Genomic DNA, 142,374 nt, shown 5'->3' with positions numbered 1-142,374 from the left:
ATTTTGGAATTTAAAAGGTTTTCTTGTATGTCTGAGTTTTTGGGGTTACCATTGTGCTGAAGAGTAGAGCCTGTGATTCGGTTGCAATTGGCCAATTGTATTAAGACTACATTTACTATATTTTAAAAGTGATGACTGTGCACTCCTCAGCACAGTGATAGTCTCTTGGCTAAATACTTGAGTACATGCAGGTGTGCTTTTGTTAACTAGCTTGAAAATATGAAACATATATATTGTAAATTATTAAAAAATATAAGAAATATATCAAATAAAGGCCTACTGTTAATCCATTTAATATATTGATCATTCATATATATATATATAGGGAAATATATTTTCTTTTCATAAGGGTTGTAAAGAAATCAGGGACATTGAGGTGCATCTGTTTTATGAAAGTCATAATGAGTGTGCACAAAATGATCTGAAAACTCAAGAATGACTCAACATATTTCAGGCTGAAAAGCCTCAGAGGCTTTACACTGGTGATATTTTTCAAAAGACTGGATCTAAATCTCACCTTACATCTTGCTCTTACATAAGGTTCATTGATAAAATCTTCTGTTTCAGAGGCTACATGGTTACAGTGATCTGATAGGCTTGTTTTTATGTAAAAATAGAGAAGTAGCAAATAATCAGATCAGTAGATGATCAGTAGTGAGGGTTTTTTAATGACCATTTTTTTGGTTCTCACAAATCTCAATATTTAGTTACAGCTTTCTGTCTATGTACAATAACAAACTAGTGCAAAAATTAATCTATATAGGATTAAGTCTCTTGAATGTAACATTGGCGAGACTATATATATGATTTTGGGTAGCCTACATCATCAATATCATCATTTAATGGTAATCAATAAATATTTGAAAGAAGCACACAAGAAATAAATGCAAGGAACACCTAGTTTTTTGTTTAATATTTACTCAAAATTAACATAAAAATGTTTATTTAATCAGTTGACAAGAGCATTGTTGACAGATGTTGGAAATGACATTTCTGTTAATCAATGAATAACCCAGCAGACACAGAATCTTGGGGAGGGGGGGACCAGACAATAACTTTCTATATGTTTTCTGTAGGCTCTTTTTGGTAACCAAAAATAAGCCTTTCATTAAAGTTGCACCTGAAAAAAACACACAGAACATTATCTAATGGTTATATTTAGGTTTTATTTTTGCAACCATAAATCTACCTAGAATTTTCTGTGAGCCAAAAACTGTAAGCCGGTTATCGTCCAATATTCTCAAAACAGCTAAATATTGTACGATTAATATATTATTCTAATATCAGTCTATTAATAATAAAAAATAATAAGAAAAGATATTAATACTGACATGAACTTTCTTGATCAGGATTATTTGACACTAATCAGATTATTAAATGCATACAAATGAAACACAAAATGAAATATTTACCTATATGAGCTTCCAGATGTGACTTCCTGCTTGATCTGCCTGTTGAGAGCATCTGCAGCTGACCTCCTCTTCCCCTCCACTGGAACATTTTGATCCAATTTGTTCCCCTCGTGCTCTTTTTTCTCTAACTTCTTTCTACTTTCTTTACTCTCTTTTTCATGCTGCTTTTCCTCAATCTCACATTTTTCCACACCGGTTTCAACCTCAGAAGTGGCCTGCTCCTTTTTGGAGACCTTGCCCTCCTCGGCCTTACAGGGCGCAGCAGAAGTGGTTTTGGGAATCCATGGATGATCCCCTTTTTTCGGAATGGGCCACGCTTTATAATCTTTCTGGTACTGAGTGACGTTGTTGAAAGGGGTCTTTGATGGCTGATAGTCGTTTCTGGGTTTGCAGCTTCGTTCCGGACGCACACTCCAGGCTCTGAAATCCTCGCGCATCACAGAAGCGCCTGACCCATCGTGAGATGATGATGCTGCGGCATCAGGAGCGGCGTGAGTCGCTCTGGCCGACGCCTCCTGCTGAGCGCTATGGGCAGGTTGAGCTTCTGTGGTGACCGGCTTCTGTGATATTATTGCTTTGGGTTGAGGGTGCAGATGTTGCACCTCGGCCACGTCTGAATACTTCGTGAAAACCAAAGGCACTGCAATGTCACCTTTGTCCAACTCACTCCAGAAGCGGTTGATGCAGCAAGCCCTGGTTATACAGGGCCATGCCATGATCGATAACGACGAGGCGAAGGCTTAAATCTGAAGAGAAAAAAACTCAGAAATGAGGAATACAACGCACACAATCAAATTGTATCAGGAGAGCGATGCTTCTTCCTAATAATGCTCCTTGTGATGCGAGAAATCCTTCCAGACTCTTGAAATCCTCAGTATCGTAGCGCACGCGCTTGCGCACTTGCGGCTAAGTAATTTCGACGCGATTGTTTTCTTTCAGTTACAAATGAAATGTTTCTTTAGAGCGAAGCGAAGACACCGTCCAGGCGACTTCATTGACAGCTGTAAGACAAAGACACCGCCCCGGTCGTGATGTGCGGAGTGAACTATCACCTGCAGCCATCAGCGTCTGGACAGCATCGGGTGGAGACGCCGCTCGTTTAACCATTTCAAGACTGACACACATCGCGCATCCTCCACCCACTGCAAAGGCTACATGATTCTTGAACTTGTTGATCTGAAGACCCGTATGTATATATTGCATTGGTTACTAGGGGTCTAAAAAGAGTTGGTGGTGTATTATTTTTTTTTAACACCTTAAAACAGATTTGATTCATGCAATATTAAAATAGTCTATTATTGATGCAATTGATTGATGACAATTATTGATTGTCTTATGAGCACAGTTGGCTACACTTAAACATGTGGGACATTCTAAGTTATTGTAATCGAATGATTATGATTAATTAATGATTATATAAATATAAAATTGCTGTTGTATTGTTTGCAGCTTTCTATTGGGTGCAATTGATCAATTAAACAAATGGTGACTCTTAGTTTACAGTTACAATTATGACTATGAATAAAACATGCTTTCTCTATAACTTTTTAAAAGCTCCAGTTTTATTGGTCAATCCAAATACGATATGCTCTCTTAGCTTAGGGAAATTTAGAAGTCAATGGTGGTTTGGTATCCGTTTTCCAATTTGATTTAAATGCAATTTAGAAGATACTCTGTGAAAATTCCAGCACTTACAACTGAGTGCATGTGTTTTTGTAATTTGGGGTTAATATTGGACCCACCCAGCATTAATGAAGCTACATCCAGTTTCCTTTGTTTCATTCGTGCATGTGTATAACATACCATCTAGTGGTACATGCAATGATAGCAGTATGTGTTGTGTTGTGCATGTGTGTATTGTAGCCCATGGGGTGGGGCACTCTCGCATGGTGAGCTCAATGCAGCTTTGCATCCAGCTAAACATTGATTGAATGGCCAAATTGTAAAGTATAACACCTTACCTCAATTACAATATTATATCAGATATTCCAGAAGTAGACTTAAAGTGACAAGTGAGGAAAAACCTGATATCAGAAACCTCAATTCAAGCCTTTCAAAGTGATATAGCAGTGATATATACGGCAGCAGCTTCTTTTTTTTGCAAGCCCTCATGCGCAAGTCTTTTTTATTCTAATTGTATCACCTATCTACAGACACCCAAGTAGTTCCAACTGGCATTATTTTATACAAATGCAGCTCTCTTGAGGACCAAAGTTGAATCAACTATAAATACAAAGAGCAACAGATGTTATTCATGCAATATTATGCTTAAACATTACTTTACAATTTATGTTATGCATTTAGAATTTGCATTGCAGATAGGTTTTATAAGGTTTACTTAATATTTACTAAATATTATGAAAGATGATTTAATTAGGAATAATGTCAACAGGCTATGCTGATGTATTTTCACAAAATGCTATTAATGACAGATGGCAGAAATGTAGTCACATATTTTCTTGTAAGTGATTAACGGCATTAGTTAACATGAACTAACAATGAAAAACACTTCTAATGCATTTATTCATCTTAGTTCATTTTAATTTCAAAATGTACTTTTTCCATTATTAAAATTGTTATGTTATTATTTGCTACTATTTACGTTATTAAAATCATTTTATTTAATGGACTTGATCTAACACAAACTAACAATAAACAAATGTTTATTAAGTAACGCTCACAAAGATTAACAAAAACTGTAACAAATGTTTTGCTAACATTAACTAATGGGATCTTACTGTAAAGTGTTGCCAAGTAAATATATACAGTAACTGGAATAATGTATGACTGTGGCAGTACAAAGAATTTACATCATTGTAGAAGACAGCATCGAAAGTGTTTTTATTTAATTTACCCTTTGGACCAGTTTATACAAACACAAACTTGATTTTCAATGTATGTCAGTTTTGTCTTTTACCAGTCCAGCTTCACACTAGTCAGTCAAGCAAACAAAACAAAGCAAGACCACATCTTGATGTAGATACTCACATGGTGAATCTTTTTGACGGTCCTCACAAATGTAAAAATAGCTCTATATTTCTCCAGGGGGGGAAAGAAATGAAAATAAACAATTGGCATCATGACGAAAAGCAAAGGGAACCTGCAAAACAACATCACATTTCCAGCTAAAATATTTTTGCAGCTGATACTTGGGAGAGTCTATTATGTTTTACCGGTTAATCACTCTCACTTTCTTCTGGGTAACTTTTTATATAACACTGAACCATTTCTTCCAGGTCTGTCTTTATATGATAATTGATGTTTAGCCCAGCCAGATTCTTACACCTTTGGTTTACCGCAGTGTCAGTGAGGTAAGCCTGTAAGCGTCTTTGGGCAGTTTCACCGTGACTCCCATCAAGCTTCAGCACCGGTAACGTGGCTAATATTTTCAAAAACGCATTAACATTTGGGAAGAACTTCACATCGGAGTGCTGAAGGGTTTCGTGAATGGTGCATGGCAAGCTTACTTCCTTGCCTCTGTGTTTCCATTTTATCCTCCAACAATGGAGTTCAGCCGGCAGTGTGTCTGGATGGGGCAGATCGCCCCTGTACATGTCCGCATGGGTCTCCTCGGAAGTATTGAACCTCATTTGGCCCATGACCGCGGGGACAAGAGACAAGCACTTGAGCGCCTTGAGATGATTCTCAGAGAAGATGTCCTTGACCTCCTGCGTGATGTACTCCATAACGGGCAGCGTAAGATACTCTTTAAAGAACGACTCCGCCTGGATTTCCATGGTCTTTACCGCCTGTTGCTTCCGAAGAAACAACCTCGGGACTTTGACAGGGATCTCCATTGCAGTCGCCAAACTGACAGCCTCTTCAAACCAGAATTCGTGGTACACTTCCAGATTGTCCGATACCTCGTGCAACGAATGCAGTACTGCTGTTAGGCTGTTGGCAGCGAAAAACACATCAATGGTCTCTCCTTGTAAGTTCTTACCAAAAGCCCTCGTGAAAGACAGGGCGTTCTTCAAAATAACCAAAGTCACGATGAACTCAAAGTCCGCCAAGGCCTCTGAAATAGCGTAAGCATCATTGGTGATTTGGTCGTTCCACTTCAGATCCTCATTGTCATGTATGCTGTCCATGCACAGCAGAAGCGGCTCCATCAAATCGACGGCCATCTCGAACACGTTATGAAGATCGGTCCAGGTTGAACGCGAGCCCTCTTTGAGAAGGTTTTCTTTTTCCGTGTCTCCCTGACACAGGATGGATAGAGCGTTATCGAGTTCGGTCTGCAGCAACGGAGATGTTTTAAAAAACGCATTCGTCTTTTTCAGAACTGACATCACGACTTGCACTCCGGTCATCGGCATGCCGTTAGCAAGATGAACATTAAGTGCACAGGTGGAAGTGGGCGTGATCACCGCCATGGGATATTTCTCCTTGAGCTGGGCAGCGATGACCTTCATCTTGGTCCCAAGTATACCAGATCCCGCATGCGCTTGTCCTCTGCAGTGTTCCATACTCAGGCCCCATCCCTTCGTCAACTGAGTCTCCAATCTCTCAGCGACAGCAACCTCCTCTCCTTCAAATGAGAGGAACTCTATGAATTCTTCTCGAAGAGTGTTGGCTTGGTCTACAAAGCGCAGGAATACAGGCAGGTGTTCTCCCTCTGGGAAGTCCACTAACTCCCCTGTGACGATCGAAAAGAAGCGACATTCTCGGACTTGTTGAAGGATCTCTTCACGGACGCATCTCTCGCAGACCTCCAGCAGCTGCTTCTGCTGAACAGCCGGACAATAGTCCTCATTAACAGCCGCCGCCTCCAACCTCCTTCCAAGAAACTCATCGCCCGCATTGATCCGGTTCTCAATTAGTGCTTGAAAGGTACCTCTCGTGAAGAGCCGTTCCTCCTCCTTAGAGCTAATCTCATCTTCTCCTGCACTGCAACTGAATGGAAAGTTTTGCCTTCCTATCAAAACCATGACTTCAAACGAAGATCTTAGGAACTCTCTCAGGTCTTTCTGTTCGGGCGTCAGTTGAGGGACGTCGTCAGTGGTCTCGCTGTCATCTTGAGCATCACAGTCTTTTTTCGAGAGCAGTTGTTCGATTGAAGACTCCACTAAAGAGATAAAGTCACAAACATTAATCAGTAAAGTAAGGGTTAACGTACAGTCAAACGGTCAATATTACAAAATAAATTGGGTAATCGTCGATCCAAACAAACATATGTAGAAATTTGTCTTGTATATTATCTTACAACCTACAAAGTAATTGGCCTAGCAAGAAGAAAAACACTGTAACAATATTTCACTACACACAAACACTTTCACTTCAACTGAGATCAAGATGGCGGCAGTTGCGTTTACATGAACAAGAGCGAGCGAGTCGGCGGAGTGATGTGAGAGACATGAAAGTAGCGAAGGTTTCAGTAACCCAAATGAGCAGAGAGATATCAGCGTTGCCATTGATGACAGTAAATATTAAAAATATCTGACCGCTGAATGTTGCAATTGACCAATCAGAATCAAATACTCCAGAGAGCCAGGTAATAATCAATCACGTCTTACTTACATCGTCTTTCTTTGATTTTCCGAACCTCTTCATCTGTCTGAGGAAAACAGGAATGAAAAGTTAAATTTTATATTAAATGCAAAACTATTCAATTACTTAAGTACACTTGTATAAGAAACATAGAATAACTATTGAGCTGATTTATAATGATACATTTACTGACTTATTACTAATAATGTGAAATATGATACTTTACTGTGAAAATCTGTTATTATTATGTAGTTTAGATTCAAAAGAAGGAATGAAGAAGATTCAGAAGAATACACAATGGTAGAATATTCATATTTATGAGAACACCTGAAAAAAAAAAAAGTATTCTACCAGAACTTTGATGCGTTTGCGATGTCTGCTGTGAGGATTGCCGAGGTGGCTGGTTAAATCGAAAATCGTGGGAATAGCAGTGTCCCTTAGTACTGTCCTGTAAGGGCTCTGAAAAACACATTCAACAGAGAAAAAGAACATCTTAGAATTTTAACTATTTAGATAATATGATAAAACATTCAGATAACTCATTGCTATTTTGCATTACAGTTTTGCAGATCATGGCCGGTTCAAAGTGCTTTGCACACAGTCGGTAGTGCTTGTTCAGCTGATCCGGCGTTTTCTCCTCCAGATCTGCACGCCGACAGTTCTCCACCCACAACCTACATCTGCGCAAATACACAACGAAGCATGTTCAGATTTATGAAATCAACAATTATTCATTCTTGCAACACATTTTAGTTTGACATTTACACTGACATGTTTTGTTGATGTTGTTGATGAAAACTACGGCATATTTTTTTTGTCCCTCTCCAATTCAAACACTGGATTTTGATTAACAATGTGTTTTTGCATCTGAAATTGTGACAGGTTATGTTTTCTTTAAGTTAGGAGAGGCAAACACCTGCAAAAAAAACCACTACAGTATTACTAATATAATAATACAAAATATTTAATATATTCTTAAGAAAATATTAGTTTTGCTACAAATATATAGTAGGATCTCATCTATCTATATACATGCAATATGAAAAAAGTTTAGCTAAAGAGTAAAGAACAGAAATTCAATTCAGAAGCACATGAACTGTCTTCACTAGGTACTAAACTTCTGTTGACCAGTTATTCACCAAATATTTCAGCAAAGTACATCACATCGACGCAAACACACGTGTAAATAACAGAAGCCTCGTTAGTCGCACTGATAAGTGTCATATTATGCCAACATGCACTAACTGCACTGAGAAAACATCAGTAACTTGCAGGTGCAACTTTGGCTTACTTTTCCTAGGAAGAATTAGTTTCATATAAGTCGTCAGAGTAAATTAACTGCATTTAAACACAACACGGCAGTGATAGTGTTATGAAGCCTTTTTTAAAAAGTCATACCTCTCCGGATCCCTTGGAAACCTAAAGAAAGCTAAATCGGACTGAGTGCTTTTCCTGGTACAGTTGGGAGCGGCACAAAAATTTGGCATTGTGCATTGAATGTCTGACTAATACTTCCTACAGCCTTATAGGCACTATATTAGTTATGCTGTCATTAATAATAATTGCAACATTACAGAAATGAAAAAGGCGCGGAAGTATAGAGCACCAGTATTGTTGGTGTGCCAGCCCACAATGCAATTCGTTACAATCCCACAATGCATCAGCCATACTGAAAGGAACGAATCAATTTTGATTCAGATCGTTTCAATGAATCTTTCGAACCGGTTCACAAAACCGGTCTGGATCGTTCCAAACGATTCTCGAGTAAACGGCTCTTACTCATTATGCGTGCATTTTCATATTTTTAATCCACAATCTATTCCTGCGTATATGCGGTCCGTGACGAGAGTCCGCCGGTATGGAGATTGTGGATTAAATAAACGCGTATTTTTTTTCTTTTCTTTTTACTGTTTACATTTTACCTCAAAATGTTATAAAATACAATAATTAACAACAATAATCATCATCATAATAATAATATAAATACATTTTGTACCCAATTCTGTCGTCACAGACACAACGATAACACAACGATATTTTTATAGATACGAATTCTAAGTTTAATTCTTCTCATTTTAGTCTTTCTAAAATGTTAAGTGTATTAAACAAAAAAAAATTGTTCATCTGTTATTATCTAAGATAATGTGTGTCATTATTTGGGTCAATTTAGTTAATTTGCTTATTATGGTTTCAAGCACAGCTAAATCAGTACACTTTACTGAATAGTCTTCATCATAATGCAGATTTTACGACGCCTCGTATCCAAACAAATAAATACTTGGATTTGAAATAATCGTTTTTCAGTCTCCATAGCTCAATTGTTGAGAGTCTGTAAGCAGTTTTCCCTTTTGAAAATCAGACTTAGTTTCACTGATGTAAATGCACAAAGTCATCAGTGAACGATGTTCAAAAAACCCAACTCGCTTAGTTTTTCCGGAGTTCATCAGAGAGTCGAAATCTTTCAGTTGAATACCACCTGACAGGATCCTCTCCCTTCGCGCTCATTAAAGCCGTGAATCCTGTAGATGGCAGCAAAGACCGGACATTTTTATTCCCAATAAAATTCCCAACGTTGTGGTGTTGCTCACTGCAGAGCCAAATGACGTCCAGCTCCACCTCTGTGGACCTAATGGGTGGATCTTAACCTAATAAGGTTTAGGGATTACCGTAAAGCTCCACCTCTAAAGTCCAGAGAGAGGGAGCTGAACGTCAAGCACCCCCCAACATAAAATATTAGTTACGAATTTGTGACAATCGAGAACAATGTTGATATATAACTACAATGATTACACATTATTTATTATTAATTAATATATTGAATTAGAGGTAGCTACTAAAATAAATCAGTGGTCTCTAAAACTAAGAATATCTCATTTCTGAATACTCCAGTTTTGTTTCAAATGAGCTGTCAAATGGCGTTTTAAATATGGATCATGAGCTTTCGTAACTACGTTATGGCGTAAAGGATCGCTGAATCTGAACCGATTCTTTGAAACGAGTTGTTCAAAAGAATCGATTCCGGATTCTCTTCACTAATATAATCTTAACGCCAAATAGGCTATTCAAACACCTAATATGTCACGCGTAGAGACGCTAAAACATATTATCATAAAATCACAATTTACCGCGTTGTACAGATTACAAAATAGGATCTCTGCAACAGAGTTGAACTACAGAATAGAAACACTGCTCATTGCTTGCATATTAAATATTATTTTTTTCGCAATTAAAACCTGCATACTGTATTCAGAATTCAACACGGCACATTTTTATTGAACGCTGTGACTTCGAAGTAAGTTTATGCTTGATAGAAAATTTTGGGCTCGTCCGGGATTTGAACCCGGGACCTCTCGCACCCGAAGCGAGAATCATACCCCTAGACCAACGAGCCGCGCAGTCAATAGAGAAAATACCGCCCTATAAACAATGGGATATATACCATATTTTAAAGCCGATTCCATCTTGTCTGTTGAACTTGTCGTAAACATTTATATGCACTGTTTATTCATTTGTTATTCGATCATCTACAGCAACTATTTTAACACGCATGTAACTCCTCCTCTATATTAGACGTATGTAGTGTTGAAGCAACAAGCAGGGTGATAAAGAAAAAAGCCAAGAGCGCGTCAATTAAGTTATTTTTTATATATCATACATAAGACTGTTTGAATATAATACAAAGGGCATTTTCATATACACAGCAAAGTCTTGACTAGATCTTACAATCTGTGGACACTTATCCTTTTTCCCCATGCTGTTCAATTATATAGTGCATGTTGCATGAAAAGGGTCAAGAAAATCTGAAAAAAATAAAAAAAAATAAAAAGGCAGAAGAATGTTGAATTAAAATCCATGATCTTGTGAAACAGTGACATTTAATGCATTTAAGAGAAAGGGAAGAAACAGACCTAGCAAAACCATGAGCATTATAAAAGTGTGGACATACATGCGTCATACCCTGTGGAAAGATTCTTTCGGTACAAGTTATAAGCCCTACCTTTAATGTTGTCCTGTCAAATGCCTCTGACTAAAAGCGATTTTGGTCCAATGACCGAGTAAGACAAGAAGGGTTAAAAAAAAAAAAAACTAAATAGGTAAGCAAAAACATGGCAATGTAATTGACATACCAGCAGGAGCAATGTAGTGAGTTCTATACTTCCTTTATTTAAAAAAATATAAATATATACATAAATTCTATTTCAACTATTAAAAAGGGGCTGCATTTCATGAAAACTGCGCTAAATCAGATCTCATTTAGTAACAGCTGAAACAGGTGCACTCTTTAAAAGTTTCTGTAATTTTTTAGATTTTGATTTTTGGAATGTTTTTGTCAACGTCATCAAACTGCATCATTCAAATGTTTTTATATATATAAAAAACACTTTTAAATCCAGCTAACATTCAGGTAAACCTTCTTTCCGAATACCATTAGCCGTTGCGAGATTTGTAAATATACCAAACATGACTCTGGCTGAAAGTGATGTCTTCGCGAAAGGAAAATCTGCACACACTTTCTGGCAGGATATTGTCCAACTGTCTGTAAAGAACTGCAAGATTGAGAGAAGCAAACAAGGTTTCTTTGAAGAAATGAGGGGGGAGGGGGGGCTCACAACCTCTAATATAAGAATCAGAGTGAGCATAGCTATCCTTAACATGACTGAAGTGACTATAAACATTTATCCTCTTCAGAACAACATGCATGTGCCCAGTGTCAGTGTGGCAGCACGTCACCTAGTTTCCCTTTGAATTGTACATCTGAGGCAAGCATCAAACCAATCACTTGATAACAAATTCAACTCAGACTCGGAGGTCACAGTAGCTACAGTAGACTGCCTGAATAAATAAATTTAAGTAGCCACTTAGATTTAAAAAGGTAGAAATTAGCATGTTCATCAAATTAGGTATAAAAGGCAGCATCACTGACTGATAGACCAGGTAAATACAAAACAAAACACTTTTCTCTCCTCAGAATAATTTGTGATCTCTCAGCTACTCTGTAGCCTGCAGAGTAACCGTCAGAGTCCTTTCCCTCCCCTTGACAGGAAAAAAGAATGAAAATCGGGGAGGTTTATCCATATAATTTCAGTATTTTGTTTACATTAAAACAAAGCGGTTCAGCAAAAGTTCCAGTTTGAGAGAGTATACAGACTAAAATGGACGTTGATGAACCTCGGGCTGAAGTGGTGAACTGCTACATTATTTCTTACAGACACCTAGTGCTATAAAAACAACTGCTTTGGTATATCAAAAGAAAGAAAGAAAAAGAAAGAAAGACGACACTAATAAAGAAGAAAAACTAATTTGTGTAAAATTCACAGCATAATTCAAGAGGAGAAAAAAGGCAGTCACATAAATCTCATTACATGTCTTCTGTGTTCAACACAAAGAGGCAAATTTATGCAGATGTTTTTCAATGGGAACCACATGCTTGACGGGAATTAAGAAATGAAAAAGTAATAAAAGACAATTAATGGGAATGAATACCTTCTATGTGAAATCCCACTTCAGCAATTTTAGGAAGTCATGTAAGGGACGTTTGAACAAGACCCTGCAATTTGGAGTCCCTTAAATGAGAAATCTTGGCTAAATAAAGGCCTCTGAATAACCACTCTCGTTCACCTTCCCTAACCAATTAAGGACTCTTTAAATGTTAAAAATAGAGGACAGCCATCATCTCTATTTAATGATAAAGTCCAGCTCCTTTTCAGTCAAGGTCCAAAAGTCATAAGGCCAAAGGGTTCTCAACAGCAGCCCCAGATCCATCTGGATCCGGATCTGTCCCCCCACCCCACCCCCCGTCACTCCTCAGTCGATGTACGTAGTCGAAGCCGCCCGGTCCGGAGGACTCCAGGCCTGAAGAGTACTGCACCTGCCTGTCTCGGGCCCTAACAACAGCTCCTCCCCGCCGCTAGGCCAGCGCTCGCCACCGGAGCTCCGCAGCTTTGTGCCCCCTCTCGAAGAGTTACACGATACCGACAACACGAAATATCACTGCAAGTACTGCTTCCTTGACACGCTACAGGTTTAAACACACAGCTCTTTAGAGAAGTTTCACTTAAAGGGTAAATAAAAGAACGACCAGCCAAATTATAATGTCCAATGTTTCACTTGTTTGAACTAAACAAATGTTTTGCATTGCTTTACATATAAAAAGCTGTACGACAGCTCACAGATCTGAAATGCTCACTGTATTGAACAAATTAAATTAATCTCCTAGTTTCCAATGTAACAGATGGTAAATAAGTACTTTATGCAGGTGAGTGAATCGGCAGATGGATGTCTCAGTTTCACTATGGTTATTTGCAGTATTACTAACTTATCTAGAAATCGACAACGTAAAAGGATGGAAATACATATATACTTTTTTTTAAATACTCTTCAATTTGTAGCGGTTCAGTGATATCTCCCCTCAGAAGTGAGCAGCTTTTATTCTCTATGCACCTTTTGAAAAACAGGAGAAAATGAAAACACCACCATAAAAAAAGGAAGAAAAAAACAACAAAACAAAATAAACAAAATTCACACAGAAAAACAAACCCATTTCAGCTAAAGTCACGAGCTGGCCATCGAGCTCTGCTGAACACAGACTCCAGTCATTGGAGAATCTTCCCTATCAATGCCTTGTCTCATGCCCAGGTGTCCCTCTGCTATAAAGTGACCAGTTCCTGTGTTCGTGGCAACAGGGTACGTGGGATGTCCAGCCATACCAGTCTCTTGGCGAGGATTTGAGAAGGCACCCAAACCCATACTCATACTCAAACTTCCGTTTTGGCTAAAGTCCAGGGTGTTGGCAGGAAGGTGGCGAAGCTGGTAAGCCTGGTTGCCTTGGTTTCCTGTGGAAGAGGAAGATGTGGAGGAAGAGGATGCAGAGGAAGACAGGGATGTCATGGACAGATGACCGTGCACCACCTCCATGGAATCCTGGGTGGAGGCGCTGTTAGTGGGCGAGTTGTAGAGTCGCGGCCGTGGTCGCGTTGCTATGACTTGTCCATGGTGGTGGTGATGATGGTGATGGGGGTGCAATGCCTTGGGATGCTGGGGAGGCACATGAAAAGTGGTTTCCTGGACTGGATGAGTCTCTACAGTGACAGGTTCTGGTCCTACGATTCCAGGCCATACTACTGGTGGATGATAAGGCTGTCTCGCCTGCACAAACAAGGTAAATCAGAAAAAAAATCAATCTTGAAGGCCAAACTTTGAATTCCTTTAACTACTTGACAAGAAAAGCCAAGGGGGCTCACCTGAGGGCAAAGGTTGTCACAGTCTATGGCTGGCATGGCTGTGCCGAAATGCCCGCCGCTGTGCCGATGGTGGTGAGTTGGATCGGATCTTGCTCTGCCACTGGTGCTTGTTCCAGACGATCCTCCTAAGGCAAAGCAAAGGAACTGTGTAAAGCTTTGCCCAGAAACACCACTATCAAATCAGTGACAATAAAGAGTTTAGACAGAATCCAGAACAGATTAAAACGTAGTAGAACCTGAGCTTGAGGATGTACTAGAAGTGGTCCCTGATGACTGCGACTGCTCAAGTGCAGGACTTGTTGACACACTACTGCTTGTATTTGTTCCTTCATCTGTCGTCTTCTTGAAGAAACTGTGCTGGAGGGCATAGTAGGGCTGAATTCGCGTCTTGGGGTCATAGTCTAGCATTCTGAGAATGAGGTCCTTGAACTTCAAGTAGTCAGCTACTGCGTGGCCGGATTCTCCCGCCCGACGACCGCCTGGTCCACCACATTCCACTCCCAAGATGGCATGGAGCTTTCGAGATGCCGGAGGTTTGTACTGCTCACAGAAAAGCAGAGACACATTACATAACTTACAACAATAATAACAAGCATTCACACAAAATCTGCATAAAACTTCACATGATAGTGATTCCACTTCAAAATATCAGTAACACATACCCTTTTTCCATCTTTGGTCTTCTTAATACTCCATGTGCCATCTGACAACTTCTCAAAAAACTTCCTGGCTTTTGGTGCTAGGTCCATAATGTGATTGGGTGGGATCCCAAGTACTTCAACAATTTTGTTCATTTGGTCCACCTATTGGGGTTTCATTTTAAAAATAAGTTTTTGTTACTATAACAGTCAATTTTAATTAGGTAGAATCATTCACAATCAACTATGGCGTGACTCCCGTATTCTGTAACACATTAAACGAAGTAAGTGGATCTCAACTGAGGGGGCCTAAGCAAACCTCTAACGGGGCCTAAAGATAACTTAAAATAATTTCAAATGAAGACAAAACAAGCTTTAAATAAGCCTAAACAACTAAAAAAATAAAGATATTATTCCTATTTTAATTAGCCTCTTTTTTGTCTTTGAACATTTACATTTAATCACTTAGTAGATGCTTTTATCCAAAGCGAATTACAAATTAGCATAATTTCAAGAATTATAAAAGTGTGATTCTGGTAAAGTCATATAAATTAATCAAATCTTATAACTCCTTAGGCATTTTATATATTTTATTAACATACATTTTTCAAGATATGCCAAGCTCTAAAATATTTTATCAGGTAGAAATTGAGTAAAAAATGACTTTTGAGTCTAAAAGATTGAGTATCAATGGAATGTTATGGAAGTACATTAGTAATAAATACAATTTCATATAGCTCCTTACCTCATTTGCTCCACTAAAGAGAGGTTCTCCTGTATGCATTTCCACCAGAATACATCCCAGAGACCACATATCAATGGCCAGGTCATATGGCATTCCTAATAACACTTCAGGGGAGCGGTAGAATCGACTCTGGATGTACTGATATATCTGATGTGGGAGGAGGAATACAAAATTAAATTAAGCATACTGTGACAATCACCACACAGTCATTTTTAACATTCTCCACACAAGCAAGAAACATGGTGGTTCACAATACCCTTTGTCCCAGTTGGCAGGAGCTCCCAAAGTCCACTATTTTGATGGCACTTCTCTTGGGGTTACATAGCAGGATGTTCTCTGGCTTTAGGTCACAGTGGATGATGCTGAGCTCAGGTGTAGCAAGAAACAGAAGTGCTGTACACAATTGCTGGGCAAACTTCCGTGTCAGATTCAAAGAGACACCTCTGAAGTTCGTATTTCGTAACAAGTCGTACAGGTTGTACGACAACATTTCAAATACTAAGCAAAGATGATTCCGGAACATGAAATGCCGTTTCAAGTGTACTGAGAAAAAAAAAAGAAAAAAGATTTTGAATTGAAGTAATGCACCGTGTGTAAAGACTTTGAAAATAAATCAAAGAATTGAACAGTTACAACTTACCTATATAGTATTTCATCTCTGTGTCATGTTTGTTCATTAGCTCGAGAAGCCGAACTTCAATTTGAGCTTGATTCAGAAAGGCCTTCTTGTTCTTGATGATCTTAATTGCTACCCACTCTTGCTCAGCTCGGTCATAAGCCTTTACAACCTAAAATCATGTGTCAATTACTTTCATGAGACAATCATTTTAAGTTTCATTCACTTATAAAATATCTAAACTACTCTGAAAACTTGATTACAAATGGATTTTGCTTTCAAGGTCCAAAACAATCATTTAGCATGTTTCATCATGGCAAAAGTTGATATTTCTTCTTATTATTTTCCTTGACAAAATAAATCTGAAGAGACTCAAAAACATCATACCTGTCCAAATGACCCTTTTCCAATTAAAGAGTCAATTTCATAGCGGTCCATCCATTTTTCCCCATTCTTCACAACGTAGTCGTAGTTCTCATCATCATAGCCATCATTAAAGACTTTTCTTTCTTTCTTGTGGCTGGAGTCCTCACCTTGACCCTGTTGATGCCGTCGTTTCTTTTTTGCATAATACACCTATACAAAGGAGTGAAAGCAAGTTCCACAGCATCAGTCTCAAATATGTAAGCATAGTTTTGCTCATAACTTTATTATTTAGTCTGAGATTATTAGTCTTTGTTTTATTATTTAGAACTTCCTAAAAGACTTTTCATAGATACCTTCACATATAATAGGGCTGCACGATTATGACAAAAAACATAACGGTTGATTATTCCCTTGAAATTGTAATTGCGATTAGACCTATTAATTACGATTATCACAATTTACACTGAATGATGTTTTGAAAAGCTTTATACCAATGTTTGAAGCAACTGCATGCCATAGTTTTATTTAAAAATAAATAAAAACAAGCTCTTCCTGAAAAACTTTTATTGCTTTTCTATAGCATTAAGTCTCAAATGTCAACTATATATTGGTTTGGTTTCTTCTTTAGTTAAATTTTTTTTTAAGTAAAAAATAATATGCATGGTTTAATATGGGCTTTCGCACCAGTGTAGACCTAGAAACGTAGTTATAGGAACTAGCCAGTAGCCACCAGGGTGGTTCGCCGAGAACTAATGTTCCGCTAGGGCCGTTTTCCTGGTTGTATTCGCACTGCCAGTAGCAACTCTGAAGTGATCGCATCTATCACTGTTTTCCATGTTCATAGAGTTAGTTTGTGGAATAAATATTTAGGCTGTGTACACGGCTTTTTAAAAATGGAAGGTGCTGGCATTTCGCATGTCACTGGTAGTACCTATTGTGCTGCTGGGTACTCTTAAGTAGTTGTGATTCGCCTCTCACAAAGTAACATGCTCTAAACACCTCTTAAGCACGCAGAATAATGTAAGCGGACGTTTTTTTTCTGTAATCACGGCTTTGAACGATCATGTAATCGTGGCATCCGTAATCGTAATCGCGATTAGAAATTCAATTAATCATGCAGCCCTAACATATAGTATTCTAATTGTGTTCTTTATTACTACTTTTCATCTTTATTTGGTGCTTAACTACTACAAGGACAGTAATCTGGCAAAACACAGAAATAGGATTAAAATGAAGAAACTTCACCTCATTGATGTGTTTGTAGGTTTTGATCAGGTCTATGGAGAGCTTCCTCAAAGGAGCTAAAGTGGGGTCACGAAAGCACTGGGGCATGTGCCTCTGCAATAACAAAAAAGCGGCAACACAAAGATTTAATAGGTGATATTTATTATTTATCATCAAATCCAACTACTTTTGTCAACAAGGAAAAATAATCCATAAACAAGGTGAAATGTAACAGTAAGAATTAATTTTACAAAGTGCAATAATTGAGCATATTCCATCCGTTTATTCAGATTTGCATGTTTAAGCAAAAAAAAAGAAGAAAAGTAACTGAATAAACAAAAGCGGAGCATTCAGTACCTGGCTGGCAGTGAGTGCTTGTGTCTGATCACTGTATGGCAGTACAGCGACAGACTGGTCTGTACTCTGCTGGTGACAGTCACTGTACTGCTGGTGCGAATGAGGCATGGGAGCAGCCATCTGAAGACCAGCAGCATGGAAAGAAAGAGAGGGTGCAAGCCGGACAGACGAGGGTTTGCATGCTGAGGTCTCTCCCCCTGGAGGAAATTTAAGCTAAATTAGTGTGTGTTAGAACAAAATTCTCCTCTCTCCCTGTGATCCTTTGAATTGCAAACCTCTTTCAGGTTAATAAGAGTATCCTTTTTTCTCTGTTTTAGGAGAGCAAACCCATCCCTGAGATTTTTATGTAACCAAAGTGAAGCACAGGCTTATAGCACTAGAACTAACACAAAACAGGATAGAAAGCAAATATATATACATGTACAAAAATGTGTGTATTTATGTAATGTTATTTATCAGAATATATCCTAAGTGCAAATGCCAGAAAACTTAGGGCACTAGCAATTAAAGAAGAAAAAAAAAGAAAGAGCAAAAATACATAGAATCGATTAATATAGCTGTAAAGAAAAGAAAAATACAACAGTTCTGTTCTCAATTTCTAAATAAAAATAGAAAAGAGTACAGTGCAAATTTCACGTCAAGAGCAAAAAAAATTGGTCAGAAATCAGTCCTCTTTTAGCTGTAAATTGTGATAATTATAAGGAGCTTGCTCATATATCAGCATCTCTTGCCAGGCAACACAATGCACCACAGCCACAGAATCCCACCACTATTCAGAATCCCAGCAACAGCACCTAATTAGCATAGCCTATCACCAAGAAGATACAGTGTGATTTGGCAAGCCCATCAATGTTCAAGCCAATCACAGAAGAGTATGCAAATAGCCTACTTTTGTTGCCAGGGCAGAGCTGCTCCCATTTTCCAATAAGAAAACAAGAAATAAAGAAGAAATAAAATTGAACTTTGGCACACTTAGATGAAGCATCCACCACATTGGAGCCTGACAGCAAAATAGCAGCTCAGACCCCACTCATGGTGTAGGAGCAGAGAATGATTCAGCTGACCTAACTAAGGCAGGGCAAAGAATTCATGTGATCCACAAAATATCAGAGGATGGAAACACTTCTACAGCCTAAAACACAACCATTTCAAAAGATTTTCAAGCCAAAAGCCTATGAAATAATAATACATATTTCACAGCACATTTTACATTTGCTAATATAAATATTTAAAATTGATTCTATAATTAAAAATACAGTAAAATGTAATGCAGATGCTTCTTTTAAATATATATATATATAAAAGAAGCATCTGCATTACATTTTACTGTATTTCAATTATATATAGCTGTTCTGCTATGGCACATTTCTCAATATAGGCTTGATGATTCATGGTATCAAGGACTGCATGCAATTCAACAAGAGAAAACTGATGTATGTCATACAAACAGAAACAACATTGGATTTTGCACTATGTAAGTCCCTCTAAATGTCTATCTAGTGCTGTTTCTGTGTGATTTATAAGCTGCCTTTATAATTCAAAGAATAAATGCAACAATTTTTGTAAGAATGTCTAGGCCTGTATTATAATTGTAAAGTTGGTAGCATACAAAATGTCAACAAGCCTTTGCAAATATAGGCTAAACATTCAACATGACCCTCAGCAGTGCATTTCACTATTCTGCATGTCACTCAACTTTACTGTTTACTGATCTGTGATTATCCTGTTTTAAGGGATGGAATCAAGTAAAACATAAATAAATAGAATTAAGTAGGACTAATTAAGTTTTATTTGCTTTTTAACAACAAACTTGTGATGTGATTTGTAATAAATAAATGAATAATAAAATCATTTGCATGAGCTTTTGACATCTTTTGACATCCAAAACTCATTTAATTCATCGTTTTTAAGTCATTTTATCCTATGACATGCCCGGGTAAACATACAGCAAATGTACAGTGGGGAAATGTGATCACTAAATTACCATCTCTCAACAATGCCAAACTGAATTGAACAAATGCTGAATGCACATGCAAAAAGAACCTAGAACAGTTATGGCTTTAAATAAAACATTTTCCGATCAATAATAAAGCTCTGTATCAACATAACTGGCCCTTACTTAGTTTAATAGCAGGCCAGCTCCCTGTACTTTAATGGCGTTCATGATAGCCACTGACACCTTCCTTCTCAAATTGCAAACATATGTGCTAAATTTTCAAAAACATTATTCCTCTTAATATTTTGCATGGAGCACATGAACAAAAAGAAAAAAGAAAAAAGTGCAGCAAACAAAGACAAACTTTACCCAAGTTATGACTAAGCAACACAGAGAAAAAATAGTTGTTTTTTGCTTACTTACTAGCCTATTTATTCCACTTCAAACTAATAAATGTTAAAGTGACTTAATCTAGCCATGCAATAGTCAACTTTAACCATTAGACATATGAATACTGAAATTTACAAATACCACAGGGATGAATAGAGTAAGAGGTGCATAATTGCACATTAGTTTCTGCTTAAAAAAAAAAAAAAAAAAAAAAAAAAAAAAATCAAACTACTAACCTGAATGCATTATTTATCATTTATTATTTTATTTAATCTTTAATAATTGTAAAACATTTTCTTTCATTGCAATAAGTGTTAACTAACTTATCCAACACATTTAATCGTTTCCTTAAGAGTACTGCATGGATATAAGGGCTGCAAAAAAACTTGGATACAAAAAAAAAACATCGCAATAAAAGGACAAAACATATTAAAGAAAATATTACTCAAATCAATACTGGGCATGTAGTGCGCATGCATGTGTACTTTGTTTTTTAAACTTGGGCAACATTAGATTCCTACTTCTACCAGTAAGCCTAAATTTTCAAAACTTCTAACTAAACTTTGCCTAATTTAACCAAGGATAAAAGATCTCAAATGACAGCAGATTAGCTGGATTTCAGCACCAATACAACTCAAAAACAATTCAAATAAAATGGCGGGGAAAGGGATATGGGAATGTCTATGGAGTATAAGAAGAAAACAAATGAGCGACAGTATGGATCTTGCATATCATATGTAGCAAAATTCACACATAATCTTATAGTGTGATTGAAATAAGCAGAGATGCACCGATTTATCGGCTGCTGATATTTAGCAGCCAATTTCTGATCAATTTAAAACCATTGGCATATCAACTATAGCATGAAAAAAGCTGATATAACAAACCAATTGTTTATTTATTAATTGTGTGAAGGTACTGAGTTGTATCATGTATGTTGCATAATCCAATGTTTTGGATTGGATTGTTTTGGATTATGGGTCAAATAATTAAATAGCCTACTTCCCAAAACAAAATGAAATCTGTACAAAATACAGCAGGGCTTGAAAATAAGGACTGATCGGTGCCAGCGTGAACGGCGCTCGGGACAGTTGACGGAACGGTCACTGTCCTGATCAGTCTAGTGCTGCATCTTCAGTAAAGTTTATCCTTTACACGTTTTAAAGTCTTGCGAATTTAAATAATCAAGTGCAAGAAGAGAAAGAGAATTCAATTCTACTCACTGTGTGAGAAGTTTTATTTTTTAAAAGCCACAAAGTTGCATCTCAGACAGCATGCAAATACTAAATTGAGTTCTCTTTCGCTTTTTCTAATTCACAAAAAAGTGCAAGTCTTGGTGAGTATCCTTGTAAACATAGACGTTAGGTTTAACATGAACATAAACAGTTGAGAAATGATAAGCTTGTGTACCACAGTATATTTTAAATCATACAGTAAAGAATATGCAATGTTATTTTACTTTGATTACTTTATTTCTGTGCCTGAAAACTACCTGAAAAGCACTGTTTATTTCACATGTATCTTTGTTGTGTTGTATTTATGTTGGCCTGTTGAATGTTAAATGGATCCATGTTCAATAGAAATTATTTGATGATGCAGCAATAAAACTATCTCGTATACATTAATGCATACGTTTTTGAACTTTGCTAATTTAATACATGATGAGAACACTAATCTATTTTAATGACAAAAGTTCATATAAGAGAGCAAGTAACAAATATCGGTATTTAAAATCGGCTACTAGCTTGTTAAAATTGGTATTGGCTATAAAAAAATATGTGCATCCCTAAAAATAAGCACAAAAGCCTCTGTTATACTGAGGCCACTGTCAATCACATTTGTGGGAGGAAGTCATGGACAAAAAAGATGGCATCTGACATAGATCTACCTATGAACTTTCAGAATAAAGTTTACCTCAGGGAAACAGACGCAACCACCCATGACCTTATTTAAGGGACATCTCTGTGTGTATATATTACATTCATATCTGAACCAATTGTACTTTTATTAGGGCCACAAGTATAACAGTGCTAAAGCTGAACCTTCAGGTGACAGTGAGGGCAAATCTTACAGCCTGCCTTGTATTTACCTGGTCAGAGATCATTGTTCATCAAGCAAAGGCGAAAGCATCCTTCTGAAAGCTTTAACGTTACCTAGACTGACAAATGCAAATCTGAGTAGCGTGCCATCAATTCCTCCACATTTACCATAATAACTTGATATAAACCCTTGAATACTCAGCTAGCCTAGAAAACTAAGCAGAGTTCAACTGATTGACAGTGACAGGTAAAGCGGACCTTACCTGTCTAGCTGGCTTAGCCATTCATCGGGGTCGATCGGACTCGTTTAACGCCTCCATCGTCACGCAAAAGTCTAAACCCGTACTACATGACTGAGCAATGTTTGCTGGATAACTATGGTTAAGCATCACATCGCAGGCTAATGTCAGCCCCCCTCCCCCGACAGGAAACCAGCCTGATGGCTAACTGACAACACGCTAGTCATGGGGCTTCATCATCATCATCATCATCACCACCAACACAGTTACCAGTCAAACACTCCCATCAGACTGATGTGATGATACACTTTTGCAATGACCAGCTGGCCGACTTTCTGCTGGTATACAAAATCGTCAGGCTGAGCAAACCACATTTGCCCCTGCAGTCTGACCTAGCGGAGCTACACGGGGGTTAACATTAACTTAACGTTACCCGTTAAACGACTAACGTTAGCAGACTTTCCTAAAAACAGTACAAAAGCTCACGCCTGAGGCTTGGGGGGTGTAAAATCAGGCAGAGATGATCGGATAAGCTATTTGGTGTATCAAAAAAGATCGCTAACTAACGTAAGAGACGTTCTTAATCGGCTAGCCATCTAGGCCAAATCAAACTAGCCTGTAGCTTCTAACTTACCAAACAAGCGATTTGTAAACAAACCTACACACCCCCTATGTTTCTATAAGACCTCTACAAATGTCAAAGACTCACCTTTGATGGTGTGATCTTCATTTAAAGTCCCAGATCCAGTAAAGTGAAGCGACTGATCCAGTTTCTCTACGCTGCTTCCGATGAGACACCCCTAATGTAACGTTACTGAGCCAGACGGGGCTAAATGCTTTTTATTTTAATTGGCAGATAAAACAGCGTCTTTCCAGTTCAGTTTTGCCTGTGTCAGTCTTCATGTGTGTATTTATCATGGTTTATAGGTGGTGAAGTGAAGGCTAGCGGCTAGTTAGCGCTCTTTCTCAGTGACTTTAACGAACGCAGCTAACCAGCTAGCGTCGGAAACGCACATTCAAGATTATTCGCTTCTGGAGAGGTGGAGGCGCAAAGTTATTGTTTTCAAAAGCAAACTTAATCACTAAAAACAACGACGTGCAGATATTATAGAAACAGCTGCATAAAAAAGGTGAACAAAAAAAACGTTAAGCTTTTCTGTCAGTTTTCACAAAATGGCGCGCGTTCCAAACCTGCGCAGCGGACCGGCCCGGCGGACCCGAGACACGGACGACTAGCCCACTAAATATATTCCTGACATTCCGATTCTTTGTCCCGGTGTCGTTTTCAGTCCGACGCGGTTGGCGAAGCCTTTCCAAAATCGCCACTGTTACGAGCGCGTGACTGCATTATTCCGGCGGGAAGCGAAAACATTTGAAAGATTAAAAAAGCAACTGACAAAATGGCGACAGCCTGGGATGTTGCTATGGCAACTGTCAATCAAGCAACCCAGTACCCGGATGTTCAAATGACGATTCGTAAGGGGAAGCAGACAGTAAAGGTTGCTGCACGCAGTGTGTCAATCAAGTAAAACTGTCATAAAACCTTTACACAGAAAATCACTTTTCAAAACGCTGAACAATTTTATGCCACATGGGGCTGCTTTTTTATTTTGCGCTTTATAGACAGCTTACACAGAGTTTGTTCAGAATCAACTAGCCTACATTATGCAAAATGTTATGTTTACACAATAATGATGCAGCTTTAAACATCTGTTTATTTTAGTAAAACATACTATATGTAAGTACAAAAATATATATATATATATATATAACAATTGATACAAAGCTTAGGATCAGTAACATTCTAAAACATCAGAGGACATTGCAAGTTTATCCTGATTCTCATTGTGTTTTGTCAAGCTGTATGATGTTGAAAGTTTATTATTTATTAACACTTTATGCACATCTTACTTAGCATTGTCTCTCGGGTCTGTGTGATTCATTTTGTGCTTATCACTTGTCAGACTTGTCATTTTTACAGCCATTTGATTGTCCTGAGGAAAAAAAAAAATGATGCATGTAATGTTAATGGTGAGTTTGTTCTTATCAAACCTGCACATCTGATTGCAGTTGCAATATATCAATATTTTGCCTATTACAGCACCATGGACAGCAACAGCTGCACTGAGAAATAAAAACTGTTGGGGGAGACTTAACAGGTGCTAACCATTTGAATACATTATAGGCTACACCATTCTCCAATTTACCTTACCAGACAAAGACAAAGTCCAAAGTCCATGCAGGGTTGCCCAACAATTACCTCTTCAACCACAAAATAGTTAAACTTTTCTATTTGTTTTTGTAATGTATATTATTGTTTTATTCTAGATTTTCTATTGCCTAATTTTAAAAGTAATCAAATACATCTCCATCAATGATATTGATAAATAATTCAATTAAATAATTGGTCTGTCATTTTACTAAAGAAATATGGAATTTTTTGGACATGGTTTGCAACGTCCATATGATGACCCAGTTACATTAGGTGGTGTTTATGGGAATGTTGTTGTAATGTGCTACAACTGAGCAGTCATCACCTAATGCTACAAATACTGAGATTCTGATATAACTAGTCAAACGTCAAATGTTTCTATTAGAATGGTTTGATCAAGGATGATGTCCTTCTTATCTCCCTGTAGCACTGTCTTAAGTGTTTTACTTTACGGACATTGCAGTTTATTGCTCTGGTCGCATCTGCAGTCTTCATGCCTCCCTGGAGCAGGACTATGGCATGTTCACACAGGTGATCAGGGACCATATCATTCTCCTGGTGTTTTTCAGGATCAGTATAAAGATCTCTTTAGTGTCCTCGAAGTTATAACTGTGAACTTAACTGTCTACATCTGTAATCTGGTAGTGTCTTAAGGACTGTGCTACATGCATGTGCAATAATTGTTTATCGTTCATTGAACAATCATGAAAACATTGTTTGAACACTTTCCAATAAAGATCTATCTGTAAAGCTTATTTGGATTTTACTCAATTATCTTTAAAATACAGTATACAGTACTTTTTTGCAGTTTATATTGAAAGAAAAGTTCATTTAAATTGTAATATTTCACAATATTAGTTTTACTGTATTTTTGATCAAATAAATGGTGACTTTTCAAAAACAAAAAAAGGAGCCCTTTCAGACCCCAAACTTTTGAACAGTGAGCATACATTGTGGAAGGACGGTCAACAAAACAGCAAAGAATAAACTAACACTTTCCTAAAAATGTACACTTTATTTGAACTAGGAGTACAAAACAATGTTCAGTATGTACAATACTTGCATGACCACATTCAGCCTCTTTGGTTTGATGGATTAAATGCACAGAATAAGCACTGAAGTGTGGGAATACAGCAACACCACTATGCAAACTGAAAGATTTTCACAGTTTTAAAGCCTGCAAGTAAATACCATCAATTGTACTGTACCATTCAACAAATTTACTAAAACTAGCTACCGTAAAGTCAAACACTGGCATTTAGCTAAACCTTAACAATATAAATAGAACATAGAAAAAAAAAGTTTACCATATTTACAAGTAATGCTTAAACCAGATCACATACAATTCTGCCACAAAACAATGAAACAAAGAACACACGAAACGGGTGATAATCTGAGAAAAAAGGGAGTGTAAATATACATTGAGATCTGATTAAGATTCTAAATTAACATGGTCTTCAGTTATTGAAAACGGTATGCTAAACAATTTAAGCAAAAGGCATGGTTTTCATTAACAAACAAGCATTGGTCCCTGCATCTGCTTACTTCTGAAATCACAATATGTAATTTGTCCGGTTTAGACATTTTAACTTCAAATTGAAGGTCAGTCTTTATTAAAATGCTTATAAGGTCTAAATATTGGTAAATAATGGTCTTCTAGATGCAAACAAGTATAATATATGGTATATAAATTTTGCTCATTGACTTGTTAAGACCTGAAAACTAGCCAAGTGCTCAGTATAAATCTGAAAATCATGCTTCACATCATGCCACAGATTAGGTACTGTGTAATTCTACAGGAAAAGTCCATTGCAGATACTAAAGGCCACAGTGTTTCTACCATGTGAAATTGCAAATGAAAATTTGCATTAACTAAATACCTGATACACACACACAAAAAAAAAAACAAGAGTTTTTTCTCCAGAGGGGATCAAATATGAAACCCAAAATTATGGATGAACACTTTACAGACACAGGTTTCTGAACAGGTTTGATCTTCACCTCAAAAGATTCACATATTTTACAACACACATTATTAATTAAATCCCCCGGCACAGACACGTTACAGATGATGGTGGAATTGTAACTGACACAGCTACTCGGGACCTTTATTACAGCCTCTGAAATTTTTATTTTTCACAGATTCCACCAGTTTTTCTACTCCTTCTCTCACGGATCTCTCATTAATCCTAAGGAAAGACAAGATACATAATATAGAGGAGATAGGGTTATAAATGCAGCCTTGGTGAGCATAAAAGACTTAAAAATATCTTTCAACAGTTACAAGAATGACCCCAAACTGAACGGTAGTGTATTATTTATATATTTTATATATATATATATATATATATACACATACACATACACACACACACACACACACACACACACCAAAAATAATTAATATTGTTCCCATATATTCAGTTGTTTCAGAAATCTGTTCCCATCTCACCCTGAATGGCTCCTTTGACATTACACATCAGCTTTTTGGCTTTGATTTTCCTCCAGCTTTTTGCTCTCCTCCGCTGATCCATTTTCCTTTTCTCCAGTTTTCCAGGATCCTTGCCTACATTCAGATTAAAAAAAATTACAATCTACCACTTTAAAACACATCTGAATGACATAAGCATAGTGCAAATATATCTTTACTGTTTGAGACATGGATGTTATGCCAGTACCTGTATTTCTTCATATACAGCCAATAGGCTACTCCGATTGCAAGAATGGCCACAATCAGGCCAAAAACAATGCCAACAGCTAGTGCTGGATGGCCCCTGTTGTCATCTTTCTGATCTGCTTAAGAAACAGATAAAACAGTCAGAATAACATATGGACAACAAAGGAGAAGGGGAAGACAGACAACTGGATGAATACTTATATAAACCATTCATTAACTAAACAAAAATAAATAAGACGCTGATTTGTCAGGATGCTGGGCATCTCAGCACCTTTGTTTTAGCTTTCTTAAAAAAAAATAAACATGTATTCTTCTACACTGTACAAACTGAAAGCATTTATGAAATTGAGTACAGGCACTGAGTTTTGGCATTATGCTCTCTTCCTCTGTAGTGTAAAGCCGTACACAGTGCCAGACCTGACTGTAAATAACAGCTCAACATCTTACCTTGTTTTGAAATTGTCAGGTCCTCAGGAACTGTAATCAGATATAAAAATCATTAACTTGCATTCGTATTGAATTCTTATGGAATGAAAAGCCCACAGCATAGAGAACTGAAGAAATTATATACCCAAAAATTATATGGAAATAATCATTATATGCATGTATGCATGTATGATATATATATATATATATATATATATATATATATATATATATATATATATATATATATATATATATATATATATTTATATATATATATATATATATATATATATATATATACACTTTTATATAGGGTTTTGTCTAAACAACCCTAAATGAAACAGCAATGCATGTAAATACAGATATCCAGCTGTGGTTAGTTTTCGAATTAAACACATTTGTCCAAGGTTAACCAAAAGATTTTTCAGTCAAGTGAAAGCATGTGTTAGTCAGAGCACAGACCAGCATCCCGACAAACAGAACAGAAGATGAGCACGAGGAAAAGGGAACTCTAATAAAAGATGCAAGAGTTTTCATGATGTAATGTGGTTATCTAACACTTGGATATTAATGCCAGCCAAACCATTAAGACAAAACTTGAGTTTTGAGTTGAAAAAACTTGGTCAACCAATAAAAGCTACACAAAAATATATTTGCTATTCTATTATATTTATTATGGTAACACTTTACAATATTCCATTTGTTAACATTAACACATCATCACAGCATTTACTCATTTTAATATTAATTTATTAAATCTTAATAACATTATTTAATGGACCTGAGCTGACATGAACTAATCAGTGAACAGTTGTATTTTGATTAACCAGCGTTAAAGGTTATAAATTACTCATTGTTAGCTATTTTTAGTCAGTGCATTAACTAATGGGACCTTATTGTAAAGTGTTACCGTTATTATATTAGATGCAGAATAATGTTTAAAACACTAACTTGATCTTGGTGGGATGTGGCTTGAATTTAATAAATAAGTGTCAATTCAGATGTCAAACACTGCCATTTACAAATATTCTTCTTTTAAAAGTTTTGTCTTAATGATTTTGTTAAAAATGAATTAAACAACTTCAATAAACTATACAGGAAAAATCCTGTGATGCATGATGGTTCGGAAGTCAGATAAGAGTGGAAAGAGGTTACACTTACGTGATGACACATTAATGCTCTTATTTTCAGAGCCCAAGTCATTAGAGACCGTGCAGGTCACACTGAGATTGACCTTTGGAATGATAGTGATGCTGTATGTGATTTTGCCATTCATATAAGTACTCTCACCAACCTGCAAAAACAGCACATAACATCAACATTAAACATTCACAGCTATTATAACTTGACAACGATATGGGAAGTACAAGCTCTTTTGTAAAGGATCACGGTCACCACTAGAGAGCGCTATTGCCCTGTGCACTAACAGTTTCACTTTTAAGGAGGCATGTACTTAGACAAAGAGAAAGCAGAAGGTACACAGTCAATGAGGTAATGCACATCTGATGAGTTGCACTGACAGCTCAATTTGTACCAATACAGAACCACATAATACAGGATGTATTTAAAAGCCTCATCATTTTTAATCGCTTCCTGCACCCACTCAAGCGCACTACTTGTCTGGTGTGTTTGAACAGTGACCTTCTCCTAGTGCATCCTGATATGGGTACTATAACTGCTTTGTTTAACAAAATACATTCTGCCCCATTGTTACTGCTGCCACAGTGAGAACATCTTTATCAGTTCAAAAATGTGCTGCTAGCTTGTTCAAAATAAGAGATGCACAGTTTTACTCTTTTCAGATTCTTTCATTGTTGAAAGCAGCAATAAACCCTGGAAGATGAATTCTAAAAGAGCTCAGATGCTCAGAAATGTCATAACAAAAGCTTTAAGGAAGGCTTAGTTTCAGGTTTTAATAATAATAAAAAAAAGATACTTAAAAAGCCAAAGAAAGTCTTTTAGTTATAGACTGAGACTAAGAAGATGGTTACGCAGTGCATTTGATATATAAAAATATATATACATTTAAAAATATTACAGATGGAAATCATATTAGTTGTCTTCTATCACAGCATCATGATTCACAGTGAACAAATATAATTTCGCTCCTTTCTTTGAAAGAATGATTCCATGTTGCCTTGTCCCCCAGTGATCTGCATTGAAAAACATGAACACCTGGCAAATGGCCTTTTGTTTTTTCATGAATATGAAAACAGCAAATTTATTTAGAAATATTCCAGGTTTTTTTTCTTTCTAAACAAAACATGCTTTCTGGGGAATATTGTTTTTATTGGTGAGAATTACCTAGGTTTTTCCTGTATCCTCAATTGAACTTTTGTTTAATAACACAAGTCAGCTCTCTAATGACATCATCATCATCATCATCCTACTCCAGAAAGTCATTAGGTATTAGCAATGGCAAATATTTGATGAATTCTGTGATGTTTTGTGAGTTGGTTGGAAAAACTAGCTTGACCAGAGCATATTTCTTCATATTACTTCATAACAAGAATGAAGCGTGTCAGATAGTTCAGACTTACATCTGTGCCATTGACACTCCACTGTACTGTGGGTTTTGGAAAGCCTTCAGCCTCACAAGTCAGGACCTTGTTCATGTTTCCAACAGCAAGCTTCTTGTTCAGGTTCTTGATCACTGGAGAACCTGCAAAAACACTTATGTCATCAGCTATCAAAAATGGTCACCCAAAAAAGCATTTCTATGATTTACAATGGTTACAACGCATTTGGAATGTGGTCAACAGCTAAAGCAAATTAATACTTTATTATAATAGAGATGCACCGATTGCAAATTTCTTGTCCGATCCCGATTTTTTTTGTAAGTGTGACCTGCCAATCCCGATTTTCTTTCAAAGAACTATAATTGACAGCATATACAAAAGTCTTTCTTCAGTGAAAACTTTAATTTTCATTAAAAAAAAACAAGTAAAAAGACAGTAATAAAATAAGAACAAATAGATTTCAAACAACAGCACAAATAAATTAAATAGAATAAAGAGAGAAATATGAAATAAATACAGCTTTAGTTTTCCAGCTGGGTATACAGTATATTCAGGTAAGAAATATTAAGAAATTAAAGTAATCCGATGTAAAATAACACTGGAATTGTAAAAATTAAATACAGATTAATGCATACAATTAGTTACACAAGTTATTTTGTTAAGAGCAGAGAGTGATTTTCTTTGTCTTTTGTTCTTTTATTAACATGACAGACAGCAACAGGTTTATTAGACCACTGTCACTTTAAGAGTTTATGGGCTCCAATATACTGGCGTTATCTTTCTCAACTAATTAGGTTCCAAAACTGACTGTTCAATACTTGCCAAGATGGGCATTTTGACATAATTTTGTGTGTATTTGACCGTTTAAGCGCAGTAAGCCACTCATTTTGATACTTGTGACTCACAAGCTGCTTGAGACTGAGAGGAGGCCTGTGCGCTCCACTTATATAGATCAGTGGTACACGCTTTTTGTGTGAGCGCGAAACCTGCGGGAATTAGTAAAATTATGCACAATACAAAATCGTCCGACTCCGGTCCCTGGCCGGTCGATCGGTGCATCTCTACTTTATAAATTAAATATTTATCTTACCTTGAACTATTAATTCAAATGTTCGTGTCTTCTTGAGGCCAGCCATGGAAACAACACACTCATACACACCAGAGTCGGAGTACATCAACTTGTCAAACTTGGGCAGGCTATCCAGCTTGATATTGCCCTAAAAAAAAGTTTCAGCATTTATGAATGACTAGAAATCAACATAAGGTTTAGTTTTTTATAGGGGTGAGTACTCATGCGTGCCCTAGTTTTTAATGACAATATTTTATAAAGAGATATTCACTTTCTACCTTTCTGCAAGATGTTTGATGTGTTCCTGAAGCGTTAACGTCTACGGTCATCTCAAAACGCTCGCCAAGTCCCTTGACAATTTTACTAGCGGTGCTAAAAACCACATCAAGATCTTTTGGAAAAAAAGACAGAGCTAACGGTCACATTTTTGACTTTGAAAAACAATCCAAAATATCTCAATTATTAAAAACGAAAGAATCCTGAAGTATTTCCTTACATTCAACTGTGATGGGTACAGAATCCGCCATATCCTCACTGTCCACCAGAGAACATTTGTAGTCTCCAGTGCTATTTCGGGTGACATTGGTCAAGGTGTATGTGTTGGAGTTCTCCACTGTCTTTTTCTCTCCCTACAGATAAAGAAAGACAGATTTAGCCACAGTTTGAGTCGAAACGCAGCCATCATTTCCTGACTGGTGACTAAGGAACGAACAAAGTGAACACCTTGAGTTAATTGGTTAACCTTGAGCCTTGGTTAAAGCCGCTATATAAATATAAATAAATAAATAAAAATCTGAGAAGATTTACCTTCAGGTAGAAGTTGTAGCTAGAAGGTGGAGGGTTTCCATCTGCAGTGCATTTGAGGGTCACGTTGTCCCCTTCCTTAAAAGGACCCTGGGACACCACTTGAAGACTGACCTTCTCGGTAGGGTCTGTGGAGAGAGGGTTTGTGTAAATCAGGGAGGACAGCACAGCACAGCACGCACAGAAAAGCCCTGCCAGAGCCCATGCAGACAAGGGCACTTCAGAAAAGCTCCTTATGAGCCAGAAGAGCCCCTTCAGCTCAAGAGTTGAGGCTTTGGGAGTGCTCTCATGGTGTGAAATGCATTTGAGAGTTAGCAGTGGACTAGTACCTTCACAATAATAGCCAGAGGCAAGACAAAACCCCATTCAACATCTAAACGGCCTGCTCCTGAAAGGCCAAATTACATATCTTATTGGACGAAATTCAACAAGCCATTTGATTCTGATAAGGCCTCTTTTTCATGGCTACTTCAAATGGAAAGGGTTGTTCTGAATAATTCTGTGAATTATGCTCAACATTAGACAATTAACCACTTCAATTTTGAATACATTTGCTTTCAGTGAGATTGTTTGGAACTGAATTACAGAGGAAAGTTATGATTAAAAACTTGCCAAAAAGGCACAACTAGGAATAATATTATCCAAATACTATAAGAAAGAATAAGAAAGCAGTATAAGAAAGATACTAACAGTTCACAGTGAAGGTAAGAGGGGAGGAATCCATGTTAGCAGACCGGACGTGTTGAATCTGACAGGTGAAACTGGCACCAATGTCTCCCTTCACTGCTGTATACTCAAGGTCAGATTTTGTTGAAGACAGTCCCGTCGCTTTATCAACATCCACAGTTGTACTGATTTTAATGGCTGAAAAATAAGAAAAAAATTAATAAAGGGAAATAAAATGTAAAGAAGTAGCTGTAAAATCTGTAACCATTTACTCTTTAATCATTTGAAACTAACCCTTATGCTTTTACAAACTTTTTGACTTTCACACAAATGGAGAAGCACTTTTATGATCGTTTTATGGTGCTTCTTCCTTTTTTTCAAAGTTGGAAAGCATCATTACCCATTATTGAAACAGCACTGAAACAGTTTTTTATTTATTGAATTTGTGTCACACAGATTTGGAATGAAATGAGGGTGAGTAAATGATGGCAAATATTTGGGTGAACTGCAACTTTCACCATATTTCACTCTACCTGCTCCATCAGACAAAAGTGGAGTTTTGTTCTTGAACCATGTGATGTTGGCAGCTGGATTGGCACTTTCAGTACGACACTGCGCTAACTGATGAGACAAAAATAAACACCCCAAACAATATTAATGCGGATATTAAGAGGACTTATATGTGGATTTATGTGAAACTTCCAGTGCACAGTGCATATAAGAATTTGTCAAGTCTTTAAATCACATTCATGCTGTATTCACTGCAAATAATATTTCATTCAGCGCTCAGTGCTCCCATGTTGTGTCTAATATATACACATACCTTAGTTAGTTTTCCAACTGCCATCGCAGTCGTTTGGTTTGTAATCTGAGGTTGTGATGGAAGCTCTGAAAAGAGAGGAAACTGTTAAGACAGTGTAGTTCATAAATGCATTCAATAATATTAGCACTTAGTTATCAGAACTTCTATCATTATAAATATGAAAATGTTCTATTGTGTACGATTCTTACTGTAAATGACCAGTTGAACAGGGTACTCAAAAATGTCATTTTCCCCCACCACCATGCAGGTGAAGGTTCTCTGATCTGCCATGGTCACTTCTCTGATGATTAGGCCAAAATCCTGTTTGATACCGACTCTGTTCTTGTAGTTTGCATCGTTTGAAATAGAGGCATTCTGACCAACATGTTTCACCAGAATGTTGCCATCGGCGTCCTAGTGCATGTAACATGTTTAACAGAGACAACGACAATTACGCCATTCATACATTGACATTCATGTTCAAGTGTAAACACTGTCTCTGTAGTGCTTTTAAAACAAATTAGCCACTATCATTAGTTTGGGGGTGGGATTTCTTATGATAAGCCATTTTGCTAGGAATTGGAGTAGTTTGTCTTAACAATAATAGAGAGGGAAGTGGCAATAGAAATATTGGGATACCAGTTTGGAAACTTATTTTTTAAGTTTCAGAGAAATTACACACTATAAATTTATGAGAGAAAAATAAATAAGTAAATCTCAAACTTACGTATTTCCATTTAACAAACCCTTCCATGACACGGCCATTGTTGCATGGGATTTCAACAGTGTCTCCATACTTTCCAGCGACAGTTTCCAAGCCACTCACTAAAATGCACAATTAAAAAAAAGTTTGACAGTGAATACAATGCATTGTGAAAACATCCTATGAAGGAACACACAAAGTCTAAAGTAAACCTAATCAAATAGACACATGTACAATGATATTCTCATATTGTTATAGGTTTGTATTTTGCAACTAATATGTTTGATTTTAGGTCAAGAGGGTGTTTGAAACGTGGCTTTTTATTCTGACCATCAATATTTTAATATTATTTAAATATTACAATTTGCCTGGGTGATTTGAATATTCAAAGAGTTTTTGCTGAGAGAACAAGACTTCTCTCTTTCAGCAGTCACTAAATAAAATAACTTAAGTTTTGTTTAAAAATTTAATGACGTAAATATCAGCAGGTAAAAACAAAAAGAAACTTTGTTTCAAACATTTTTATCTCTAGATTTGTAATAGATGTTTTTATGGGAAAAAACACTTTTTGCTAACGTTTCTGTTGGCCATTTCAATCAGACTCTTTGGGTTTTCAGTATACATCAATGTGACATGAGATTCATCTGAAACTAAATATTCAAATTGGAAAAAGGCTTCGAATCAAATTTCTAGACAAACACCAAAGCAAGTAAAACCGGTTTGATGTGTCATAACTGCACTTTGAGAATGGGACCTCAGCAGTTGGGATGGATAACTGTCAACAGAAGGCCTGATAAAAGTATGAGATAAGTTTGAGGCTCAAAACCGCATCCTTCTGACAAAATTCCACTGAAATGCATCATGAAATGTAAAGCTTGACTGAACCTTCCACACAACTCATTTAGGATTTAAAAACAGAAATCTGTGGCTGTTGTGACGTGAACTTATTTTCATATATACTGTAAAAATTAAAAGTTAATTATTCTGTAGCAAGTTTTCTGTATATAAACTTCCGGAAAAACTGGAAAAACAAAAAGCATACAGTGTACAGGTTCATTAAATGTCAGATGAACCCAGTGGGAGAGAAAAGATTGTGCTCAAAGCCCTCACTGCAGCCTGTGGCCACACAGTTATTAGCTTCATTGTTATGCTAAGATACATTTCTGTCTTACTGCTAAGTGGAGTGTGGTCCAGATGTATGGAGATGTAATAAAACTAGATCCAGTTCCTGGCCATGTTTTTTACAAGACCTGCAAGAGCAAGGATGTACATTCTAATCATTTCTAATGCTACTAATCCACTTTGTATTGTATGGGCTGGAAGTTAATATGCATGGTAGGAACATGGATCATTATTATAAGTATTCTTTTTGGAATACTTCATTCTGGTGGTCAATTGTGCCTTTCTGTATTTAAAGTCACAAAGAAACCCAAGTACCAACAGATCACTTCTTCAATATTGTGATAGAAAAAAAAAAAAAAAAAAAAATATAGGACAGGAACTTGGTCCTGGCTGTTGACTGGATTTTGAGAATTGGGCGTTGCACTCAAAAGTGAAGGCGGATCAATGCAATCCAGCAGGGGCGGAGTTTAAGTGGACTAATGATTGGAAAAGTCCTTTGTACATCACTAGAGAGAAGTTCCAGACATTTTTATTAAATGTTACGAGGTCAAAACAGTTTTGAAAATTAGACATGCACTGATGAATTGATCACAATAAGATCAATAAAATGCATTTAGATTTTAAAAGATAGATAGGGTGACTTTCCAGGTCAGCTTTAAATATTTTTTATAATGGCCCCTACAATTTCACCACTGTCCCAGGCAACTCCTGTGTCACTCTGAAGTCTCTTTTCCCCTCACAAAATAAATTACTGTGTACAGTAAAGCTGGTCAGTGCTAAAAATATAAACCCCTTCAGGATCATACAAGACCCTGATGACGAACCTGCCGGGTTTGTTTTTGTGATCAAGACCTTAACTGTAACAATAAATTTGTAAGACCTGGAATGGACAATCTGGATCTACACCATTAGATTTCAATCAAACAGCTGTCTGTTTTTTTAGCATGACATATATGTTGACTTGGGGTGAAACTGGAGCATTAAGTAGAAGCAGCATAAAGCAAATGGATGCTAGCTGACACACTAAAAAAGCAAAGGATTGAGTGTCAAATTGCCCTCAGAGCTACAAAACCATCACCAGGTGAAGTAAACAAATGGCACAGGCCTCCCAACCCCCTCTTCCCTCTGCTCTTTGTTTCATGAACAGGTGCTACAGCAGGAGCTTCTCCATGCACCTGTTGTTAAAACTCTATGTTGCTGAAAATCTCTTGATGGAAAACATCTATTAAAATCAGAAAAATGTCCAAAATAAAAAAATAATTAACAATATAATTTGGGAAAAAATGAATAATTTTGTGGTTTCAGACTTGTGGACCTTATTTAACACATTAAAGAAATTATACTATGTTTATAACTAAAGAAACGTTAAATGTTTAAATGAAAATTGTGGACATATTTCAATAAAATCAACAATTAATTAATTTTAGCAGTCAAATTGAATGCCATAAGGCTCAAAGAAATATAATGGCTCTCACAGGCCAAGAGGATGTTCGTAAACCATTAACCTGAGGATGAGTCAGTTAAGAGATCATGTGTCCATTGTTGCCAAGAACAGCCCCGCCACCATGGTGAATATCCAGGAGACACAGACGACCCGGGAATTGATTTGGAGTCTGTCTTATTACACCAAATGTCCTTCTTTACTCACTCCAACATACAAGAGCCATTAGGCTTCCTTGAAAATGCCATAAATTACGTCTACGACGGGCCTGAAATGGCTCTCAAAACAAAACTCATCAAGCAGGTTGGACTCATAAGTGATAAGTGCACTCAGAAATCACATCCATTAAGTTCTAAATTATGTATTTGATAGCAGGGGCCCCCGGGGAACTTAAAGAATGTCTGCGTCTGACAGTAGATCATGGCAGATTCAATAGTGACCCAGAGGATTCACCGACAGCCCCCCATTCGTGAGCAGCTATTAAACTAAATAGCGAACTATTAACAAAATACAGTCATGCAGCTTCCGTAGAGGTCCATTAACCCCAAAAGCAATTTACTAGTTCAAGGTTATTATTACAGACTGTTCATTCTGCTGCCGCTGCAGAATCTTATCTTATCTTAAATTCAAAGCTCTAAAAAATTGCTGGGTTGTTTCAACCCATGTTTGGGTCAAATATGCACAAACCCAACCATTGGTTTAAATTTTTTAATTACATTTTAAACCCAATGGGTGTTTTTGTCCATATTTGACCCAAACATGGGTTGAAACAGCCCAGCATGTTTTAAAGTGATGATAAAGAAAAGGAAAAATCTTTAAAAATTTTGTTAAAATGTGCAGAGTTATTAAAAACAAAGTATTTGTATTCATGTTGGTTTTAAAAAAAACGTGCACACCATTTTCAAGAAAACTTTCAATTTATTGAAAGTTTTGTTACAAATATCCTAAATTAATAACTGATATTGATAAATATACAAAAATGAAAAGTTCCACCACATGATGATCAGAACTAACTTCGCCTTATCATAAAAAGGTAAAATTAACTAATATTTCAAGAAACTTAGAGACCATGACTCACCGTCATGAGGAAATTAATATTTGAAAATTTGTTTTGTAAAATGAATTTTAAGAAAGAATATCAAATATGATGATAATGTACTTCAGGTTTCCTTTTAAAATAATATTTTTAAAATAATATTTAAAAATATTTTGACTTTACGGGCCTAAAAAAAAATATATCAAAATTTATTTTCATTTAGAAATTAAAAACATTCTTATGACAGAAGATATGTGAATTGCATTTTAATGTATTTTGTAATAAATTATTAGATAACATAAATAAGAGTCTCATGTCATTGACCCGATTATATCAGGTAAGAGTCTCATGTCATTGACCCGATTATATCAGGTAAGAGTCTCATGTCATTGACCCGATTATATCAGGTAGGTTATGAGATGGTAGCATTTGAGGAATTAAGGTCAACACAGCAAGTTTCTAAGATCATCCAGGTTATCAGTTAACCAAGGTATGAACATACTCAGACATGATGGCACGCAGTATAAAATTAACAGACACTTTTAAATGTAAAACTAATGAGCATGTTGAGGCAGTCAGTCTTGACTTCAAATCTTCACAAATTTATGTTCGAGCAATTAGACTCAGAAGTTTTCGTGTGGTCTTTGATTAACAACATTCCCTAACATCAAAGGTGTTCAGTTAAACATATCTCAAAAGCATTTCACAAGACAGCAAGGTTGTCTCGTATTTTTGCATAGACAGAGAGAGCACCTTTATCTCTTCCTAAACCAGTCTCCCTGCTCCCTGATGCCTCGAGGCTACGGGCATTTGCATTCCACAAGATCCTGGAGGGGCCCTTGTGTTCACAACATCAGTATTTGCTTGCAGCCACTGAAATACCAATCAAATTTGGTGCCAAAACACAGAGGTCAGCGAGCTTGCATTGAGAGTTAAATGAGCTCTTTCTCTGGGCTCTAAAAGGGCTGGCTCTCAGGTTGTGAGAGGGCCCACAACAATTCAATCCTATACAGTGCTTGAGATGGGGCGGTACGCAAAACTCCAATATTTTAATCTGTAGTGTACCCTCACTTTATCTTGCTTACCGGCAATACTGTCTGTACTCTGACCGCCCACATCGAAACATAGAACTATTAATTAACCATATACATCGCGCATTCTGAGCTTTTGTAGACTGTACGACCTAAACTGACCAATTATCTGCCCAATATGACTGAAGCCCAATTGTTTAATTTTGCGTGAGTGGCGCGCAAATCACCGTAGGGGCGTTCCAAAAGTGTGATAAGATTCGCTCAAGCTGTTCCTATCGCGATGATGATTCTATTGAGAATTTACCACATTAAAACGTATGGAGAAAGTCAAATGTGATCTTAAACAGCCACATAAACTAAAAAGACTGATGAAAAGAGGAGAAAATATTATCTTGCACCAACAAATTCTAAAGCTTTAACTCCTCATGACCACCCTTACTAGAATTTATCACATTCTGTTGTATTTATTGCGGTAAATTTTGACTAACTTGTAGAATTTATAATAGATAATCTGTTAAAGTCCCCCTGTAGCCAATAATTGTATGCCTTAAAACTCATCTTTGATCATCAAAATGACATTTAAACGTTTATTCCTTGAAAAAAATGTTTATTCGTGCCTTAAAATAGCTTGAATATAACTCTACACCCTTGCCTCATTTAGTATACGTGGTTCTATGAATATGCAAATTGATTCCGCCCCCACTCACTCACACCAGCTCAGAGAGCCACTCGTTGACGTGATTGGTTACAAGGTAGTTTGTGACGTCAGAAACACCAGCGATTTCAAACCATGTTTTTGAGACCGTCTTTGGTTCACCGCAGTTTTAGAGAGAGAAGAGAGAGAAAATACTCAGCAATGGTGTTGACTTATGCATTTGCACATGGTTTGTCTTAGAGCATATTAAAAACACCACATAGCAACATGACATCATGACTTTGCGTAAACATACACGCCACTTTCAAGTCAAGTGGCGTGTTATCTATACGCATTTTGAGCTATCCGCGTGTATGTCCACGCTGAAACGAACCGTCATCTTCCGCGTGTATGTCTACGCCGTTAAATGTCAGAGTGATTCCGCGTGTACGCCGTTAAATGTCCGAGCGAAATGAAGCAAAATGTATATCTACATCTGGGGAGCGATATTTTTTTTCCAAGGATGGTAGGGGAAGACTCATAAATGATATTAACCCCAGTGACGGGTAGGTTTAGGGAAGGGGTTTGGGTAGTAGGTCATATATATTTATATATACAGTAATGTAACGTTAAGTCAACGGCGTTGATAAACACGCTGAAAAGCGATTATGCGTGTTGATAGCACGCCAAAAATGGAAATACGAATTGGTGTGTCATACATACGCCATTTCATGAGATCAGTCTGCACATAGACATAAAACGCATTAAAAGCTTAATTTTCACCACAGGGGGACTTTAAGGGAATAGATTTTTCACTAAATATTTATATTACAACTGTGGCATGTTGTATCTAGTTATTAGTTTCTAAATGGGTTGATATTTTTCATAAATACTACAGATAAAAAAAAAAGAAAGAACAAAGTTAACATTGGCCTAAACATGGGAAGCTTGCTTGATGAGGAGCCATCAATGGCCTTACCTGTAATTACATCATTATTGTAACAAATTCTATAGTTAAACAATTACAAGAACTATGTTACTTTTTTACAAGGCCAAATACAAGTTAGATGAAGTCTGGACCTTCTTGAATTATTGACTAAACAGTTGTGTAAAATGTATTCAGCTAATAATGACAGATATTAGGAAAACCCTGGCTTTCAGATGTTCCAAGAGATGACAGGAAATTAACATTTTTAGTATAACAAAATTTTAAGTAAAGATTGTAAAGATTAAGTAAAAATTTTAAGTAAAAATTGTAAACGAGTGATAGTTAACTAGGTTATTACTTCATTGCAGTTATGTTATCAACCAACTTTGCATGTGTGGATGATACCACAAAAGGCCATTTTGCAAAAATACATAAAACAAATAAATAAACATCACGAGGGAGCATGCCCTGGGACCCCGTTAAACTGTTCACACTTTAACCCCCACAATGTTCAAACCAAAAACTAGGGGAGGGGGGGGGGGGGGGGGGGACTGAGGGGGAACGACCTCACCAACAACCCCCCCCCCCCCCCCCCCTCAGGAGTACCGGCACTTTTGTTCCCCACTTCAAGCACTGGCTCTATATATAGACCCCCTTTATACCCGTTTAAACAAAAGTAGAGCAAATATTGATTTCAGAAAGCATGGCTGGTGGGTGTGTGCTGTGCAACTGTGAACTCCACTCTGCAGGGAGTGAAACAACAAAAAATAGACAACGGAACTTAGGGAGTACTAGCTCAAGGCCTTTTCTGTCTGAGTGATTAACTGTCAGGAATTATGTTAGGTTTAAAAGTTTCTGACGTGATAGTATGTCACTACTAATGAGACTGTTCTTTCTCTTTTTTTCCTCCACTATGATGCTGTGATACAACAAATCAGATCTTTTTCACATTCCTGTGTAGTTCAGGGACTGGCCAGGTTTGTAAAAAAAGGTCACGAAGGTCCTTAACTGTCTCCTCCTTCATTATTCCTGTAGCCTAAGGGTCTACATCTGCAGAAAGCTACCTAGAAAACAGCTTAAATGCAGTATATACACTGCAGACTTTGAAGGAACTTTTTTCTCTCTACATATATTCGAGAAGACATTCAAGACACCTTTTTTAGATGATTTTTAGAATGCAAATCATCATAATCATCATCAATGTAAATGTATAGCTTCAACTGACCCACATATCCAGGAAGTGTAAGCCACAAGCGAAAGTAGATATAACCAACCAACCCCCACACAATTTCCAGTCACAATAAAAATAAATAAATGTAAAAAATCATTAACTCCAGGTAACTTAGTACCCTTAACTGTATAAATCCGAAAAGTCTCACATTGTAAAAGACGTTTCAATCTATTCACACCTCTTTAAGTACATGACATGGATTCAATTCCAATCACTTTAAGGAAGCGGTCACAACCATGACGCACCTCAATATAACGCCTTCCTATTGGATACAACAATTTTTTAGAGCAAATGTATACTCCAATGCTCTTTGATGCCACTAGAATTAGTATATTAAATATAAATTGTGTTTGTTGAGAACACTAGAAATCTGTGCCATTTCGGAAGGCCACTAGGTATAGCTCTCGTATTGACAGAGAGCACAGACATCTGGGACAGGTGCGGCTGTTGTTCACTACCTGTGCAGGCATGCCAGCTCAAAAGCAGACAACATCAAAGTTCCCACTAAAGAAACATTTATTCTTTTCTGAAAAAAAAAAAAAAACTTCAAAGTTATAATGTCAAAAGATTATTGGACAGAGGCCAAAAGTGCTGAAAAAAAGGAAACATTTCCAAAGAAACAATTGAAGCATCTGCCTTTTCACTATCAGTATGCACTAACCCATACCACATTATAGTGGGTCATTAAACGCCGACTTTTGAACTGACAGATGTTTGTTTTTAAATTCAATGTGATTGCTTTTTGCAACCAGCTTTACTTCCGTAATCTGATCGAATGGGTTTAGATCCAGGATTAATCGGCTTCTGCTCAGATTCGGGAATCAGAAAGTGCTGAGATTCAGGAATCAGAATATTATGCATATAATCTGATGAATATTTCCAACAGTCCACAAAATCTGTGACATCAGCAGAAATGTGAAGTCGTTTTAGCGGAAGAGCAAGTTAGCTACATTTTGTTTAAAGATTACAAAGACAAACAGTCTTATTATTTGGAATAGCATGGACCAGTGAATCATTTACTGGAATCATGAATCATTAAAGCAGCTTAGGCGGGAATGTAAAACAATGTTTTAAATATCATCATCATCAAATACTCACTCTCATGTTTATATGTGAAAGCCTAAATTCAATCTGTTCATCATATATAGTGATTGTGTCTCTTCAGAAAATGTAGACTAAACCGCACAATGCATATGGATTCGTTTTATGAATCTTTTGAAGCCACAAAGAGGTAGTTGTGTGGACTATCAATGGAGGGACAGAAAGCTCTCTCTTTATTTGTGTTTTGAAGATGAACAAAGTCTTGTGGGTTTGGAATGACATGAGGGTGAGTAATTGATGACAAGTTTTGCATTTTTGCGTGAACTCACCCTCCCTGTATCAGTATTCAAATATTCAAATTGCCAGCTTGATAAGAAACAGGCCAATCGCACAGATGAGAAGGGCCATAAATGTTAAGGGCAGGCGATCAATGAATTTGGCAAACAGAAACAGAAACTAAGTGCACACAATCTGCACTTATATGCAACAACAAGCTAAATAGAGTTGTACTACTGTGTTTTCTACAAGAACTCAACATCACATTTGTGAATATGAACATAAACTTTGTAAATACTTGACATATGTCAGTTTTTAAACAGGATGTCAAATTCTGGTGTTAGAATATTCATCAGGAGACAGTCATAACCTAAAGTATATAAAAATGCATACCGGTAGTATGTTTGTACGTGAGGTAAATGAGCTGGGGTAATGTTCATTATTGAAGACCAACCATCAAAACATTCAGCTAAGGAAGCTAAAACGAGACCCACACTTTGGCTAACCACTTAAACATATCTATGACACCACTAGGCTAGCCGATCATGGTTTAATAAGGCCTACTGCTGCAAAACATAGCACCCATGTCTAGTTGTTTAAAGCAGCTCTGAAAACCTGTGTTGAGAATGAGATAGCCCTTTTTATTGAGATAGGATCTTCTCAGGGCTCTTCCTAAGATTTCTGTGATCTGACCAATACTTTCAAAGAATCAAAGTAGAGGTTGACTGATAAGTTTTAAGGTGTGGTCACATAAGCAAAATTTCAGTGAATTTTCATAAGAAAACAGGTCCATTATCAAAAGCTTAGCAATATATTAAGCACAGCTAACACAGACGTCACTTTTAAACCAAGCAGCTTTCTGTTGGTCAACAAGGTAAATCCATGAGACAAACTTGAACCAGTTGCAAAATCTAAGAGGAGAAAACTTTTCCCTGCACGCAAAATTCCTGATTGCATGGAAATTACTGGATTTTGCCTTCGAAAATTCACCAAACAATGGTAAATGTGGCCACACCTTTAAAGATTAACCAGCACAGCGAGTTCGGATCAGTTTTTAACCAAAACATATGTTTAATAGGTTTACTAAAATAAAAAGAAAATGCTACCTGAGCACATGCTTCAGAAGATGCACACACCGTTAATTTATACGTTGATTAGCAGTTTTCGTAATTGTCTCGTCTTTCCTCTCTTTTCATTATAAATTATTTATACATTTCATACAACAATAAAATAATCAGCGTGTCAGTAGCAAATACAAAGCATTCTCATTGTTAAGTCAATGTTAGGTTCAGCAGTATTTTACATTAAGGGCAAAGTTTTCATTCACAGTATTGTTTCTAAAAACTATTGCATGATTAACTGATTATTAGCCAGATTTTCCCATTTAAGCTATCAGTATCAATCAAACTAAATCAATCATTGCATTTAACGCTAACAGCTCTGGCGAGAAATGCAACCAAAAAAAGATGGATCCTATGGCGGAAACCAATGAGATTATGATAGCACTTCTGCAGTATGCAAATAAAAGTAAACATTTTAAAACAACTGAAATATTCTGTCAGTTTATGCCTAAAGGGGGTTCTTAAGAAGGAAACGTGATGCATGAGGAAACAAGCAGAAGTAAAAATGATTTTGAATTCTGCCTCTGGCTTCACCTTACCCGAGATAAAGAGAGAGAGAGGGGGGGGGGGGAGAGAAGGCGGGAAAGGAGGGGTAGGTGGCTTTATTGTAATGGTGGTTTCATTTCCTGAATCCCGGCGCAAACAGTGCAGGATTAAGAGCTACAAAATTACCTGAAGTCAAAAAATATTAGAAGTTTTCAGGTTAAAGACAGACACGAGTATTTGCAAACCAAATACATTTGCCTAGACCTCAATGGGGTTAAAGGGATAGTTCTCCCAAAAATGAAAATCATCATCATTTACTCACCCTCATGTTGTTCCAAACATGTATGAGTTTCTTTCTTCTGTTGAACACAAAGAAGATATTTTAAAGAATGTTGGTTGTCAAACAGTTGATGGTGTCCACTGACTTCCATTATAGGAAAAAAATACTATGGAAGTCAATGAGTGCCATCAACTGTCTGGTTACCAACATTCCTTAAAATATCTTCTTTTGTGTCCAGGGGAAGAAAGAAACTCATAAAGGTTTGGAACAACTTGAGGGTGAGTAAATTATGACGATTTTCATTTTTGGGTGAACTATCCCTTTAACAAACATCTATTGTAATACATACAGTTTAATACTTCAGTCTCAGTGGTGCTTTTGAAATGCATGAAGAGAACAGAAGTATGCACTGCAGTAATTCATATGTAACCCAATGTCTTTTTCAACAGGAGTGCATGTAAAGGAGCTGGGTGAGATAACGGCTTCTCGGTGGGGAGTATACAGTTGAATTTAATTACAAATGGAGAAGAGTCTGTGGGAGATGTCACGATCGTACACGCATTAGTTTAAAAAACCTGCCGAACAATATAGTCAGCAGGGGTTCGAAGGAGGTCTTGGCGAAGCCGAATAACAAGAGTGAAACAACCTGACTTTTTGTCCCGAAATGCAGGGTAGATCCAAGAAAGTGCACTGGAGGTTACAGAGAACCATGGGGGACTTCATGCATCTCAATGGACGTATTTCTGCAAGTCAAGAGTGCCACTGTTAAGCACACACACGCCTATCCTGTTGTAAAACAATGTGTCTCCTCTCTTTTGACTGGACAATTGCCCCCTTGTCTTGCCTGATGACAGATAAACTGGTTCCTATGAAGGCCACTATGAAAAAGAGGTACTTCTGCAGTAAAAAGAAGAGTACAAGCTAGAGGATGACAATAGTATTTCCACAGTAGTACTTTCACTGAGGGAAACATATTAATAAATGCATGAATGGACAAGCCCTATAAATTGCACAGAGGACCTCTAAACAAAGTAAACAGCCCTTTGATGCACTATATTTGCTTTCTTTTATAATGGGACAATAAAACGGAGCAATATTTGATGGTGCATTATTGCAGACGGGTAACTCTAAGTGGATGATTCACTTTTGAATAAAAGATTATAAAAAGTCTCATATTAATACAAATACAATTCTTTAAATAGTCTAAATTTACTGAAATCAGAATTAGAATTAAACTTCCATTCAACATATGCCCATAAAGATAATGAGAATATGCTAATTAGTTCTGCAATACAAAAAAGCAAAGTTGCTTGAAGACAATTTCTCACCAAAAATAAGCCTGAACTCGGAGACCTCAGTACTGCATTTTCAACAATATTTGTCTTAAAAGCAAAGTTTATCACTGAAGGGCATATCTCATAGAAAAAAAGGTGAGATTTCTGCAGCAAACTGACAGAAACCCACCAGCTAAACTAGAAACACAGGGTGTGACATTGCAGATGGTGTGTTTTGAGGGGGGTTGTGGGGGAGGGGTGGAGAGAGAGAACAAAAAACAGATGCTGCACTAAACTACTGGTTGTAAACTCAGTTTGGTCAATCTAGTAGACAAACAGTCACGGGTGTAAATTAAATAACACTGACTACTAAGAATGGCTCAAACAGTCACGGGTGAAAATGAAATAACACTGACTACTAAGAATGACTCAAACAGACACATGACCAAATCTTGACAAATTTTCCTCTGGGAAGAAAATTAGTAAGAATCTGTTTAACAACTAATTGTATTCGACGTATAATTAACCACTACTTTTAATTAGTAAAGTTCAACTTATTCAGTAGAAGTACACTTTTTTTCCCTCTCTCTCTGTCTCTCTCTTACAACTAAGGACAAAACTGCCACAACTCACTCAACGTTTAGGTTTGTCTACCAACCCAACAATCTTTCAGCACATGACACACTATCATTATACTTTTGGTTTCCAGCTCAAAAGGCGAATGAATCTCTATAAAGTTGCACTGACATACGCACTGGTGCTTAGCATTAACAGATGTTTACGAGCCTTTGTTTTGTGTCCTTTATTTCCTTACCTGAATATACTACTGCTGCACTATACAACATGCGCTATGAAAACCAGCGCCCCAGCATTTAAACACGCGACAGACAAACAGAGAGACACACGAAAATTAAACATACACAGGCACACTTAGATATAGGCTTAAATTAATTATTAACGGATTTTAACTAACGATAAAGGTTTAACTTGCACCGCGTAATAGGCTATCCGACAGTTTTTGTGTTTTTTTTCCACAAGCGAAACAGGTGCAAGCAAAAAGTAGCAAAAGGTGGGGGCGGGACAAAAAGCGTGTATCGAAATAAATGTTACTTTTATACGGAGAAAACCATAGAAATGAATTGATATTATGTTGCAGATAAAGGTAGTAAATAATAGTTTCATCAAAGCCTTGGAAAGAATCCCAAGTGAAACTGACGCGCGCGTTTTCCCTTAAAAAGGACGTGATATAATTTCATAACGTGGTGCGATCATTCATAAGCTCTTACAAATAATCTTACAAGTAAAACTGCTCAGTTCTTTCACTTGTCCATCTCGTCTAAAATTACGTTTGCGAACGTTCTAAAATTTAAATTAAATAAATATATGTAAAAATGAATTACCTTGATTGATCAGGCATATGGTGAGCAGACACGTTAAAAAGGCGGTACAGTGCATCTTTCGGCAGTCTGGGACTGTGTTGCACTTAATCTTGAGAAATAATATCCGTGCGTTAGAGCGTCCTTGCTGGAAAATGATGTGGAAACTACAGTATAGGCAGCGTAGGCTACGTCAGTAAAATTCAAACTTTGAGGTTGTTCCCCACGTGTCTCATCTGTTGAAGATGTGATGGGCGGTTATAGGTCTGTCCTCAAGCTCCTCCCCTTGCGCTGTGGACATAACCTACTAGAAAACACTTTATGACACATCTCTTATCTTGTCCTGTTATCTCTGCAATTCTACTTTAGGCTAGCCTGCTATAGTATTATTTTCGTAATGTTTGATTTGGCAACATCAAACCATGCTGTGATGGATGGAAGACAACACTGGTTCATATGAAATGCACTATTAATTTTTGTATCCTTGCTTATGGGAATGCTTAGGACTTCCTCCGAAAGTTAAGGAATGATTCTCAGTAAACTTCCAAGAGAGCCACAAAATGACTTACAAATGATTTAACTTATTTAAAATACTAAAAACCACAAGAAATCAGACCTAAATGGCCTGAAGCATGATTTGCCATCCCACTTCTGCAATTTTCTTCCCTCACCCAGAACAAAGATTTGAATAGGCCTTAGAGTCAGAATAGACCACTAGTCTATGGATATTAAAAAGAGTATTATTAGGTTTATCTGTCCAAAACAATCAATAGGCTATTATTTAGGCCATTGCTTTGTTGGTGACAAACACAAATTCTTTTTCCAATGGTTATTTATACGTGCCTTGACATACATTTTAGACATCGCAGCTGTGTGTGACTACAAGGCTGCAGTAATATAGAGCTAATAATATTAGCTATGCATGCTAATGTTATTTGATTAAACAAATGATGTGCAATACATAAAATCAGTCGAACAGGTTAAACCGGGAATGAAAGAGCCTTTAGAGAATCTCCTTCAAAGCCTGATTGAACAGTAAACCTGGTAAATCAAGAGAAGTGAATCATTTGCATTTTCTTTTTTTTTTCTCTCTCATTATCCCTCCTCCCTGTTAGCCACCAAACCACTTTTTTTCTCCTCCTTTGCATTTTATTGCCCCAATATTAGCTGGAATCCCCCGTCTCTCTCTCTCTCTCTCTCTCTCTCTCTCTCTCTCTCTCTCACACACACACACACACACACATATCTCAGTGGCAGGTGGGCACACAGGGTGGGGTGTTCCCTCATTTCATTTGGTTTGTATTGTGCTACCTCACACCTCCTAATGGCCTGCCTGATAGATACAAGACTGAATGCATGAGGAACAAAGGCAAACCATGATGATTCTCACTCTCAAAGGAGAGCCTATATAGTTCAGAGAGAGTTCATAAACAGGGCACATTATTTATCTTAATGCACATTTTTGTTTTAGGGGTTTGTTGTGTTGTTGTGAACCCCTTGCTAAGAGACGTCATTTCACAAATGTTATGTTTTTTGCTCATTGCGTGCATTCAGCAGATGTTGCAAAGTCCCATAAATAGTTGTCGAAAATTTTAATGGTGACACCTCAGACAGGGTGAAATGATGCTGATGAGAAGCTATAGCTTCAAATTAGTATAATCAGGGGACCAAAAACATGTGTGAGCTTCACATAAGATTGTCTGCAATTATAAGTGTGAGAGAGGGAAGCTGTCCTCCAATATGCTCAAAGAGACAGAGAGTGTGAATGAGAGTCTCTAAGCAGCAGAGCCTCATTAAATGTATGTATCATTGAATGTAGTGGAGGGTGGGGGCCGAGAGTGGAGGATGACATTTTGACCCTGACGTAATCTACAGGTCTGTGGGAGGTGTGGATGCCCTTAATGACCTGCCCAGTGTCAGTCAATAGCCAAACTCAAATGCATGAATGCTTCATTAGTTCATCTGACTGGGCTTGGCAGTGAGAACATAGCAGATTGGCTTGGTCTTTACTTTGCATTTGCTTTTAGCAATAGTTGCTAAAATAAATAAAACACTTTTATTTTATTTTATTTATGATTTTATTATATTAATTTTATTATTAAATATAATTTCATATTTTATTAAGTATTAATATTTCTTTTTAAATCTTGTCCCATATATCATTATGAAGTAGTGGTTCTATATGCCAATACATTTTTTTTTTCAACCGATACTATTTATTATAGCCTATACAATTTATTTATTTATTTCGAACTTTCACAACCCTGTCTATGAGCTTGTTCATAATGAAATGGGTATTTAAATGAAAGTTTTTGTGACTATTCAGGTCATTGCATCATCCATGCGTAAAAAGAAAATGACCTCACTGGGCCTGAAAATAGAGAAACAGATCATTTTCACTGAACCTTTATAATCAGATACTATTTCAGACCTTTGAGGCAGAGACTTGTTAAAACAAACAACAAAAAAAGAGCATAAAGACATAAATAGGAGAATAACAGGTTACCCATCATTTTGATACTTTCTTTGGGGCAGGGAGTTTTGGTTCTTTTTTCTCCTTATTGTGATGTGGTTTGAAGATTTGAGGGGCTTAAAATAATCACATTATTTCAAAGAGATGAAAAATGACAGGTTCATTGGGCAGTTTCATGACATTACCTGCCTGTGCTATATGCTGTTAAACTGTACTGTTTTAGCTCTGGGGGACAGATCCAGCACAAGACCTGGTCCAGGTGATGCACACATCTCAGAGATAGAGCCCACAGCCTTGGGTCATCTTTAGAAGATATTCCAGTCGCAGCGAGAACGACTATCAGCCTCATGCTTTGAATAACAAGGTGTCTCCTGCATACAAATTCAGCAGATTGCGTATAACATTTAAGCATGTTAATGAGGAATGAGGAAACCGGAACAGTCGGGTCAGAGTGTTCATGGCTCTATAACTTAAGTGAAGTCATCTAAAACACGTACATGACTGTGTTCAAAACACCATTAAGGTGAGTGAATCCATATAAGGAAAGTGAGGGAGTAATTGTTGCATGTGTGCCCTTTTCAGTAACTTAAGTAATTTAAGCTTCCTAATGCTTACAGGAATCAATCAATTTGTGGTCCGTAATGGTTGGAGACCATCTCATAATTTGTGAGAGCTTCAGCATGACCCAGCAAATGCAAAGCGTCCATTAACACAGAGTGTCGGTTAAGAGCCCCCGCCTTCTCATGCTCTATATAGACTATGAGTTTATAGCCCCACTTTCCCCCAGGGTTCTTTCCCCCCCTTTCTTTGTAGATTGTGGCATATCAAACTGTGCCATTATAACATTTCCAATGAGGGCTTTTTATTGTACCTGCACTTGCACTACAATTATGAGGTGTTTTCCTTTTCAGTCTTTTCATTTATTTAGCATTTTAAAAAAGGTTTAACGATTTAATGTAACATAAAACAGCTTGCAATTCTTTTGTAAAATTCTAAAGGGCAAAGAATTTGGGTTTTTATTGTTTTTTTGTGGTGAGGTAATATATGAGAACCTTTATGAGAGGATTATGATGGTATGGGCATGTAAATATTTGATAACTTCTGAAAGGACCTAAAAGGCAGACCACATGTAGAGAACCTTTGATTTCTTTGATGTTCTGATACTTTAAAGAAATCACCCTGCAGTATAATCTTGCCTAGTCATAACATAAACCTTAAACTGCATAATATATTATATTTCACACTATACTAACCTTTCAACACACTGTAATAAATACATTAAATAAATTAAACTCAAAATATCACAGCTACAGTTCTGTCAACCTTAAAGTGCTACACAGAAGTAAAATGTTTAGCTTTGTGCGATGAAACAAAAAAAAGGCAACACCTTACAATGCTAAATCTTCTTTAGCATGAACTCAACAACAGACCTCTTGTTCAGCGAATCAACTCACATTTCTCTTTAACATTATCAACATAAAACAATTGTCTGCCCATAAGAAAAGGCTTTTTACAACATGAAGATGTTGTATATAATAAAGCAAAAAATATGAGCAATGAACATCAACACCTACCTAACCGTGATGACAAGAACAACCATAAAAGCATAAAATAGTAAAACATTAATCCTTCAATAATTTATTTATGACGTTATGCATGGGAAATCACAATCCCTTAACGAAACAACAATGTTTGTGGAGATGACTCTTTGTTTTTTCTGTTCTGCCAAGATTTAGCTGAACATTGTTGCTGTAACAAGTTAGAAATACTCATCTCTGCCTTACCGACCATGTGTGGTGTTTATAATTGCTCTCAAATACTCTCAACATTTACACAGACTTGTTTTGTGATGATTGTTAGTCTAAAAACAGTACATTTCATTTGAACTAATATTCGACATACTCAAGATGACAACCAAAGTACTGAAGTTAAATCTGTATTTGTCTGAAACTCTGTTTAGCAGAAACACATGAACAAATGCTTATGGCGAACTGCTGCTTCTTCTCCACATTCAAACAAGTTTTTTTAAAGCCTTGTTTTGTGAGAAAACCTCAAAAGGATTGTGTCAGGGGAGTTTTGTATATCTGCGTCTGTTCCTTCGTGTTTATGTTTCTTTCTCTTTTTGTACTGTTTTTTACCCAATTTTCATTTTATAATATTCTCCAGAGCCACTAAAACCCATTTTTGAATCATTCTAATGAAACACTCAAATCACATATCAGTCTCCTTTATCCCACACACTTACCCCGGATAACGTTTATCACTTTCATTATGCATCAAAGCATATGAGAGATTTCAGATGCTCTGGTTTCCTGATAACTGGAATCCTGGAGTCTGTCAAACCAAGACCAGACGACGTCCAGACAAAGACCCAATATCTGAAACCAAGATCTGACAGAAAACAGACCAAGGCCCAAATAAACAAGTAAAGCAGTATCAGTTAGAGGGTGTTGTTGTTGTTGTTTTTCTTTGATTAGCACCGCCTTTTTTAGTGACAGAAACCAAGACCGACACAACAGAGACGACAAGCCCGCTGATCACAAAGGTCTAGACAGGAGAACCTCGAGTGATCAGTAGTTGTATCAAATACTACTTTGTAATGGTGTGTTTAACCATTTGGAGAATCAGATGAGATAACTGAGTGTAGCTAAGCTAATAAAACTAACAAAAAACGTAATTGCCAGGCTGTGTTATCCATTATCCTGCTCTCTTTCTTCTACCAAAATAAATGTATTATAGAAAACGGAAAGCACTGAAAACCAAGATAAAAAGGCCTGAAATGAATTATTAACTAGCTTCAGTCATAACACAAATGAAATGAGCATCTACAATGCAAGCAACGAGGCAACTTGTCAAACAGCTTGTTGTTCCTGTTTAATGCCATGAATTTATTCATGGTGGGAGGTTGAAGAATTTCTTTGAAAATATGAATGCAATAAGTTTCCTCCCATTCAATTAGTCAGATGCAGAACTAACTCAAATGATAAGAGATTAATGGGTACATTTTTCTGTTTTGATAACACTGGAATTTTGTACTTTCAAATGCAGTGACACAAAAACTGAGATAGCAGAGCAGAGACTGCAGTCTGTCTGATGAAATACAATATTGCTGTTATTGTTAACTAAAACTATAAAAAAAAACATTTTTGGTAATTGAAATAAAGCTGAAATAAAATAAAATATAAATATTAGATAAAACAGTTCTTAAATGTTGCCATGGCACACTGTAAAAAATTATCGTGATTTTAACGGTAAAAGACTGTAAAAATGCTACAGTGAAAAACTGTTAATTGGTTAACAGAAAGTTTCCGTACTATATACGGTAAATAACTGTGATAGATCTAATGGTACATTTAAAATACCGTTAAATTTACAGTTTTTGAAAGTGAAAAAGAACAACTCATTGTATAATTTACAGTGAAAAACCATAAATTGACATTCCCACAATTCCCTGCGTGACACTTCACATTTGATCTATTTTTGTTAAAATAACTATGTTTCTTCATAGTTTTCTTAGTTTGTTCTAATCAGTTATGTACATTAGGGTTTTGTTACATTTAATGTTGTTAAATTAATGTTTATTGCATTTTTAAAATTTCATGTGTGTTACCATGATGGTGTTTAATGTTTGTGTGAATGACACTGTGCAGCTTCTATTATATTAGTATTACATTTTTGCGGAAGAGCTGCTTGTGATGAGCTTTGATTGATCATGTGACTCTCATCACTGCTGTGATTGTTGGTTATCAGAGTATTACAATGGTACAAAACAGATATTAATACTTCAATAGGACGTTAAATTCACATTATATCAGATAATGAATTACGGTTTATTACTGTAAATTTTAAGTTAAGTCTGTAAAACCAGTAACGTTGCTACCGTATTTTTGACGGTAAAGTACTGGCAACCACAGCTGCCGTTTTTTTACCGTAAAAATCACGGTTTAATTTTTTACAGTGCAGCTGAAATAAATAAATGTATTAAAGTACTATACCAAACATAAAATAAAGTTATTTAGAAATATATATATATATATATATACAAAATCACTTACAATTTAAAAAATTGGAAAACAGAAAATCTTAAAATGAAAGCTCCACAAAATAATATAATACTATATGAATAATACAAAAATAACTGAGAAAAAATAGCATGAAAATGTTGCAGAGATTTTGCTGTTCTGCTGAGGCATGTCTCGTCCTGTTGGGTTTGTAGTTCTTTGCAGGTCTCTGTTGTGGAACTGTGGAGGTCTGTTTGAGATCCTGCCATTGACTGAATTTCAAAAGCCCCCCGGCAAATTTTCAGACAAAAAAACAGCACTTTGCACTTTTCAGACATGGTCACATTCTAAGCGGGGTCAAACCATTCAAAATTTCCATACCTCAAACACATACGCAGCCAAAGATCTGCCCAGACATCATCACAATTGTCACTTGTTACTCAATAAGTGTACATTTTAGGTGAAAACGACTACAAAACACTGTATTATGAATGTCAGGCCAGTAGTTGGCGATGTTACTTTGTAGACTGAACACGCAATATGCATACATTAGCCTACGTCACAAATTTGCGTTTTGTAGTTTACATGGAGATGATAACGGTATCGTTTTATTAAAATCTTGCACTTTGAAACCCGTTTTCAAAAGTTTGAGTTAGCAGGCCCCCTAAAACGCCAATTTTTGTGTAAATGAACGGCCAAAACGCATAAAAGGTTTTTAGTTGAAAACGGTGTCCTGTAAACCATCCTCCCTGTCTTTAATGCTCCCTCTCTGTAGTTTTTCAGTGTCCATTACAAACATAATCATTATAGATAAATATACGTCCACGTAAACAGACAGTTTCCTCTTCCATAATGTATAGACTATCTAAAACTTTGTGACAACAAATAGGAGTACATCTGCAAGAAACTCTGTAATATGGAGCACATATTCTTTCGGGGTATGCTGGACAATACTGGTATTTGTACTCTAAACTGAAATGTCTTTGCATCTCTTGAGGCTATAAATCTTTAATGAAAAGGTTGTCACTGACTCAAAGGGCTCAGATCCCTTCACGCCTCAAAATAAAAGAGTGTCTAAGCCATTTTGTGAACTGGTAAGACATGTATTGAGTGACTCATAATGACTGCATGTTACTGCTCAGAACTATGCAGGGTTGCGTTTCCCAAAAGCATCGTTAGCCAACTATGGTTGCAACTTCCGTCGTTCTCAGCATAGTTCAACGACTCTGTGTTTTGCCGAAACCTTATAGTTCCAACAAACGTTCGCAAACAGCATTGCAAAGTTGGGTGGTTGGAACGACAGCTCTCGAGCAGTGGTTAGAAGCATAGTTTCTTGTTTGCATGACGTGGGCTTAATAAACCCTTATCTTGAGCAAAATAAGCAAACTGACGTTCAGGACAATCTATATCTTTAATTTCAAATATATAAAAATGTAATTCATGTCTTTTTGTTCTCTCTTTTAGTAGAGCTCTAGTGCGTAAGAATGAGCCTATGATTCAATCTGGAAATAAAGCAAAATAACAGAAAAATTTAGAATAAGTCCGCAGATGCATATCCGTAATTTATAGCAAAAAAAAAAAAAAATCTAGCATTAATTAGATCTTGAACGGATTCATTATAAGAAGTTACTACTCCACCACCCGCGTGACATCATTAACCAATGTGGTTAAACCACAAATTTGTGACAATATTGTTTTGGGAAACAGTTGTGACTAGCTAGATTTCTTCAACGATGCATCGTATGGTAGTTAAGGAGGGAGTTACATCATGGGAAACGCACCCCAGTATAGCTGACTTATTTAATGTAAAGAATGTTACTTACAGGAAAAAGAAGCCAACTGGATGTAGGCCACTTTTGCCTGAAGACAATCTGTCATCATTTACTCACCCTCATTCCAAACCTGTGACTTAATATTTTCTTTGGAACACAAAAGAAGATATTTCAAAGTATGTTTCAACTGTTTTTGCATATTAGAGATGTACCGATGTATCGGCCAATAATCGGCATAGGCCGATAAAAGCTATTATTTTCACTATATCAACCATTGGTCGATTGTTTAAAAACAGACGATGATCAGGGCCGGATATCCTGATTCTTGTAAGTCAAAAAGGTGCAAACTGGTCGGCCTGCAATTCATACTGTGTGTGAAGAATTTAGGGCAAGTAAAAAAAAATAAAGCAGGCTCTATTTGACCCTATCACCCTGAAGCCAGGATTGCCAGGATTTTTCCCTACTACACCAAACATTAACTGTTGCGCGCCTCCCATCCAATAATCACAAAGAGCTTTGTTACTTATGATAAGAACAGTCTCATCCTTAAAAATCTGTATATTTTATTACGAAATTCAAACAATGATTGCCGTTTTGTCTCTCTTAAATGTGACGTTACAGATCTGTAGTTCTGTAGCAGTTTCGATCGCGAGTCTTTTCCTCCACCTTCAGAAAGGCTATTTCGAAAAACGTGCATGAATAACAGAAGGTATGTTGAAAGATACGGTACAATTTACCGAAATCATCTCCCATGTAATCACTCAAACTGTGTTTCAACCGCGGAAAGATGCAAATAAAACAGTTTGTGAACAATATGTCACTTAACGTTGCTTTTACCTCAGGAAAGTTAATAATAGCTATAAAAAACAATGGAGAGGTGTTTATTTACTGTTAATTAGGGCCTATATATGCATATGCATAGTTTACAGCATTATTTGGGAGAGTTTTTTGTTTTTTTCTTAAGAAAATTTAAAACTGTCGATATTGGCATTGGCAGTCAGATATCATTCTGAATAATCGGCTATCAGTATCGGCAGAGAAATGTAGTATCGGTGCATCTCTAGTCCATACAATGAAAAATCAAAGTTTTGAAACAAACATTTTACAGTAACGTTAATAGAACGATCGTTCAGAGTTATCTGGTCTTTAATAATGTTCTCAAAAGGTTAGCACAAAATCATTATACATGGTGTTCATGGAACTTTTTTTTTTTTCAGAAACGTTTTAGTTTGACGTTTGTCTAATGTTTTTCAAACGTTAGGCTACTTGTTTCAGAAGGTTCAGAGAACATTTAAAAGTGACATTCCCATGTTTGCAAAATGATAAAAAGTAATATTCCCCTAAAGTTCGCATTACCAAGAAAAAAACATTTTAAAAACATTTCTTTAAAAAAAAAATTGTACGTTTGGAATGTTCAGAGATTTGTTTTTGAAAACTTAATGGGAACATTAGCAAATAGTTCTTCAAACATATTTTTGTTAGCATGTTCGTCCTTGCGTATTTCAATGTGGTGACAGTTTCATGCTGACCTGGTGTGTAATTTGTGAGGAGCATTTTCACAAATCATTCGGGTCACCACAATACACATTGACATTTGCCCTCTTTGCCAATCACTCAGTGATTCAAAGGGCAGACCTTTGCTCGGTCTGAAGCAGAGAACATAACATATCCTATGCATAATGCAGCACATTTTACATCATAGCACGGCCTCCAGGCAGCCTGCTTTGTGTCTCGGCCCCTGTAATGAATTATGAAAGATGAGCAGCACCTCTACAGCTGGAGCAGGTCGAGAGACGTGTGGCTGGGGCTGGTCTGTGCTCAGCAGGGGGTCTGCTATAGGACTCACTCAACCGTCCCATCCCCTACTGCTGGCACGGTCTGGCGCTTCAGCCCTGAACTCTCCTTTGTATCTGGGTCAGAGGGTGTAAAAATGGCCCTGCATTCCACTGGTAAAACATGCTGCTGCTGTCCAAAATCAAAGCAATGATCAGAAAGAAAAGGGTCTGATCTGTAAAAAATCTGTGGCATTTCCTGTGTTGTTCATAACTGTAAATACCAGTTGGTGATAAACATTATGTTCCAACAAGCCTGTTAGTGTTACACAATTACCAGTTTTTCTGCATTGCGGAATGTGATTGCAAAATTTAAAAGTATGTTTTATTAGTAATCTAGCCATCATCATAACTTTGTGTCTTGTAATATAAAATTATTGCAGAGACTGTGGTGCATTTTTAATGCTTTAAAAGGCATTTGTCCCTATAGCTGAATTTGAGTAATGTCATTTTTACATTGAAAAGGTAACAATGAAAAGGTACATTTATACCATGCTGCACAGGGGCACATGCATGCATTTACACAAAAATTATAATACACTCTGGTGCAAAAGCTGTCACTGGTACCCCTTTAAAAAGGTTCTACTATTTAGGTACTAATATGCACTAGTGTACCTTTTGAAAGGTTCCCGCCCCAGTGACAGCTTTTGTACCTTTTTTCCGAGAGTGTACCATTCAAATGTTTAGGGCGGTACGTTTTTTTTCCCCTCTTAAAGGAAAAGTTCACTTCAAAATGAAAATTCTGTCATCATTTACTCACCCTCAAGTTGTTTCAAACCTGTATGAATTTCTTCTGTTGAACACAAAGGAAGATATTTTGAAGAATGTCGGTAACCAGACAGTTGATGGACCCCATTGACTTCCATACTATAATTTTCATTTTGAAATGAACTAATCCTTTAAAATCATGCTTAAAGTAAAGTTTTTAAACTGTGGCCTGTTTTCAGGAAAATTATAACTCTTCATTCTCACTGTTATTTAGGACTCTCCATCTTATGCAGATTTGGCCCTTAATTTTTTGTTCGGTTAAAACAGTTAATTTTCCTGAGCTAAATTTCCCATTTCCTCTGACAAAAAAAACAACAATTGCCATTATTTAAAATAAAAAAAATCATATCCCAACATCAAAGTAATATTGCACTGTATCTAGACTGAGAGTTTCATTTGCTGCTAATGTTTTACCCAGTCTCCAGAGATAGATAGGCCCATCTGTCTAGATATGGTACAGTGCATAAATGTTTGATGCTTCCTTTCCTGTCTGGTAATTTCTTGCAAACTCCATCTCCCAAAATGACATTACTTGTCTATTTTAAATATATCTATTCCATTAATTAGTTTAACCCTGCCATGTAATTTAACATTACATTAAATTGCATCATAGAGAATTCCATTACGACACAATAAATCACCGCTCACAGATTACTTTTAGCCATTGCAATTAGCACATTGCGTTGCAATTGAAATTAAGTCATCTTTCTAACTAATAAGGCCACACCCGCATCCTCTGAAGAGCCCTTTTGTCTTGTAGCAGAGATTCCCATTTCTCAGATATTGTTCTGATGAAACCCCACTCTCACATTAATTAGAGTTTTACCCAATGGAGGACTGGCGTATTTACTTCTCATACCCCACTGTCCCTCCTCATATATTATTCTCACATATTAACTATCCTCATCATCAATGAAAGTCATTTTTCGTTGCATTTATCATGACCTACTTAGCACCATGTACATTTTTAATATGCAGTGGCTCTGACATTAGAGCAAGGAATCCTTAAAATCTAATCTAAAATCTAAAAAAAAGTCCTTAAAATCTAATCTAATTCTAAAATACTGTACTAAATGCTTTTCACAAAATGCATGGGGGGGGGGGGGGGGGGGGGGGTATGAAGTGAACAAACAGTAATTTACACTTTTTCATTTACCACAGTGAATATAGAGTTGGCTGTAGGCCTACTGCAGAATATGACTATTGTGCTTTCATCTGAAACAAGAGCTTTGCTTGCATAGACTTCAATAATCAAACAATTGTCCTCACTAACACAATAATCTGAAAAGTAAATCGCCAAACAGCATTTTCCAATTACGTGAATATGGCCATTCCCTTCACAGTCGAATGCGACTTCTGTTTACTAGCGTTTAACGAGCGACTTAGCGCTTTGTGAAAATACAAACCTTGAATATCTTTTGTAGTTACTGAAACCATGCAGAAACGAAATTATATTTAGAAAGTAGCCTAGGCATATATGTAGTACGTAAAAAAAAAAATCATGTAGGCTAGCCTACTTGTTTTGAGACACCACTAGACTTGATTTGGTTCAGAAGCCTCAGTTGTGAGAGCCTTAAACCTAGAAAAGTGCTTTGTAAAATTTTCTTTAAGATAACCAGAAAGAAACATCACTTTTGCAACACGTCTAAAATATTATTCTGTCTATGGAAGGTTGCTGTGTGTTGTTGTTGTTTTTTCAAATAGTGAGGCTCCCTCTAGTGGTGTTGCGTGTTAACACGAGAGGAAATCATCAAAAATTGTTTTCACAATGCTACAAGCCTTTATTAATGACACTGCATGCAATAAGAGTAAGAACTCGACAAATACAATTCAGAAACAATGTGATTCTTGAAAACAAACAGGTTCCACAAGATTAACTGTCTGAATTACATAAGCTGAAGTATCCAAAATAAAATAAGCATGCCTGTAATCCCTTTTCCAAAACGACACTTTCCTTCCACATTAATAAGATACAAGTGTGCTAAATCAAAGCAAGGCTCTTCATGCAGCAGTTATGATAACTTTATGAAGCATGTCTTCTTTCACCTGTTCTTTTAAACCTGTCAATCCTAAAGCCTTCAATCCTGCTTTAATGTGGCACAACTTTAGCATGCAGATGAATTATGATAAATATGTTTTATCCTCACAAAAATCACTTATTTGCAATTGCTCCCTGTGTAATCCTCTTTCTTACATCAAATGCTTCAGCCTATTCTGTACATATTTTGCTTTAAAATGTATAGCTCCATTAAAAATGTGTAACTGAAGTATATAAGTGTAAATGAATGAATAAATTCAGCGATTTTTAAATAATTTTCTTTTTGTTTGTTTTTTTGTTGTTGCAATATTTGCATTTTAAATGGCAATTGTGTTGTCTGCTATGCTGACAGTTTTTCCTTTAAAAAGTCAAGTAATAATAATATATTATGGATCCCCAGTCCCCACCTCCACCAGCGCTGTTTTATTCTCTGGGATCACAGACAGTTAACGAAGCATCTTGAGTTTGCGGTAAAATGACACGGCCATGAGGGCAGCGATGGTGCCCACAACGACGAGGGCAGCCAGAGCAATGCCCAGTCCTACAGACGCCCCGTTACCACTGTCCTTCTGTGCACTGCTCATGGCTGTAGAGGAATACACGAGACAGCACGTTATTACCAAAATGACTTGATTTCTGGCACTCTTCTGTAAATGAACTGCATTGATGAGGGAGACTTACCTTCTTCTTTAGTAGTAAGAGCTGAAAGAAAGAACAATTATGAGTTAATATCTGACTACATTTATGCCTCTTAATTTTTTTTCCCATCAGTATCATAAACTATGACAAGGATCAAGTAGAAGAGAGCCATACGGGTGTCCGCTCGAGTCTTAATAGGTCCTGAGGTGATGAGGGTGGTGTCTGAGAGGCCATCTGTAATTGTCGTTGTCTGTATATCCCGTCTCTTCCTCCTGCATTGCTGATCAATGAAGAGGGAATGAGGGTTAAACAAAACAGCAGGACACATTTTTATGGCAAGCCTTTTTGACCTTTATTCATTCACAGGATATGAATTCTTGATATAAACAATAACATTTTTACTTTAGTTAAAATGCTAATTCTTGATATTATAGGAATTTAGGAATTAGGCAATTTTTGATATCAGGAATTACATTTCCAACAGTAAAAATTCTTGATATCAACAATGAAGTCATCACTCGCAGAAATACGAAATCTTGTAATTGTATTTTCACTTGTTAAATGTCACCATAGGCTGTCTGTTGATATCAAGAATTGATTTCTTACTACTTAAAATTTCAGAAATACAATTCTTACTAAAATTGAATTGTTGATATCAAGAATTCATATCCTGGGAATGAATATAAGTCAACATGGCTTGCTTTACACTTATCCCTATTTGAACATTCTATTCATTCAGTTAAGACCCCCAGTCTGAGAGCTTGTACCTTGAACGTGGCGCAGGTGGTGGTTTCACAAAGCCTGGTGATGCAGTGGAGGAAGTAGGTGGAAATGGTCTGGTTCTGCTGCTCGGTAAAGCGGAAAGCTGGGAAGCTGAAGCGAGCCTTCTGGCTGTTTCCATTCTCCAACATGGTGGTGAACAGATCCTTCGAGCACCTTTTGAGAAAAGGTAAATCTCGAGTATGTTACACACTCTAAGTAAAGCCTGTACAAACAGGGACCAATGCACTGTTGATAAGAAGAACTTTTCCGTATTACGAGTTGTGTTTTAGGGTTGAAGTAAAAAACAATTCCAATTAATGAAATATTCTTAAAATGATTAGTTTAAAAAATAATAATTTGACAGATATAGATTTTCAAAAATATAAAATAATTGATATGTTTAACATGACTTTAACATTAACATGATTTTTTTTTTTACTTACGGCACAAAAAGATTGAAGAAGGTTGAATTGGAGGGTAGGGCTGAGAGAGAGGCATAGCATCGATCCAGCAGAACATGATACCTGTGGAGAAGGAGGACAGAATCAGTCAATTTCTACATAAACTAACAGAGGCATTTCTTTGAAGAAACATCAGCAAATGTTACTCACTGTGAAGTCAGGTTTGCCGCTATGACCTGCACATAGATTTTGGTTCTGAGCTCGACGCCCACAGATGGGATAACGAGCGGAGCAGTGTAGTTTACATCCTAGAGGCACAATTAAAATACGGGTTCAGGAACAGAAAACTGATGGAGAATAGAAAAAGCTACAGGCTTTGCTTGGGAAAAGTTTTTTGTGTGTGTTTGTACTTTGAAGAGCTGCATGCTTAAAGTGCTGATGAAGCTTCCGTTGATGTCCTTCACTGCAATGGAGGAGGATGACCTGTAGAGGGAGGAAAGGTTCCATTTTACAAGAGCCACATACTTCAAGTTTTCTTGGATTCTAACATTTGGTTATAAGAATTATTAATTTAAGACTGTCAACAAGCTGCATTTTCAGATGTTTAATACTGTATACACTACTGTTTAAAAGTTTGAGTCTGTACGATTTTGTCTCATGCTCAGCAAAGCTGCATTTATTTGATTAAAAATACATTAAAATTGTAATATTGTGAAATATTATTCAAATTTAAAATAACTGTTTTCTATTTGAATATACTATATTACAATTAAATTGATTCCTGTGATGCAAAGCTGATTTTTCATCAGCCATTACTCCAGTCTTCAGTGTCACCTTCAGAAATCATTCTAATATGCAGATTTGCTGCTCAAGAAACATTTCTTATTATTATTATCAAGTTTGAGAACAGTTGTTCTGCTTAAAATATTTATGGAAACAATTATATGTTTAAACATCTGATTAATGGAATGTTCAAAAGAACAGCATTTATTTGAAATTTAAATATTTTGTAACATTATTAATCAGTATATAAATACACTTTTGATCAATTGAATGCATCATTACTGAATAAAAGTATTTTAACAGTAGCGTATGTCAGACCGTATGTGTTTCAGTCCAAACGTTAAAGTCTATGAGCCTTGCTTATGTTTATGTAAATATGTTAACTGGCCTAAGCCTTTTAGCTGATTGAGACTAAAAAAGTCAGACTAAAATGACTAGACTGGGAGACCAAATGGCTGGTTTAAGATTTTTTATTATTATTATTTCATCAGGATTAATCTATTAAGAGAGTTAAAAGATCTTACACATCAACTTGTGTATTGTTGACCAGGTACTCGAGTGGATATGCACAGGAGTAAAAATACTTCAGCTCAGCGTTGTAGGTCACTGTTCCTATTGTGGGGTCGAAAGATCTGACCACCCCACTGATGTTGACCGTCTGGATGTTAGAGAAGTCTGAGAAAATCCCGGTGCCTGGAGCGCTGGTGGTCTATAAAGTGAGGCAATAAAATGAAAAAGACTTGCACAGAGAGAGATGACTAAGACAACTAAATGATGTTCTTAAAGGGATAGTTCACCCAAAAATGAAAATTCTGTCATCATTTACTCACCCTCAAGTTGTTCCAAACCTGAATGAATTTCTATGTTCTGCTGAACAGAAAAAAAGATATTTTGAAGAATCTCAGTTGATGGGCCCCATTGACTTCCATAGTATTTTCTTTCCCATACTATGCATGTCAGTGGGGTCCATCAACTGTTGCATACCCATATTCTTCAAACTATCTTCTTTTGTGTTCAGCAGAAGAAAGAAAGTCATACAGGTTTGTAACAACTTGAGGGTGAGTAAATGATGACAACATTTTCAGTTTTGGGTGAACTATCCCTTTAATGAGAGTAGGAGTAACACTGCCCCCTGTTGGTAACCACAATGGTTTGCTAGCTTGGGCACGTCTCAACTCCTCAGACTGCAAGATCAGTTTGGTTTAAACTTTTTTTTTAATTAGGGAAGGTATCATCGATGCAGTAATACTCACGCGGAAGATGCTGCCACAGGCGTCCAATTGTCTAAGCGGAAAGGTGAAGCGCACGACCGGAGGAGTTGCAGTCGCATCCAGTGTTCCCCGACACAACGGGTCATTTGCCATTTGATTCAAAATCAACAAGGACTCGTTATAGCCAGTGTAAATGACCGGGCAAACCTGGATTGCCAAATTTATAGATTCAGTCCCACAATACACTGCGATGTCGGTGTACTCTGTAAAACAAAGACAAGTTCCCTGGTGTAGGCTATTTCTTATAACACTTATTTTAGTTTTTAGAGACAAAAATGCAGGGTATTACCTGGATGCCTGAGGGCAGCTCCACACTCACTAGAAGTAAGAGCCAGGTGGCCTTGAACCAACGCGCCCAAAATCAAGAGGCCGAGTAGAGCCATGTCAGATCTGCTCTTCATCAATGTCCAAAAATAACCTTCGAATGACACTCAGCACCCCAGAGAAAATCTTAAAGAGCTCCTGAAGGTATCCTTACTGCTAAAGATTTGTTATCGTCTCAAAGTCCCTGTTGGATTAACTCTGACAGGCTTCAGTTTGTGCTTTATATATATATATGTGTGTGTGTGTGCAGAAAAAAAGTTAGTTTCCGCTGGATTGGACCAAAACAAGGTCATTTGCCATTTGGTATGGTTGTTTGAGTTCTCCAGAACAATTCACTTTTGTGGATAAGGTACCATTACCTTGAGGCAAAACTTGAAACCTTACACATCACCTTTAAAGTTAGACCATAAACAATGACCACTGTCTTTGTCATTTTGTACACCCTGAAACATATCAACATGTAATTTAATGTACTTGGTACAAATTCCATTGAAGAAGCACACAATAGATCTCATCTTCTCTTTGGACCTAAAAGTACAAGTCTGTCAGTGTAACCTCTGACCTCTTTGGAGGTTTGTAACCTGAAAGTCTTGATGGACACTGCATGAAATCACACATGTAGTGATGTTTCATAATAACCTATTTGATGGTTGTGACAATGATTGTCAAAGGGATATGTTGAAGAATTAATTGTGGAACACAATTTGTATGGCGGTTATATCTAAACCTTGGGATACGAAGACCAGATTGAAATGGTTTGAATGCTTTATCTAGAATTCGAACCATTTTCGACGTTTCCGTATCCCAAGGTTTAGATACAACTGCTATAAATTATTTTGTTAATTTGGCTACATGGCTGTTAAACTCTAGACATGACTGTGTGATTGTTATTGATGTGGGTAAAATATATTTTATAGAAATAAAAAAAAATGTTTCTGTTTTCTTTGTCCAATGAAAGGCAATGGGGTCCAAAGCAACATGGGACTCTATACTGACTTAGTAATTCTGACGCTTTTCGAATAGTAAATACTAGAGTTTCAAAACGGCAAAATCATTTCTGGATTCTTGTTGATTCTTGAGTCAACAGCGAATGAGGTGAAATCTGTGACTGGCCAGTTGGTGGTATGAATTGGGTTGCGTTTAATGTGAAAATGAGGTTCAAAAATCACAGGAAATACCAATGGAATTGTAATATGAACCTGTCAGCTGAGCTACCTGGGAAGGACAACAATTTTCTGATTCGAGTCAAATCAAGAGTGTTGGGTGTTGGCCTTCTTCTATTGTCAACGACACAAAACCATGGGAAATGTTACAGACCTCATCATAATATGATGATGGCCTTGACGTAGTCAGTTAAATATGTTAGCTGAGGTCTTTGCTCTTGTTTTGCTAAGATAAGAAGTGAGAGGGGGAAGCACTAGATCAGATATTTTCTGGCTTTTGACTCACTGCAGTAATCTGGGATTATGTTGAAAAATGATGCAGATTGTGGAGATCTACGGTGGCACTGTGGGAATTAAATGGGTGGTTTGTGTCTTTGTTAAATGTCATTTCTTGTGGCTGAATAAAAAAAGGCTGTGCGATTTTAGGTACACAAAGAATATGTTGAAAACTGATAAAAATGTAGATAAATGATCCAAAAAGGAGCAAAATTTGGATACATTTTTATATTTTCACATATTAAAAATGTCCATTACATGCAGTTGACAAAATCTCAGGTTGTACATATATACAATTTGATTAAAATAACTAAAATAAATGTGAAACAGGTTATAATGGCACCTTGTGCAAAAAAACACACATCTAAAAATAATTTAAACTGTACTATATCCCACAAATCAAAAACAAATGAACAAAATTGTGAAATAAGGTTGGTTACATTTATTTTGTGCTCTGCACGTCAAGACATAAAGGATCACAGACCCTGAAACAGAAAGTAACAAACTGAGGTATTTTAAAATGTACATTTATATATACACTAACATTTTGGAGTCAGTAAGATTTTTTTTTTAAAGAAGAAAAAATTAAACTTTTCTTCAGCAAGGAACTGATCAAAAGTGACAGATACATTTATAATGTTACAAAAGATTTCTTTCTGTTCATCAAAAAAATAAAAAATAATAATAATTAAGCAGAACAACTGTTTTCAACATTGATATTATTAGGGACTATTAGATTCATATATTATCAAATAGGGAAACATGTTTGACAGAGCAGCCCAATGCCAATTTTGGGACATAAGAAAGCAGCACTGAGGATCTGATTAAAATGCAATGATAGGAATATGACCAAATATTGTTGACTGAATTTAACGCACTCATGGTCTGAGAATGAAGGTCATCTGAAGCTGGGGTTCCAGACCCCTGTGAGACTAGAAGGACTGGGCTTCCTGAGCAGCCTGAGGGAGAGCATGAAGAGGCCCAGGCTCGTCACACCCAGCACAACCAAACCCGATATCAAGGCACTGGTTACAGCATTCAGGTGCTTGGAGGAACTGCTCACTGCAGAAGCACAGAGAGGGGTGAATGGGGGTAAACAGGGGTTTGTGGGGGTGAATGGGGTTGGGTGAAATGGGGGTCAAAAACACAGACTAGATGGTTCTGTAAATGGCTACCACAGTTGTCATGGAATTTGACACTGGTGTCCATTGTTTCACTGTGAAAACAAAGCTGATGTCTCACAGAAAGGACAAGGTGGTGTGTGGGGGTGGGGACGTCTAATGAACATTTAGTAGGCTAGTTACACTTTCTTGACCTCCTAAAAAAGAAAATCTTACCAGGTTGCGAGTTGTTGGTTGGAGTTTCATCTGCAGAAAACACACAAGATGTACATAAATAAAGCATACAAGATGTCATGCTTTAAAAGTGCTATGTGTATGAATTTTCATGTATTAATCACTTTTTGTTTTGCCAATGTGTGAACAGCTTGTAATGAAACTTAAACTTGTATAAAACGAGACCTTCCCCGACTTCTTAGATTGTCTATGAAAGCCTGTAGATTGATGTTTTATGTGAAGGACTCGGGTCGGTTTCGCCGGGAAAATCAAAAGGATGTAACGTTTACATGCTTTAAAGTCTATAGTTTCATCATAACAGTGTAATTGTATTTACCTCATCTTTCAACATGATGCCAGTGAGTTGTGCAAATATATCCACATTGCTATAATCAGATGCTTTCTTAACTGCTGTTCATTTTTAGTGTTTATTTTGTTATTGAGAGGGAAAAAAAGATACAAAGGTGTAGAAATATGTTAACTAGAAATTAACTAGGTTGCATGGTTTTACTGTTTGGTTACACCATGTTATTGATTTTGTTGTCATGCTTAGAAAAATTATCTATTGATTGTTGGTATTATCATTCCTTGTGTACCAAATGTTGAGGTCTGCATCTCTTGTGTCTCAGACATATATTATAAGCTGATGTTGTCTCACAGAAATGAAAATATATGCTTTATATGACTTTGAAATATTACTATTCAATGTTTGTATATATACTGTACACTACCTTTTAAAATGTAAGTTTTTTTTTCTTTATTTATACCTCAGCCAGGGCATTAAATAATGTTACAAAATATTTCTATTTCAAACAAACGCTGAACTTTCTATTCATCAAAGAATCCTGAAAAAAATGTATCACAGTCCCAGAAAAATATTAAGCAGGACAATATTTTACTAACTTTTATACCATTAATAGTTACATTTACTTATAACAATAACAAAAACTTAGAAAGTAAGTAAATCTTATTTTTTTCAGTGCATGAAACAGACTATAAAGCTGAGATTGAGGGCTCTTACCGCTCCTAGTGATTATGGGACCTGCGGTTATGACGGCATCCCCTGAGGATGAACCTGATACTGCATGTTCATCCACAGTGTCTCTCCTCCTGCGATTTCCACAGATCTGCCGTGAGAGGTATTACAGTCAGTGCTCTCATTCAGTTAAGACACCTAAAATACATTATTAACCATCAAATATTTCAGCATTAAGACTGTTTACCGGCAATAGTATTCCACAGTCATCTGCTCGACACAGCTTTGTGACACAATGCAGAAACACAGTGGACATCTTCTGGTTCTTATGTTTCACAAAACGGAAGACTTCAAATGCAAAGCGGCCCATTTGACTTTTTCCATTCTCAAAAACAGTTGTCTGTGGATCCTTGTAGCACCTATTTAAACCCCCACCACCAAAAATAAGGCCTCTTTAAACATCAGATCTGCTGATAAACTGATCCAAACAAACACTAACGCGCACACACTCATACACACACAAATCATTTCCTCTAAAAGGCCTTTGTGCATTGAATTGTAGTCAGTTGAGCAGGTAATGAGGACTCACCGAGTTAATGCGCACATAATTTCAGAAAATACTAAATTACCCAAAGAAAAGGTCATAGCGTATCTCATCATTAGGGTTCCCAGAGGGGGTGGCGTAACAGTGATCCATCAGAACATTCCACCTGTGGGGAAAACAAAGCCATTTCTGCTATTAATGGGAATTGAATCTCTAATCTCAAGAAGGAAAAAGAATTAGTTAATAGGGGCTCATGATCTGAATAGTTACCCAAGAAGAGAATATTTCTTTTTCAAGACAATTAATTTTTCTTCACAAAATCTCACAGTTTTACTTATACTAGTAATATGTCACAATTTATTCTAGTAACCTGTCTTTACAAGAAAACTAAAACATTATGATATGAAATAATTGTACAAAAAAAAAATAATAATAATGATAGTGTTTTAATAATATTTTAAAACATATATTTCTCTGCATGATATACCTCCTGTCCAGATTTGTAGCTTTAACTGCAGCAAACACACGAGTTTTCAAGGACAGGCCAGACATCGGTATAGAGATCAACTGACTGAATGTTGAATCCTGTAAAATATGAGAAAGAAAATTAGCTACACTGTAATGGCGGTCTAAGCCATTCTTCATTACACAAACATGCCATTTTTACGTTTTAATTTAACTTTGAGAACTACATACACATTTCTGTACACGTTTACAATATGAAAGTGACAATAATAGATCCTAAGGGGAAATTGTTTATACTCTTAAGCCAAATATCATAATTAAATTTTTTATATTTTCATTAATCTTTAGTATACAATCATAATTAACGGTGATCTCATGAAAATATAGTTTTGGAACAACAAATGTACGATAAATATTTATTTTATTGCTTTACACATCCATACTTTAAAATGTATTTTATTTTATGATCTACAGAGATCACTCACATTGTAAAGCACCAAACTGAGTGTGCTCAGGAAAGTGCCATTGTTGTCTTTCACTGATATTGCAGCAGATGAGCTGGAAAAGGAGGTTGAGATCAGAACAAGACAGTATCACTGTGTATTCACTGCAGAAAATATCAGCAAATTACTTATTACTTGGATTTAAATTTAAAATTTATTTTATTTTAAAAAGAATTTAAAAGAGAGAAGTAGGTTGTCACGTCAGAAATAACTAACTCACGATGCCAGCTGGCTGTTGTTGAGCAGGTACTCCAGAGGATAACTACAGCTGAATTTATACTGCAGACCTGGCAGGTAACTGATGACAGTCGGAGGGTCTGGGGTGTCAATGTAGCCCGATATATTCCCCATCTGCACCATAGAGATGTTCCCATAAGCATTGAAACCTTGAGTTGTAGAAACCTGAACGCAGATAGATTAAAATATGTCTAAATGTAAATTTTATTTTCACTATAGGAAAATCAAATTGTTTTGTTCTTAAGGTTAAAAATTAGGCCTGGTTTCACAGACAGGGTTTAGATTAAGCCAGGATTAGGCCTTCGATTAGGACATTTAAATAGCTTTTATAAACATGCCTTAGAAAAAAAAACATTACTGGTGTGAGACAAAACAATGGCACTGACCTATTTTAAAGGGGTGGTTGAATATGATTTCACTTTTCTAACTTTAGTTAGTGTGTAATGTTGCTGTTTGAGCATAAACAACATCTGGAAATTTACAACGCTCAAAGTTCAAAGCAAAGGGAGATATTTGCTTTTAAAGAAATTGCTTTTTAAGGACTACAACAAATGGCTGGTAAGGACACGAGCTTCCTCCCAGGTTAGTGACATCACTAACCCTAAAATTTACATAAACCCCACCCCTGGAACATGATTTATAGATTATCAAGACAGAATATGTTAATCAATGACAAGAAGATAAATACACATAAGCAACATAAATTCACCAACTAACCATTCAGAAATGTTGTCTACATGTTGTCACTTCTCGAGTCTCTCCATCTTTCTGACTCCGGTTTGAACATGAAAAGGCTAAACGTTTTTGAAATTTCCAGTGCATGTGTGTGTGAGGTAAAAGGACACAAGCTGTTGAAGCTCCGCCCTCTGTGCTGGGAGCAGCAACTCATTAGCATTTAAAGAAACACAAAAACGGTGCGTTTTTGCTCACCCTCAAAAACTGACAACTTTAACATGCTATATAAAAATATCTGTGGGGTATTTTGAGCTAAAACTTCACAAACACACTCTGGGGACATCAAAGACATATTTTACATCTTGTGAAAAGATGCTTTCAGTTAAAACAGCTCAAACATGCATTCTAGTCTGGGACTAATCTTAAGGCTTGTCTGTGAAACCACGGGTTAAAATCCCAGATCAGTTATGTTTCCAAATCCCGGACGAGCCCCCATTTGTTGCATCGCTTTTGAGCTATGGGACACAACAATACAGTATTAAAACAAACAGAAAAGCTTGGGCAAAGGTGAAGTTGGTGGTAGTTCAGATACACAGTTCAATGGTATTGCATAATTAATAATACACCATACATATCCAAACCCCACAATGATACCATGATAAATGTGTAAGTGAATGTATCCCTTACCACCAGCGTGTTCCCACAGGCCTCCAGTGTGCTCAGGCTGATACTGAAGAGCATAGCTGTGGGGAAAGTGTTGTTGTTTATGAAGCCTCGGCAATGGACTTCTCCATGACGTCCGTTCAGAGCCAGGTCGGCATCAGTGTATCCAGAGTACAGCACAGGACAGAGGTTAATCTTTAGTGTGATTGTCTGAACACCACAGTATACACTGATATCTCTGTCGCCTTGAGGGAAAGACAACACAACACGTAAATGATATGGCATCTCCACAGTGGGGTTTATTATTATATTATCAGCATGACAATTTAAGTGCAAAGAATAACTATGAATTAAAAAAAAATCTTGTATTTGCTTTAATGGCAAGCTCCATGAACTCCACAAGCAAGAACATCTCTGACCTTTTGGAGCTAGAAATACTTATTAATTTTACATCATAACATTTCTTTGCTATACATCAAAATGTCCAGGTTTAAAATTGTAAATCCCAGATTTCCAGTGCAGAATCCATCTTTTGGACCCCACTATATAAAATAAAAAAATCTCTAATATAAGGAATTAATAAACGAATTATTCTTATAGAACAATAAATAGTTGTTATTGTTTAAAATAAATAATTATTTACTATTTAAAAGTGATTTATTTAAACTACTGTTTAAAAGTTTGGGATCAGTAAGATTTTTTTCTTTTTGAAAAAAAAGCTCATCATGGCTGAATAAAAAAATACAGTAGTACACAGTAATATTGTGAAATATTATTACAATGTAAAATGTAATTTATTCCTTTGATGGCAAAGCTGAATTTTCAGCATCATTACCCCAGTCTTCAGTGTCACATGTTCCTTCAGAAATCATTCTAATATGCTGATTATTATTATCAAATGATATACAAATGACTTTTTTTTTTTTCAAAATAAGTTTTTTTATTTTATTATTGTGACATAATAAATGTCTTTATTGTCAACTTTCGAAGTAAATTTAATGCGTCCTTACTGAATAAAAGTATTAATTTCTTTACTGACCCTAAACTTCTGAAATCTTACTGACCCCAAACTTTTTAACAGTAGTGTATTATTGTTTACATTCTGCAACATATAAATTCTGGCTCTAAATTTCTTACCAGGGAATCTGCTGTGGTGGTTTGGATCACAGTTGAATCCATTGAATTGTGTAAAAGCTAAATGAATCCCACTGAAAAGCAGAAGAGGAACACATATCCACTCCATTTCAACACCTGGAAAGGAAGGAAAACAGACATTTTTCTGCCATATCAAAACTTCAGTCATAACTATAATGACTGGAATAACAGTAATGTTTATTGTCTTAACAATCTAATAGCATAAAGTGTTGAGATTCCCCCATTACCTCAGTCCCCTGATGCAGGCGAGCTGCGCTCCATGCGTTTCGGCCTGCTGCTGGTGAGTGAATGGGCAGCCTGGCATCTCCACAGGGCCGCCCGCACCACGGGCCTCTACTGCAGCCAAAACAATGAGCCATTATCAGGAGCCTTAAACAAAAAGAGCTGTCCTGGACAACATGGGAAAATCCATCACAATCTCAATGCGCTGAACAAATCTTTTTTATGGAGGCAGAAACATGAGCCGCTTTTACGATTTCCCACTCGTCTCTTCATGGCTTGGTCTGCCTCTGTCATCGCTCAATAATGTCTGAACTCAGTGTGGGACTGAAGGACTGAATTATGTTTTCATCGGCGGCTGAAGTGACTAAAGGGCCTATTCTCTCTGTCAGTCCATCAGGGTTGATAGCGAGTGTGCTGTTATTGTCACTCTGGCCTCCCGGTTCCTCGCACTTCACTCAACCAGACACACTGATGCACTAAATGAAGATACAATCACAAACTGCCCATTTTTTACATTAAATAATACAGCTAATGGATAACAGCTACCATGTCTAATACTCTCATTTAATCAGTTCATATTTTACTAACGGTGAGATGTGTTAAAATGTACTAAAATGCAGTTTTTTACTGTTTTTTTTACAATTAATGTCTTTCAAAAAAACATACAAACTAAAATCTTACTGACCGCAAACCTTAGAACAGTAGTGTTTATTTTAATTTTATTTTTTTAGCCTGGAATCCTAAATAATATAATAATACAATTTATAATAAAAAAGGCCCCAATGATTTACTAGAAGGCTGTTAAAATCAATAATATTTATTTAATTAATAATTTATAATACAATATGACCACAATATAATTTCCTTTATTATGCTGATCTCAAATAAATGTGGTTAGATCAAATTTAGCAATAATTGTGATCGCCCTAGGCCCTATTAAATTTGTTGAGATGCTAATTGTCACAAAAAGGATGGATGGACTTTAGCTGCATATTATGAAGAATCTTGCAATTATTAGGCCATGCTGAAATCAAATATATTTGACAGGGCTGCAATTCCAGGCAAAATGGGATCAAATGGCCCTTTTAACCTGAAATGAAGAATAAATCCTGAAACCACAACCATCTACTGTATTTTACAACACCCGCCCATGAAATGACCCAGATGTACAGTAGTGAGGAGGCCATTTGCTCTGATTCATCCTGAAGGATTAGATGACATTCTATTGTTTTTAGTGATTGATGTTCTGAGCATCTGGTAAGATCAGAGCTGAGAGGACACAGTAGCCTATTCTCATACAATCATTTGTAGTGTTTATCATTTAATCGTTCTCTGCGTTAAAATCGCAAAGTTACATATTTACACAGCACAGGTGTAAAATATATATAAGAAGAATATACAACGCACACAGTATAATAACTCATGCAGTTCACATTCTCTTCAAAGACATTTATATTATACTCAGATCAAGATACAGAAATAAACATCATCTAATTTAATGTATTGCATATAATGGCATTGCAATTCATTTCTTCTGAGCAGAACCAGCATGAAAACCAATGCTTATTATTATCCCCATTCATTTTACACAAATAGAGATGTGTAGATCTACTACAGCACCATCAAATCAAAAAAATAGATTGCTACTAATTCACTTATTGAGTTTGAATACAACTTCTGTTCTGTCATGACAACTCTCTGAGTGTTTGGCATGGTAATCGATGACAACGTTGATATGTTTGTTCTTGGCAGAATAGATCTGCTACGCTGCTGTTGGTTATTGCTGCTGCTGCAGAGAAAGTACAGGACTTGCTACTGCCAATACATACACGATACGCTGCTGCGAGCAAGAAAGACAAGCTGCTGCTGTACAATATAGCGTACATGAATTGACCAGTAGAACTATACCGGTGGAGCTGGGGAAGGTGGAGGGTTTCTGAAAGTGCACTGCAACTGCTACAGCAAATGCAGACCAGTATTTGAAGGCTGAGCAGCGAGCTCATTGGCTACTGATACAGCAGGAACCAATCAGCTGTGCCCTATATAGAAAATAATATGATTGCAAGCAGATTGAGTTAAGGACCTATCAGCCTGAACCATCTAGAGTTTCATGACAGAACTTTTATATTGAATAGCCTTAAGCCTGGCATTGATGGTCCCATGAAAAACCTTTAAAGCTACACTGTGTAATTTTTTTAGTTGATTCTTATCAAAAAACACTTTGTTCTTTCAAAATGATATATGCTCATTAATGTGTAATTACTTCTACCAACTAATCAAGCATTCTCGTAAGCGTAGAATCTGCCATTTAGAATACATACGAGCGAGTCGCTCGAATGGCGGCAGCCATGTTGCGCCTCCATCTTGAAAGTACATTAGCCAAAGAGGGACATACCTGGAAATTCAAGCTTCGCCTTTCGCGGTTTGACACTCAGTGGCACCGTGACGAATGCGAGGGGGAGATTATTCGCGACTGCCATCAGATTTGAAATAATACGGCCACCGTAGGAGTAAAAACGCCCTCGGAATGGAAGGGGCTAAAAAGTAATATTCAGTTGGTAGTCATAAACAATTTCACCGCTAGATGGGAGTAAATCCTACACAGTGTAGCTTTAACATACATGGAAGCTTTAGAGGGGAAAAAAAAGGTTCAATGGGGTTCTTTATAGAACCGGTTCTTGAACTCAATTTTAAAGAACCGTTTATGCCTAAAAGGATCTATATAAAGAGAAATGTCTTAAATGATTGCATTATACTTTCATGTTTAACAGGTTATTTAAAAAATTTCTAGTAATAAAGTATGTTTACAAGTTGTTTAATTCATAGTTTTGTTAAAATAAAAAATAATTAAAACAAAATTGATTAATTAGAGCTAAATCCATGAAATGATGGAATCCCTAAAATGTTCTATATAACCTTAACCTTTACTTCTAAGAGTGTAGATTATAACTTTTTTGTCCTCTTCATCTTTTTGGATACCTATGTTATTGTTTTTTTCTTCTTATGTTTTATGGTGGTATAGTGCTGTTTTATATACATACTGAGCTATTTGCGTTCATTTACATTTACATTTATGTATTTGGCAGACACTTTCATCCAAACCGACTTACATTGCATTTCAAGGTACACATTTACATTCTTATCAGTTCCTTTTTGTTTTGACTTTTTTGTTTTGTTTTATATAATGTAAATTCAATAAACATAATTATGAAAAAAAAGAGTATAGATTATGAAAATGTTCTCCACACAAAATAAAAATGGTTCAAAACGGTTCTTGGCATTGCTGTAAAAAACCCATTTTGGAACCTTTATTTTAAAGTTATAGGATATATCTATTTTTTAAAGTTATACACTACATTTACTTGACCCACTCACCCAGAGTGAAAACTATCCGAAACAACTGATAGTAAGGGACTTTTTTCATTCAGGTTTTGTTTGTATTAAAATTATAATACCTTTGAAATGTGACTAAAGTTTCAAAGGAGGACAAGAGATGCAGCTTACATTTCAGGTCATCCAAACTCACTGATGTTGGACCGTTCTATATTTTACAATATTATTAGGTTTTGTTTTCTGAAGAAAAAGTAGGCTATTTGTTTATTAAAGGTATAGAACAGTTTTATTTGTTAAGATGCTTGTATAATTAAATCACAAAATATTTCTCAACAAGAGCGGAAAAGCATGAATGTAGGCTGCTAAACATTTTCATAAAGAGAAAACGGAATGTGATTTTATTTAAATGAAATGTAAATTCATGTAATTAAATTATTTCAATTTAAGTCATTAGGCCTTCTCATCAGCTGCTCATTTCTCAGAAGGAAAGAAATTAAGAACTGTTTTGTTGTTCCGTGGGCTATATGATTTAAACTCATTGGTTTAGTCATTTAAAAAAAAAAAACGTTTCATAGATCGCGATGTATTAAACTAATTATAGTTTAATAATTAATAATAAGGCCTAATCATAGGCCTATGTTTTATCTCTCACATAAAAGGGAGAGAAAAATGATCTTCAAATGTAGCATCACAGGCGCATCTCCGGTGCCATCGGCTTAATGCTTCGACCGCGCCCTCTAGTGTTCAGATCAAGTGGCGCATAGCTGTGAGGGCTTAGGGATAGTTCACCTAAAAATGAAATTTCTGTCATCGTTTACTTACCCTCAAGTTGTTCCAAACCTGGGAAATTGGGAAAATACTATGGAAGCCAATGGGGTTCATCAACTGTTTGGTTACCAACATTCTTCAAAATATCTTCAGCAGAAGAAAGAAATTCATACAGGTTTGAAACAACTTGAGGGTGAGTAAATGATGACAGAATTTCTGATGAACTATCCTTTTAACTGATTACTTTTACTGGCATACCGCTGGTTACATATATATATATATATATCCTATATCACGGGCCACTTTAGGTACACCTTGCAAATACCGGGTTGGACCTAGGGCTGGGCAAAAAATGTTTTTTTCCGATTAACTAAAATGTGGTCGATTCAAAATCGATTCTCAAAGGCCACAAATGGTTTTTTTCCCCATATTTATTTACCTATCACCCAAAAGCCAGTATTAGTTTTCCTATACACTGTTCATAAGCTTGCAGCCTCCAAGTTACAGCTAATGCTGTGAGATGTTTTGTTGTTTTATCTTAAACATAAAATAACCTGATCCTGTTTGATCAAGGCACACGACTGTTCTGACTTATCCAATTTTCAGCATACATTTTTCATCTTGCATCAAAATCCTGTCTATTCATTGTATGCATTTGAAATATACAGTTGGGTTCTGTTTTAATGTACCCAAGTGTATCTAAAATAAAAAGAGTTTAATATACAGATTTGTGGCTCTTAATTTCTTTTTATTAATTAACCACTTGTAAACTTATGTTCAGTGTTATTTTTTATAAATATAGGATTTGTATTAAATCTATATTCATTGAGTCGAATCGAGAATCGAATCGGGAATCGAAATCGAATTCAATTGAGAGCTTGCGAATCGAAATCGAATCGAATTGGAACATCTGAATCGATACCCAGCCCTAGTTGGACCCCCTTTTGCCTTCAGAACTTCCTTAAATCTTTGTGGCATAGGTTCAAAAAGGTGCTGGAAACATTCCTCAGAGATTTTGATCCATATTAACATGACAGCATAAAGCAGTTGCTGCAGATTTGTCAGCTGAGCATCCATGATGTGAATCTCCATTTCCACAACATCTGTGGAGGCCATTCGGGTACAGTGAACTTTTGTCATGTTAAAAAAAAAAAGTTCTTTACACCAAATTCTGACCCTACCATCTAAATGAGACTCATCAGACCAGCTAACGTTTTTTTTTTTTTTAATGTTATTGTCTAATTTTGGTGGGCCCGTGTAAATTGTAGCCTCAGATTTCTGTTCTTAGCTGTCAGGAGTGGCACCCGGTGTGTTCGTCTGCTGCTGTAGCCCATCTGCTTCAAGGTTCGATGTGTTGTGCGTTCAGAGATAATCTTCTGCATTCCTCGGTTGTAACAACTGATTATTTGAGTTCTTTCTATCAGCTTGAACCAGTCGTGATCAGAGGTCAGTGGCCATTCTCCTCTGACCTCTGGCATCAACAAGGCATTTCCACCCACAGAACTGGTGCTCAATAGATATTTTCTCTTTTTCAGATAATTCTCTGTAAACCCAAGAGATGGTTGTGCGTGAAAATCAGTCGATCAACAGTTTCTAAAAATAAACAGACCAGCCCGACTGGCACCAACAACCATGCCACTTTCAAAGTCACGTAAATCACCTTTCTTCTGCATTTTGGTGCTCAGTTTGAACTTCAGCAGATCGTCTTGAGTAGCCTATGTTTACATGCCTAAATGCATTGAGTTGCTGTTACATGTCAGATGTTTGTGTTAACAAGCAGTTGAACAGGTGTACCTAATAAAGTGGCCAGTGAGTGAGTGTGTGTGTGTATATATATATATATATATATATATATGCCTACACACATACCGTAAACATATGTTTATACTATGTTTGTATATATATATATATCTACTAAATTTGTGTATTTAGTCATGTTATTACTGTAGCCTATGTTTGAGCCTCGTCACAAGCGACCAGTTTTCCCCGGTGTTAAAGGAGAACTCCGGTCAGTTTTAACATTGAGCTCATTTTTTTGTAAATTTGGAGTGCTGTCAGTACAGAGAACAACGACAAAAATCGGTGTTGCCTACACCATGTTATAAAAATGATGTTATTTCAGCCAGCGCACATACCTGTATTTACATCCTGTTTTCGGTCGAAGTCCATAGTAATCGATTGTCGAGTTCACGCGCATAGGTTTAGTTACCTATGATCACGCGCGTGAACTCGACAATCGATTACTATGGACTTCGACCGAAAACAGGATGTAAATACAGGTATGTGCGCTGGCTGAAATAACATCATTTTTATTCATATCTTTCATATCTACTGCAGTCAGATTCACCCGTGTTCACTCTGAAGGAATCACTCACATTGGCTGTGCACTTGTAATGACACATCAAGGATGTTAAGAGGCTAAAAGCAGGTTTAAAACTTGCCCCATTGAAGTCAACAGGGTGCAAATTTAAAAAAGAGGATAACACGGTGTAGGCAACATCGATTTTTGTCGTTGTTCTCTGTATTGACAGCACTCCAAATTTACAAAAAAATGAGCTCAATGTTAAAATTGACCGGAGTTCTCATTTAATTGTGCAAATGACAAATAAAGCCTCTTGACTTCTTGACATATGTATGTTTGCATATACACAAATATGTAGGTCCTCTTTTCATATTTCACCTGCTATGAGTTACGTCAATATGCCTATCGATTTTTCAATAAATATATGAATATATCATTTGGTGTTTAGTGACACTCAGGGGCGGTTCTAGAGGCGGGGCCACAGGGGCCCTGGCCCCTGCTGAAATCTGATTGGCCCCTGATTGGCCCCCGTTCCTAGGGGTGGGGGAAAAATCGATTCTTAGATGCATCGCGATGCGGACGTGGACGATTCTGAATCGATTCACAAATGTCAAAAATCGGTTTTCTAAAAATATATATATATATATATATATATTTTTTTTTTTCCTAATATTGACGGAAAGCAAAAGGCGGAACTTAAAGCGGACGTGCAGTGCGCGGACAGTCTGTGGCGTGCACAATAGAGACGCGCACATAACAGAGTCGCGTGATGATGGCTGAGCACCAAATTCGAACAGCACCCTCTTCGTTAAAAGCTAACGTATGGAAAATTGGCAATTTCATTGTGACCTATTTAGTATTTTTTGTATGAGAGTTGCTTTCTGTATTGTATAGTTTTAACATCAATATGCTGTAAACCGATCTGTTATACGTAGGACGTTATACTGCCCTGCAATATGTGCAATGCCAGTCACAAAAAGTTACATTTTGACTGTGCTCTCTGCAGATGGTCATTCACTTTTTTTGTATAAGCTGTTTTTGATTGTGGTAGCCTATACAGCAAACATTTCAAGTCATAACTCTTTATTATTTAGTTGTGAATAAGAGCGGCTTTGTATGTTAGGCTACTAATTATTCAGAATATGCGTAAGTCAAGCATTATGTTTGTATGAGAGCTGCTGGTACATAATTCTATATTTTTGAATGAAAACTGTTTGTGAATTTGCTACAGCAAAATGTTTTTTTGTCTGAAGGATTATATTGCTCATTGGAAATAACAGGAGGATGTTGGTTAGAAGTCTATTATTAAATGCTAGAGATTCAGAATATGCTGAAGTTTGTATTAATTTACTACAAGTACGCTGCTAGTACAGGCACACATTTATTTTCCTGTTGGTTCTTTGCAATGTTGGGACATATGCTGGCAAATGTAACCTTAGTTGACTTGCCAAATCACTTCCATTTGTTTTATTAATAAAATTAATATAGGAAGTATTGGAAGTAAGTTCGTTATGGGTCATCATAAATACTTTGCTATAAAAGTACAAAGTAGTAAAAAACAAACAAAAACAAAAAAAAAACGTAATAATCGATAATCGTTACCCTCTGAATCGTAATCGAATCGTGAGGTGCCTAGAGATTCCCACCCATCAATCGTCGACGAGAAGAGCAACCGGAGAATTCTTCACAACGATCACAGATGCAATTCCACCCCCAAACAATTAACAATAATTTACTGTTTATAAGCGATGACATGATTATGAAACTTAAAAGGTGGAATTCAGAAAGAAATGCATTGTGTCCTTTATGCACAGTATAAATAAATGGAAAAAAAATCATTAAGAACTTTACTGGCTCATAATTTTTTATTAGACCGTTTGAAAAAGGAATGACTGCCGAAATGTATTTGCACCGTACTGAATAAATTATTTTGTGTGCTTGAATGTACCCTGTGTTTGGCCCCTGAATGTAACATGTGGCCCCTTAATGGCCCCTGTTACAGAAAAATCCTAGAACCGCCACTGGTGACACTGTAACACATTTTGCGAGAAAATGGAAGAAGCAAAAATGTATATAAAATGACACACACACGCGCTTAAACACCCCATTCGAATTTCGAACCACACCTGAAAAGACTGCCTTCAACAAAATTGCATGTTTCAGCCTGAAAAAAGGAAAAGGACCCGCCACTTGAAAAATCAGGAACATATGAAACTGTTGCATTTAATTTCTATTTACCCATAGGCATTTAGTAATTACTGAGATTTATAATAAATATATCTTAACATTTAAAAAATATATATATTCAAATATATATTTTCTTTAAACGCTAAGATATTCAAATATAAATTGAACTAATATCAAACTTTAAGCTGTCTCCAAGTGGAAAAAGATAAGAATATATTGTTGATTGTCCCTTTATTCCAAGTGCATTTGTAATGAAGGTGTTCAGCCTGATCCTGGATCAGCAGCATCAGCGGTCAGTGTCCTATATTCCTCCAGCTCTCATGGAACAGCACAGGCCCGCCATTTGCCTTCGCTGCTCTTCAATCCTGCGGGCTTACACGAATAAGACAGGCGGCGGTTGAACAGCGGGATTAGTGTCCGAGACATGAGAGATGAGTCACGAGCCTTTACAACGCGCGATTGAAGCCCGTAACAATGTAAGAATTCCGCGCGAGATATTCGCTAACATCATTTCTGGATTCATCATCGTCTCGCGCAGCGGATAACTGTGTGCAAGGCTTCCCATCTGCCTCCTCTTGTCCGACCAATCTTTGTCTCCCCCGTATACTAGTATCGTACGGCAGGAGGTCGACCGGGAACTGTGAACACTATTTAGTTGCAGTTTGAATTTCAATATTCATCATACATATTATTGGATTCTTGATCGCTGGAAAGCTTTGAAAATGTCTGGGCAGAGCATTACAGACAGGATAACTGCTGCTCAGCATAGCGTTACTGGATCAGCCGTTTCCAAAACTGTCTGCAAGGCAACAACGCACGAAATAATGGGCCCTAAAAAGAAACACTTGGATTGTAAGTATCAGCAGCTGTGTTTAAAATGAAATTGCGAGGATGAACGTGTGTACAGCTGTTGCTTTGATTGTTATGGCTACGATTTTAGGCTATTGTACAATGGGCAGGCCCAGGCTGTGCTAAGCTAATGTGCTTTAGGACAGACTCCTGATAATAATATTGGAAATACAGGCCATTTATGACAAACTGACATTGAATCACTTTCAGCTGTACTGAAGCCGGACTGTGTATATGTGCATTATTGCTGTTTGTATGTAAGCAAGAATACGTGGATTTCCATTAAGTTTGATTCCATAATAATATTAATAAATGTTTTAAATGCTCTTAATATAGTTTAGGACCTCATGTAGACCTCCTCAGCATTGCCATACTGGTTAATGCTGGTTAAATGTTAATTCCATATAATGCTCATTGGGGAGAAATAAATCAGTGCTGTTGTTTTTCTTGCATGAAAAACATGTTGTGCACAGATTAATGTAAGGAAGGTGTTTTGTGTTAGAAGTTAATTTGGATTTGATTATCAAGTCCAGTTGGTTACAAACCCACAGATGATGTCAGTAAATGCTGTGTATCTTCTTTAAAGGGATAGTTCGTCAAAAATGAAAATTCTGTCATTTATTACTCACCCTCATGTCGTTCCAAACCCGCAAGACTTTTGTTCATCTTCGAAACACAAATAAATAACTTTTTGATGAAATCTGTCCCTCCGTTGACAGCTACGCAACTACCAATTTGACGCTTCAAAAAGTTCATAAAAAAGTTCATAATTTGTAAAACTAATCCATATGATTTGAACGGTTTAGTCCAACAGATAGAATTTAGACTTTTATTCACATATAAACATTAATCTGTGAAAATAAACAGAAGCGCAACCAAACTTGCTTGACGCACAAGAACAAACCTCATTGGTTCTTACGGAAGCTCAAACGTGCTGCGTAACATGAGAATGAACCTCATTGGTTCTCGCACGTCAAGCAAACATGCTTGAGCTTCTGTTTACCATAACCGATGTGTGAGTTGATGAATGTTTATATGTGAATAAAAGCCTATTTAAATCTGTTCAACATATAATGCGATCACGTCTCTTCAAAAAATTTGGACTAAACCGCTCAATTCATATGGATTAGTTTTACGATCTCTTTATGAACGTTTTGAAGCGTCACAGTAGTAGTTGCGTAGCTGTCAATGGAGGGACAGAAAGCTCTTAGATTTCATCAAAAATATCTTCATTTTTGTTTCCGAAGATGAACGGAAGTTTTAAGGGTTTGGAACCACATGAGGGTGAGTAATTAGGCATTAATGACACAATTTTCATTTTTGTGTGAACTAGCTAACCCTTTAAGAACTGCTGGTCTAGTGCCAGTCTAGTAAGTCTGTAAGTCTTCAGAATAGATCTCTATTTACGTCTGTCTCAGCCAGGCCTGACTATTCTTTCATTATGTTCTTACAGCATTATAAGACAAGCTATGACATGTTTGAAGGACCATAGTTAGAACTTTTAAAAAGGAAAATAAAATTGTCTGCCTGTTGGACCCATTCACACCTTTTAATTTAGTGAGGGAACTGAATTTAATGTTTTTTTGTTTTTTTTTACAGAATCATTTTTGTAGAAACTTCTGTCTTTTTTTCTGTCTTTATCTGAGACTTTATGATAACTAAAGATGCCTCTGTAATTTTAATCAGCAGTCTATTTGAATGCAGGTAAACTTAACATTTTTAAAGCTTGAACGGAAAGTTCAGCCAAAAATGAAAATTCGGTCATGATTTACTCACACTCATGTCATTGCAAACCTGTGTGACTGTTTCTTTTTTGGAACAAAAAAGAAGATATTCTGAAGCAGAGTTATTATAGTTAACAAAAACCATATAAAAACATTTGTTACTTGAAATAAAATAATCTTTAACTGAAATAAAATAAAAAATAAATAGGGCAACATTTCTAATTTGTATTTAGTTTAAAGCTGCAGTCCGTAGTTTTTCCTCTTTGTCGCCACCTCTGTTCGAAATCTGCAATTGCAGTTATTCGCGGTATAATCAACTTTACGTGGGTTGTGCCTCGGCACGGCACAGCGCGGATGAATCCAATGTTTTGAGGAGAATGTGCGGCTGTCAGTCACCGCGCCGGTGTGGATACTATCATTCGGAATCACAGATTCTACTTTTTGGAAGCACGACCAACATAAGAATTTTCACCGGAAAATGTAATCTGAACAAGTAATTAACATCCACTTTTGTTCTGACCAACTAAGGGAAAAAACGCATTGTAGTAAATCGCGCTGATTAAATCTAACGATCGCTTATCATATCACGTCAAACCGTGCAAATTATACTTTGTTTTCAAATTATTAATGTTAACAACATCAGCATTGTGTGACTACATTTAATGCCCTTCCAATATTTATTCTTGTTTGCATGGGCCGGTTGCAGTCTCTTTTTGTCTGTAGCCACTCCGAAGTCTGAAGTCTTTTGCATTTTATAACGGGTGAATCTCCAGTTGTCACTGGTGATTGTCGTTTGAACCTTTCTGGATCCGCCATCAAATTGATAAGTTTAATTATATCAAGTGCTGCGAGAAAAGGCTTTAAATCTCCACCTCCAACATCCTCATACGCAACATAGCCTACTAGCCGGGACACCTTCTTTATGTGTACAGATGTGACGTAATGACGCAAAGACATGCTCGAATTTCCCATGGAAATCCACCAGTACCACTGGAATTAAAAACATTATTACAAGCTTACCGTTTTGAATCGAGCTAAGGCAAGCAGATAGTTTTGAACACTGGCTGGTTATGTGTAAACATTTATTTTGGATAATTTTTAACCCAAGAAAGTTACGGACTGCAGCTTTAAATTGCTTTAAACTAAAATAACTGGAATATGAATAAAAACCTATTTATTTATCTGATTAAAAATGACAAAAACACAACAAAATTTCTATAATTGTAATTAAAATAAAAACAGAAAATAAACAAACAAAAACTAATCAAAAATATGAATTACAACTATAATAGTATCTCAGCGGCGATACTAAAATAACACCGTTTTGAAGAACAGTTTTGTTGCCCACTGTCTTCCATTGTATGGACAAAATACCCATTGTATGACATTTTCTCAAAATGTGTTTTATGTTCCACAAAAGAATGTCATGATGTGTTTTTTTTTAACATTATTTTGGTGGGTAAACTATCCCTTCAAGTTACAGTATATATCACATAAATTATGGTTACTAGGGGTGTAACGGTACACAAAAATCACGGTTCGGTACGTACCTCGGTTTTAAAGTCACGGTTCGGTTTATTTTCGGTACAGTAAGGGAAAGAAATGCAAACATTAAACTGCAGGTTGTTTATTACTATAATTTTTTTTTACAAGTTGTTTACACTTTTTTAAACACTTTTTAATAAAATAGATATAAAATAAAAAAAGAATAAGAAATAAAATACTGCTGCAAAGTTCTCCACTAAATAAAATACTCTCAGTCTCAAACCAATATCACATAATAAAATATAATGAAAAATATAAATAAATAACTATGATTACAGTGCAGGAACAGAAAATAGCCCTATATTAAAATAATATTAAACAAATATATTAATGTATTATTATTTTTCAATAATCAATCAACATAATCAATTTAAGATTTTTTTTTCACTTTTTTAATAATTATCAAAATAAAATATAGTCCAAAGCTATTATTACCAGAGCATGTGATCAGAGCAGGTCATTTAACCATTGTTGCCAGCATGACTATACCAGCTGCTCAGCAAACAGAAGTCTAGTTACTACTGAGAAATGTCACCTTATTTGAGCGGACTTTGCTTTTCCAGTGCGTGATCGGTACATGATTGAAGTGTTTGGGCCGTTAACGACAGAGCAGAACGCGCAGCGCAAACAGGGACTCGAACATTGAGCAGAGAGCGCAGCGGGTCGTCGACACACACACACACACACACACACACACCACGGAACGGAGAGTGCGGCGGCGCACACGAAGCGGAAAAGCTTTTTTTCGCCCTGCAGTCTATTTCATTGGTTTAGGTTACAGTGACGACGGGTAAAACACTGGTAAAACCAGAGAATGTCTAATAGGAAAAAACATTAGAATCAGCTGCAGGGCGGGATTTGCGCTGAACGCGGAGACTTCCGCCACTTAATATGTTCGTGTGGAAACACGAAAATGTACCTATGTTCCGCACACAAAATATTGCATTCAGTCATTCGGTACACACGTGCACCGAACCGAAAGCCCTGTACCGAAACGGTTCGGTACGAATACACGTACCGTTACAGCCCTAATGGTTACTTATGGTCCTTTCCACCAACCAAAGACTAACTTCGCCAGATAGGCCTATAGCGATAGAACAGATTAAATTATCTTGACATCTTTTGTGGTGAGGGCTTTGTTTCTCAGGAGTAGGAGTGAATCAAAGTTGGCAGTGCTGTGGAGGCAGCTGTCTCACACCAAACCAACCAACCACACGATTGAAGTCAACCTCATTCATTCAGAAAGAAGAAGTCCATCAGAAACTGCACTACATCACCATCTATGTGAATACTACACCACAAAAATGTCATTCCCCTAAAGTATATTTGCAGAAGTGCATTAAACATTTCATCAAGAAAGTCCACCAACACAGTTAATAGTGGGCTGTGGAATTCCTGCGCAGTTCCTGCGTAATGCTTATTTATGTGGACTCTCTCCACAGATTATTATTGTTCTGTTTTACGTTATAAATGCATGTTAATCCTTTTATTTATTACATTTTAAGCTCTAACATTGCAGTCTGTTTCGTTGACTGGATTCTTGCCTGTTCACCCAGTTATTAATGTCATTAGTTAATGGAAACCTCTGTTTCTGTTGTAGACCTGATACACTGTACCAATGAGATGAATGTGAACATTCCTCAGCTGGCAGACTCTTTGTTCGAGAGAACCACCAACACCAGTTGGGTAGTGGTCTTTAAGTCCCTAATCACAACACATCACCTCATGGTATATGGGAACGAGGTGCGTGACTGAGGGAGATCTATCTGCTTTTTAATCAAGCTACAAGTTAAGATCTGCAAATAATTGCATGCATTAAACATCTTTTAATTTATCACTTTGGTTCCAGCGATTTATTCAGTACTTGGCCTCAAGGAACACATTATTCAACCTCAGTAATTTCCTGGACAAAAGTGGCCTACAAGGTACTGTATTGAACTATACACATTTATTTCACACTCTGCAGAGGCTTCATTATTCTTTGATGCACTATTTGACTTGTAATAAACATTCCAAAAATTAAACTTTTTTTTAAATTAATTGAATCAGTTTGATAATATTTATAACATTATGTTCATTTATTATTTTTAAAATAATTTATTTCTTAACAGTCATCTTTATCGGTGTCTCCCTAGGTTACGATATGTCAACATTCATTCGGAGGTATAGTCGATATCTGAATGAGAAGGCCGTTTCGTATCGACAGGTGGCATTTGACTTCACGAAAGTAAAGCGTGGGTAGGACATTTTTTTAAATACATTTTATAATACAACTTTGAAGGTAGTTTCTAATTTCTGCTTTCTTTAGTGTGCTGACTTTTGCATTAAGTGCATTATGTAACTCCAACAGTGATTCATTTGACCAGTAAATTGTTCACTCGATACAATGATTTTTTTAGCCTTAGCTGTAGTTTTTGTTCTAAATCATTTAAGGGGATTTGTGCAACAGCACTAGTTTTGAACCGCTTGCTTTAAATGTTTGAAGTCATTGCACTGGATCATCCACTAAACCTCCATGCACTGATCCCCCAATGTCATTTGACCTATATTTTAAAATCTTCTCCTTAAGGGTGGACGGAGTGATGAGAACCATGAACACAGAGAAGCTCCTTAAAACCATCCCTATTATACAGAACCAGATGGATGCCCTTCTTGACTTCAATGTAAGTTAGAATGCAGAAAACAGACAGCTGATCTACATGTATGCATTCTGCTTATAGTCCCTTTCACACAGCAATCCCGGTAAATTACCGTAAAATTACCAGAACGACTTTTCCGGTAAATACACACATGTGCTGTTCACACAAGCACTAATTGAGGGTCCGTCTCAATCAGCTTCCTAGCTTCCAAAGTTGTGAATCCGTATATTGTGTTCATGAATTCAAGCACTGGTAGGGACACTAAGGCTCTCTACACATGGGATGACTCTATTGATGACTGTCATTATGTCTAGTGAGTTGGCTCACGTGATTTGCTTCGCGCTTCATAACCTCTGTTAAGGGAACATAGTGACCATCGATGCTCCCTGGTTTTTAATTGTGGCTTGTGGGACTAAAGGGAGTGAACGTTTTAGTGCACTGGAATGATTTTGTGATTGAGACAGCCTTTAAAATGGTTGACTCCCTGATCAATGCCCTGACTACTGAACTAGGAATCTGATTGAGACGCACCCATACAAAAACAGCTAATAGGCACGGAACTTAACGTAAATGGCTCCAACAGAGCTTTATGATTGGCCCAAAGCAAACTTCTTACATCAGCACCACGTTCTGGCCTTGTACATGCTCATACCGGTTATCTTCATTCCTTGTTCACACACAACATCATACTAGTAATTTACTGGTAATAGTACAAATTCTCATATGGGTAAATTGCCAGAACCAATTTACCGGTATTTTTGAATAGGTCCTGATCACACATGAACTCTTAACGGTAATTTACCAGTAAAACGGTATGTCTGAAAGGGGCTTTTCTGTGCATTTGTGTGGCATATGTTTATGAAAATATTTTTTTCTGTTTGCCCAGGTCAATGCCAATGAACTTACCAATGGGGTTATTAATGCAGCCTTCATGCTTCTTTTCAAAGACTCCATCCGACTTTTTGCAGCTTACAATGAAGGGATAATAAACTTATTGGGTAGGTTCTTCATGATGCTTTCTTCTCAATACTAAATAAATAAACCATGTATTTTATAAATACACTCATTTTACTTTTAAATGCAAGATGTACATTAAAGATTTGAATGTTTAAGCTCTTGAAATTTAACAAAAAATTGTGGTGCAGTAGTGCACATGCTCACAAGAAGTTGTACTTACAGTTACGCAGGTTCTGATTCAGCCTGCATCATGCCCTGAGTGCATATTTTCCTTTTTCCTGTACTTCCCCGTCTAAAAAAAAAGAAGGTCAAATTCAGTAGCAATTTTTTCATCCTATTTGCAGATTAAATTGAAATGAAAAAAAGTGACATAACCCGTGTGATCTATTTTAATTTCTACACATGCAAATAATGGCATAGTGCTGATTGGTAATGGGTGCTTCTTTATCTTCCTTTCACAGAAAAGTACTTTGATATGAAAAAAGTACAGTGTAAAGAGGGTTTGGACATCTACAAGAAATTCCTTACCCGAATGACCAGGATCTCAGAGTTCCTCAAAGTGGCAGAGGTGAGATTCTCATGTGTTGTTCTGGAGGCAAGGTACTTCATTAAAAGAGCGTTATGTAACATATTTGTTCTGCTCGCCTCACAGCAGGTGGGAATAGACCGTGGGGACATACCTGACCTGTCTCAGGTAAGACCGCACTTTTATTCTGACTTTAACACCTGCACTCTTTCTGCATTATTAACGAGTATTTTCTGAAGCTGTTCTGCTTTTTTTTACTTTACCTTGCACAAATGCATTTCCGAAAGAAGCATGCAGCTCATTAGGATGCGCATGTCACTAAAGATTTCTTACCTTTTCTGTCTTAACTGTTCCCTGTCTACAGCAAATAAAGGTGTTATGGGCTCAGTGGAGATTTGAGAATAGTAATTATAGAGATAACTGTGGGAGTCATGATTCTATTATAAGTATATTGACTCAGAGTATATGCAACGGGTTCTCACTCAATTATATACAGTATAATTTACAGCATGGACATATTTCAGCCAGCAAAATGATGATAACGATGATAGTAATGTTTATTCACTATTGGCATCTACATTGTGACATGCAGGGCTTTTGCCCAAGCAACAGTATGTGACGCCTTGGGAGTGAGAACGGGTTGTTATATACAGTATCACGAATGAATTAACCAGACACTTGAAAAGGACAGATTATATATCTAGCGCAAATGCCATCATATTAGCCATACATAAGGGCAGATAGCTGCTTTGAAACTTATGAAGCATTATATGTCTGACCAAGACCACCTTTATATTCTGTATTTCCCTTTATCTTTCCACCTTCTGTCCATCTTCAGTTTACAGTGTGTGTAAGTACTTTTCTCACTCTTTTCTGCACTCCTCTGCACCTTTTAATTCTTATTGCCTATAAATGTCAAGCTATTTTGTCTTTTTATTGGTGGTTATTCTTGAGTAAATGTTTGTGCGTTCCCTCAGGCCCCCAGCAGTCTTTTGGATGCCCTGGAGCAACACTTGGCTTCATTAGAAGGGAAGAAGGTGAAGGACTCCACCGCCGCCAGCAGGTGGGCCATTCATGTGTCACGCTCAGAGCTGAATACAAATGAATGAGTGCTAACAGATGCATTGTGTCGATGGGTCTCGAATCTCTCGATAGATTTATATCTATAAGAGCGGCGTGCTTGACAAACGCAGAAGCTCAATTTATCTGTCCCCGACTTTTGTAGGGCAAGCACACTCTCCAATGCTGTGTCATCTCTGGCCAACACTGGCATGTCTTTCACCAAAGTGGATGAAAGGGAAAAGCAGGCAGCTCTGGAGGAGGAGCAGGCGCGATTAAAAGCACTAAAGGTACATAACAGGACCCATTTCAGAAATAATTTCACCCACCGGGGAAAAGGATTTCCAGTATTTTTTCTTTGTGGGTGTTCTGTTAATTATAGATTGCCGTTTTCTAGTTATATGTGCGACTCACGTAATTTTGTGTTTGTGTGAATTTACAGTAAATCTCTGGCTATTTTTTTAACAGTAAAAAACTGTCAATACAGCATTTTGGACAGTTTCAGCATAAATCTTTGCACTTATAAGGGACAAAGTATGACCATTTTTTTATTTAAAGGGATAGTCTGTTACCTGATACTTTTATTACTTATTTATTTATTACTTTTTTTGTTAACTGATACTTCTGTTTACCACAACTGGTGTGTGAGTTGCTGAATGTTTATTTACGAATAAAAGCCTAAATTCAATCTGTTTATCATATAAAGTGATCGAGTCTCTTCAGAAAATTTGGACTAAACCACTCAATTCATATGGATTAGTTTTACGATCTCTTTATGAACTTTTTAAGCGTCAAAGTGATAGTTGCGTAGCTGTCAATGGAGGGACAGAAAGCTCTCAGATTTCATCAAAAAAGATCTGCATTTGTGTTCCGAAGATGGACGAAAGTCTTATGGTTTAGGGACGTCATGAGGATGTTTTGCATTTATGCCAAAAAAAAGAAAAAAGAAAAAGGATTCAGATAATCGTTTTAACAATTATGAGCTCGTTATCACAGATTTCAAATTTATCCACCCCTAAGCATCACACTAATGAATGAAAAGTGGTTACATGCCAATCAGATGGCTCCTTCCTGTCTAAAAGGTTTCTTGGCTTGTGCTCTTTTTAATCAGGAACAGAGGCTGAAGGAGCTCTCCAAGAGGCCTTCGTTCGCTACGACAGACACTTCTCCAGTCTCCACCACAGCAGCATGCATCAGCACAGCTCCTGCCATAGACCTGTTCTCCACTCCCAGCTGCTCCAATGGGTTAGCTATGATTCTCTAGATATTTCTCTGTATGGCTTGAGTTATAAAAACAAGCATGGTTTGTGCTCGACCAGGGGCAAATTCACTAAACGGTTGCAGCAAATTTGTGCGCCGAATTTTAGTACAAACACCTGTATCTTAGGTGGTGTTTACATGACATTATTTACATGACGAGGTCGATTTGGGGGCATGAAAACTTAAAAAACGGGTTTCAAAATGCAAGTTTTTGAAAATAATAGCATTATTGTCTCTGTGTAAACTACAAAATCGCAAAATTGTGAAAACGGTGATATCGTATGTGTATTACGAGATCAGTCTATATAGCACAAAGTGACATCGCCAACTACTGGCCTGGCATGCATAAAACAGCGTTGTTGTTTTTTTCTTTAATTTTCGCAGATCTGTGCTAACGGGTATCGTTTAGACAACATTGTCGTCTGTACGCGAGAGGTTTCAAATACGCAAAGGAAAAACGTTTCTGTTTTTAGTACATCGTTGTCGTGTAAATGTACCCTTTATTAATCTACCTGAACCTCTCTTGGTTAAATTGGCGTTTTTGTTTTGTTACTCAGTGCCCTGAAGATGGAGAGCGACCTCTTCAACATGCAGACTAACTTTCAGGCGGGCATGCAGCCTGGACCCTCTGTGGCCACGGCATGGGGAGGTGAGATCCTTTGCATGTGACTGCGTGTCAGAGATTCAGCATGCTGTAGTCTTTTCTGTTAACTTGAGTCTCGTCCTAATGTCCTTCTCTTCGACTCTTTCTCTCTCCTTTTGCCTGCTCAGATCCTTTCTCTTCTTCTGAAGCTGTAGATGACTCCATTCCAAACCTAAACCCTTTCCTAACCAAACTTGTTGTTGATGGTGCTCATCTACCCGTTATGTCATCAGACGGTGTTAGTTTCTCTTCTAGGACGTCAGGTCATGAGATTTTTGGTGGTAAACATGCCTTAGATTCTTTCTTCCAACCCACCCATCCAAAGTGTTTTATTAGTTTGAGTTTTTTGGTCGCTGAAAGTCCCTCGTTTCGCATGCACAGTATCCTGTTGTGTCAAATCAGGAATCCTCTGATTAAGTTCGGTCCAGTTGAACTCGACGTCGGAGTAAGAATGCAGTCTGTAATTGGAGACTAAATAGAGGTTAGGTGGCAGTACTATAGATCACATTTAAAAAAATGTTTGTAGACACAGTGCTTTGTTTTGGCTCTGTTCAAATAGGGCTGTTTCATTAATTACAGGTTTTATCTCGATAGCTGAAATTAAAGTGGGTGTAGGTAGCGTGAGTCCCAGAAAAAAAAAAAAAGCATGTTAAATGCTTGTTAAAAGCAAGATGTAGACTACATACTGAATAGATTACTTTGCCCAACTTCCAATAGGTTACATACACTACTATTCAAAAGTTTGGGGTCAGTAAGATTTTTTTAATGTATTTGAAAGAAGTCTCTTATGCTCACCAAGGTCACATGATCCTTCAGAAATCATTCTAATATGCTGATTTGGTGCACTAGCAACACATTATTATTATTATCAATGTCAAAAACAGCTGAGCTGCTTAATGTTTGTGGAAACCGTGAGTTTTTTTTTAATGAAATAGAATGTCTTCACTGTAACTTTTGATCAATTTAACATATCCTTGCTGAATAAAAGTTATAATTTATTTCCAAGAAAAAAAAAACTGAACCCAGACTTTTGAATGGTAGTATATATAAAATTAGGGCTATCAAAGGCGATGCATTAACGCATGTGATTTGTAAAAAATAAAAATAAAAATCAGTCTTTGTATGGAGAAATGTAATATTTGTCGAAGGTCAATTAGTGAAATATCACCCATGAGTGGAACCCTGTCATAAGGACAATAATTGCAATTAAATATTTTAATCATCTGACAGCCCTAATCATAATATATATTATTCATAAAAATAGACGTTACTTGATTCTGAAACAAGAAAGGTTTGTTAGAAAACCATATTTCATTCCAGTTTTCACCTCAAGTCTACTTTTGCTTTAGCTATAAGTGAATGCTTGTTTTTCCTTTTTTACCATAGATCAGTACAATCCCTTTATTGATTCAAGTTCATCTGTATCAACCAATTACAAACGCACTGTTCGGATAGAGCACTTAATCTCAGGTACCATGATGGCAAACCATCCCACCTATGTTTCCCCTCTGTCAGGAAACATAGGGGCATTGAAGCAGTGTACAGGGACTATCCTGTGATCATCCCTGCTGGATGATGTTTGCCTTCTGCACATGGCTTTGTCTTAATATTTCTATTTAAATACGCTCTTTAATAATCCAATTTGAATCTATAATGTCTTTATGTCTGTAATGCTTGCTGTGTTGTTTCTCCCCGCCTGCCTGTCAGACTCGTTTGGTCAACCGTCTATGGTCCAGCATCTCCCAAACCCCTCTCCCTTCCAGTCTGAGCCCTCCACTGTAGCAGGCCTATTCAGAGGTAGGGAGCCTGTGGCTGGAGGTTGCCTTGTGTGACGCTGCCCCAACCCGCCCCCCCCACCCCACCCCACCCCTTTGTGAAATATGTTTTCCTTCGTCTATAATGCTGTCTGATCTAACATGATCTATCACCATTCAAAACCAGATCCTTAAAGGCCTATTAAAGACCTAAAAATGACAATTCTTTCATCATTTACTCACCCTCATGATGCTTTTTTATGGTGTTTTTCGGAGTTTGACAACCCCAATTCTATTTCATTGTCATTATATGAAAAAGAAAAGCCAGAAAATTATTTTAAATAATTCACCTTTTATGATCTACAGTAGGCATACCCATTGAGTAAATGATGACACAATTGTGCATTTTTGGTGAACTATCCCTTTAAGAGGGCTTTCACACTGGGAACGTTTGTTGTAGTTCCAGTTTTCACATTAGCAATTTTTCATGCGAACTGTGCCCCGTTTCGGACTAAATTGCCAGTGTGAAAGCACCCTAACACTGTTCTTGTGAGCAAGTAGTGGTTCTTGTACTTTTGCAGGATGTCTTGTGTTGGATGTCTGTAGTTTACCCTCTACTAACTCTGACATGTGACCATGGGTACTAGTCCACTTATTGGCAGCACTTGAATTTAGTCATTTTGATACTGACCATTCTTCAAATGGTGTCCTAATCTATATTGTGTGTGTTGTAAGAGGGCTTAAATGGATTTTTGTACCTTTTGAAGGATACGGAGCTCCACAAATCCCTCCACAGAGCTCAGGCGAGCTGCATGTTGATTTTGAGTCTGTTTTTGGTACTAAAGCTGCCTCGTCCAATAGCCTGGATACAGATGGTAAGGCATTTGACATTTTACTCAAAATCAAATAAAACAACTTGGAAAAAGATCAACTTGTACAATTCTTTAAATGTAATCAGTAGTTTCTAAATTTACAGTATAAAATTATTATTTTTCTTATTTAATTCCTTATGCCTATGTAAAGCATTTTGAATCGCCACACTGTGTATTAAATATGCTATAAAAATATACTCGCCTTTCTCACTTGTGAATGTCCACAGCAGGAATTTTGAAACCCACCGTGGCCGGTTTAAATCAGTCCTCCAATCAGCTCCCAGATAAACTGGTGTCAGACGACCTGGATTCCTCCTTGGCCAACCTTGTTGGAAGTAAGTGTTAATTATTTAGAGGTTTGCATAATCTAGTGTTGTTAGGAAATTATGCTAAAATCAAGATATAGTACATTGTTAGGGTCCATTCACACAGAATGCATTTTTACATTAAATATACATGATGTGTGTGTATTTATATATATACAAAATAATTATACACAGTACACAGATATATTATGTAAACACAAACTTTTATTTTGGATGCGATTAATCGTTGCGCAGCCCTAAAAAAACACAAGGTCTAAAGGCCCGTTCACACCAAGAACAATAACTATAAAGATAACTATATTAGTGTCCACACCAATGCACAATATCCTTCTGATTCTTTCTTTAGACCGACTTGTTATTTGTGAGACGCTGCAAAAGATGCGAGCGAAGTGGTCAAAGACGTCTGTCTAGTGTGTTTACATAGAAAGACAATGGAAATGTGTTCAGTGTGAATGGCCCCTTTATTTTTTTACATTTTAAGTGTACCTCTTAAAACCTTTGTGAAATACATATCTCACTTACAGATCTGGGTATTGGAAATGGTACCACTAAAAAGTAAGAATGTTGCCCTTTCTGATGCTCATTATAGCCTTTCTGACAGCTATAATACATTTTCATATTCTGGTTTGGTGTTAACATTAGCCAACTGTTTTCACAGTGATATCCACTGGAACCAACCAGGAGAGAAAAAATTAACTGGTGGAATGAATTGGCAACCCAAGAATGCTCCATCTACTACATGGAACCCTGTCTCTATGGTACAGCTGTACTTTATATTAATAAAATGTCTCTGTTCCAAAACCTAGTGAGCTGCCTACTGCCTAAATAGGCAGCTACTTAAACTCTTAACTTAAGACTGGAATACATTACACAACTTAAAATTTGAACTAGGCATCACACACTTGCTGACTTTGTAAATGTCTGCAGAGAAAACTGGGCATCATACACTAAACAACTAAGGATTACACCAGACTTGCGCTTTACGAACAAAAAATTTGCACCTTATTGCTAGGAGACGCAAGCAATACACGCTCTAAAATTGGCTAAAAATATCAGCCATGTTTGAAATCTGTTGACTAGATAAAATCATTGTCTGAAGATAAAAAATAAGAGTCTGTGCCCATCACACATTGTCAACTCTTGACTGAACAAAATCTGCAGACTTGCTTTTGGCAAATAGCGGCAACTCATCCAGACCGCAAAACAGGGCAAATATCTGTGCAAAAAGTCCTAGTGTATTCCGGCCTTTAAGTGATCAATCTAGATTATATCTAATCTAATTCAATCTAATTGAACCATTTAATCATCGCTTCTCAGTATTGAAAGAATTGTTAAATCATAACCAACATTTTTCTTACCTTGCCCTCCATTTATTAACTGAGTATACTGAAGTGCATTCTAGGATTTGACTAGAACAAGGTATCTTAAGGTTTTGGAAAAGAACAAACGTAATGAAATTAATCAGATGAACTTTAGAGAAACTTTCTCATTAGTCCTACTTTGTTTTATAGCCACCATCTATCATGGCTTTCCCTGCGACAACACCTACAGGAATGATGGGATATGGCATGGTTAGTACTTCTGTGAAACCAGCTGCCTGAATTGAGGTTGTCGAAAATGTATTCCTCATGGTTGTGATCTTTGTAGCCTCCACAGTTGCCCTCCATGACCATGATGACCCAGCCCACAATGATGTACACACAGCCTGTCATGAGGCCATCCAATCCGTTCGGATCAGTGTCCAGCGCACAGGTACAATCCCTATGATCTCTCCAGGTGTTCATGTAGATTTCTATTAACACTCTACATTATCATGGTCCATTGTGTTTTAATGGGCCATGAGACCGAGAACACCTTCCCAAACTGCAGATCATTCCTCTCCTCCTCCACGTGTGTTTTTCCCTGTCACTCCAAGCTCTTTCCTTTCTCTCTCTGTGTTATTCTCTCTGCATTAGCCCTCCGCTGCCTCTAGCCCTTCCAGTCAGAGTCCTCTCAGAGCCCCAGGACAAGACCCCTTTGCACAGCTCTCTCTCAAGGATTTCTTGTAGAGCTTCGTCTTTTGTCTAGGTACCGCATGCGTTTGTGCTCACCGATGGTCTTGCATGCAGTCGTGTTCAATTTCATCTAGTGCCTCTTGCTAGATGTAGAACGGACATGTAGATTGCATGTTCAGTACCAGTGTTGGGGGTTACACATTACAAGTAAGGTGTTATGTAATGAAGATTACTTTTTCAAGTAACTTCAAATTACTTTTAAATTTACAACAAAATATCCAAGTTACTTTTTTTTTTTTTAAATAAGTAATGCAATTTATTTGGTTTTCCCATATATTGACTGACACTTCTCTTGTCCCCATGTTGAGAGAAATCAGGAGTAAGATGCAGAGGCGTTGTGTGCACTGAGTAAACGTGATAGTTATTGTAATCCTAGGCTAATGTGAGCATTTACTCATCTCACCTGTACAAACACAGATTCAGTATTCCTCAAAATGAATAAAAAGTCAAATGCAAACTCAGAATATTATGAAAACCTAAAAAATACAAATATACTTTATGTATTTAATCTCACTTTATTTACCAATGTCGTTGCTGCTGACCTTTGATGATCCAATTCAACCATACTAATAAGCAAAAATGACTTTGAATAAACATCAAACTTCTGCTGACAGGCGTGAATTTGCATTTTCTTAACCCTGAGACTTATCCATTTAAATTTTGGTGTGAAAGGGCTTTTATATTTGCAAAAAATAGAGCTTTTTCTTTTTTCTTTTTATAAAAACAAAACAAAAACAAATTAGCAAGCCCAGCCCAAGTGAGAAAAACACATTACTTTATATAAAAACTAACTAAGTAACGCAATTAGTTACATTTTTAGGGAGTAACACAATAGTGTGACGCATTACTTTTAAAAGTAACTTTCCCCAACACTGTTCATTACTAGTCAATACTGGAAAAGCCTGCAACACCTCTAAAACTTTTTGGTTAACATCACCAAGGCCTTTTAAATTTCTCTTCCAACCACCTGTGATAGAGACTATTCACTTTTTTTCCATCAAATAACCAGTTTCATTCATCCAATTTCTTGTTGACTTGACACACCATTGTTTAAAGCACCTTTCTAATTGTATGTTTAATTGTTTCTTATTCCAGATGCAGTTTATGTAACACAAAATGAAGTTGCTCCCTGATGTCAAACCATTAAGCTCTGTCCTCTGTGCCGGGATGGTCTTCAGAGGACCAATCCCACAACATACTCGACGTCAAAGATGTAAACCAAGTGTGTTGAAAGACTGGGAGCATACTGCAATCATTTCGTAATTTGTTTAAGATGTCAAGTGATGCTGCTGTTCAGCCCATAAAGGGATTCCTCATACATTTTATAATCTGTTAAGGTAGGTAAGGGCATTGAGAGACTTTGATATTTTGTGTTCTGAGAAGCTATAGTTTGATTTTCCTGTTAGATTGTTTTTTTGTTTTTTTTTCTTCGACCGGGAGCTTCTGATGAGAGGTCTTGTGGCAAATGTCGACCTAAATCGGAGTATAACTCAGCATCTGATATAGTACGTGTTATGAAATAGTAACAGTAACTTTGTTTTACATTTTATCATTTAGTTTTACTTTTAACTGTATTCACCAGTAGACCTTTCTTGCGTGTCGTTTGTATTTATTTATGATTAATGCCTAAAAAATAAAAAAAGGAGAGTTTACGAAGTACATTGGGGAAAAAATATAAATAATAATTCAACCTTACTCATGGGTGTTGGGTTGTATAATGAAGGTTTAGACTTTTAAAATAGATATTATGTGAAAAATACACCTGTAAGCTAAATGATAGAGCACTAACTATTCTCTAAGTTTTATGTCTAGAACAACTTCCCGTGGATGAAATGTTTGCAGCCCAAGGCTATTGGGAGGGTAATCATTAGTGAATGGTTTGTTATACTGTTTAGTCGATACTGTGCTTAGGGGTTTTGCAATGAGATATTTGTTGGAGTAGAAAAGCACTTCCTCCGTGACTGTGAAGTGTTGCACTTGGGAAGGGAGGTGTTCTGCATTATGCATGGCATGCCATCATTTCACACGGACCGTTAGAAATGGCTGCCCCTGATCTGAATGTTAAGAGTTGCCCTCATGTTTCAGACTTCTTGTCAAGTTAAGCACCCTGCTCTCTAAAAGTCCAGGAATACTGAGATACGAGGGCTGGACGCTCCTCTAGCTATTGGTCGCGGACAGGGTTATTGACATCACTGTAAATTTGTAGTGTAAAATATGAGAATCGCTGACTGGGAGACAGTTTGAGCACTGTTGATCGGTGCTTTTATGTATATATACATATATCACATAGGCAGTTTGTCCAGGGGTTGGCTAAGGATGGTTTGAAATATGAAAGCAATTCAATCAAATCGCAATTGACCTAAGTTTTACTGAATAATTTACGTGTTGTCCTCACGGATCTTTTTTTGTTTTGTTTTGTTTTATGTATTTAAAAGATGTAAGAACAATTAGTGTACTCTTTCTTTTACAAATAAAGTGCAGCTTCCACAAATTTTGTGAACATTTGTTTCATGGCATGCGTTAGTTCTTTCAGCTATTGCAGCCTAGTGGTTAATCATGTACTAGTTTTTATGATTTACAAATACTGCTAAACATAGCTTATTTACCGATCAGAACCTGTAAATTATCATTTGTATTCAATTAATCAAAATAGTAGTTCAGGCAGAAGTCATAGATTCAAAAATACCAAGCTTAATAGAGGTATCAATAGATTTGAGAGTTCGTGCTCACTTGCCCTCTTTACACTGTGTGAAATCTACCCATTTCAAAACCTCACTCCTACTTGTTAAACATAAACCAGGTTAAACTTGTTCTAATATAAATTTACTAGGGGACTCAAAAAGGCTGCATTTGTATAATTATTTCCCTGTGAAGTACAAGGTTACAAAAGATTATCTATATATGACAATAGACAATATTTTTAGATAAATATTGATAAAATGATTAGTTAATCAACTGAATAGTTATGAAATAAAATTTCATTCTATTGTTTTTCATGGATGGATGTGAAATTGACACTTGTAAAAACAAGACGGTAAGCAACAAGGGATTCACTACAGTGTGACAAATGTCAAACCACTTGAGCTTCAAATATAGAGAAGCCAAACATAAATCTCAACTGATACTGAAACTTATGAAGAAAAATAAACGGACAGTGTTTATGGTTTTTAAATTCTTTTTGCAACGATTTATTTCAATGCGTTAACATCGTTCGTCCATACTCCCGATTGGAAAGTTCTATCTTGGCGCGTCGCGTCGACCGCACAAACGCAGTCTTTGATTGGTCGACTGGGAGCCGACGTCAAGAGTCCGTCCAACCCTGAGAGACGCGTCGCTCACACAGTGAAGATGTGTTCTGCTCTGCTGGACTGCATTCTGCCACGGAAATAAGGTGAGCTGAAACATTTCATTTGGACATATACCTGTCGTTATGTTTGTGAGGAGTGTTTTAGCACTGTAGAATATATTTACGAACATCTAGTGCTTTCATGAATACATTCTTGAAGGCTGTCACTGTGTTTTTGGTCTCGAGTAAACTATGAAAAATAAGCTATTTGTTAATTGACTGACATAACTCATACAAAGCAGAATTTACACTGTAATACGAGACTACTAATCTCCGGTTGGTCTGCTCTTGAGTTCACTATTGTAGCCTACAGGTAATGCATTTATGATGTTTAAATATAAATGCACTACGAATTCAACAGAAAACAACTAGAATACAAGAAGGGCACATGAATCCAGAGACAGCAGTGATTTTATCATTGCAGACAGGAATACACTACATTATCTTGTTTCTAAAATTCAATTAGGCTACATGTCTATAGAGTCAAAAGATTTAATAAAAAGTAAAATTCCACTGGGCTTCTTGTGGTGAAATTATTTTACATTTCCAGAAAAACAACTGAAAAAAATAAAAAAAAATTCTACTGGGCTTCTTGTGGTGAAATTATTTTACATATCCAGAAAAACAACTTTAATTTTACGTAGCCTATCACTTTTAGTAAACAGGATAAGTAACAATACTTATCCTGTTTACTAAAAGTGACAGGCTACGTAAATATAAGAATAAGAATTTATTAAATTTAAACCTAATTCAATTTGCAATTAAGTGCCTCATTTGATGAGTTAAAAGCCTTTTGGACAGTAACAGGATTCAGGATATGGCATTATAGCATCATATATTGCAGATCAATTATCATGTTAAATCCATTACTCATGTGCTGTTTATACACTGGTTTTGTTTTTTGTAATTCTACCAAACATTTATTCATTATTTATGTCTTGATTTCAACTCTCATTAGAGAATATGTATTCCTATTCACCCTTTTTTAAGCTCCTCAGCCATGTAAAGTATTAACATCTCATTGATATGTTATTGTTCGCTGGTTGTTTGTATAATGTTATGTATAGTCTAACTTTGTCATTTATTTGAAGCTTGTTTTGATCGAGGTGTAACCCAGAGTAAATAGTGTCTCAGTGAGCTGTTTTCAAATATTTGCACAGCTAACTTGACACACTGGTGTCTTAAGTTTTATAGATGGTCATATGATCATTTAAGGAAACAAGTTTTTTTTTTTTTTTTAAACAGATAGATCCAGGAATTTGCTTGTTTTTCTGTGCATATCAGAGCCATCTAATTTAATTAATAGTACATATTAGAGCCGTTATCTGACATGACTCTTAAGTGGGATCAGCATTATGCAATTTATGTTCAACGGAAAACTTAATAATTTTCTGTAAATGTGCTTGATCTAAAAGTCTGCCCTTCTCATGGTCAACTGACAGTGCCGTCACATGTTTTGTCTAATCTCAGCATTCTCCAAACTGGCCCACACTCGGCTTCATTGTGCACTTATTTAGAACTCACATTTCATTTCAAATTACAGCAAATCCAGCATACAAATTAAGTTACATTTTTCCTTTCCATTAAATAATGACTTAATATTACCCTAATTATTTTCTTTTGAAGCCACTTGACCTGAAAGAGACTAACGAAGCATCTCAGAGGTTTTGATGTGCTCATTACAGGTGCCGTAATTGCGCATAATGAAATGAAGGTGAATCAGGAGCAACAATAGATAGCCTTCTGAGCCTTTCCACAAGAGTCTCAAACAGTGAGAAGAACAACGGCCATCATGATAGACCTCAGCCACCTGAGCGAGGAGGAGCAGGAGAAGATCATGACCGTTTTAAAGAGGGATGCTGAGTTGAAGAAAGCCGAGGAGGAACGAATAAAGTAAGACTGCTCAGACACAAACCTTTATTAGGGTAAATTACCCTCCTCTATTATTGCAAATGTGTAGTTGATATGAAAATATCAAACAGTGACAGCAGTATGTGATATGAAACCATTGAAATGTTTCCATCTTGTTTAAATATTATAAATGACATTTTATGAACTCACATAAACAGATTACACTGAATATTTTTATTCTGAAAAATAAATTTTAAATGAACTGCAAAATGCTACAAGGTAAACAGAATGGTGAAAAATAGATGGTGACCAGTTATATCACCTGAAATACACTTTCCATTATATATTTATATATATATACAACCATTCAAAAGCTTGGGGTCAGTAAATAAAAATTTTATTCAGCAAGGATGAATTAAATTTATCAAAAGTGACAGTAAATACATTTACAATGTTACAAAAAGAATTAAATCAAATAAATACTGCTCCTTTGAACTTTCTATTATCAAATAATTGAATTTTTTTTATCAGTTTACAAAAAATATGAATTAGCACAACCGTTTTCAACATTGATAATAAGAAGTTAATACATGTTAATGAAAATTTCTTTCTTAACGTTTTGTAAAATGTAATAAATGTTTCTTGAGCATTTAATCAGGATATTAGCAAATCACTATTTGATCAATTAATTACAATGGAAAACATTGAGTTATTTATAAACAAATTTATTTTAAATTGTAGTTAAAATTTCACTACATTACTGTTTTTATTGTATATTTGACCAAATAAATGCAGCAAAAACGCATGTAAAACATTTGTATCACTCGTAAACTACCCAAATGCACATAATTGTCATTTTACACTTATTCAATTAAATACATCAAAATACAGCATGAAAAAAAAAAACAAGGCATTGATCCACAGACAAACAGTGAGGTGTTTACCCACATGAACGCCGCTGCACTAGAAAATTATTTGTTCTCGTATTTAACGCTTTGAATGGAGACGGGAAGTCTACATGAAAGAAAGAATGCAGAATCTGGCCATGTCTGGGTGATTTCCTTGTGTTCAGCCTCAACCTTACTCAACCTTGTATAAAAGGATTAAGTCTACCCTTGTGGAATAATTGTCTTGGCCTTTTCACATGACCAACATAGTTTCCACTCCTTCAAAAGTGAAGATGTGTTCCAATGGTTGTTTCCAAACACATGATTTTAATCAAACCATTTTGAATCACTCCAAATGCTCACAATGTCTCTATTAAGGTTGTTCTGTAATGGTTGTTTTGTAATTTGTACCATTTAACAGTAACCAGCTCTCAAAACAAGTCACGGTATAATTATTAGTCTCAACATTTTGGGTTGTTTTTCTTAAAAAAAAAAGAAATTTCAATAAAACTCTTAATCAGTAGTGTTTGATTCATTTAACAGGGTACAGCTACTTGGATACTTTGATAGTACCCAAGAAGCAACCATTATGAAAGATTTGGCATTTGCAAAGCAAACAGAGTCAGTATTGAAGACAGTGTACTGTATAAACCAATGAAGGAAGAGTTTGCCCACACTCTTTGGTCATATGGAATGTTATTAGTTTAGTAGACTCTAATACAGGAGAGCTGTGTAACATAATAAAGTAATAAAGTGCAATGAGATACCGACATTTGGAAAGCCCAGTTTATGATCCTAGTACTCAAAGGACTGCCTGACACTTTTGTACATAAAAAGAATTTAACATTTTGAGAGCAAACAACAGAAAATGTGATTATTGCAGTGCTTTCTTCCCTTGATTGCTGAAGTAAACTAATTTGCGCATTATGGAATGTACGGTATTTGTCCAAAAGACATGTTGAGGTGAGACTATTTTAGATGCATGTTGCTGAGAACTGCACCCGTTTCTTTTTTTTCTTACTAAATTTGAAGGTTTCGCTCATTTGATTCCAGACAGCTGCAGAAAGCCGTCCCAGAGGAAGACAGACGCAAGTATTTGTCAGGAGAATGGTTCTACGAGGCGAAGTCACAGAGACACCAGGACAGGATTCATGGCTCTGACATCATATTGGCATCAATGAATCAAAGGAAATCATCAGTTGTTGGTGAGACCAAAACACCTACAGTTCACACATGCAACTCTTTCAGTGAGCCTATAAACAGCACTAAATATCAGTAAACATCCCACTATCCTTTTATATAGAGTTTTTAACCAAGCCATGGGGCGGCAGATCAAGAAGCATCAGCAGAAAGGATAGTGATGGCATCATGACGTCACCCAAAAAAACACAAACTACTGAGTCCTCAATGCAGCTAAAGGAAAGGTAATGGTACATGTTCATGTACAAAAGCAAAGTAGTTGACAGTACCTGATCAACTGTTTAGTGCTGCTGGCATAATCCTACACTGCGTGATCAATTTCTTATAGTAGTAGCTTGATATTAATGAATTTATCCAGAAGAACGGAGTAATAACTGTTCACACTTGCCAGAACTCTTTGGTTTGCACTGTGTATGCAACCTCCACCCCTCCCAGGTGCTTGTGTGCTTTACAGGTGTGGATACCTCATGATTTCAGTATCTTTATGACTCGACAAGGGTCAACAGAGGAGTTTGCTCGCTGTACTTTTAATGCTCTTAATTGATCCTGGTCATTACAGGATCTCTTGAAGAACTTGAGTCCAAATCATCTGGATATCTTATACATGCAAGCACGCATAACAATAAATAAACAGGTTACTATTTGTTTTGAAATCAGGGAAAACGGTGACACAGAGCTCCAGCAAGAAAACCTAAACATAGGCATGAGATCACCATCCAAGGTAAGTGCTCACAGAAATATACAAACATATTAGTGTCAGCTCCATTCACCATTACTGTATATCCTTGGGAGAAACACTTAAAGGGATCATATCATAATGGAATTAAAATTTCAAAACATCCTCTCCAGTCCAGATGGACCATTTATTAAAAATTATGTGGGAAAATGGCTCCTACACTCTTAAAAATAAAGATCCCAAAAGTGAAGAATCAGAAGAACCATTTTGGGTTCTCCAAAGAACCCTTCATTGAACAGTTCTGAGCATTTTTCTTAGTGTGACAAACATGTTAATATTCTAAAGAACGTTTTTCCACTATAAAAACCCTTTTGTATGGTGGAAAATGTCCATGGATGTTGAATGATTTTCATGGAACCATCAATGCTAATAAAAAATCTTTATTATTTAAAAGTGTACTGAACTTCCATGACTTACAGCAAAATGCTGCCTACGTGGCTGCCCACTACATCCGATTTATAATCAGAAACTTGGCCTTCCAGGTCAATATGAGGTACCAAGGAGGAAATATGATAGATTTATGATCGTCATAATATTAACACAGGCTGTGCAAAGAGGCAGTTACTGAAGGATTGAACAGAGCAAACTACAGTATACTGGACTCTACAGCTGACCTGCAGCTTGTGAGTAAACACAGCTGTTTCTCATGTCATGTCCAACAGGGGTGTTAAGCATAGAGGTACATAAAAAAACTGTGTATTGAAAAAAATTCTATGTATCGGAGAGAGGGTGGAAAATGATCATAAATTTGATAAGAAACTAGTTTTGGCACTTTCAGTAACAGTATAAAGAATTATAAACAAATTATTTCACAAAAATGTATGATATGACCCCTTTTAAGTCCACGTCAATCTAGTGTGTGAATTGTGGGTGAAAGTTAATGTTATATGACAAATAAATCAATATGACATCAATAATGCATTTCTTCATTGCTTCTTATAACAAACTTTGCCTCTTTACCTGGTTCCAGCCAAGACACAACCCATTCAACAGTGTTCCAATAGAGTTTGATTTTGAGGAGACTGATATCCCCTTTACATCAGGACCTGGACTCAGGAAATCATTAGACAGGGGCTCTGATTCACAAGGTTGATGTGACAACATTGTACAATGTTTATTTATACTCAGAAGTTTTAAGAAACTTGTAATGTTTTGTGTTCTCCCTTGCTTACAAGTCTCACATTTGCAGTAAAACATCAGGAAGCAAGTAACAGTGAAGATAAAAGAGAGGTCTCTGACACCATACAAAACAGACCTCCTGGTCAAAAGCCTGTGCCAAAGAAGAGAACCAAAATCAACAAACCCCAGGGCTCTATCTCAGACAGCACCAGCTCTGTGTCCACCCAGAGCATGTCCAGCCAGAGTGTGTCCACCACAGCAGGCTCAGGTATCAGGTCTCCACCACCAAGAAGTATCCCCAAACACAGCTCAAATGAGCCAACTCTCAAGAGCCAACTGCGCCAACCAGTTGTATCTCTAAGCCATGTTTGCAAAAACACCAGCCAAGGAAAGGATCCTGAAGAATCTAGACTTTCTCTGGGAAATACAGAGGAATTAAGTAGCAAAATTGAAAACAAGGAGGCATTTAGCTCCCCTTCACCAATGAAGTTGCCAAAGTCACGTTTACCAGTGAGAGCTTCATCGCAACTGATAAACCCTCCGCGGGGCTTACAAGAGAAGCCAAAGATACAACCACGTCTAAGTCTGATCTCTATCACAAGAGCAGATGATGGCAAGAAAGCAGAAGAACTTCTAAAACAAAGAAGAGAAACAAATAGTTGCCTTCCTCAGTCACCAAGTATGGAATTGGAGGGCCAAAACATTTCTGGTGAAATTTATCTTCCTCGTGAGAATGCAATGTTTTCATTGACTGACAACTCTAAAAAGCCACTGGATGAGATCATTGCCCCTCAACCTACACAGCACAAATCTGAGATTGTGGAAAATCATGTGGCTCAGTTTCCAAAATTGGAAGCAATAAGAACTGAAGAAAATATGAATAAAAATGCTGTTGGTATGATCCATATTTTTTTAAAGGAGTAGTTTGCCAAAACATTTGAACTGTGTCATTTACCCATCCTCTTTTCAAACTGTATGACATACTTTCTTCTGCAGAACACAAATTAGATAAATTAATGACAATCTTGTTGAATTCTGGGTGAATTCAAAAACAGTATAATGGCAGTACACTGGGACTCACTTTAATGCTTAATAAATCACCCAAGTATGTCAGCTAAATATACATGTCTCACCAAACATTTTCCAAGTGTGCCGATCAGTTTTGGTGAAAAACAACCTGATATTCAAGTAATTGTACATTCATCCAGCTTTTCACACTCCAGTCCAGTAGTTGGTGGAAATGTTCACCTGCTTCTGCCGCTTCAACTTACCCCAGTGTTCAAGATACTACCACCTAAATGGAATATTCACCCAACTAGATATTCATAAACTTTTCACCTGTGTGTATCCACTGTTGTGTTCTGCAGAAGAAATAAAGACTTGAAATGACATAAAAGTTAGTAAATTACATAATTTTCATATTTGGGTGAAATAATCTTAAATTTAGAATAAATTAAATTATATATATTTTTTAATTAAATTATTGCTTACAATAGTTACTTGAAATTTAAAATGCCTAGATTCTGCTTTGGTCGTTCAATGCTATACTGTTTGTCTTACAGGTCAACAATTTCCCAGATCCCTCAACATAACAGATACATTCAATAAGACAGATGCCTCTTCTGACTGTGAGACTAGCAGCACCCCCCTTGTCTTCAACATAAAACCAAAGACTAATAACTCAAAACAGGAAAATGCCAAACTGGAGGTCATGACAGATGAACACATTCCGACACCTACTGATGAACAAGGAGATTCCATTGCCAAAGTTCTTGAGTGGTTTAGCAGAAGCTCAGACAGCAGTGATAGGCTTGATATAGAGAGCAATGTCCATGAGGACATGGAGGAGGACACCAAGATCGATGACATAGACTTTGAAGATGAGGTTGATCAGAGATCCATGCCAAGGGATAATGTGTACTTGATCATACCATGCCAGAGTGAAGAGATTCCGTTAGAAGTCAATACGATATTTCTACAACAGACTGATTGGGGAAAGGAACAGAGTGTTGATGAGCCAACCCAAAACATTCCAAAAGAACGAAGATCTGAATTTGCCTCTAATAAAGAACCTCTCATCCGGAATCTCTCTATTGACTCTGCTCTTACTGCAAACAATGTTCCTCCAAAGATCCCAGAGGTGAATATTTCTGTAGGTGGGAAAGTAAGTCAAAATGAGAACAAAACAGAAGCTTTTATCAAGAGAGAGGAAGTGACCAAAGTTAAACTGGAAAACACTGACATCAAGCATACTCGGCATCTGCCAAAAGAAAGACCAGGTGCTGAAGAGAACCAGCGACCAAAAATTGCCAATTTGAAATCATTCTGGGAGAAAGAAAACATTGGTCCAAAGATTTTGATCAGCAAATCTAGTGCTCCTGGTATAACTGAACAATTAATCCTTAGTGATGTTAGCAGAAAGCCGACTGAATGTGTAGAGGACCAACAGAGAAGTGAACAGAGCTTGAAAGCAACATCTCCAGGACATCAGAAAAAAGAGACAGCTGTGGAAGATTTAGACCTTGAGCAAATAGGGAGTGCTAACACCATCTATAAACCCCAAGTACCCATTGTTACAGATGAATCAAAACCGCCATTGATATATGCTAATCAGAAGAATGACCAAATACTTGCAAGCTCTCTCTTGGACAAAGTAGTTTCTCTTCCACGTTTAAAATCATCTTCTCCATCACTTGACAGTGGATCCTTGCTATTCGGTCAAAATAGTGATAGCATGGGAGGCACAGTTAGCACACACAGTAGTGATGCAGATCACACCTCTCCAAAAGAATTAGAGGCAAAATCAAGAACTACACCAAGAACCAATCAAGTGCCTTTTGTTAAGCAGAATTCCCAGCAAGAGAACATGGCAGAGAGGATCAAGCAACTAAAGTCCTTCTGGGAGAAAGAATCTAAAACATCAGCAGCTCAAATCAGATCAACTACTACTGCTCGACTGAACCAAAGATTTACAAAGTCTGAGTTTGATCTCAGAACAATAGGTACAGAGTATGATGATGATGATGATGATGAGGACAGTTCTTCAGCCAGAGGTAGACTGTCTCCTAATTTCCCTGTGCAACCTCTACGGAAGGATAAGCCAGTTGTGATGGATGGTATGAGCACTTTACAGTTTAAGAACCTTCGTGACTTCTGGGGAGGACCACCTACAAAATCTGGACGAAGGTCACCGGTCCTTGAAAGTGGAATTCAGAGATCCTTAAGTCCACAAAGTCCAAAAGAGAGAGCCAATGTCAAAGACTTTGTTAATGACAGCCAGAATGGTAAAACATCCTCACCAGCCAAAACTAGAGCATTCCAGTCTCCCTCAAAGAAGAGGATTATGTCAAGACAAGAATCAAAAAATGATCAGTCAGATGGGGGCGAAGCAATATCCCATGGAGTGTCTCATTCTCTTCAGGCACAGAAAGCCTCTCAGAACAATTCAAAAGCCACAATGGTACCTAAACCTCAGGCTGGTCAAGAGTCACGACCTCAGCAGGGTAGAAGAAGCAACAAAGGCAGTCTAAATGGAAAAGCAAGTGCCATGCGACGTGCCACCAGCATGTTTTCAGTGAACTCTGCGTTTGAGGAGCAAAGCCAGGACTTACATCTTCAGTCCAAGAAGTCTCAGGGACCCAATATGCAACAGGTTAAGAAGACACCAGAAGCTAGCATTACACAGACCAGGAAAACACAAGAAGCTAGCTATACCATGCCAAAAACATCCCCAGAAATCTCTTGGAGAGACAGAGACAAAAATACTCAGAGAAGACCATCACGTACCTCAGAGGATTCAGACTCTCAACCTCTTGCTAGATCTTTCATTCCACGGGACTACCAACATTACCTTGGAATTACAGAAGACAGAAGTATATACACTCCACCTCCAGTTACAGACCAGGTTGATAATTTTATCTGCACTTCATTTACATCATCTCCAGAGACAAACTGTAGCTGTAAGTGTTCCCCAGTAAAAACCAGTACTCCAGTACAGGGTTCCCCCGACCTCCAAACCAGGAAAGGGAGCCTGGGACTCCACTCAACCACACAAACTGATGGAAATGCCACTAAGGGGAATTCAAACCGTAAGTTTGAAGCTTTTTCTCTTATCATACTGTACAGGTTTCTCAAACGTTTTTAACCAAAGACCCCTTTCATCTATACTTGGAATACAATGCAAGATAAAAGTGTCTGTCAAATGCATGAATGTAAATCCATTGGATTTAAAATAAATAAATAATAATACACATTTTAGATTTACATTCACACATTTGGCAGACATTTATATCCAAAAGTTACTTGCGTTGCATTTAAGCTATGCATTCCTTGGGAATTGAACATGATCTTGGTGTTGCCATCGCCATGCTCTATTGTTTGAGCTACAGGAACACAAGTTTTATCAATTGCTAGGTGTAAAGCTAGTTTAATCATTTAATACTTAGGATTAATGATTTAGAAAAAGTTCCTAACCATAAGCATGAAACATGTATGTGCATTCATAAAAGATTAAGTGTATTTACATCAGTGTTGTATAAGATGTTTCCACAGCTTTCCTTTCAAGTGTTAAATCAAACAGATATAAGTGCTCACATTACACAATAGCACAAGAACAGGAAACACAAGTTCTCTCATGAACACATTCTTCTTGCTTGTTGTATTAATTCTTTATACCTTTATTGGATCAAACTGCCACTGTTAAATCTTGTAGGTGAAAATGAGAGTCCCATTCTGAAAGCTTTGAGACAAGCTTCATCTAGACCTGTGTACCATAAGAGCATGGAAGACATCAGCCTTCTTCCTAGTGAGCATCAATTCTCTATTATGTCAAACACTTTGAACTGTAACAGAAAATAATTTATTTTTTAATTTTTTTAATTTAATTAAATATTTTTTTGTCATTAGTTTTTCAACTAAAAATACCATATCCATATTTAGCTGTCTTTTTCATAGTATACTTCTAGTTTTACTCTTCCAGAGTAAAACACTTTATTGTTTGGCTTTAAATGGAGAGTTCACATGACAACAGAATCTGTTCTACTTTGTCATTGTGATCTCTTCTCTAAGGACAAGACCAAAAATTCAAACAAACAAATGACTACATGCAGGACAACTATGATGGCAAGTCTCAAACTTAACTTCTCATATGTTTTATATTCAGTTTTAATTATATTGTGAGACACTAATCTTGTTGGCATCATATTTGCACATTTACTTGATTTCTTCTGCCATCTTGTTTCAGTCTCAGTTGCCCAGACTTCCTTCGCGACCTCAGACCCAGAGCACCTGAAGCAACTCAGCAAATCAGTGCCCTCATTTCTACAAAAAGAAGTTGGTTCATTTGTCATTTTTATCTAAGATAAAAGGCCAGGTCAAAATGCTCAAAATGTCTGCTGCTGTCCTGTCTTTTTAGAGTGATGGAGGAGAGAGTGACTCGGAGAGCAGTTCCCGCAGTGGCGTCCCACAGTGGAATAACAGACAATTTACTAACCTCAGCAACTACTCTGGCTCCACCTCTGTATGTTCATATACTGTATATCAAGGATAGGCAACTTCGGTCCTGGAGGGCCACTGTCCTGCAGAGTTTAGCTTCAGCCCTGATAAAAACTCACCTGCCTGTATCTATCTAGTAATCCTGAAAACATTGATTGCCTTGTTCAGGTGTGTTTGATTAGGGTCGGAGCTAAACTCTGCAGGACAGTGGCCCTCCAGGACCGGAGTTGCCTATCCCTGCTGTATATTATATACTAAACTATTTACCAAGTTCTTTACCAAGCATATACTGTCAGATAATATACAGTAGTATATATATTCCATATACATAGGCAAATGTACCCAGTAAATTATCCCATTTGCCTCAGATATAAATCATGAAGCACCATTCACAGCCAAGTTTACATCCGTAATCGTACAGAATCCAAATGAAACAGGATATTCAATGAGAACAAAAGTAATGTTGGGCTTTATTTTATCCTGATTATGAATATAAACATAATTTTGCTTATGCACAGTGATGAATTGATCACAGTAAAACCAGAACATTTACTTAGAAATCAAATAGGGTCCAATTTAATTTGATGTTAAGCACATTGATGTACTGGGAATGATTCAATATTGTATTTCCATTACCTTCAGGTTAGCGGCAGTGTTGCAAGCGTGTACAGTAGTGACTATAGCAACGTTGACGTTCAAGGGAGCATCCAGTTTTCACTAAACTATGTGCACAAGTTGCGGGAGTTCCATATCTTTGTTGTTCAGTGCCAGAATCTGGCAGCAGTGGACAAGAAGAGGAATCGATCTGACCCGTAAGACTGCGATCTCAATACCACCCACCCCTTTCTCCTCTAAATAGATATTTTCTCCATAGAGAACTTGTGCTTTGTTTTCTAGGTATGTTAAGAGTTACCTCATACCTGATTCTGCCAATTTGGGAAAAAGAAAAACCGTTGTGAAGAAGAAAACACTGAATCCTACATACAATGAGATTCTTAGGGTAAGGAAATCACTGGCAGAATAAGTCAGGGCCAGTGTTCACATTTTTATCGGAGCAGGCAATCATGTGTTTTACACATTCAATAATGTTGCTGATCAAATAAATGGTTTGATATATATGCACATCACATTTCACACTGTTGCTTTTTCATAATTGTTTTACTGTTCATTTTGAGCTGCAATTTCTATAATAGGCTGTTTAACAGCAGGTTAAATTGTGACAACTTACCTCATATAGTGTGACAACATGCCCCACTATTGGGTGTGTTCAATTTACTGTACTCATTCCTGTGCGAACGGTGGAATTTTAGGCTTTAAGACTTTTATATATGTGTCTATACAAAAATGTACTTGAAAAATAACCCTAACATGAGAGATATTCACTGGATTAATAAGTGACAACTAGCCCCATTGTCCCCTATATGCATCATACCAAATGCTTAATAATCTCCGTTAATTTTATTATTTGATGCATACAGTACAGAGTCCGAATGGAGTACCTGATGTCCCAGGTTCTCAACCTTTCAGCATGGCACAATGACACATTTGGTCGTAACAGCTTTCTGGGTGAGATAGAGCTTGACCTCTCCTTGTGGGATTTTAACGACACAGAGATGAAGCTTTTGCCTCTTAAACCAAGGGTACAGTATGAATGTGTCCATAATTTCTCTTAGGTGAAACTTGTGATACAATTTTAAATATTTAATACATGAAAATACAAATCTCTCTTGATTTCAGAATCTCTTCTCACAAACCACAAACAGCCTCCAGCCATTTGACTTAAGAGGACAGATGAGACTGGCCATACGTTTCCTGCCTCAGATCTCCCACTGTAAGGCTCCACCATTACAATCTTTTACTAATTACAATTCTGTCAGGACCACTATCGTCAAATACGATTGACAATTAGCATACAGTTTGGATTGGCGGTATGGTTCCGTTCTGGGCGAGAACTCCCTGCGCATCCATGCAGCCTAGCGTGGATAAGAGCAGGGAGAGCAGCAATAACCCCCCTTAGGGTAAACAGAACAGAACCAACATGAATGAACTGCAGATATCATTAATTCAAGATTTTAAAGTACAACATAATTCGAGAATTTATTCTGATTCAAGGGGAATCAGAATGCCAAATCCTGACTGGGGCGAGAGGAGGAGCTGGGGATGGAGGACGGTAATTCGCTCCTGAAAAACGCGATAGCTGCTGATAATAGTGAAGGAGCTTATATATGTATACAGTGATAGGCGTCGTATTCATATAGGTAGATGTGGATCAGCTGATGCAAGCCTGACTAACGTGACCTGCCAGAACTGACGCTACACTTGATTATAATAAGACTGCACATTATGTCAAAAATAAAGGCAAATGTCACAGATTTATCAATTGATCTGTGTGAGTGTTTATTTTTTCAATCCAGCAAAGAACATTCCTGGCTCTGGTGAAGTGCATATCTGGGTCAAAGACTGCAAGAATCTCCCTCTTATCAGAAGTCCAACTATTGACCCATATGTGAAATGGTATTATAATATGATTGCTTTGTATTATTGTGATGTGAAAACATCTTCAAGGTCCCACTAAGTAATTGTTGAATTCTCTGCACAGCTTTGTACTCCCCGACACCAGCAAAAAGAGCCGTCAGAAGACTCGGGTGCTGAAGAGAACAGCCAACCCAATATTTAATCACACTATGGTGTATGATGGCTTCAAGGCAGAGGACCTAAAAGAGGCTTGTGTGGAGCTTACTGTTTGGGACCGGGACCGTCTAGCCAATCACTCGCTTGGAGGCCTGAGACTCGGCATGGGCACAGGTGCAGTCCAGTGTTGGGATCTTTGTGTGTTCTGAGATCTACAAACATAAACGCATAAAATACACATTAACACAAATATATATGCATTTAATAAGTCAATCTCGTTTTACAGGCAGGAGTTATGGAGTACTGGTGGACTGGATGGACTCTACAGCAGAGGAGGTCACTTTATGGAGGAGAATGATGGAATCTCCCAATGAATGGGTGGAAGGCTTGTTACCACTGAGGATGGTAACAGCAGCCAAAAACACATGGAAATGAGATTACAGACAGTGACTATTATCAAAGTCCACATACAATATCTTGCATTTGTTATAATTTCTAGTAAAATAGATAAGGTTTCTGTCACATTAAGAAAGACATTCTGGTCCCCATTACTCCTGGGATTAACATAAGTTTCTTATCCAGATAGTATTGTGTTATTCTTGAGCTGGATTTCATTTACATCTTCACTTCAATGTGTGTCCAGTATGACTGAACAGAGACCCAAATTAACTTACCCACACAAAATGTAAAATGGGACTTGCATATGTCCAGAGGTGGATGTTGGGGTAATTTTTCTAATATTATATTTTTTATTATATTTTTTAAGAAGTTGTTGAATTATGTAGTTAATGAGAATTCCTGAAAAGATATAGACATATATTTGAAAAAAAGAAGAAGCTAAAATTCAAAGCAATGGCAAAAAAAAAAAAAAAAACCCAAAAAATTGTTTAACCAGGAAAGGAGAAAGATGCAATATGTGTGTATTGCAATGTTGTGTCCCATAATTGGGACTGAATTTGTTGCCAAGGATGTGCAAAATGTGCTGACGGTGACTGCCTTATTTGTAAAATACACCTGTACTAACATCATAGATATACTGTACTACAAGTAAAATAATGCTGGATACACCTGATAAAATACCTTATAAAATAGCAGAAATATTATAAAAAGTGTAATAAATAAACAGAAAACTGTTTACAATGCAGAAGTTGTTATTTTTTCTTGATATATCAAAGGTATTTGTATATGGTGACAAATGGTGCCCTATGACTTACGCAATTACATATGTAAATCACTTCTACATGCACTGAATATCTGAATGACCCACAACTACATCTGACTAGCTAAGAAAGTGAGACTCCCTACAAGCATGCAATATGAAAATCTGTTGCCTTTGTTCATGGCTCAATTCCGGACACAATTGCTTTTAAGCTAATCGACTGAACCATAAATCCACATTCATGACAGTATGTTGACTAATGTATGTTGAGTAATGTTGACTGGTTAATGGCACCACATGAACATTTATTTAGTCAGAATAAATGGATGTTTAAAAGGCTACCATGACCCCTTGAGCCTAAGCAATTTAGTCAGGAACAATATGAAACTTCTGATCCCTAGCACCACCTAGTGAGGAGAGCGCGGTTTATCACATGCATACTTATAATGGCACATTATTTATTAGTACATGCACATTATAAGTACATAAACCACAACATCGTATTCTCAATCATTCAAACGAACGGGTAGTTTAAAACATATCAAACCAATTAAACATCATAGAGGGAGTACTGAATTGTACTTGTATTACATAACTATAGAATTCTGACAATGCATGCAAATACAATACACCACTATTGAAATCTGGTGCAAAGAGCCTCAGAAAGGAGGTGGTGAGACAGGGTCATGCTCACAGAACAAAGGCTCTGGTGAGACTGAAGAGAGGAGCAGAGCTGTCTATCACTCTTTCCTGTCTCAAAGGACTAGATAAACTGCATCAAGCTCCCCACAGTCTTTCAGAAAGTGCAAAGAACAACATGTACCCGTGGGAGAGAAAGTTATTTTGTGCTGAAATTCACAGATTGCATCAAAAGATATGCAAAAGTGTGACATCTGAATGTTTGCCCTCTTGACCCATATTCGTTGAACTTGATATCAAGATATTGAAAGTCAGTTAAGCAGTTAATTTAATATTTGGATGCCTGTAATAATAATACGATAAGAGAGATGTTGGCTGTCTGACATCTTTTAAAGGGATAGTTCGTCAAAAAATGAAAATTCTGTAATCATTTACTCACCCTCAAGATGTTTCCAAACCTGTATGAGTTTCTTTCTTCTGTTGGACAAAAAAAAAAAAAAAAAAAATGTTTTAAAGAAAGTTGGTTACCAAACAGTTGAGGGTAGCCATTGACTTCCATAGTGAAAAAAACAACAACAACAACAACAACAAAAAACCCACTATGGGTCAATGGGGTCCATCAACTGTTTGGTTACTAACATTCTTCGAAATATCTTCTTTTGTGTTCAGCACTCATACAGGTTTGGAACAACATGAGGGTGAGTTAATGATAACATTTTTTTCATTTTTGGGTGAACTATCCTTTTAAGAAAGAAAGGGGTGTGAATGAGGTTGGTTTGGTACAGTGTATTTTTGTAAGATTTACAAAAAATAATTCATATTTTGCTGTTTGTTAAAGAAAGATTTTCTCTGTTAGGTTTGAAAGGTACAACGTCATAATATAAATGTAGTCATTAATTGACACAACTGAAGTAAAAAGGAATGTTTTGTGTCACTGAATGTGCCTGTTCTTTCAGAAGGCCTGTCTTTAGTTAAGTGGAGTTGTTGTTTGCATCTAGTACCTCTTTACAGTTTGGGTTTCAGGATTCAAAGAATTTATATTAGACTAACAATTTAACAATAAACCATAAACTAACTAAAAAAATCAGTCTCTCATTTCGATCTTAAACTACTCATAGGGTAGCCTACAGGTAGGCCTATAAATTGTTCTTATTAGATGGACACAGTTTATCGAAAAACATAGCCTACCTGTATCGCCAGTGATGGCATATGCATATATGTATGTAATAATCTCTGGCTCAGAAATTGTTTTCTTGGCAAATTCATATTCTCACGTCACGTGAACTTGCATTATTTCGTCTAACGTATAGCTAATATAATACGGAAGCCTTAAGTGGCCATGCATTATTGTCTTGCTTTCTCGATTTAATAAGATGGTTTCTCGATATTTCCTTTTATAAATGAGTTCTCGTATTTTTTCTTGGTCTGGAGGTAACTATATATATATATATATATATATATATATATATATATATATATATATATATATATAGAGGCCATTTACTATTTAGTATTTAAACCTGTATTTAATGTTATGTGACCAAATATTTTAATTGAAATGAAATTGAAATGAAACATTAAGCTGCTAGTGAACGAAATCCTAACATTATATGATGACCTGGATGAGTGAAAATACCAGGGACAAAGACAGTTTCTAACACTTTTATTCAAGTTTAAATGTTCAATTATTACATACATAGTGCATATATAGGCTATTTTCCCCAAGAACAGCATTGCATGCATTAGACTTTTCAATTTAAAAAGGCATTTTGTATACTACACACTGAATACGTTTCTTTTGTCTTTTTCCTTGTTCTCATTGAAGATCATAAAACATAGGACAACAAAGGTCAGAATTACTAAACATTATTCTATCTACCAAATTGAAAAATAGAGGTGTTGATAACTGACATATATTTTCTCACATTTTTGCATCATGTGAGATATCTTCTAAGACTGTTGTGTTCAATCAAGAGGCAAGGAATTCCCAAATCCGGATGTAGATCATCATGCAAGTATGGATGTAGAGAACCAGTCAAGTAGAAAGAAGCTCAGCAAGCAAGTGGCTATGCCAACATTCATCAGTTGAGGGATGGATGCAGATGAGGTCACTAGGTATATTAGGGGGGAAAATCAACATCAAATCACACCATCATAATGAAACATTAAGAAATGTAACTATTTAGATAAGGTTCTTATTGTGTTTATTAAAATGAGCTGTTAGTAAAGAGAATTCTTACATCTAGACACTTCTGCAAGGCCACCTGCTGGAAAAATAACAGAGAATTTTTTTATTGTTTAAAATCAGTAACTTTAGTTATATGTGACCCTGGATCACAAAACCAGTCATAAGTTGCAAAAGCCAACAATACATTGTATGGGTCAAAATTATCGATTTTTCTTTTATGCCAAAAATCATTAGGATATTAAGTAAAGATTATGTTCCATGAAGATATTTTGTAAATTTCCTACCATAAATATATAAAACGTTTATTTTTGTGAGTGAATGCTGCACAATCGCGAACATAAATGGACAATTTTAAAGCCGATTTTCTCAATGTTTCGATTTTTTTGCTCCCTCAGATTCCAGATTTTTTAAATAGTTGTCTCGACCAAATATTGTCCTGTCCTAACAAACCATACATCAATGGAAGGCTTATTTATACAGCTTTCAGGTGATGTATAAATCTCAATTTCAGAAAATTGACTCATGTGACTGGTTTTGTGGTTTTGTGTCACATATATAAATGTATAAATATAGGATGATTCTTTGTACCGTTGTCAACTCTGGTTGTGATTGGTCCTGATGTGACAGTGGCTACATCATTAGAGTTGTTCTCTGAAGAGTCTACTGCTCTCACTTCTCTCTTCCTTACACATCTCTACAAAACACACATATAAAAAGGTCTGATAATATCCTCACACAGCCATAAACACAGTCGAACCAAACAAAATCTAAATACAAAAATACAATAAAATAAAATTATTAATAAATGACATTATGGCATCATAAATGCGTGATTAATTACCGGAAGATAGGTGGAACAAGTGGAGTTCTCACAGAGTCGGGTAACACAATGCAGGTAGAAAGTGGAGATGGTCTGGTTCTTATGTTCCACAAAGCGGAAAGCCTCAAAAGAGAAGCGACCTTCCTGGGATACCCCATTCAATTCGATTACTGTCTGGGGATCACGAGTACACCTATAAACAACAATAGATGTGGTTCTTACAAGAGAATTGTCTTCTTAACCACTCTCTTTTTTTAATAAATGACTCACCCAACAAAAAGATCATAGGAGGTGCTGCTGACTGGATATGGGCTTGTTGTGGCATAGCAACGGTCCAGCAACACATTGAACCTTACAATACACAATAAGACAATTAAGGTATAATCAGCCGTGTTAATTTTCAGATTCATACATTCAAGAGTTACTGTGCTGTCATTGTAAAGACTAAGACTATGCAACGCTATCTCACAACCAATTTGTATGAATTCGTATGAGGGTGGCTAATTCGTACGAATTTGTACGATTTGTCTAAACCCACGTGATGGGTAGGTTTAGGAGCAGGGTCAGGGGTAGGTCATTCGTATGAATTCATACGAATTGGACAATTCGTAAAATAAGTGAATAAGTTTAAGTTTTTATTTAACTAAAACTGTAAATAGTTACTGGCTATTATTAAAACTGAAATAAAAATAAATTGAGGTAAAAAAAAAAATTGACAATCATAAAACAAAATTAACTAATTCAAAATATGGATAAATAGTAGCCTAAATACAATAATGGTATATAATTAATTCTAAAATAACACTGGAGAGTTGCATTCTTACTTGTTTGTGAGATTTGTTGCCTTGACCTTCACATATATGCGAGTTTTTAACATCAACCCAGATCCTGGTATCTGGAGTTTGCTAGTATGGTTGACATTCTAATGTCCGAAAGAAAGGGAGGATGTCAAGAAAGTTGCATTTACTGTCTCAAGTGTAAGTGTCATTTAATGAAAAGATCCTTACGCTGAAAAGACTCATGCTTAGAGTACTGATGAAGGTGCCGTTGTTGTCCTTTACAGCTAGACTCACTCCTGACCTGTTGGCATGAAGACATGCTTTTGTCATGAAAGTTACAGCACTGAAACCTCAATACAGAAACAGTTTCTTGCAATATATACTCACACGCTGAGCTCGGTGTTGTTGATTAAATACTGGAGCGGATACAGACAGGAAAACTGGTACATCAGTTGTTGCCTGTAAGTGATTGCGCTAATGCTGGGATCCCAGGAATTTATTAATCCAGAGATATTAACAGACTGGACATTGGAGAACTCTGAGAATACTCCTGAGCCCACTTGACTTGTAATCTAACCAACAAACATGCCACACACATTTTAGAAATCTGTGCCATTCAAAGTTAAAAATGAAAGTGAAAAAGCTCTTACGTTCATATTGTTGCCACAAAGGGTGAGCGCATCCTGAGAGATTGAGAAGTTAAACATCAAGACGGGAGGATTGACAGACCAGTCTGCTACTCCACGGCAGGCTGGGATGTTAAACTTAGCATTGAGGGCCATTAGAGATTCATTGTATCCCCCATAATACATTGGACACAGGAAAACTTTTAAAAACATCTGATCGGTTCCACATGTCACTGTTATATCACTGTTATCTGAAAGATTTAAAAATATATATATTCTGTTACTCAAGATTCTGTATTCATTTTCTACAAAAAAAGAAATGATGCTGAAAATTCAGCTTTACCATCACAGGAATAAATTACACTTTAAAATGTATTAAAATAGAAAAACAATTATTTTAAATTGGAAGAATATTTCACAAAGTTAAAAACAAATAATGTTTTTAAACTTTTGACAGGTAGGCTACTGTATGGTCTGAAACATCTTTATATCATGCAATTTTGCTTTTCAGTTAAACTTTTAGACATTGTTAACGTATATTTAGATAATATTTACTGGACAACAAGACAAATCATCATCAAAATCATCATCAATAAGATTTCTGCACTGCATATATACAGAAAGAGTAATATAACCACTGACCTGCCAGTCTGTACGTAGGGTTCGTAAGGCATGCTTGGAGACCCGTAAGCTGACCTTCACACTGTAGAAGGACGCCAGCAAGACACAATAACTGGAGCAGCCTGATCATCCTGAGACAAACTAAAGAAGACAAACCGTTAGAAAATACACTAACCGAAGCAGAAAATACTTTATCATCTATAAAGTATTTTAAATAAGTGTTATCACATCACTGTTAAAACATTTGAGAATAAATAAAAGAGATGTTAAAACATTAAAAGTATAAAAGAGATGTTACCTTTTGGATGCACAAACTCTTAATGAGTAACTTCACCTTCCTTTCTTCCAGATTCTTCAAGATTCAGTATTTATACAGAGGAAAAGGGTGTGAGAGAACACTTGACAAAGAGAGCAACACGAGACTCTCCAGTGATCTTTTCACTGATAGCTATTCAGATCTGGTAACTAAGTTTACAAAACAATTTTGTCATCAGTATTGCTGACTGAACAGATAGTTCTAGGGCAACAACTGAAACTGGCACATGGCAATTAAAGTATGTCAGGTCTTTATTCGCATTAAGGTCTTAAGACCTCAGTTTATCATATTCAGTCGAGCCACCCAAATCATTCAAAAGCTCAATAAAAATACCAAATTAGGGTTATATGCTTATTTTATAGACATCTGCAGCTGTAATGATCTCCTCAAACAGCATGAAGAATGTATCATTTTACATACTAATTTTCGTGTTAATGTTTGACATATTATAATTAATATTCATACAACCCCAATTAATAAACCTCATGTAATTAAAAGGAAAGGTGACCTGACACAGTGGTAAACAAGCCTCTGTCCCAACTTTTTTGTAGTGTGTATAGACCATAGACAGTATGGTATATAGACCTTATGCCCCAGAGAAACGAGGGCGCCGCCATCTTTAGAATATTTTCTTTTAACTTCCGTTTTTGCGGTCGCTCTGTATATTTCTATGACATTGATGTCCAGGAGTAATTAGCTTTTGAAGTGGATTTACTTAATGTAAAGTTAACGAAAGTTATCATGAGGGATGTTACTGTAATGTTTAAAGCAGATGACTTAACAAATATCAGTCGACCGGGAAGATTTTAAAACGAGCCGTTTATTAATAAACACGCAGAATCGCTGTGAAAATACAGACCGGAAGTCAAAAGACAACGAGCGGAGCGCTGAAAAGGGGCAGGGCTACATAAGGCAGCCATCAAAATCAAAATTTGTTTAATGTACAAAATACAATTAATTTGGCCAGTGAAAACATTGGAATTTTTTGTGTACTTTTGTCAGTTAAATAAAGGTTAATGTCACGTGTCAGTGCTTGTTTGGACTTTAAGTTTGTGTTTTGATTGAACGTTCCTATTTTCCTTTGTTCTTTTCCCGCCACTCCTTCGTTTCTATGGTTACTGTCATTTAGTTCAGCTGTATCACCTGTGTTTAGTTAATCATCATCATCTGTATCACCTGTCTTCTGTTAATCAGTGTCATCTGTGTTTGTATTTAAGTTCTGTCTGTTCAGTCAGTCTTGGTCTGATCTCTGTTACATTTGTGTTGTTACATGTTCTGCTGTCTTGTGATTTATTACATTAAACATTCGTTTGTGGAAATATATCTTTGTCTCCGTCTGCCTTCCTGCAACCACCCGTGACAGTTAAAGAGAATTAACAAATCACAGATTCTTGATTTTATTAAATTTTTACAAAATGTCCCAGATTTTCTTGATTTGGAATGTATTAAAATTATTTGTTACAGTTTTATTTAGTTTTAAATTTACATTTGAAGTTCATTTACTCACCATAACATAATTTCAAACCTGCACGAACCTGAATGAGGGATTCATTTTTTTCCCCCTTCAAAATATCAGGGTGAAATTCAGGGAGAGTAAATGACACCTTTTTAAAATAAATTTTTGGTTGAACTATCCTTTTAACAAATTAAATAAGAGTATTTTTATATAAATAATTGATATTAGATATAAGTGTATTATATGAATACTGACCTCACTATTTTTAAATGTGTTTCCCACTCAATTCACAATGGAATTATGCTTTTAGAGTGGTAGATAATGTTTGACGGGTGTAGTCACTTTGTCGCCAGGTAGGGTGTTAAAAAAGGTGTTGGTCAAGGTATTTTAGAGATAGAATTTCTCTTTATGAATATTGACACTTATGCTATACTTACATCATAGTTAAACACTTATTTCAACAAAAAGCTGGCCATGCACCGTTCCTTTCTCAGGTCAGCAAACACATACAGGACATTCTCTTGATGAAACCAAGCACCTTTTTAAAGATTCTTACAGGACATAAAAAAGGGAATTCCCCTTGTAAGGCAGAGGCAGAACAATGATTCTCAGAGTTTCTCCAAAATAGTTACAAAATGCCACTTTTGGTATTCAACAATTAGTACATCACACTTTTTTTTTTAAATAAATGTATAAAAAAGGGGGTATTTCATTCATGGAGGAAATGGAACTTATAATTAATTTCCATAAATTGGGTTTCCATAGTTTTGGTTAACCTGTGACAAATCAGTGTATATTTTTTAGTGTAGTGTAAAATGGTGATTTCAAACTTTATTTTGTTGTATATGACATTTCAAGATTGCATGCTTGTCTACCCTTTTACCCTTTTATCCAGGTCAGGTACAAAAGCTATTGTGACTAAAACTATACAATACCATTCCTCTGTTTTCTGATTGACCGTTCTTTTGTTGAAAATATCACATCCCAGAGGATTTGAAATTATCAACCACTTTGCTTTGTCTGGTGCACGAGGGTGTGTCGATTTCTGTACCTGTGCTCTCTGTTTAAGCTGAACTCATCACACCCTCTATACAATACCTTTTTTAAGACTTTTAGTTTCTACTTTCACATATTGTTTTCATTGTAAGTGGACCGGTTGTCTTACTAACATAATTTACAGTACACTATTGACAACTGTGACGTCATAATTGTCAACAGAGTACTGTACATGATGTTAGTAAGACCCTGTCAGGTCTCTGACTGCAGGGTTTTCCCACAAATATGTCACCATGTGGACACTTGTTGATGTGGCATCTTTTACAAATGAAGCCACTGCAGTGCAATATGGAGCAGCTGTTGCCAACTCAATAAGAAATGTATAGCCTAATAATAAAATAAAGTAATTATTAATAATAAAAGCTATTAAGTATAGCAGTAGTGAATAAATAAATCAAAGTGCAATATGAGGTTAATACAGGTGTTGTCTGTGGGACAACAAGTTGCATGTAATATTATTAATAATTTATTTCTATATTCATTAATTAAGTTTATCCGAAACTTCTTTTTTTTATTATTGCAGAGAACGGGAACATACAAAAGAATAAGCATACATCACATAATATCAACCACAACAATAATCAAGGAGAAAACAGCAAAAAAGAAATATAAATAAATAAATACAAAAGAAAGAGAGAGAGAGAGAGAGAGCAACACATAAAAATGTTCACATGAAGAGATCAAAGGCAGAGCAAATCCTAACAGTCTTTCTAGCTTTCTTATTAGTAGATACTGAAATCACATTTAAATAATTTTCCATTTATTTTAAGAAGACAGAGAAGACAGGTTAACAGTTTGAAAATGTGCATTCGTGAATATAAAATTTGCTTAGAATTTTTTTTTATTAATAACAAAACAGATATTTTCGTTTGTGGGGTCTGAGTCAAAATACCCAAAGATAATGTTTCGTATATGAGAAGCCTGGCAAAATCTTACACTTGACAAATATACCAATATCAATCCAAAGCTTCTGAATGTAGTGACACGACCAAAATAATTGAACCACTGTTTCAATAGAATTCAAACAAAAAGAGCATGTTATCTCAATGTCAGCTTTAAATCTTTGTATAGGCCTACATTTCTTAACAGCTAGAACCTGTGTATGAGCTTAAAAGGAAATTTCTTTCATATTTGTGAGAAAGAATTTCTGCATTAAAAACAAGCAAATTATTCCAAAAGTAAATTACAGGTGGAACAGAAAACTAATTCTTAAGAAATAAACATCTTATTTTATAGGTTTTCAGCTTTCGACTCAGGAAAAACAGATTTGACCAACAGGAGTAGGCCTATCACAAGGTTTAGGAAAGGATGCAGTAGATAGCCTACTGGGGAGTAATTACAGTTTTTAAAAAGCATACATAAACCAGAGGGAATAGCTCCTACTGTAGCAAATTATTTTGGGGTTATCCGAAAGAAACTATATGATGACACAGAAGGGCTTCCTTCTTTCTGACATAATTTAAGGGGGCGTGACGTCACGTGTGTGATAGGGCAGTGCTGGAAAACAGTAAACAAAAAGGCTGGGTGTGTGTCTCAATGTATGTTGGCTATTCTTCATTTGGAAGGCAGCGTCCTCCGGAGAAAAGTCAGAACAGTAGCTAACCATTATAAATATTAACCGTTATTCCTAGTGAAGCGTAAATTGTTGACTTTGGAATGGTGGTCAGTTTACTGAAATGAAGCAGCCTCAATGACGGATGCGGCCGACATGCAACTTCCGGAGGACGCAGCCTTCGAAATGAGACACGGCTCATATATTAGATTACTGCACCGGTCGCGAACAGAAAAAGAGCTCACCTGAGGAGGTAACCCATAGCGTAACAACAGCGCCATCCCCTGCCAGTAACGTTAAGCTCCTGCGTTCTCAAATGTGACAAATCCCGTAATGTTAAGAAAAGTGTTTCGTTGTAGCCTACTTGTAAGGATATTATCATAAAGGGTTTTATTTTCTTACTCACGGGGTTTTGTTGCGACCGTCGTCTGGTTTTTAGAAATGCGAAACAAAGACGACACTGGAGTAAAATGCCGCTGGAGGGAACTAGGCTATGTTTTACCCTGCTGTGGGCTGTTTTCGATTAATCACTTGCTATAGAAACAGTGTCTGTCTGTTCTCTTTTTATTTTATTTTATGTGCACTGTAAAAAATGTTATGACCAACAAGTTATGACAACATATGTTTTTACATTGCTTTAAGTCATCAAAAAAAAAAAAAAAAAAAAAAAAAAAAAAAAAAAAATATATATATATATATATATATATATATATATATATATATATTGACTGGATTTCTGATTAGTGCAAAACTACTCTGAATCACCTGGGAATGTTCTAGAACCATAGATCGATAGTTCATTATATTTCTGAACATTCGGTTGTGTTATAGGCTGAATACTGCAGGCATATTCTCCATCTCTGAACGCTTCAGCGACCGTGCGATGTGATTGGCTGCTGCGCTCGTTCCCATCAGGTTCTGGACTGTTCTCTCAGGAAGTCTTAAAGCGCGTTACCGCACCGCACAGCACACACACAGACAGTTCTGCTGCAGAGAGATCGCGCGCATTTCGAGCTGCGACACAGCAAGTGATTGACAGAGTCATCGTTTTATCTGGTGAGAATTATCACGATTATTATTATGCATTAAAATAGTAAAAGAGTTTGGGTCGATTATAATTATATATAAACTATTTTTACAGTTACTAATGCTTGACAAGATATAACAAAATGGACCACCAATTTTAATCGCCCATGTTATTTTGATAGTTTTGTGCACCCGATTTGCATACTAAACCATCGATAGCGTGGAATGTTCTAGAGCTGTAAGTTAATCATTTATGACATTCGAACGTCTTCGCAGTGTTGAGTGCGTGCGCGCGTTCTAGATGATTCCAGAAAACACTCCCATTTCTTCCAGTTGCGAATGCTCATTGCTCACTGAAATCACGAATGTTGCATAATAGTGTAGCACAAACGAGGAAACTGAAGCTTGACGTTCCCTCGGGTGTAGTCAGTTATCCTAACGGGATAGGTCACTCAAAACGGAAAAGGAGATTAAAGTAAATGGTTCTGAGGCTGTTATTCTGTCTTGACAAATTTAGTGTACAATATAAGAAAGAAAAAAAGGTCAGGAAAAGGTTCGGAACGAAATTAGTCAATGATAATGTGATTTAAACTTTGGAAAGTAAAAATATCATCAGTAATGAAACAGAATGAATGATCAAGCTGTTGAGAAGTGCTTTCCTCAGCTCTGTTTGAGTCTGACGTAGCATCCTTTAACACAGTGACAGCTGATCTGCTCTGTGCTTCATGCAGGCCAAAGGATCTTATGTCTTGTGAGCCACAAAAGCGTTTGAGTGAACAGTCACAACGTTAAATATACTTGAGCTATAAATAGGATATAAACAAAACATATATCCCTTATTTGGAAGGCTTGGGTTAAATGCCTAAAATATGTTTCATAATGAATATTAACCATTGCCATAATGTCTGTTTTCTGCCAGCAGAAACCATGTCAAAGGGACCAGCAGTGGGCATTGACCTAGGGACCACCTACTCCTGTGTGGGGGTCTTTCAGCATGGCAAAGTTGAAATCATTGCCAATGACCAGGGCAACAGGACCACACCAAGTTATGTAGCATTCACAGACACTGAGAGGCTGATTGGAGATGCTGCCAAAAATCAAGTAGCAATGAACCCCACCAATACAGTCTTTGGTAAGTGATTTTATGCATGCTATACATTTGAGATTTTTTAAATTGACCTGTATTGACTAATTTTGGATACTAAATTGTACATACTACCCTTTCCTGTAATTTAACAGTTAGATTTAACTTTAAAAACACAAAAAAATAATAACACTGTTAAATGCAATCATAAACAAATCTCAAAATGAGTATCAATTTGTCATATTGTACATTATAACGGTGTGATGCCTAAATTTAGCATTTGATTTTAGTTTCTATTTTAATTTAATTAATTTAGGCAAAATTGTATACATTTTTGCCATTCATCTTTTTTTGGCCATGACATATTTTGTTGGCTCATTTATCAGAAAATAACCATCAGCTTATTGGTATCAGCAAGAATTATAATAGCTGTGCATCCCTGTGCTGCATTACTGTTTTTTCATGTTTTCAAAGTTGTTATATAAGGATACGATGTAGTTGCTGAGATTGTTGCCATATTTGTTTCTCTAGATGCAAAAAGGCTTATTGGACGGAGGTTTGATGACACTGTTGTACAGTCAGACATGAAGCATTGGCCATTCACTGTTATAAATGACAACACACGCCCCAAAGTTCAAGTTGAATACAAAGGGGAGACCAAGGCCTTTTACCCAGAGGAGATTTCTTCCATGGTGCTTACAAAGATGAAAGAAATTGCAGAGGCATACCTTGGAAAAGTAGGTTTCTGTCAAATACCTTGCCCTCATACTCCGCATACTGAAAACAAAGAGACCGTAATTCTATACAAACACCTGTATTTGCAATAATGGTGTTGAGAATGTTGCTGTAGTAGGTCTAAAGAGGTTGACATATTCAACCTGTCAAATTGACACATGGCAATATATTAGAGAATGAAGGCCTGTTTGAACAACACATCTTAGACATTTGTGGAGAAAAGTGCCTTCTGATTTAGTGGATGACTTCAGTAAAAATAATCAAAACTTTGCACAATGTTGCATTTCACGAAAGGCATGAATCTGTTTTTGCAGACCATCACGAATGCTGTTGTTACAGTACCTGCTTACTTCAATGACTCTCAGCGCCAGGCCACAAAGGATGCTGGGACTATCTCTGGTCTCAATGTTCTACGAATTATCAATGAACCGACTGCTGCTGCCATTGCCTATGGCCTGGACAAGAAAGTAAGATTGTTACTTTTACAATATAGCAATATTAAAGTGCATATTATGCTTATTTACAAGTTTATAATTTTATTTTATTTTCAAGGATACATTTACATGATTTAAAGTAAAGAAAACAAAAAAACACTTCTTTTTTTTACATACAGTACATTGCTGCATCACCTCTTGTCACCATCTGTTTTAGTTCCTGTCTCTTTAAAGCCCTCCTTCTGAAACACCCAGTCTACTCTGATTGGTCAGCTGACTCAGTCTGCTGTGAGTTGGCAACTGCTGGTCAGAAATGTAACGCCCCTTACCATAATCGGGATTCAACTCCCGAGGCTTCATGAGCAGCTGTAAATAATATTAGATGATTATTATTTAATATAAATTGGTATTGCTGTACCATTTTGAGCCCGAGTTCGATAATGACAGCCAGGGCCAGCGCAACTTGGGGAGTGAAGGACTCACCCGGACTATCTTGCCCCCTTATTTAAGATGAATGTGAAAATAGATTTTAATGATGAAATAGAATTGACCATTTAAAAAAAATCACAATTGCCAAGTGGATAGGCTTTCTAGCATTAATATTAGGCTAGTATAGACACAATTTAATTAATTAAGGACAGTCTGTTTCACAAAATCACGTTTTGATTGGAACATTTGACACACAAATCTTCCCACGCCACAAATAATGCAGCTCTGCTGGGTAGGCTAAAGATATGAAATATTTTTCATGTTTAGAAGGCTAGATAATTGGTTGTACTTAACTGATTATTTCATTGTATTGTTATTGTTTGTCAGCAGTTGCTGTTCAGGCTGTCTTTTTTTGTGTCTCCGGCCCTAATAGCTGTAGTAGCGGACAGATTTGTTTGGGGTCCGACAAATACATGAATGGGCCACATGTTTTTCTAGCTGGGATACTTTGTGTTATTTCATCGCCCCCTTTCATTACTTCAGACCCCTTCTTAATGCTCTGCTGGCGCCGGCTCTCCCAACTGACAAGGTGTTTGATGCAAGTGGGAGAGATAAACTCCCATTTGTCTTGGACTTTGTTCTTTGTAACTGTACAAATCATTTACATGCACAATTAGCTATTTCACACTAAAGGAAAGGGCAGGTCAAAATAGCATATTAGGTGCCTTAAAGGCAGTCATTTTTTAATAAAACTGATTTATTTTTCCTATACCAGGTTGGTTCTGAGAGAAATGTCTTGATCTTCGATCTTGGTGGTGGCACTTTTGATGTGTCCATTCTTACCATTGAGGATGGCATCTTTGAGGTCAAGTCTACAGCCGGAGACACTCACCTTGGGGGAGAAGACTTCGACAATCGCATGGTCAACCATTTCATCTCTGAGTTCAAGCGCAAGTACAAAAAAGACATCAGCGACAACAAAAGGGCTGTACGTCGGCTGCGCACCGCATGCGAGAGGGCGAAACGCACTTTGTCCTCCAGCACTCAGGCCAGTATTGAGATCGACTCTCTTTATGAGGGAATCGACTTCTACACTTCCATCACCAGGGCTCGTTTTGAAGAGCTCAATGCCGATCTCTTCCGTGGCACGTTGGATCCGGTAGAGAAATCCCTTCGTGATGCTAAAATGGACAAGTCACAGGTTCATGAGATTGTGCTTGTCGGAGGGTCCACCCGTATCCCAAAGATCCAAAAGCTCCTGCAGGATTTCTTCAATGGGAAGGAACTGAACAAGAGCATCAATCCGGATGAGGCTGTCGCATATGGAGCAGGTAATCAAAATTGACTTTTTTTCTGAAAGTCCTATTCCTTCGTGAATTTCTTTTGAATTATAGACATATTTCCTCTTTTACAGCTGTCCAGGCAGCCATTTTGTCTGGAGACAAGTCTGAGAATGTCCAAGACCTGTTGCTCCTGGACGTTACCCCTCTGTCCTTGGGAATTGAGACTGCTGGTGGCGTTATGACCATCCTGATCAAACGTAACACTACCATCCCAACCAAACAAACACAGACGTTCACCACCTACTCTGACAATCAGCCTGGTGTCCTCATTCAGGTGAGCAACACCTGATGTCCATTGATTTTGTCCATAGTTTCTTGCAAAGTTTCGTGTTTAATTGAATTCTTCTAGGTTTACGAGGGTGAGAGAGCCATGACTAAGGACAATAACTTGCTTGGAAAGTTCGAGCTGACAGGCATCCCTCCTGCTCCTCGTGGCGTCCCACAGATTGAAGTAACCTTTGACATTGATGCCAATGGCATCATGAATGTCTCCGCTGTAGACAAGAGCACCGGCAAGGAGAACAAGATCACCATCACAAATGACAAAGGTAGCATAACTCTTGACTTCCTGAGTGTCACTTAATGTGCAGTCACATTAGTGGAATTGCAGCAAAAGCATAAGGTCTATTGTAGGACTGCTCTCTCATATTCGACTAATCGTTAGTCGACTAGAAGAGGTTTAGTTGACCAAAAATGTTATTAGTCGGTTAGAAAAAAGCCGCAGAAAAAACAAAAAACTTTGTGCCTATGTCATGCAGTCCGTTAGGGACAGGTCGTTAGGAAATCCAAACGTTCGCCTATCATCCATCAACCTCAAATATGTCTTATCATTTGAAACGCAAGTAGAAACTTTACATGGCCGCTCACTCTAATGTTAACCTAAAATGTGCGCTATTAATATGCGCATATCCCAGTGATCAAGCAGGGTGTGGAGGCTTAAGTATAACACGCTTTACTGCACGACATGGAGGCTCCGACGCCTTGCATTTTTTCTGATAATAGCGGAAACAACTTAAAATACTCTGTCATTTTTGGTCATACAGATAAGAGAAACTGTATTGCATTAGAAACTGTAAAGGGTCTACTTACATTTGCGTAAACTCACAATAACAAGAAATTTGCTGTGTGTTATAGGCAATCAAAGGCTCATTATTATGATTTATATGGCTTATTAATATACATGTGCGATTAGTCGACTAATCTCTTAAATGAACGACTACTAGTTGAGGGCAGCCCTAAGCTATTTCAGTTGTGTAGAGATGTATGAAGCACTGCTCACACAGAATTCACTCACACATCTACCAGCTTTCTGTTGGTTAAGGCTTGAAAATTAGATAAATCTAATCTCTTTTATTGGAATGACTGGATTTCTCCCATGAAATTACATTGAGCAATGGTACATGTGACTGTACCTTTACTACTATTTATTATTTGAAACCTAATCAGTGGTCCTAATCAAACTCTTCTAGGACGTCTAAGCAAGGAGGACATTGAGCGCATGGTGCAGGAAGCTGAGAAGTACAAGTCTGAGGATGATGTTCAAAGAGAAAAGGTTTCTGCTAAGAATGGCCTCGAGTCCTACGCCTTCAACATGAAATCCACCGTTGAAGATGAGAAACTCAAAGGCAAGATTAGTGAAGAGGACAAGCAGAAGATCCTCGACAAGTGCAATGAGGTCATAAGCTGGCTGGACAAAAACCAGGTATGGTCCTCAACTTTTGTCTCTGAGGTCTTTATGCATCCGTAGTACTTACTTTATCTTGTCATTGCTGTATAGACCGCTGAGAAGGAGGAGTTTGAGCATCAGCAGAAGGAGCTAGAGAAGGTGTGCAACCCTATCATCACAAAGCTGTACCAGAGCGCTGGTGGGATGCCTGGTGGGATGCCAGAGGGCATGCCTGGAGCCTTCCCAGGAGCTGGAGGTGCCCCTGGTGGAGGTGGATCCTCTGGACCGACCATTGAGGAAGTTGATTAAATCATTCTGAGAAATGATTTCACTGTGTGGAGCACCTTACTTTGTTGTTTCAGAGCACTTTAATAAGCCATTTTATTTTTTTCTGCATGTTTCTGTGATGTAAACATCTCAAAGCTTTAATTTGGTCCTGTGTGTTGATGTGTAATTCGTGAGCATTTATTACCAGTTTTCTTTGTAGCTGTTGATGTAAAACATCTCAGCTTTAATTTGGACCAGCTGTGAGTTTTTGTGTAACTCATGCGCATTAAGAACCAGTTTTATTTGTAGCTGTTTTGAGCAGCATGTTTTTGTTCATGTGTTAAAAATGCTGCTGCAAATGTATCACCTCCTGTTGTGTCTAACACTTCTGACAATAAAGGATTTGCTGTTCACAAAGTCAATGCGGTGTGTTCTCAGTTCTAACTTAAAAACTTTACACAAAGTATGAAATAAGTCAACTCTAAACTGATAAAAGTTTGGGGTCAGTAAGATTTTTAAAAAAAAATTTAATACTTTTATTCAGCAAGGATGCATTAAATTGATCAAAAAATACAGTAAATACATTTATAATGTTGCAAAAGACTTTTATTTCAAATAAATGTTTTTAAACTTTCTATTCATTAAAGAATCCAGAAAAATGTGTCACGGTTTCCACCAAAATATTAAACAGCACAACTGTTTTCAACTTTGTTAATAATAAGAAATATTTCTTGAGCAGCAAATCATCAAATTAGAATGATTTGTGAAGGATCACACTTTGCCATCACAGTAATAAATTATATTCAAGTTCATTCTACATATTTTACAATACTACTGTTTTTACTGTATTATCGATCAAATAAATGCAGCCTTAGTGAGCATGACTTTTGTTTCAAAAACATAAAAAATCTTACCAACTTTTCAATAGTGTATATAATTTGTAAAACGTTTAAATGCAGATTAAATTACAAAAGAAATTCAACTCTACATTTCACCATAAAAAGCCAGTAATTCAAAAAATTTTCAAACTTTTCCAAACCTAAATATATATAAAGTCTTATATTTTAATACCAACCTAAACTGCCCATTATGTATTACATATATATTGGAAATTAGATTATGCATAAACATAAAATGAACTGAACACTTGTATTAGTCATTTATTCGTTTGTGTTCTGATTTTAAAAGAAACAATAAATGATAGGTCTAAAATGAAGAGATCAGGGATGACATGATGGTTCACATTCAGACTGAAGGGTTCGAATAGCAGATCTAGGATGAGAAGCATCAGCGTGACATTGGGCCTCTTGGCTCTTGCATCCGGTAAGCACACATATAGAAGATCCCTGCAGAGAAACACCAGGAATGATAAGCAACAATAATCCTCAATAATTACTGAGAGACATTGACCATGTGTTCATGATGTAACATTTCAGTTTTTTTGTATTAATGCTTGTTCTTTAGGAATATCCCACAGAAAATATCATTGACTCGTACCTCAGTTTGTAAAAACAAACACTAGACGTCTATGGGACGCCTAATGAACGTCTATTTTAATTGCACTTATACTGCACTATTTTAAATGTGCACTTTTATACACACATTTTTCTGTACTAGGCTAATATACTCTCAATAAAACTGCAACTAATCACACGCTTTATCTAGTGTATACCTGAAAAGAATGTGAGCACCACAGAAACCCAACCCATTATGTAGGACCAAGAGAACCGCCAGTTCCCATATCGTTTTCCATAGTAGTTGACTGTCATGCCAGTGTAGACAGCCATGGCCAGCAGCACAAAGAAGCCTGGAAGGTACAGCCACAAAATCCAACTCAGGTTCGCAAATAAACTGTGATAAATTCAAGGAATAAATAAAACATTCTTACATGACATGAAATAGAGAATTCCTGCAGAAAAGGTTTTGTCAAAGCCGCCAAAGGGGGAGTAATTGATGAAAGCCATGACACCGATGATGATGCCAAAGAAGCAAGCTAGGATAGCCAGGATCATGAAGGCCCGGGTCGCATCCCAGTATGCTGTTCCAAATCAACCAGATACTAGTCAGTCAGTATAAGTACCTTGCACAACATCCTAATGGATACATTTTTAGTCCGTGATGTGATGGTCTCACCGATGCTGTCTGTGTGCGTCATGCATTTTCCAGGCATACAGTAGCGCCACAGACCCTGATGCATGAAGTTGCTGGACTGGCGGTACTGCATCCAGTAGTCTGTGGCGGTGGAGATCACCAGGAGTATGTTCCCTATTCCTGCACAAAACAATCCACCTCCCATAAAGCTGTACATCTTGCACCTACAAAAAAAAAAAAAAAAAAAAATAGTCAATGCTAAAATGAATTCATCAAGGTGATATATTTTTAAACACAAGATTGATCAATCATGGATTTATTAACTATTTTTTATATACTACAGTATTGATATCGAATGATCTTTTATTGTTAGGTTGGTAACACCTTACAATAAGGTTTCATTTGTTAACATGAACTAATGAACTGCATTTCTACAGTATTTATTAATCTTTGTTAATGTTAATTTCAACATTTACTAGTACATTATTAAAATTAAAAGTTGGATTTGTTAACATTAGTTAATGCACTGAAATATCATGAACAAATAATGAACAGCTGGATCTTTATTAACTAACTTTAACAAAGATGAACAAATACAGTAACAAATATATTGCTCATGGTTATAGTTCATGTTAGTTAATACATTAACTAATGTTAACAAATTAACAATCACTTTTGTCATGTGCTTTTATTCGTTTTTTATATACATATACATTTTTCATCTAATAGTTATACTTTATTTCAGCTTATGAACAAAAACAATTCTTAGTTTTAGTGAACAATAACAATTTATTAGGTTTTCCATCAAAAAGAGCAGAGCTTAAATTACACTTAATTTCAAAAAATAAATCTTTACAGTTATTTAAATAAATTCTGAATTCTTAGAAAATCATTTTGGTTTAATTTGTCCATGAATGAATGATGACAAAAATGATACCCTTATATTTTTCTGGTATAGCCTACTGTAAATAAAGATAAACTAGTTTCAGAACTATTTTTAAACCCCATCAAATCATCTGCGACCACAAAAACGTTATTGATGGCCTAAAACCAACTTTTGTAACCCCAACCCGAACAACAACCAAACATATAATATGAAAAAGAATAACCTACCTGTTTTTTTCTTCCCCAAAAAATATTATTAGACTGAATAGTGTGAAGCTCAATTAAGCCAAGGCAGGCAGATTTCCATGAGCTATTGGCAGTTATTTTTTTGTGAGGGCACAGGAGCTGGGTGGAGAGCGGAGAGGAACAATAGAGCAGTCAGACCAGCAGCCAATCAGAGAGGCCCAATGAGTGCTTAAGAGAATCTGCTGAAAATACAAAACTATTTTGCAGTAGTTTTCACTAATACTGATGACAAAGTACTTTCAATTCACAATATAGACGCATCATAGAAAGGTGACAGCAAACTGACAAGCAGTTTTTCAGGTGATTCAGAAAAAAAAAAAAAAACATGACTAATTCTTGTTTCCCGTTATAATCATTTTATTATTTTTTTATTTCTGTTAATTTAAGGAGGTCCATAAAACAGATTACGAAAGAAGAAACGTGCAATAATTTATAATTTGCCATAATTTATCAATATTTATTTGTTTTACAGAAAGAATATGTGAATAATTTTAAGCATACAAAATGACACCAAAACATGGCAAAAAATGTATTTCCCCCCAAATTAAATATTTATGTGTTTACACCGCCACAGTTTTGGGCCTTTATTTTAAAAGCTTCTTCAGCTCCATGTCTTCTTAGACATTAGATGCCACCTAGAGCCTTCACATTACAGTAATGCAGTAGACTAGAACATAGAATGTAATGAAAAGATAAAAATAGAGCTCATCTGCCGACAGGAACTATAAAAAACATTAATCCTCCGCAGGACATTGAACATAATAGCAGCTGGAACTTCATAAATGAGCCATTTACACTTCAATCATATTTTCCTTTTTCAGGAAAGAAGATAAAGGTTTGACTTTTTTATATTTGTATTTGTGAAAGGATTAAAGAGCAGTGGCACCTTACACATACACATTATTCATATGTTACAAAACAGCTTAGATTAAAAACAGTGTGGTTACATGGTTTCTAGTAGATGAGGATGCTGTGCACATTTTACAACCAGCAGAGGGAGACTTTTTACCATATATACACTCTCAGAAAAAAAAAAGTACAGAACTGTCCCTGGTCAATACCATAAGGTACTTTGTTTTCTGAGAATGTAGGATAAATAGGGAGTCCTTTTTAACAGCATCTGTACTTTTAACTGAGTGCTTTAAGTTTTCTGAATACACACACTGTAAACAAAGTTGCTGCCCTAAATTCTTAAGTACAATCAACTTGGATGTTTAAGTCGTTTCAACCAGAATTACATTAAACTGACTTAAAAAAAATGTTAAAAAATGCTTATTTTGATGAGTTAAAGCAATGTAAAACATATGTTGTCATGACTTATTGATCATACAGTGCACCAACATACTGGCACTGTGTTCCTCATAGTGTCTCTGTAAGGGATAGGCCTACTTTTATGTTTTCTGTCTCCAGACAGATCTTCCCTGTAATATTTACAGATCAAACATGGTTTGGCTCAGTCAGGTATCCAAAAGTTATGGTGTTCATTTCACTGAGGCCTACACCATATTCATGAACATATTTGCATACTAAATAGGTCTACATTATTTACTATGAAGGCCTGAGACTTGAGTGTGGCAATTTCTGTATGTCAAATCCCAGAAGGTAGTTAGCATTTTAACACTTCCGGTTCTATTATCCTGAAGTCAGTGTTTTATTTTTATTTTTATTGGGTTTAAAATATGGTCTGTGGTTACAACAATCTAATATATTTTAATGTTTTATTAAAAAACAGTCAAATAAAATACATCAGTAATACTCTCCTTTTACTTGTCTTGAAAAAGGAAGTTGCTAACAAGTGGTTACAGTAAATGGGAATAGAGGTTATCCATTGTCGGACATTAAACGCCATCGGACCAAACAGGTGTAAACTCATCTACACATTAGTCTGCTTTCACAGACTCATTGTGTTTATAAAAGCGCTCTTGGAAAAAAAATCTAAATAACATTTTTGTCTGATTGTTTCGGGAAAATTTGAGTATATTATATATTTTGAGTATATATTTGAGTATATTTGAGTAAATATAATTAGTTACTGTACTTAAGTATATTTTTGGCTACTTTGTAGTTTTACTGAGTTTTAGCAACTTTTACTCTCTTCTTGACTACATTTTTAATAAGTGTACTCTTTACTACAGTACATTTGTGATGAGTTGTGCAATTACTGTTTACATTTTACATGGCACCTAACTTTTTCTTCAGCACTTTATTTCTGCTATAAAGAAGCGATATCGCCATCTACAGGGCATTAAAGGTACTACATCGTGTGCGTTTTGACCTTACTCACCCAAACTTGTCAACAAGGCTATACTTTGCACAAATGTGTGTGCATTAGTGTAGTTGCTGAATCACAGGTGTTTCATATGAGATGGACCTGAAACCAGCACGTCCAGTGCAAGTAGGCTTTGACTATTTCATTTTACTCAACGTTATTTTATTTATCTGTTGTATTAAAGCAATCTTTTTGAAGGATATTGGTTTACTATGGCCTTTTTGAGCACTTGAGCTCAACTGAGACTTGAGTGTTTGTAGACGTTTAAGAGGCTGTTGTGTCAACCTTGATTTATTGCATTATTGAGGTGTTCAGTTTTATTTTGATTTCAGAAAATAAACATGTGATTTGCTCTCCTTACAAATCAACTGTTTCTTGTTTTTCACTGGCATCTCTCTTGGGTGCTGAGGACTAGTGCATCTTTGAGCCTACATTCACTATGAGTGAAATACTTAAGTATTGTTAAAATCAGATTCTCTAAGACTTTTACTCAAGTGGTATTGCAATTGGTGACTTGTATTGGAGTCATTTTCGCTAAGTACTTTTACTCAAGTAGGTAGGCTACTCTTTTCAGGTCCTCTTTACACCTCTGCTAGTCAGAAGCTTAAAGGGATACTCCAGTTTTTTTGGAAATAGGCTCATTTTACAACTCCCCCAGAGTTAAACAGTTGAGTTTTACCGTTTTCGAATCCATTCAGCCGAACTCCGGGTCTGGCGGTACCACTTTTAGCATAGCTTAGCATAGATCATTGAATCGGACAGGACCATTAGCATCTCTATCAAAAAAATAGTCTGAAAATAGTCCCCAGCTCAGTAACTTCCAACGTGACCGGGACTAAGTTTGTCTAACCTATTAGACCTATTTTCAGGCGCTGCGTCATATCATTACGCCTGCTGGACTCATGGTACGGCAGCAAAGTTTCTTGATTATTATGCAGGAATGAGAGTATAGTTCCTAGCCATATCAGCCTAGAAAATCGCAACTTTACATTTTCTGTCGGTCTTAGTACACGATGTAACTACAGAATAGTCAAGTTTTAAATAGAAAAAATATCGAAACTCTTTGGTCATTTTTTTTAGAGAGATGCTAATGGTCCTGTTCGATTCAATGATCTATGCTAAGCTATGCTAAAAGTGGTACCGCCAGACCCGGAGATCGGCTGAATGGATTCGAAAACGGTAAGACTCAACTGTTTAACTCTGGGGGAGTTGTAAAATGAGCCTACTCCAAAAAAAGTGGAGTATCCCTTTAAGATGGTGAGTGGTGGCACTGAAGTCATGCGACCGTGATGTAGTTGTTTGTTTATAGCCTATTTTTAGGTTTTTACTTCTGGGAATTGTATTTAGGGTTCAAAAAATCATAAGTATCATAGAATATGTAATCACTGTACATTACACTCAAAATGTTATGTTGGATTTGAATCAAGAAATGTGAAAATGTAATAGAATAATAAATTAATACTAATTATAATAAATAAGTAGGGGTCCTGACTTCAAATAGACAGGATGATTATTAGGTCTACTGAAATACTATTTATACTCTTGTCTCCTTTTGTGAAATAAGATCCCATCCAATGTTGTACTTTATATAGGCCTATTGTTTTATCTGTTTTTTGTGTGTGTGAACATATAAAACAAAATTGTATGTAGCCTACCTGCTTTGTAAAAAAGAGATGGATGATTTTTTTTTACTATGACTAGTAATTATAATAAATACACATACACAAACTAGACTAGGAACAGACCGAATGAAAGGGGCTTTTTAAATTAATGATTTGTGGCCATCGAAACTAGCTCCATGGGGTGCAAGAGAGAAATCGGAGCTTATAATGTATAATGAGGAGTTTGTGATGCAGAATTAATTCACTCCTCAATTATACAAGCTTCATTGTATTTGTTCCCAGGGGTGAAATTGTACAAGGCAGGATGCCCTCAGAATAGTAATGCATCCTGACGTCAACCTTTGTGTCATAGGCATTGATTTTGAAATGACGCAACAACGGCTAAATGATCACATGCGCCGTAATCCTCCTGTATTTTGTCTGAATGGCTTCTAAGGTGCTGAAAGCTCACGTTGGGACACACGATTCCTTTCAGAGTGCTGAGGGAACTGCGGCAAACAACGCAGTGTGACGGATTCATTAGGCTAAACGTCACTGTGGATCAGTGCTGCTGGCTAACTAATTGGCTAATTAGATTTGTGCTCGTCTAAATCCATTTTACAACTGAAACAATGGCTTCAAGCAATTGAGTTTCCAATCTTCTCCTAGTGCTTTTTCAACGGTGCAAAAATGAGCTCAAACACTGAAAAAGCAAGTAGTGGTAATCAGTAAGAAAGAAGGCCTAAATTTTAGAAGACATTCTGAAATATACCTGGTTGAGGAGAGACCCCTGACATGATTGTAAAGCGATTTGGGTGTACAGTACATATGAAAGCGCTATTTAAATGCCTCATTTATTCATTCAAAACACTTTAAATATAGAACATTATACAAATACATTTAAATTAACTCAAATTATTTCTCTTCAGGTTTATAGCCTAGATCTTAAAGCAACACTAAGTAACATTTTTTACCTTAAAATAATGTTTCCAAAATCGTATCAGTGGTTCATCAAGTCGTAACAGGGTGAAAGGCACTTCTGGATTCGCTTTGCGACCCTATACCTGCTATAACCACACCATGCAAGTTTGCCAAACCGGGTCGCGTTTCTGTAGTTCGAATGAGACATAACAAAACTACAAATTTGACTTGCTTTACGTCAAGTGTTACAATTATTTAGTTTTTCTTCGTTTCTGATGTAGCAATACATCATACTTTCATGAAATCATGCAACATACTCTACCTTGTCTGTGGACATCGTTCATTTAAAGCCGGTGCTGGATAAACAGCGAGCGTGCGTGTGACAGTAGGCTGCGGGCGGCGAAATTATTTACGACAGCGGTAATGGACAATTCCGCTTCCAACCTGTAGGGCGACCGAAGAGGAAAAGTTCCTTAGTGTTGCTTAATACATCTAAGCCCAAAGTATACTTCTTTTTACACGTACACGTATGCGTACAGCCGAATGCGGAGCCTTTCAATACTCGAATACTCGAATAATCGAATTTTATTTTACTTATTTATTTTGGCTTTGGTGGAATGATAATCTAAATTATAATTATTAAATAAAATTATTAAATTATATCGTTTCAAATTATTTTAACTATAAATATAACAAATGATTTACTTTTGCAAACAACATGCCATCTGTATGTATTGCATAAAGTCTTTATCACGAGGTTCTCAAACAATATAAATGGGTCTGTAAGCAGGAAAATAAACAAATGCCTGTACCTTGTAGGAATATTTTCCCTCACAATCTATTTGACATCAAAAAGATTAAAATGGTAATGTCAGGTGGTGAATTTATCTCATCATAATTAAGCAGCTGAGCCTTTCAGCATGAACAAATTTTACTTTCCAAGCAATACTAAGTGACTAGCAAATTCAGTGCCAGA

The 142,374-nt window shown here is 36.7% G+C and overlaps 11 protein-coding genes across 48 annotated transcripts in view; 3 read left to right on the top strand and 8 right to left on the bottom strand.

Moving 5' to 3' along the window:
* Window positions 1-2,938, bottom strand: part of map6b (microtubule-associated protein 6b) — a 7,775-nt gene extending 4,837 nt beyond the window's left edge. For both annotated transcript variants that reach the window (XM_084126633.1, XM_084126632.1), the window contains exon 1: window positions 1,413-2,938. In XM_084126633.1, coding sequence (XP_083982759.1) covers window positions 1,413-2,128 — 716 coding nt within the window. In that variant the 5' untranslated portion in view covers window positions 2,129-2,938. The remainder of the gene's footprint in view (window positions 1-1,412) is intronic.
* A 1,288-nt stretch (window positions 2,939-4,226) lies between these two features.
* thap12b (THAP domain containing 12b) lies at window positions 4,227-8,573 on the bottom strand. Its single transcript, XM_084126484.1, has 5 exons — window positions 8,301-8,573; window positions 7,462-7,582; window positions 7,254-7,361; window positions 6,933-6,969; window positions 4,227-6,480 (listed from the first exon to the last, which is right to left on the bottom strand). Exons 1-5 carry the CDS (start codon window positions 8,387-8,389, stop codon window positions 4,589-4,591), a joined length of 2,247 nt encoding a protein of 748 aa, XP_083982610.1. The 5' UTR covers window positions 8,390-8,573; the 3' UTR covers window positions 4,227-4,588.
* A 1,955-nt stretch (window positions 8,574-10,528) lies between these two features.
* dyrk1ab (dual-specificity tyrosine-(Y)-phosphorylation regulated kinase 1A, b) lies at window positions 10,529-24,133 on the bottom strand. The gene is made up of 11 exons (XM_084126483.1): window positions 23,403-24,133; window positions 18,090-18,286; window positions 17,754-17,846; window positions 16,530-16,718; window positions 16,167-16,314; window positions 15,783-16,069; window positions 15,527-15,673; window positions 14,806-14,946; window positions 14,380-14,683; window positions 14,144-14,268; window positions 10,529-14,048 (listed from the first exon to the last, which is right to left on the bottom strand). The coding sequence occupies exons 2-11, from the start codon at window positions 18,207-18,209 to the stop codon at window positions 13,455-13,457; spliced, it is 2,148 nt and encodes a 715-aa protein (XP_083982609.1). The 5' UTR covers window positions 18,210-18,286; window positions 23,403-24,133; the 3' UTR covers window positions 10,529-13,454.
* A 1,767-nt stretch (window positions 24,134-25,900) lies between these two features.
* Window positions 25,901-48,085, bottom strand: alcamb (activated leukocyte cell adhesion molecule b). 2 transcript variants are annotated; one of them, XM_084125527.1, is made up of 16 exons: window positions 47,876-48,085; window positions 34,599-34,696; window positions 34,081-34,285; window positions 33,893-33,957; window positions 33,603-33,690; window positions 33,094-33,267; window positions 32,407-32,531; window positions 32,096-32,228; window positions 31,878-31,990; window positions 31,621-31,747; window positions 30,552-30,673; window positions 29,173-29,305; window positions 28,030-28,059; window positions 27,584-27,698; window positions 27,358-27,471; window positions 25,901-27,094 (listed from the first exon to the last, which is right to left on the bottom strand). In XM_084125527.1, the coding sequence occupies exons 1-15, from the start codon at window positions 47,928-47,930 to the stop codon at window positions 27,378-27,380; spliced, it is 1,677 nt and encodes a 558-aa protein (XP_083981653.1). In that variant the 5' UTR covers window positions 47,931-48,085; the 3' UTR covers window positions 25,901-27,094; window positions 27,358-27,377. The 2 variants fall into 2 exon arrangements, with proteins under 2 accessions (XP_083981653.1, XP_083981654.1); XM_084125528.1 differs by lacking the exon at window positions 28,030-28,059.
* A 12,376-nt stretch (window positions 48,086-60,461) lies between these two features.
* LOC311091535 (zona pellucida-like domain-containing protein 1) lies at window positions 60,462-65,115 on the bottom strand. The gene is made up of 10 exons (XM_084127493.1): window positions 64,881-65,115; window positions 64,574-64,794; window positions 63,845-64,029; window positions 62,948-63,020; window positions 62,748-62,845; window positions 62,580-62,660; window positions 62,142-62,310; window positions 61,549-61,654; window positions 61,417-61,437; window positions 60,462-61,321 (listed from the first exon to the last, which is right to left on the bottom strand). Exons 1-10 carry the CDS (start codon window positions 64,990-64,992, stop codon window positions 61,182-61,184), a joined length of 1,206 nt encoding a protein of 401 aa, XP_083983619.1. The 5' UTR covers window positions 64,993-65,115; the 3' UTR covers window positions 60,462-61,181.
* A 1,747-nt stretch (window positions 65,116-66,862) lies between these two features.
* On the bottom strand, window positions 66,863-73,377 carry zpld1b (zona pellucida-like domain containing 1b). Of its 2 annotated transcripts, none has more exons than XM_084125287.1 (11): window positions 73,134-73,377; window positions 72,889-73,002; window positions 71,776-71,996; window positions 70,397-70,578; window positions 70,159-70,231; window positions 69,696-69,793; window positions 69,294-69,374; window positions 68,912-69,083; window positions 68,710-68,815; window positions 67,692-67,721; window positions 66,863-67,416 (listed from the first exon to the last, which is right to left on the bottom strand). In XM_084125287.1, exons 2-11 carry the CDS (start codon window positions 72,992-72,994, stop codon window positions 67,253-67,255), a joined length of 1,233 nt encoding a protein of 410 aa, XP_083981413.1. In that variant the 5' UTR covers window positions 72,995-73,002; window positions 73,134-73,377; the 3' UTR covers window positions 66,863-67,252. The 2 variants fall into 2 exon arrangements, with proteins under 2 accessions (XP_083981413.1, XP_083981414.1); XM_084125288.1 differs by having other exon boundaries at window positions 70,397-70,527.
* Window positions 73,378-81,986: 8,609 nt separating this feature from the next.
* On the top strand, window positions 81,987-100,417 carry picalmb (phosphatidylinositol binding clathrin assembly protein b). Of its 33 annotated transcripts, none has more exons than XM_084126470.1 (24): window positions 82,302-82,570; window positions 87,437-87,579; window positions 87,686-87,761; window positions 87,972-88,074; window positions 88,406-88,499; window positions 89,362-89,473; window positions 89,894-90,000; window positions 90,085-90,126; window positions 90,797-90,808; window positions 90,936-91,021; window positions 91,184-91,307; window positions 92,135-92,262; window positions 92,835-92,926; window positions 93,049-93,201; window positions 94,307-94,390; window positions 94,628-94,717; window positions 95,442-95,549; window positions 95,774-95,881; window positions 96,397-96,427; window positions 96,531-96,630; window positions 97,384-97,443; window positions 97,520-97,624; window positions 97,828-97,939; window positions 99,022-100,417. In XM_084126470.1, exons 1-23 carry the CDS (start codon window positions 82,441-82,443, stop codon window positions 97,918-97,920), a joined length of 2,181 nt encoding a protein of 726 aa, XP_083982596.1. In that variant the 5' UTR covers window positions 82,302-82,440; the 3' UTR covers window positions 97,921-97,939; window positions 99,022-100,417. The 33 variants fall into 33 exon arrangements, with proteins under 33 accessions (XP_083982599.1, XP_083982595.1, XP_083982582.1 ...); XM_084126459.1 differs by having other exon boundaries at window positions 92,129-92,262; window positions 95,777-95,881; XM_084126448.1 differs by having other exon boundaries at window positions 92,129-92,262.
* An 832-nt stretch (window positions 100,418-101,249) lies between these two features.
* sytl2b (synaptotagmin-like 2b) lies at window positions 101,250-116,332 on the top strand. Its single transcript, XM_084126444.1, has 19 exons — window positions 101,250-101,317; window positions 102,958-103,165; window positions 105,064-105,215; window positions 105,314-105,434; window positions 105,868-105,931; window positions 106,917-107,034; window positions 107,136-107,960; window positions 108,628-111,153; window positions 111,777-111,869; window positions 112,133-112,186; window positions 112,308-112,396; window positions 112,479-112,583; window positions 113,201-113,370; window positions 113,456-113,558; window positions 114,037-114,198; window positions 114,296-114,389; window positions 114,973-115,072; window positions 115,158-115,363; window positions 115,476-116,332. Exons 2-19 carry the CDS (start codon window positions 103,065-103,067, stop codon window positions 115,622-115,624), a joined length of 5,232 nt encoding a protein of 1,743 aa, XP_083982570.1. The 5' UTR covers window positions 101,250-101,317; window positions 102,958-103,064; the 3' UTR covers window positions 115,625-116,332.
* Window positions 116,333-118,634: 2,302 nt separating this feature from the next.
* On the bottom strand, window positions 118,635-122,365 carry LOC311091428 (zona pellucida-like domain-containing protein 1). 2 transcript variants are annotated; one of them, XM_084127368.1, is made up of 11 exons: window positions 122,320-122,365; window positions 122,043-122,162; window positions 121,425-121,651; window positions 121,162-121,346; window positions 121,003-121,075; window positions 120,820-120,917; window positions 120,266-120,346; window positions 120,017-120,188; window positions 119,764-119,869; window positions 119,228-119,254; window positions 118,635-119,098 (listed from the first exon to the last, which is right to left on the bottom strand). In XM_084127368.1, exons 2-11 carry the CDS (start codon window positions 122,149-122,151, stop codon window positions 118,995-118,997), a joined length of 1,182 nt encoding a protein of 393 aa, XP_083983494.1. In that variant the 5' UTR covers window positions 122,152-122,162; window positions 122,320-122,365; the 3' UTR covers window positions 118,635-118,994. The 2 variants fall into 2 exon arrangements, with proteins under 2 accessions (XP_083983494.1, XP_083983495.1); XM_084127369.1 differs by having other exon boundaries at window positions 118,678-119,098; window positions 119,228-119,251; window positions 122,320-122,364.
* Window positions 122,366-126,367: 4,002 nt separating this feature from the next.
* hspa8b (heat shock protein family A (Hsp70) member 8b) lies at window positions 126,368-133,807 on the top strand. Of its 2 annotated transcripts, XM_084126445.1 has the most exons (10): window positions 126,368-126,654; window positions 127,233-127,457; window positions 128,350-128,559; window positions 129,043-129,248; window positions 129,561-129,713; window positions 130,885-131,440; window positions 131,524-131,726; window positions 131,802-132,000; window positions 132,922-133,154; window positions 133,230-133,807. In XM_084126445.1, exons 3-10 carry the CDS (start codon window positions 128,355-128,357, stop codon window positions 133,425-133,427), a joined length of 1,953 nt encoding a protein of 650 aa, XP_083982571.1. In that variant the 5' UTR covers window positions 126,368-126,654; window positions 127,233-127,457; window positions 128,350-128,354; the 3' UTR covers window positions 133,428-133,807. The 2 variants fall into 2 exon arrangements, with proteins under 2 accessions (XP_083982571.1, XP_083982572.1); XM_084126446.1 differs by lacking the exon at window positions 126,368-126,654 and having other exon boundaries at window positions 127,309-127,457; window positions 128,347-128,559.
* Window positions 133,808-134,530: 723 nt separating this feature from the next.
* Window positions 134,531-136,829, bottom strand: lim2.3 (lens intrinsic membrane protein 2.3). The gene is made up of 5 exons (XM_084126447.1): window positions 136,590-136,829; window positions 135,519-135,700; window positions 135,274-135,423; window positions 135,058-135,192; window positions 134,531-134,731 (listed from the first exon to the last, which is right to left on the bottom strand). The coding sequence occupies exons 2-5, from the start codon at window positions 135,691-135,693 to the stop codon at window positions 134,673-134,675; spliced, it is 519 nt and encodes a 172-aa protein (XP_083982573.1). The 5' UTR covers window positions 135,694-135,700; window positions 136,590-136,829; the 3' UTR covers window positions 134,531-134,672.
* Window positions 136,830-142,374: the final 5,545 nt, after the last annotated feature.

Source organism: Abramis brama (genome assembly GCF_963993115.1).
Source record: "Abramis brama genome assembly, chromosome: 10".
Taxonomy (NCBI): domain Eukaryota; kingdom Metazoa; phylum Chordata; class Actinopteri; order Cypriniformes; family Leuciscidae; genus Abramis; species Abramis brama.
This window is presented reverse-complemented; position numbering and strand designations above follow the sequence as displayed.

What these genes read in the sequence shown, in the direction of transcription:
- thap12b (XM_084126484.1), bottom strand. Translation starts at nt 8,389, where the DNA reads ATGCCAAATTTTTGTGCCGCTCCCAACTGTACCAGGAAAAGCACTCAG. An exon ending in TTTCCAAGGGATCCGGAGAG is followed by an intron (nt 7,583 to 8,300) that starts GTATGACTTTTT and finishes GTATTTGCGCAG; the next exon opens with ATGTAGGTTGTGGGTGGAGA. An exon ending in GCAAACGCATCAAAGTTCTG is followed by an intron (nt 6,970 to 7,253) that starts GTAGAATACTTT and finishes TGTTTTCCTCAG; the next exon opens with ACAGATGAAGAGGTTCGGAA.
- dyrk1ab (XM_084126483.1), bottom strand. Translation starts at nt 18,209, where the DNA reads ATGGCTGCTCCCATGCCTCATTCGCACCAGCAGTACAGTGACTGTCAC. An exon ending in AAGCACTCACTGCCAGCCAG is followed by an intron (nt 17,847 to 18,089) that starts GTACTGAATGCT and finishes TTGTTATTGCAG; the next exon opens with AGGCACATGCCCCAGTGCTT. An exon ending in AGACCAAAGATGGAAAAAGG is followed by an intron (nt 14,684 to 14,805) that starts GTATGTGTTACT and finishes TTCTGTGAGCAG; the next exon opens with TACAAACCTCCGGCATCTCG.
- alcamb (XM_084125527.1), bottom strand. Translation starts at nt 47,930, where the DNA reads ATGCACTGTACCGCCTTTTTAACGTGTCTGCTCACCATATGCCTGATC. An exon ending in TGTTCAACTGGTCATTTACA is followed by an intron (nt 33,958 to 34,080) that starts GTAAGAATCGTA and finishes CTCTCTTTTCAG; the next exon opens with AGCTTCCATCACAACCTCAG. An exon ending in CTGTATATGAAGAAATACAG is followed by an intron (nt 27,472 to 27,583) that starts GTACTGGCATAA and finishes ATCTGAATGTAG; the next exon opens with GCAAGGATCCTGGAAAACTG.
- LOC311091535 (XM_084127493.1), bottom strand. Translation starts at nt 64,992, where the DNA reads ATGAAGAGCAGATCTGACATGGCTCTACTCGGCCTCTTGATTTTGGGC. An exon ending in TAAGCATGCAGCTCTTCAAA is followed by an intron (nt 62,846 to 62,947) that starts GTACAAACACAC and finishes TTGTGCCTCTAG; the next exon opens with GATGTAAACTACACTGCTCC. An exon ending in TCTTACTACTAAAGAAGAAG is followed by an intron (nt 61,322 to 61,416) that starts GTAAGTCTCCCT and finishes ATTCCTCTACAG; the next exon opens with CCATGAGCAGTGCACAGAAG.
- zpld1b (XM_084125287.1), bottom strand. Translation starts at nt 72,994, where the DNA reads ATGGAGTGGATATGTGTTCCTCTTCTGCTTTTCAGTGGGATTCATTTA. An exon ending in TCAGTTTGGTGCTTTACAAT is followed by an intron (nt 69,794 to 70,158) that starts GTGAGTGATCTC and finishes CATATTTTACAG; the next exon opens with GATTCAACATTCAGTCAGTT. An exon ending in CGCTATGACCTTTTCTTTGG is followed by an intron (nt 69,084 to 69,293) that starts GTAATTTAGTAT and finishes GGGTTTAAATAG; the next exon opens with GTGCTACAAGGATCCACAGA.
- picalmb (XM_084126448.1), top strand. Translation starts at nt 82,441, where the DNA reads ATGTCTGGGCAGAGCATTACAGACAGGATAACTGCTGCTCAGCATAGC. An exon ending in GGAAATGGTACCACTAAAAA is followed by an intron (nt 96,428 to 96,530) that starts GTAAGAATGTTG and finishes CTGTTTTCACAG; the next exon opens with TGATATCCACTGGAACCAAC. An exon ending in GATCAGTGTCCAGCGCACAG is followed by an intron (nt 97,625 to 97,827) that starts GTACAATCCCTA and finishes TCTCTGCATTAG; the next exon opens with CCCTCCGCTGCCTCTAGCCC.
- sytl2b (XM_084126444.1), top strand. Translation starts at nt 103,065, where the DNA reads ATGATAGACCTCAGCCACCTGAGCGAGGAGGAGCAGGAGAAGATCATG. An exon ending in CAGGGGCTCTGATTCACAAG is followed by an intron (nt 107,035 to 107,135) that starts GTTGATGTGACA and finishes TCACATTTGCAG; the next exon opens with TAAAACATCAGGAAGCAAGT. An exon ending in CATACAATGAGATTCTTAGG is followed by an intron (nt 113,559 to 114,036) that starts GTAAGGAAATCA and finishes TGATGCATACAG; the next exon opens with TACAGAGTCCGAATGGAGTA.
- LOC311091428 (XM_084127368.1), bottom strand. Translation starts at nt 122,151, where the DNA reads ATGATCAGGCTGCTCCAGTTATTGTGTCTTGCTGGCGTCCTTCTACAG. An exon ending in TTTGTGGCAACAATATGAAC is followed by an intron (nt 121,347 to 121,424) that starts GTAAGAGCTTTT and finishes TTTGTTGGTTAG; the next exon opens with ATTACAAGTCAAGTGGGCTC. An exon ending in AACAACACCGAGCTCAGCGT is followed by an intron (nt 121,076 to 121,161) that starts GTGAGTATATAT and finishes TCATGCCAACAG; the next exon opens with GTCAGGAGTGAGTCTAGCTG.
- hspa8b (XM_084126445.1), top strand. Translation starts at nt 128,355, where the DNA reads ATGTCAAAGGGACCAGCAGTGGGCATTGACCTAGGGACCACCTACTCC. An exon ending in CACCATCACAAATGACAAAG is followed by an intron (nt 132,001 to 132,921) that starts GTAGCATAACTC and finishes AAACTCTTCTAG; the next exon opens with GACGTCTAAGCAAGGAGGAC. An exon ending in GCTGGCTGGACAAAAACCAG is followed by an intron (nt 133,155 to 133,229) that starts GTATGGTCCTCA and finishes ATTGCTGTATAG; the next exon opens with ACCGCTGAGAAGGAGGAGTT.
- lim2.3 (XM_084126447.1), bottom strand. Translation starts at nt 135,693, where the DNA reads ATGTACAGCTTTATGGGAGGTGGATTGTTTTGTGCAGGAATAGGGAAC. An exon ending in AATTCTCTATTTCATGTCAT is followed by an intron (nt 135,193 to 135,273) that starts GTAAGAATGTTT and finishes TGTACCTTCCAG; the next exon opens with GCTTCTTTGTGCTGCTGGCC. An exon ending in GGTGCTCACATTCTTTTCAG is followed by an intron (nt 134,732 to 135,057) that starts GTATACACTAGA and finishes GTTTCTCTGCAG; the next exon opens with GGATCTTCTATATGTGTGCT.